This window comes from Dendrobates tinctorius, unplaced genomic scaffold (assembly GCF_039654945.1).
Source record: "Dendrobates tinctorius isolate UK_male_01 unplaced genomic scaffold, ASM3965494v1 ptg000070l, whole genome shotgun sequence".
NCBI lineage: Eukaryota > Metazoa > Chordata > Amphibia > Anura > Dendrobatidae > Dendrobates > Dendrobates tinctorius.
In genome coordinates this window covers 30830033-30953602 of record NW_027361738.1, presented here as the reverse complement: position 1 = coordinate 30953602, position 123570 = coordinate 30830033, and the positions used below count along the sequence as shown (strand labels likewise).

Genomic DNA, 123570 nt, shown 5'->3' with positions numbered 1-123570 from the left:
AGCGGTTAAAAGATACATGGGCAGAAGTCCAGCGGCGTATATCTAGGTCTCAAGGCAGGTATAAGTTTTTCGCAGACAGGAAACGAACACCTGGTCCCATGTTTCGGGTGGGAGAGAAAGTTTGGCTCTCCATGCGAAACATTAAGTTAAAGATTCCGTCAGCCAAGTTGGGACCCAAATTCATTGGCCCATACAAGATTGTGGAAAAAATCAATCCAGTGGCGTATAGGCTGTGCCTTCCACCCTCTTTCAAGATCCCTAACGTCTTCCACAAATCTCTACTGAAACCTTTTGAAGCAGTACGGGGAGACTCCGAGTCTGCTGCTCCTCCGGTTTTGGTCAAGGGGCAGGTGGAGTACGAGGTTGGTCATATCGTAGATTCCAGGTTGGTACGGCGGTCGGTACAGTACCTGGTTCATTGGAAGGGGTATGGACCGGAGGACAGGTCCTGGGTACCAGCCCGGTTGATGCATGCTGATCGCCTGGTGCGGGCTTTCCATGCTAAGTACCCGGGCAAGCCTGGGGGTCCAGAGGCCCCCCGTTGAGAGGGTGGTACTGTCGTGATCTCAGTGCGGGTTTGACTCGCACACGTAGGGTTAATGTTTGGAACCAGTGCTGATGACTGGCATTTCTGGGGTTAAAGGTTGTGATCCCGGTGCAGGCTTACCTGCACACCTGGGGCTATGATTGTGGCCTCTCCCTGGTTCTGGGGGAGGATTCTTATAGCCTCAGGACGCTCCCATCCCTGTCAGTTATACTCTTGCCCTTGGCATTGTGTGGTGACCCCTGAGTGTGTTTGTGCTGTGTTCTGGTTACTTGATTCTCTGTGTATGACTCGGTCTGTTTCCTGGATATCGCTTTGGATTCTGCCTGGTACCTTATATGTCTGTTTGGTTTTGATCTCTGCTTGGCCCTGATTATCCGCTCTGTCTCCTCCCTGGTACTGTACTGTGATCCTGTGTATGACCTTTGGCTTTGTCTGACCTCCCATCTGTTTATCTCTCCTGTACCTCGCTGGTCTGTACTGTGCATAACCTCTGCTTTGCTTGGACTCTGAGTTCTCTTCCTTCTCTGTGTGCAGGACGCTAAGCCCCGCCCCCTTGCAGTCACATGATCATAGGTCCTATGCTGGCTTCCTAAACTTCAGCATCCACAGGTCCTGTGCATCGGTACTTTCTGGCTGTACCTGACCCCGGTACCCCTACATTGCGGGTGAGTCACTGCTCAGCGGAGGCTGCACGCCGGCGCTGACACTCAGGACACGCGCACTGGCTCAGTGAGCAAGTACAGTGCGGTGTTCCTGACAGTTCCCTGTCATTTGCGTTTTGAGACTGCTGAATGAATACCACAACTCTCCTCTTTCAGGTCACCCTGGTATTTCGGGTACTAGAGTCAATCTCCAGAAATTTTTGGTGGCCGACTTTACGCCAGGATGCCACTGCCTATGTCAAGGCGTGTGACATTTGTGCCCGGTCTAAGGTTAACCGCTCACAGCCTTTGGGAGAACTATGTCCTCTACCTGTTCCCTCCAAGCCATGGACCCATCTGTCCATGGACTTTGTTACTGATTTACCTCCCTCCCTGGGAATGACTACCTTGTGGGTTGTGGTAGATCGCTTTAGTAAGATGGCGCACTTTATTCCTTTACCCAAATTACCATCCACCAAGCAACTGGTCCCCTTGTTTCTAAATCATGTGGTGCGGCTGCATGGAATTCCTTCTAATATTGTCTCAGATAGGGGTACCCAATTTGTCTCCAAATTCTGGAGAGCTTTCTGTGGTAAAATTGGCGTTTCCCTTGCTTTCTCATCGGCCTTTCACCCGGAGACCAATGGGCAGACAGAACGGGCCAATCAAGCCCTTGAACAATTCTTACGTTGCTATGTGGCTGATAAGCAAGAGACCTGGGCATCTTTTATTGCCTTGGCAGCGTTTGCCATAAATAATAGGGTGAACTCTTACACAGGGATGTCTCCCTTCTGCAACATGGGATTTCACCCTAAATCCAGCTCTTTCTCTGAGGACCCCTCGGACAGTCCTGAGGTAGAGATTTTCCTCTGATCTGCGGTCGGTTTGGGAGCAGGTCCAAAGCAACATCAAAAAGGCTCATGAGTCACAGTGCCGCTTTGCTAATAGGAAGCGGAGGAGAAGTCCTTCCTTTGAAGTTGGGCAGAAAGTGTGGCTTTCTACTAAAAATCTGAAACTAAGGGTCCCCTCTGGTAAACTAGCTCCCCGGTACATTGGGCCCTTTAAAATATCTCAGATAATCAACTGTTTCTGTCAAATTGGACCTCCCCCCAGGCGATAAGAGTGCATAGGGTATTCCATGTTTCTCTCCTAAAACCTTATGTACCTCCAGTTTGTCCTGCTGACACCTCCTGCTCCTGTTGTTGTACTTGGTCACCCCGAGTTTGAGGTAAGAAAGATCTTGGACTCCAGGAAGGTTCGTGGGGCCCTGCAGTACCTGGTGGACTGGAAGGGGTATGGCCCTGAGGAGAGGTCGTGGGTGTCTCATTCCGAGGTTCATGCCCCCAGGTTGTGTAGGAGGTTCCATGTCGATTTTCCTGAGAAGCCTTCCACGGGTGAGGGTCCGGAGGCCCCTCATAAAGGAGGGGGTAATGTCAGGATTCATACCGGGGTCTAGTCTGGGTTCCACAGCAAGTTTCGCTGCCTTTCTGGCTGTGCCACACAGCCAGTCGGAATATTCAGTTTCTGATCAACTAGTTCTTTTTCGTTCATCATTCTTCCCTGTTCTGGTGATTGGCTGCTTCACTGTTTCCTGTTCGTATGTCCCGCCTTCTTCCTATTTAGCACTCCTCAGGGCTTTCACTCCTTGCCGGTGATTCTTTTGTGGTACGGATTCCTGCCTTCTCCACTGCGCTGCCCGGTACAACCTCTGACAGCCTCCCGGTCTCTCTTTCGTCTGAGTACCTCTGGACTCTAGCTTTCCGCTCTGTCTTTGCTGAAAGTTTAGTACTGTTTGGTGTGTTAGTTTTGGGTTTCGTGGATTAACCCTTCAGGTTTGTTCTCTCTTTAGTATCACTCTTGTAGGCCTCCTTGCTGCTGCTTGTCTCCCTTAGGTTGTCCAGCATTAATTCCACCCTCGGTTTACCCTCACTGTAGCTCCCTGCACTTACGCCGAGGAAGAGACCGCCGCCCAGTTGTCGCCCACCGGCTAGGGTGGGACCGGCAAGTAGGTAGGGTCAGCGGTGGGGTGGAGCTCAGTGGCACCTTCTTTCCCCGCCGTGTGGTGGAATCATAACAACATTTTACCAACACTAATACTCTGGCGCAAACAAGAAAGAAGTGAGAAGTCTGGGGATAGGGAATAATTGCAGATTTGTTGCAAGCACAGCTTTACATTGCAGTGTAGCTTCAGCCTAGATAAGTTGTTTGCTTTAGGACTAACTATGTGTCCCAAAAAATAGTATGATATGATTCTGTATGTACTGGTCAACCATCCTGTTTATTTTATGCACATCTGAAACTCAACTCACACTGAGGCTCTACGGTGATGTATTACATGTACCATAAAGTTTTAAGATGTTATTTTAAAGGGGTGGTTGTAAACTAACATTTATTTAAATCTTAAATGTCTGTCTATTTAATGTAATAATCCAATGTCTTTTTTAATACATTTTAATTACATTTTCCCTATTGTAATGAGCAGGCTGAACGTTCCCTGCTATCCACCCCCACATGGTGTCCGCAGCCGAAGGAATTATGACACACACCGTTCTCGGGGATAACAGTTGCTTTTACTTCAGCAGGAACGGGAATTATAACTTGGAACAAATAAGGAACAGTCTCTCATGGGTAGTCCACGGCAGTTACAGTTCACACTTAGATGCTGAGATGTGATTGGGGTCTGGAGCTTTAAGAGCACTGGACAGTATCTTTTGGTATTTTGCAGAGGGAGGTAGATGCAGAAATTAGAGGTTACAGACCTGTATTTGGGGTTATCTCCACAGTGCGTCACAGCACGTGCACAAGTACTTATAGATGAATGTAGAAACGGTGGTGAATCTTGTCATAAAGACTTTAGATGTGGTGAATCCTGTCAGCAATATTTTACATGTGGTGAATCCTGTCAGCACTACTTTATGTGGGGGAAAGACCAGTTCCTCCCACGTCACCAATGTGATGTAACTACACAGGCACAGCTCTCCGGCGCCCCCTTTGCCTCTCAGGTCAGTAAGGGAACTGCACCTAGAGCAAATGGCCTCCGGGGAGGATATCCTGTTACCCGCTGGGTATTCTAAGATTCGTAATCAGAGTAAAAGCATCAGCCCAAAATTAATTTCATGGTTTAATTGCCTTAAGGGCGCACTAGATAATTACACAAATATAAAGTAAGCTATACAATGGAATTACAGTGGATTTGCAGTCAGAGTAAAATATAACAATAAGGGTACAAGACTTAGAGATATTAAGCTGGAGGTCAATTTACCAGATTGTAGGTTGCATGTGGGTGCCAGGAGCTGTGCAGTCCACAGGTACAAGAATCTTAGTTGCCGGACAGACCCCAAGGCATGGGCCACTGCTCCCCTTGGCAGATCTGTCCCCAGTTCCTTCTTAGATCATCATCGTCTGGTTCTTCTGTGAGAGAGTGAGTGTCTCTGCCATGTGCTGCTAGTTCTTAAGCATGCTGGGTTCCTCCCCCTGTGTCAGAGGGTGGGCTAATAATCTCCACCCTTTAGCTCCCTGCAGAACTTATTCCCAATATGTAAGAAGGGGGGTAACTTTCTACAGCATGATCGGATCAGGACATGAGAGGTACCAGTGAATGCGGTTTGTTTTGCCTGTCGTGTGGAGAGAAAACATGGCCCCATTGGGTCGCTGTGGAGGGCCAATCTCTATATCTCAGGTCCCAGAGCCCTCACCAACTCAGGAGTCGCACTACCAGATGCGTGATTTCCTCAGGGTCACGCGGATATTTTTTATGAGTCTATAACTCAAAAGGTGTGCTCATAATCCATGATCCTAGGATGGAGTTGAAGAGGCTGGGAGAGACAATGGATGTGTATTTCTGTGTCCAGCTGACAGGTATATTCTAATTGAAGCCCCCAGGCACCTTCCTGCCCCATGCTGGCGTGGCTCCTACTCAAGCTTTGAAGTTCTGCTTTGGCTTTATCTCATTATCATACTAAAATACCTTGCTATTCAACATTGAAGCACTAAATCCTGTTTTCTTCAATATGCTTACAGGCCTTGGGGGGGGGGTAGGAGCAGTTAGCTGCTTGTAATTCTTGTGAACTCAGACCAAAATGGACAGGCCAAGCTCAGACATGAGGCGAGCACTAGGCCCCATATCCAAGTTGGCGGCTGCTCCTTCATCACACTTTAGTTGTGGTGAATCCTGTCAGAAATAGAATGATGTCTGTACAGGTTAGAGAGAACTCAGGCTTTTACGCCTGCTGGAGATCTTGAGGTAAAAACCTCCTCCACGTGTGTTCTGCTCTCCCTGAAGGCATACCTCAGACTCTAGAACATTCTCGACTTGCATGGAAAAACAGCTCCTCCTATTGACCATGTTACTAGTAGCTGGCCAATAGGAGACGGAATTCACATTTCAGATCCTTACAAAACAATAATTCAGTCATTGTACACTTTCACCATTAGATGGCAACAGAACACAGAAAACGAGAAATGCATTGCATCTAAAAAGGTGACTAGAAATGGAGAATTACAGCTCACAAATAATGTAGAGGGCCAGTTAGAGAGTGATCAGTAGTGTACAGAGGCTACTCACAATTCAGTAGTACTTAAAGGGACGGACACACTCTGGACTGGGTCACTACACTATAGTTCCATCTCTAATATAATCCATGCGTCAGTTGTCAGTTATAACGTATGCTCCATAGGATCTTGTAACTGTGCTGTATTCTTTTGAATGCACAGTGACAGTGTGCTCCTTTACCGCCTCTGAGAAGTGAAAAGCCGACATGAGAGCGCATTGTCAGTGCGCATTGTAAGTAACTTACCCGACATGCAGGAACAGCAGACAGAGCTCCACCCCGTGAAATTGATGTCACATGTAGGGTAAGGCCTGGTTTCTGCTCACTGAAGCATGCTCAGTACAAAGACTGTGGCAGATGACATCTCGTTTCAGTATTCCAGCATGGGGGTTCTCAAACAAAATGTCATCAAACACAAAGATAAAAAAAAAAGCAGTTTGTGTAGTGAGGGAATTTTTAATTAAAGTATATTAGAAAAAAGATTAGATTATTATATTAAATAGACAGACATTTAGATTTAAGATAAATGCTAGTTTCAGATTGCCCCTTTAAGTACAATGTGGTTTTATGTAATCTAGTAAATGAGATTCATAGAATCTCATGCTACATGTCACGATTTTCCAAGACTTAGGTTAAAAACATTATTTAAAAAATTAGAAATACGAAACCACATTGTGATATTACTTAAATTGGATTTGCTGCAATTTCAAGATAATTTTCATAGCGAAAACGCATTAAAAACGCATTTGTGGTTTTTACCCAAAGATCTTTCCCATCTAATGCAATTCTATGGGGAAAATCCAGACATGAAAAAAAGTGTAGTCGCAAGGGAAATTGAAATGTTGTGAATTTAAAACACACACCTCCAGTCAGCTTAAGTATCGTAAAAAAAAGCACAGTGAGCATGAGATTTCCACAAATCCCATCCTTCTTTTTCGAACTGTAAGGCTTTTGGCGAATTTTTGACACTGTAGAATTTCTGCAGCATTTACATTATTTAAATTAGGTGTGATGCAGTGACCTGTGTGACAGCTAGGGGGCTTCCAAGGACATGCTTACAGGAGTTTCCATTATTGTGATGGGGCAATGATGAGCGGCAGGTTTGTAAATGACCGATATGTATCACAGGGTGGGTGGCTCTGTGATGGAAGCTGGAACGTGTATTGATCAGCAGAGGTACTGCTGATGGCTTCTGTTTTACAATAGGGAAACTTCCAGGTGACTTGGTGGGACCAGTCAAAAATACAAATCCATCCAGGGGCGTGTGTCTGAACGTCCAAAGTAAAGCCTGTGTGCAATAGGACCTTTAGTGAGGTCATGACCATGTGATCCATACCTCGCCTGTGGTTGTGGCTATGGACCATATAATGTGACCAGGGTGGGTCACATGCAGAGTGTGTGTACCTGAATGGTGCAGACTGCCAGGTCCTCTAAGGTCTGTGCTGGGAGATCCTGGAAGGAGGATCGGATCCCTGGAGCATGTGGCAAAACTTTGGACCCGTTGAGGCCTGTGTGTGTTGGACGGTCCCCAGGAGGGGACGAATTTCCTGAATAAGGAGCTCCTAAGAGGTAACCCCAGACAGGGTAAAATAACTGAGTTTAGGCTATAGAGCCTGCGTGCTGGAAATGGCACAGCCTGTGTGACCACAGGGCTAAGAGAGTGGAGCTCTATTATGAACACTCTTCTGTCGGATATAAGACTGTTACTTTTCTTCATGCTTCCATGGTTTATGCTGTGCAAAAATAAACCGTATGGACTGGTTATGTGAAAAAATCCATGCCGGACCCTGTTAATCTGCTGCCAAGTGAGTGTCCCCCAACACAAACAAGTGCTGCCTTACAATTGATGGAGAATGCTAAGGGCACTTTCGTAGCCTTGTTGCTAGGGGCAGCAGACGAGGTCTACAAACTCGGTTGCTAGGGGCAACGGTCCAAGAAGCCTGGGGAAGCAGTGCTGGCAAGTCTGAGCCAGAGGTGTAGATGGTCTTGAAAACCATGAGTTATGCTGACCAGGGCCAGTGATTGAGATTTATAGGATAACTCTGCAGATAAGAGGGATCCGAGGACCTTCGTGGCCAACAGGTAACGGAACAGAGTCCGTGTTATGCTGACTGGGGTCAGAAAGAGACTGTGTATTGATGGTTATGGGATACCTCTGCAGATAAGAGGGATCCGGGAACCTGTGTGGCCATCACCAACAGGTAACAGAGGAGTCTGTGGTATGCTGACCGGGGTCAGTGAAAGAATGTATGAGAAGTGGCTATAAGGTGCCTCTGAGGATAAGAGGTACCAGGGAACCTGTGTGGCCAACAGCAGGTAAAGGACAGGAGTCCGTGTTGTACTGACCGGGGTCAGAGAGAGACTGTTTTTTTTTTTGTTTTTTGTTTTTTTTTTTTTTTTCCCCCTATAAAGCTGATGGTGTTTGCTGTGACTCGGTAGGGTCACAAAGTTTTTTTTTTTTTGTTTTTTTTCTTCCTCAAGTCAGCTTGCGGTGGCTCAGTGGGGTCACAAATGTGACAACTGTCTGGCTGTAACTCGGTGGAGTTACGAAGATTGCTGTGGATTGGCGGGTCCACGAAGACAGCGCAGCAGGAGTATGCACGGACTTGTTGCAGCAAGAAGTTCTGCAGCAGCAGGAGCTGCAGTGACACCAGCAGCTGCTTGTGAGCGGCAGCTGGAGGTGCCGGTGATTTGTGACTACAGTAAGAGCTGTGACAGTGCCAGCAGGAGCTGGTGTGGTGTCGTAAGAGGTTGTCAGAGTGTTCAATCTCTTAAAGGGCCAGTACAAGCCCGAAAGGCATAAACTGGACTGTGTGAACTCGGTCCTGAGAGTCCCGTGGGGGAGTCCACGGAGTGTACCCCAGAGAGGGGTGGTGTCCAAAAAAAAGGGGGTGGTAACCCAAAACAGCGATAGGTGCCCAAAAGGGGGTGGAGCATCCCAAAGTTAATGGGGTGGCGTAGACAGACGGTTGCCAGGGGCAAGTATACTATGTGTGTCCAGTCTGCTATATAAACTACCCACTCAGCACAATGCTACGGGGTGTGTCCTACAGATAAATAATTAAGATGTGGTTGGTCTGGTCGACTCTGGGAGCCCGGTGACTCTAGTGAGGGTTGCACCTGAGGGATTTGAAATACCTGGATGAAAGGATGGGGGCACTAAGGATTATCCAGTGGCCAAGGTAATCTTTGAGACAGGCTGGGACATTGCTTAACAGGATGTCGCTATAGTCCCGAATTTGTCTTGTACATTGGTTATAGGCCACGACTCTAAACTGTTCTCCGACTTGTGGGAGAGGGGAGTTCCTCTATAGCAGGAGGATGGAGGCCACTCTACTGTAGGAATGACCAGAAGAAAGGTTGGGTCTAACTAACTTGAGGACTTAGCAGAGGGGTCCAACACAGTAAGAAGTGGGGATAGAAGTGGGGACTGCTGTTTACAGGATGACCGATCGGGTGGTGGTGACTCCCATTCAGACAGAGACAACAGTGGAAAGGAGCGCAGTAAGTCTGACTCGGGTCTAAGTGGCAAGTCTTCCTCCCGTCGCCGGAGGGGTAAAGGCCGGAAAGGGGCTGAACAAACTGCACCCTTGGAGAAGCTAGAGAAAGAGGAGAAGCTCTCCAATTTGACAGCTATCACCCCACACCTAGAGGGTGAAGTTGAGAAACTGACCAAGGAAGTGTGCATGTGGAAAGAGCATATCGTACAAGAAATGGCCCTGAAACAAACGGCTGAGCACAAAGTGGAGGAGCTGGAGAAGGAAGTCTCTGAGCTCAGAGGTCACCTGTCAACATGGCACAATGTGAATAAGGCCTTAAGAGAAGACATGGAAGTGCTCAGAGAAGCAGTAAGAGGTCTTCAGCAAGAGGAGAAATTGGTGGTCAAAGACTTACAACGGCCGTGCGCGAGTGATAACCAGGCGGAGCTGCCAATTCCTATCTTGGCAAGGGGTCTTGAAGAGAGTAAAACTCAGGAAGATTGTGAGCTAAAAGCTGAACAAGACAGTCACCCAGTCATTATAGATGTCTTGGGGGAAGTGTCCGAGGTAAACCGGGAGCCATCTGTCCATGAAGAGAGTGAGGCTTCCCTCTTTGAGTATGTGGTGGAGGTGCCCGCGGATATGCGAGAAGCGTGTGCCAGTACAGGTGTGCATGAGGCCTTTAAAAAGGCAGCAAAACTCTATAGTGTGAACTGGGCCCCAGAGACGAACCAGTTGGTGATACTGGCAGAAACGGAAGTCACAGAGAAGAGGGTGGCTGTCCTGATGAATATGCATCTGCAATGTCTTCACGCAAAACAGATGATTACCCTGAGTAATGGGAAAGCCGCTCGATGGCTGGAGCTTGCAAGAGAAGCTAAAAAACTGCTGGGCTTGGTGGAAGACATAATTCCAGTACCCAAACATCTGGTGGGGAGAGTCATTGGAAGACTTGGAAAGGTGATGCAGGAGATGGTGAATAGATCCGGTGTGAAGAGAGTGAGGATCCCACCTGCTGGTGAAATCCAAGTAGCTGAGGATGACATGATTCCAGTCATTGTTGTTGGCTCCGTGGAAAGCGTTAGGAACATCCGAATGCTACTAGAATATCTGGTAGCCTACCTGCAGGAGATAGCGCAGGTTGAGACTTGACAGACTGCAGATTAATAAACAGATACAGAACATCAGGTGGCAGCCACCTCCAACCCAAGGTATAAGGATCCGAAGGGATCCTCCAAATGAAATGGCAGGTAGCTGAAGACTGTCAGCAAGGCAAGAACGTCAAGAATCTGCAAGTGGCAGTTCTACTGGCAGTACGAAACTGAGAGACCTTAGCTCCTGTGAGGTACTAAATGGGTCAGACTCAGGCCAGACAGTTGACTCGACTGTAAGTGGGACTTCTGACCGTACCAACCGGGAGAGCCGGCCAGTGAGAGAAAGGTCGGGTGACGTGGAATACTGCAGAAATGTGGAGACTAAAAAGGGTCTAGTGACACAGTTGGACTGTGACTTAAGGGCCAAAGCTCAAAGCCGACATAAGGACCGCTGGGGATGGGGAAGCCTAACAGTTTAACTCTGAAACGGGAAAGGGTAAAGTTCGATAATGTGTTGGTCACAGAGGGATACAGTGACAGTGAGGGACTACGTCTCGGGAGCTGACGCTCAAAGACGACTGAAAGGGTCCTCTCGACTGGTAGGGCGAGGTGACATGGGTGCCCGGTCTAGAGGCCCCTGGTTTATCACTAGTGTTCAACCCCACAAGTTTGAACAGGGGGGGTATGTAATGCAATGACCCCTGTGACAGCTAGGGGGCGCTGTATGGGCTTCCTGGGACATGCATACAGGTGTTTCCATTATTGTGATGGGGAAATGAGCGGCAGGTTTGTAAATGACCGATATGTATCACAAGGTGGGTGGCCCTGTGATGAAAGCTGGAATGTGTATTGACCAGCAGAGGTACTGCTGATGGGTTCTGTTTTACAATAGGGAAGCTTCCAGGTGACTTGGTGAGATGGGTGGGACCACCCAGGGGCGTGTGTCTGAACGCCCAAAGTAAAGCCTGTGTGGAATAGGACCTTTTGTGAGGTCATGACCATGTGATCCATACCTCACCTGTGAAGCGAACCATACTGTATAATGTGACCAGGGTGGGTCACATGCAGAGAGCATGTGTACCTGAATGGTGCAGACTGCAAGGTCTTCTAAGGTCTGTGCTGGGAGATCTTGGAAGGAGGATCGAATCCCTGGAGCATGCGGCGAGACTTTGGACCTGGTGAGGCCTGTGTGTTGGACGGTCGCCAGGAGGGGACGAACGTCCTGAATATGGAGCTCCTAAGAGGTAACCCCGGACAGGGTGAAATAACTGTGTTTAGGCTATAGAGCCTGCGTGCTGGGCATGGCACAACAAGTGTGACCACAGGGCTAAGAGAGCGGAGCTCTATTATGAACATTCTTCTGTCGGATAGAAGACTATTACTTTTCTTCATGCTTCCATGGTTTATGCTGTGTAAAAATAAACCGTATGGACTGGTTATGTGGAAAAACCCGTGCCGGACCCTGTTAATCTGCTGCCAAGTGAGTGTCCACCAACACAAACAATAAGCGCTACCTTACAATGGTTACTTCTGGTTTTTCATTGCGGTTTTTAGTGCATTTTATAACATGCATTTTATTTTGTTTTTGATGCCGCATTTTTTTCTCTTTTTGGTGTATCATGCTTTAAACAAGTGTGCTTTGCTTACAGGGAATTTGGCTTTGACAAAACACTTTATTGATATACTGTACTTAGGTGCGAATTACATGCACTTTTGATGCGTTTCCGCCATGGAAAGGAACTAAAAACGGATGTGGTGTTTTTACCTCCAGATTTTCTGCATCTGCAGTTTATACTCGAATATAAGCTGACCCGAGTATAAACCGAGCCAGCTAATTTTGCCATGGAAAACTGGGAAAGTTTATTGACTCGAGTTTAATCCGGGTATGCATTGTCCCCTCATCCCTGTCTTGGTATGTGTGGCTCCTCCTGTTGTATGCATGGCTCCCCGTCCTCCCTCTTGTATGCATGGCTTGGCGTCCTCCCTGTCCTCCCCTTGTATGCATGGCTCGGCATCCTCCCCCTTGTATACATGCAGGACCGGGCAGCAGGGGGTGCAGGAGCTTTGGCAGCACAGCACAGCCACAGAGCAGGCTGTAATGCTGGAGGCTTTACTGGTGGAGGCTGTAATCTCCTGCAGCACGTTAGTGCTGCACATTAGTGCTGGCAGTTGCCCCAGCTGTTCCAGCACATTGTGCAGGTCTCCCCACACTGTGGTGTCTGCTCCCCGGCACACTGATATTCGCAGTCACACACATATTAGTGCCTCCCATCCCTCAGCCACATGCACACACAAGCAGCACCCACCTTGAAGACGACGGGCAGCGACTTGTTGCAGCGCCAGTGAGAGGGCAGCACTGAGCACAGGAAGTTGGGGCTGTCAGTCCGGACCAGTATACATAGCTCGGCACGGCTCCCCCGTCCTCCCCGTCATACTCATCCTCTCCTGGTGCGGTCTCGGCGCCTCCCTGCTTCTCAGTTGTCCCGGCGAGACAGCTTCTTCCTGTGATCAGCCATCACGAGGTACCACTCATTAAAGTAATGAATATGTGCTCCACGTCTATGGGAGTGGAGATGTGTGCATATTCATTACCTTAATGAGCGATGCCACGTGACCGCTGAACACAGGAAGAAGCTGCCTCGCCAGGACAACTGACAAGCAGGGAGGACGTGCAGTGACCGCACCAGGAGGGAGTGAGAATAATGTGACAGCTGCCAGCTCCTGCCATTCCCCCTCCCCCACTGGCTTTCTGGGACAATGACTCGTGTATAAGCCGAGGGGGGGGCATTTTTAGCACAAAAAAATGTGCTGAAATTCTCGGCTTAAACACGAGTATATACAGTAATTTAAGTCTATGGTTAAAATCCGCAGAGAAAACTCAGCGTACCCCAAAGAGAGATTAAGATGCTGCAGATTTGAAACAAGCACCGGAGGGGCGGTTTACGTTAAGTATAAAAAATGCACAGTAGGCATAAGATTTCTATAACCTTATCCCCTTTGCTGAAACTGTAAGACACTGCGTTTTTTACGCAGCATCAAAGACGCACCTAAATATTCCGTTTGCTGTTGTATCAAACAAATATGACTCCAGATATGAATTCCTTAGGTGGAGGTAATTGAAACTGAAATCACAATGTTTGGTTCACTGCTTTATGCTATAGATGCTCCTCATATTTCCATCCTCCTATCCTATCTCGCAATTTGGGTGTTCTGTATATTACATTTTTAGAAGTAATTTGAAATAAAATATTAAATCGTATTAATTTTATCAACGCCGCATCAAGCATTGTGGAAAATGATGAATAACCATAATCAGCTTATTGGCAGCTTCATTGCAAAAGAATGAATCAAACAGATCTTAGTATTTTCACATTCTAGTTTACTGCACTTGTCGTAATATTAGGACTGGTATCGGTTGTCTTGACATTTTTTTTTCTGTTATTTTTCTGCATTGTAAAACAGATCAAATGGTAATTTTTTACTGCCCCTTTACTAGGTGCAGTTATTCTGTATGATTTATATTCTTTCTGTCCATGGAATGCTCCATTTGGACCTGTTTACTGTTTTGTGTATTGATTTGTAGCTATTCAGGTGAGAAATTACCCGGATTCGTGTGTACAGGGGACAATAAAGAAAGCTTCATTATGTTTGAAGCATTTGCTCTTTGTGTAGTATAGCGCCAATCTCTGACCCAGTCTTTCATTTCAGCCTTACAGTTTTTTATCCAAAACATGCAAAACAGTAATAATTGTATTAAAGAACAATTTATCATTTGACTTTCAGGCTTTTACACAGGTTTGACTTGTTACATTCAAGTGAGTAAAATCTTTCTTACTAGAAGTCCCTAATGATCATAAAAAATGGCTACTGATAGAGATGAGCGGATTGAGTACAAGTCAAATTTCCTGAAATTTCACGCAAATTCAAACATTTTGGGTTTGAATTGTGGTTCGAAAACTAAAAACTTGCCTTATACCATTTCCCACGTTGCTGAAGCAGAAGAGAGCAGGCTAACATCATTTTGAATTGTTGTGCAGGCTCCCTATAATGCTCTGCAGCTGTGATAGACCACAACTATGAAAGTCAAAATGAGAAAACAAATCCAGAAAATCACCTTGTCTGATTTGCCAAGATTTATTTTTCAAATTATCGTGGAATATAATTATTTGGTCACCTAAAAACATGCAAGATTTCTGGCTCTCACAGAACTGTAACGTCTTCTTAACCCCTTCCTGACATCCGACGTACTATCCCGTCCACGGTACCCGGGCCCGTATGACCGTGGACGGGATAGTACGTCTACCACGATCAGCGGCGCCCATGTGGTGAGCGCCGCTGATCGCGGCCGGGTGTCAGCTGATTATCACAGCTGACACCCGGCACAATGTGTCAGGGGCAGTCACGGACCGCCCCCGACACGTTAACCCCTTGCACACCGCGATCAAACACGATCGCGGTGTACCAGGGGTTAAAGGGAAGCATCGGCAGGGAGGGGGCTCCCTCCGTGCTTCCCTGAGCCCCCCACGGCAGCGCAATGTGCAGCGCTGCTGGGGGGGCTCCTTTCCTCCAGGCCCCCGAATCCAAGATGGCGACGGGGGCCTTCGGGGGCCTGAGGAAGCTGGCTTCCTCAGTACCTGCAAAGCGCAGGCATGAGGAAGCCTTCTGCAGTGCCTGTGTCAGATCGCTGATCTGTCACAGTGATCTGTGATGTGACAGATCAGCGATCTGTCACAGGACAGTGATGTCCCACCTGGGACTATTTAATAAAGTAAAAAAAGTGTAAAAATAATTAAAAAAAATCGCCAAATATATTAGGAAAAAAAAAAAAATATTCCCCCCAATAAATCCATTTTTGGGAAATAATAAAAAAAAAAAACAATAAAAGTACACATATTAGGTATCGCCGCGTCCGTAACGACCCGCCCTATAAAACTGTCCCATTATTTAACCCCTTTAGCGAACCCCTTAAAAAATAAAAATAAAAAACGACGCAAAAAATAATGATTTATTATCATACCGCCAAACAAAAAGTGTAATAACGCGTGATCAAAAAGACGCATGTAAATATCCATGGTACCGCTGAAAACATCATCTTGTCCCGCAAAAAACGAGCTGCCACACAGCATCATCAGCGAAAAAATAAAAAAGTTATAGCTCGCTGAATAAAGCGATGCAAAAATAATTATTTTTTATATAAAAGAGTTTTCATTGCATAAAACTGACAAAAACAAAAAAATGACCTAAATGAGGTATCGCTGTAACCATACTGACCCGAAGAATAAAACCGCTTTATCAATTTTACCGCACGCGGAACGGTGTAAACGCACCCCCTCCAAAAGAAATTCATGAAACACTGGTTTTTGTTCATTCTGCGTCCCAAAAATCGGAATAAAAAGCAATCAAAAAATTCCACGTGCCCGAAAATGGTACCAATAAAAACATCAACTCGTCCCGCAAAAAATAAGACCTCACATGACTCGGTGGGTCAAAATACGGAAAAACTATAGCTCTCAATATGTGGTGATGCAAAAACTATTTTTACAATAAAAAGCGTCTTTTAGCGTGCGACAGCTGCCAAACATAAAAACCGCCATAAATAGTAAATCAAACCCCCGTTATCACCCCCTTAGTTAGGGAAAAATAATAAAATAAAAAAAATGTATTTATTTCCATTAGGGTTAGGGGTGTGTTGGGTTAGGGTTAGGGGCGTGTTGGAGTTAGAATTGGGGGTTTCCACTGTTTGGGCACATCAGGGGCTCTCCAAATGCAACATGGCGTCTGATCTCAATTCCAGCCAATTCTGAGTTGAAAAAGTCAAATGGTGCTCCTTCCCTTCCAAGCTCTGCCATGCGCCCAAACAGTGTTTTACCCCAACATGTAGGGTATCAGCCTACTCAGGACAAATTGCAAAACAATTTTTGGGGTCCAATTTCTCCTGTTACCCTTAGGAAAATTGGGGGCAAAAATATCATTTTTGTGGAAAAAAATGATTTTTTTATTTTCACGTCCGAGTGTTATAAACTTCTGTGAAGCACTTGGGGGTTCAAAGTGCTCACCACACATCTAGATAAGTTCCGTGGGGGGTCTAGTGTCCAAAATGGGGTCACTTGTGGGGAGTTTCAATAGTTTAGGTACATCAGGGGCTCTCCAAACGCACATGACACCCGCAGACCATTCCATCAAAGTTTGAATCCAAAACGTCACTGCTTCCCTTCCGAGCCCCGACGTGTGTCCATACAGTAGTTTTCTCCCACATATGGGGTATCAGCATACTCAGGACAAATTGGACAACAACTTTTGGGGTCCAATTTCTCCTGGTACCCTTGGGAAAATAAAAAAATGGTGACTAAAAGATGATGTTTGTGGAAAAAATACGAATTTTTTTTATTTTCATGCCCGGGCGTTGTAAACTTCTGTGAAGCACTGGGGAGGTCAAAGTGCTCACCACACATCTAGATAAGTTCCTTAGGGGGTCTAGTTTCCAAAATGGTGTCATTTGTGGGGGGGTTCCACTGTTTTGGTACATCAGGAGTTTTCCAAACGCGACATGGTGTCCGATCTCAATTCCAGCCAAAAACGTCAAATGGCGCTGCTTCCCTTCCGAGCTCTGCCATGCGCCCAAATAGTGGTTTACCCCCACATGTGGGGTATCAGCGTACTCAGGACAAATTGCACAATAACTTTTAGGGTCCTGTTACCCTTGGAAAAATAAGAATTGAGGGTGAAAAGATCATTTTTTATGGAAAAAATATGATTTTTTAATTGTATGGCTTTATGTTATAAACTTCTGTGAAGCCCTTGTGGGTTCAAAGTTCTCACCACATATCTAGATAAGTTCCTTGGGGGGTCTAGTTTCCAAAATGTGGTCACTTGTAGGGGGTTTCCACTGTTTAGGTACATCAGGGACTCTCCAAACGTGACATGGCGTCCAATCTGAATTCCAACCAATTTTGCATTGAAAAAGTCAAACGGCGCTCCTTCCATTCTGAGCTCTGCCATGCGCCGAAACAGTTGTTCCCCCCCACATATCAGGTATCTGCGTGCTCAGGACAAATTGCACAATAACTTTTGCAGTTCAATTTCTCCTGTTACCCTTCGTAAAATAAAAAAAATTGAACCTGAAGTATTTTTTTTATGAAAAAAAGTTAGATGTTCATTTTTTTTTTTTTAATATTCAAAAAATTTCCTGTGACGCACCTAAAGGGTTAATAAACTTCTTGAATGTGGTTTTGAGCACCTTAAGGGGTGCATTTTTTAGAATGGTGTCACTTTTGGGTATTTTCTATCCTATAGACCCCTCAAAGTGGCTTCAAATGTGATGTGGTCCTAAAAATAAAATGGTGTTGTAAAAATGAGAAATCGCTGGTCAACTTTTAACCCTTATAACTTCCTAACAAAAAAAAATTTTGGTTCCAAAATTGTGCTGATGTAAAGTAAACATGTGGGAAATGTTAGTTATCAAGTTTTTTGTGTGCTGTATCTCTGTGATTTAAGGGCAAAAAAATTCAAAGTTGGAAAATTGTGAAAATTTTCAAAGTTTTTGCCAAATTTCCGTTTTTCTCACAAATAAACGCAAGTTATTTGAATGAAATTTTACCACTAACATGAAGTACAATATGTCACGAGAAAACAATGTCAGAATCACCGGGATCCATGGAAGCGTTCCAGAGTTATGACCTCATAAAGGTACAGTGGTCAGAATTGTAAAAATTGGCCCGGTCATGAACGTGCAAACCACCCTTGGGGGTGAAGGGGTTAAAGAATCTCCTCTGTCCTCCACTCATTACCTGTACCTAAAGAAACCACTGGAGCCATAGGCGGAAGAGGACATGACTTGGGGATGGGTGGACCTTTACTCCTGCAGTTTTTTTGGTATAGTGGTATAGATTTTAAGCACGAGTGATGTTGCTTTAAGAGTAAGAAGCCCAGAATGTCTGTGCCTGGTGGGTTACTGTGAGGAGAGTGGGGCTTATATAGAACAGGATATCTGTGTCTCTCCCTCTTTCATGCACAGGATGAACAGGAGGAAGCATGTCTGCAGTTTCAGGGAGTATAATACTGGGGTTATCACCTCACATGGCAGATGATAGGAGCACATTCACCTCAGACATCGTGTAGTATCAGCACCTACATTATGTATGGGATAAATATTACCTCAGCAATTTATGTAGCTGCCATGTCCCTCATGTGCATGCTACATTTTCCTCACAGACTGTGAGAACTTCTGTGTGACCTCCCTGCAGACATGTTTGATATACTACTCTGCCTTCACCTCAGACATTGTGTAGTGTGTACAGTATCAGCTCCTACATCATATCTGGGAGCAAGATTACCTCAGAAATTCATGTAGCTGCCATGTCCCTCATGTGCATGCTACATTTTCCTCACAGACTGTGAGAAAAGTGTGACCTCCCTGCAGACATGTTTGATATACTACTCTGCATTCACCTCAGACATTGTGTAGTGTGTACTAGGGTAGTATCAGCTCCTACATCATATCTGGGATCAAGATTACCTCAGAAATTCATGTAGCTGCCATGTTCCCTCACTTATTGCAGAGGCAGCTTTTGTGTGTCCTCCCTGCAGACATTTCTGATATACCACATTACTGCTGTATTATGCAGAGTCTTCATGAGTTTGGGGTTTATGTATAATAGGACAGAGCAGGTTCACATACAGTGTCTGCCATTACTATGGTGGAGCTGGGCAGTTACATGTATTGGAGTCACTGGGGAGAGGAGCAGTCGGGCATGGTATATGTATGATGAGAGGCTGCACTTCATGTCATTGCACTGTATACTGACCCTGCTGTGTGCGGATTATCCCCCTTTTAAGTTATGGAGTCTGATGATCTGTATGTGACCTCATCTCTGTTACATACTGTGAGGCTGGGTGTGCAGATCCAGTGTAACCAGGTTACTCACTATATATGTGTAAAGGCTCCATCCCTGTGCTGTACACTTAACCTGTACCACAGGTCTGTATACATGATATCACTCCTCACTCTGCTATATACGGATCATGCTGGGTATAGACATCCTGTGTCTCCAGGTCATTTTCCTGGCTGTACATATAATCTGGACATAACTTCCAGCTCAGTGCTTTATTTCTGTAGCTATTGCTGCCTTTTGTCCTCTTATGTTACATGCTGTCCTGCCGGATATATCCATCCTGTTTCTGTATATTGTCGCCCTCGCATGTGGCATGATCAGAGTATACCCACCAGGAGCTTATTTTATATTACCTAAGATGGTGGAGAGCACAGGCCTGAATGGATTATGTTTTATGTGTAAAATAAATAATCGGGGAGTAACTCGGCACATTTGAGTGGCCACTAATAACTCGGCACATGGCGGGCAGTGAGTTGGCACTAATAACTCAGCACATGGCGGGCAGTGAGTGGGCACTCCTAGTGTGATGCTGCACATTGCTCTGGAAAACACATCATGGGCCCAGTTTTCAGCCCTGTCTCTCGTCTATTGTATGTAGTAGAGTGACTGACTGGGATACAGAACTTGCAGTTTTCTGCTCACACACCTATGGCTGCAGGCAGCTTATATTAGACCTACATGTTTCTTACCATTTATGCGCAGCTGGTGATTAGTCTGTCTGTAACTGCTGTAGAGGATTAGGCAGCTTCTCATTTATTGTTACAGCATATAACACCGCATTGTTGCCCATCTCTGTCTATTTCTGGACGTTACGATGGGGTATTTTCCATTAACCTGTTGTATACCTTGGTTGTAAACCTGCATGGTTTTCACCCTCACTTATCTCACATCTTGTGTGGTTGGAGGGGTCCTTGAAGTTGGTTAACTATGGTCTGGGGGATCCAATGAGATATGATTTCCTCCTTTTGGAATTTAATATGGGTCTGGATCTGGTGAAAGGTGGAGGGGAGTTTCGGCAAGGGTTTGTCGGATCCCCAGGAAATTCAAGTGAACATTGGAACCCTTGTGGTTATGGTGCTCCCGAGCTAGTGGGGTAACGGCTGGGAGTAATTTGATGGTATATTTTATGTTCACTTTATGTTTGGTAATCACCGGATTTTGGGAGCTTAAAGGACTCCTACCAGCGTGTTAATATTATTTATGCTTTGATGTTTTATTGTATGTTTGTTTTAATAAAGGCGTGAATAATAATTAAAAAAAAAAAAAGGGGATCGGAGTATACCCACCAAGTGCTTATTTTATGTTACTTAAGATGGTGGATAGCACAGGCCTGAGTGGATTACCTGGAGCCTGGTGGTTGGGGGGTCCTTGAAATTAGTCTGGGGGATCCTTTGGGATATGGATTCCTCTTTTTGGAAGTTAATATGGTTCTGGACCTGGCGAAAGGTGGAGAGGAGTTTCGGCAAGAGTTTGCCGGATCCCCAGGAAATTCAAGTGAACATTGGAACCCTTGTGGCTATGGTGCTCCCGAGCTAGTGGGGTAACAGCTGGGAGTAATTGTTGGTACATTATATGTTTCGTAATCAACAGATTTGGGAGCTTCAAGGACTCCCCCCAGCGTGTTAATGTTATTTATGCTTTGATGTTTATTTTATGTTTATTTTAATAAAAACATGAATTAAAAATGTAAACAAACAAACAAAAAAAACAGTTATTTGTTTTCCTTTTATTGGGTCCTTGAAATTATTTATAAATTGGTCAGTAGGGGTAACCATATTAAGTATGGACATCTGGGGTGGGGTTCTTGGAGTTGACACTGAATCAGCGAAAAGGAATTGGAAGTAAAAATTTCGGACAGTTAAAAATTGCTTAGGTGGATCTGGCTTTTTGGTTATGGCTCTGGTCGGGGTTTTACCCAGGAGCTTTTGGTGGCTGGACTTCCCGGAATGGGATGTTTGGTGCCCTCGAGCTGGGGTTTACGGCTGAGGGTAACGTGGAGGTTTAAGTTCTTGTGTTTTTGCCAAATATTTAGCCAGAATTTTTGGAGCTCCAAGAACCCCCCCTCAGGTCGTAAAATATTGTGTATTTAATAATTATTGTAAATGTTTATGTTATTGATTAATAAACTGGCCGCTGACCCCCCCCCCCCCCGGGTTTGGAAGGGTAACCATTTCAGGTATGGCACCCTGGTTTTGAGGGGTAATCATCTCAGGTATGGCCTCCTGGTGTGGAGGGTAACCATCTTGTGTATGGCCCCCTGGTGTGGAGGGGGTAACCATCTCAGGTATGGCCCCCTGGTATGGAGGGGTGACTATCACGGTATGGCCCCCTGGTCTTCAGAAGCATTTATATTTAGGGTAAAGTCCCTGGGATCATGGCAATCATATTTTGCATGCCTACAGAATAAATTGGCTCCTCTGAGCCAGGAACAGCGGCTGGAGGGGAGAAGAGAACAAGGTTGTCGTCTGGACAATGCAGTTATCTAGTGCATGAAACTGAAGAGCAATGTACCTAATCTGTGTGCCCTTAAGTCAGTGGGAGTGACTAAGGGTAAAGTAATCAAGTGCATTAACATGAAGGGCAATATGCCTATTCCCAATGCCCTTGAGCTGGTGGGAGCGGCTAAGGGTATAATCAAGTGCATTAACACAAAGGGCAGTATGCCTACTCCCAGTGCCCTTGAGCCAGTGGGAGCGGCTAAGGGTAAAGTAATCAAGTGCATTAGCATGAAGGGCAATATGCATATTCCCAATTCATTTGACCCAGTTGGAGAGGTCAACAGTAAATGTTATCAAGTGCATGAAAAACAATTAACAATGGCGTGGCAGGGTTATTAATAATGCCTTTGTAGACTTTTTCTGCTTTAGGTTTATTTAAATTACTACTTATAATGTTGATGTTATATTGTGTATAGTTTTTAATTACTCCCTATTAATAATTTCTTTCTATTGATATGTTCATCACTTTTCGGGTAGTGATAGTAAGTGGGTTTAAGAAATTTTACTGCACAGCTACTGTAAATGGTGGTTTCTAGAACTAAAATCTGTGAATTGGTGAATTATTAGAGCTGGCTACAATACATGCAGTATAATAGTTTTTTGAGGCATGATAGATGTCATTATACAGGTATTCAGATTGTAGCTATGACCTTAATTATGGTTTACTTTTCACATTCCCCATTATGGGATCCTCATTGCAGGATGTTTAGCAACTGTTAGTTTGCTGTAGTTACCATATTATCGATCATAACTTGGTAGCATGGCATTGATAAAATTCCAGAGCTCCGACAGATTAATTGTATTTCTTATTACTTGTGTGCACAGTCTTTCCATAGCATGTAGAAATGGTTGATGGCTTTATTAGGCATGGTTGATGGGGGTCGAGTTCATTTAAGGTGTCAAATGGCCTCTCTGGTGGCGGTTTAGGAGTCAGGTGGAAGTTGCAGACAAGTTAAGGTGGACTCATTTTAACTAATAGAGGATGTAAAACCTCATGGTGGTGAACAGGCTCGGCTTTGGTGGCCAGCCTCAAGGACGTTGTAATGGTAACGTCAATCAGGGGCGGGCACAGTGGTTAAGCACAGGAGTGAGGATAATAGGGTCATTGGTGCCCTGAAAGTTTACTGGCTCTGCTTGAATGGCAAGCCAGTCCTTACTGTGAGGAGGGTGGGGCTTATATAGAACAGGAAATCTGTCTCCCTCCCTCTTTCATGCACAGGATGAACAGGAGGAAGCATTTCCCGCCCTCCCACCCCTGTTTATAATCATTGTCCTAAAAAGTTTTAATTATTGTTTGTATGATGAATGCTTTATTGTATTTTTGCAATTATCATTGCATATTTTGTTCCAGGTTCGATTTTATCATGGCTATAAAGAGTTAACAGCATTAACCTTCTAAGCCCAAGGGAAGGGCCATCCTTCAGCCATGGTTCCCTAGAGGTTTCCTCCACAGGGGGTTTTTCCTCTCCTGAGCGCTGTAGGATGACTCTTTGTGAGTCGGAGGTTTGCCAAGTTAGTCCCCTTAATGCTTTTGCAGGGACTTATGGTTTACAAGTTTACTAAACTGATTTATATAAAAAAAAAAAAGGTGTCAAATTTATAACCCGTCAGCTTTGCGGTTTAGGAGTCAGGTGGAAGTTGCAGACAAGTTAAGGTGGGCTCATTTTAACTAATAGAGGATGTAAAACCTCATGGTGAACAGGCTTGGCTTTGGTGGCCAGCCTCAAGGACGTTGTTATGGTAACGTCAATCAGGGGCGGGCACAATGGTTAAGCACACGAGTGAGGATAATAGGGTCATTGGTGCACTGAAAGTTTACTGGCTCTGCTTGAATGGCAAGCCAGTGTGTGCCGCCCCTTTATGGCTGTCTGGCCTGGTTCTGTATATCAGACAGCTGGGAAATCAGTTCTTGTGAATCCCAATGTACTAGCACTTCACCTGACTCCTACTGTGATTGTTTTAATCCTGTGATTTAAATAAAGCTGTGGCCATTTTGACAACCAAAATAATGTGTTGTGTATTTATTCTAGTGCCTAGGTTTACTGTAGTTATGGTGGTTTTAAGATGGAGTAGGGGTCCGTCCCATATCCATAAGTCATGTTTCCACCTCTATGCTTGACCTTGCGGACTGTGTTTTTTGGGTCAAAGACAGGATTTCTCTTCCTCCAAACACAGTGAGTTGAGTTAATGCCAAGGAGCTCAATTTTTGTCTCATTTGACCACATCACCTTCTCCCAATCACTCACAGAATCATCCAGGTGTTCATTGGCAAACTTCAGATGGGCCTGCACATGTGCCTTCTTGAGCAGAGGGACCTTGAGGGCACTGCAGTTTTCAACCGTTGCAGCGTAATTTGGTACCAATGTTTTTTTTGGTGACTGTGGTCCCAGCTGCCTTGAGATCATTAACAAGTTCCACCCGTGTAGTTTTAGGCTGATCTCTCACCTTCCGCATGATCAAGGATACCCCATGAGGTGAGATTTTGCATGGTGTCCCAGATCGATGTCGATTGACAGTCATTTTGTATTTCTTCTCTTTTCTTACTATTGCACCAACAGTTGTCTCCTTCTCACCCAGCGTATTATGTATGGTTTTGTAGCCCACTCCAACTTTGTGTAGGTCTATGACCATGTCCCTGATACCCTTAGAAAGGGCTTTGGTCTTGCCCATGTTCTAAAGGTTAGAGTCTGACTGACTAATTGATTCTGTAGACAGGAGTCTTTTATAAAGGCCTCTTTCACACATCAGGTTTTCGCCGTCAGGCGCGATCCGACTCTTTTGACAAAAACTGGATCCGGCGAAATGCAATGCCGGATCCGGTTTCCCCCCCATTGACTTGCATTTGCGCCGGATCGCGCCGGATGGTCATGCGTTTCGTCCGGTTTTCGCCGGATCCGGCAATGTGTCGCAATCCGGCGTCTGGAAAAAACTGCAACTGTAACGTCTTTTGTCACCGGCGAAAAACCCGGACCCGCCGGATCCGGCGCTTCCGGCTTTTTCACACAATGAAAGTCTATGAGCGCCGGATCCGTTTTTTGGGGTCTGAGCATGCTCAGTAGCTCTGACCACAGCACACATATATAAAAGCATGACAGTGGGACCCTCAGCCACACCCAACATGCCACCCAAGACAGGAACCAGGCGCAGGAGAAGGCAGGAGATCACTGCAGCACCATCAGCACCACCACAACCCCAAATGGAGCAGCAAAGGGAACATGCTGAACAACGGGAGGGGAGTCCACCAGCAGATGAGAGACGGTAATTATCAAATCCCCCATTCCTCAAAACTAGGGCCATGGAATATCAAGATATTCATTGGCCCTTTGTTTCTCTTTATTCAACAGCCGCCCAAGAGATGCAGCAGCACCACCCACAGCCATGGAGTCTGGCCAGCAAGAGGACACCATATCTTCTGGGAGCCCTCCCTCGCATCGTCAGCGTTTGATGGTAAGTTTTTATTTCCAAAATCCATCATCTCTGTAATATATGTCTATTCATTGCCTTTTATTTCAAAACAGGAATCACAAGCTGAAGAGGAGCTCCCAGAAGAAGGAAGGGGTGGGTGGACAGACACCTGGAGTGGGCTCACAATTGGTAAGATTTTTCATCAAACGCAGAAACACTACATCACACTACATACAACACATAGAAAACAATGTACCGCAGACATCACACAGCAAACAAATATGCCAACATCCAAACACATAAATTTTTTTCTTTTTCTTCTCTAGTCTTCCCAATCTGGTGCTCGGCCAAGAGGTCCTCACAGTGCCTCCCAGGGTCGTCGGCGACAGCAACGCGGCGGTCACCAGCATGTAAGTATAATATTTAAGTTACATTTTGGTACACTTTTTATTTCATGTCTTAAAGTGTGGTGCCTAATTTTGCTATTTTTCTCTTTTACTTTAACAGCCTTCACAGCGTGCTCCCGACTCTGACGGTGAGGATGGAGGAATAGATGTGGACCAGCTAATCGATCTCGTCAGAGAAAGGGAGCCGCTATGGAATATGGCTGACCACCGCCATGCTGACCTGATAGTTACCCGACGGCTCTGGGAGGAAATCTGTTCGCTCCTTGTGGACCGCTGGGAGGACCTCGATGTTCGGGCCCAGATTAAAGAGCGTAAGTATATACAGTACCGGTTGCTTGATGTAAACCAGTGTTTCCCGAACTCCAGTCCTCGTGGTCCCCACGGATCATGTGTTCAGGATTTCTATTTACTATGGAAATCCTGAAAACATGACCCCTGGGGACCATGAGGACTGGAGTTTGGGAAACACTGATGTTGTATACTAACCACTTTGTCCTTTCTCGTTTCAGGGGAGAGAATTGTGAAGCGGTGGCGGTCTGTGAGGGATCGTTTCAAGAAGGAGTTCAATAAAGAGATGCGGGCCCCGAGTGGATCTGGAGGACGCAGGAGCAAGTACAAGTACGCACGAGCCCTGTCGTTCCTCCGGGATACAATGGTCACCAGAAGGTAAATATTACACACCACATGTAAAAAAAAAAAGTTTAGATGTAAAAAAAAAATTTTCAGCCAGGGCCATGCCATGTCACTATTTTAATTGTTTTTTTTTCTCTTTATTCCACAGCACGGTGAGCAGCACTCGGGAGCCTGCACGATTGGACCCTTCTGAGGCGATCCCTGAGGAGACCGGCACCGAGGGACACTTCGACCGCCTCGGTACATCTGCACCTTCCCACACATTACACCCATCTGTCCCATCCACCAGCGCAGGAGCATCGTGGCCGACAACATTACATGAAGCTGCTGGTGAGGAGATCGCTTTCCCTTTACCCCACCCTTCTGCCCCTGCCACCTCTAGTACACCTGTGGGTACTGGGCGGCAGCATCAGAGGGGTCAGGAAAAGACTTATGCGCCAGAGTTCTTGCATCTGAATGCATCTTTCCAGAACTGTCTCAAAGTCTTGTCAGAGCAAATCTCCGCAGGCTTTCAGCAGATCAACTCCAGCATTCTGGAGGTGAAGACACTTCTGCAAACCATGCATTCAGAAGCAAGATCTTCGCCAAACCACACCTTTTTCAGGTATGTTGTGGAGCGCATGGAAACGCTCTCTCCTAGCCAGCAGATGCATGTAATGCATTCGTGCCACGGTGCTCTCCAGCACGTTACCTCCCAACCTCCTCCTCCCACCCCAGTAGTTCCTCCACCTGCACCCCCTCCAGCCACTTTCCATCCTCCCCCTCCTATTACATACCAGCCACCTCCCCAGTACCAGCAACCTCCCCATTACCAGACACCTCCCCACTTCCAGCAACCTGCCCCATACCAAACTCCTTCCCTTTACCAAACTCCTTCCCCATACAACTTTCCATCAACATCATCTGCTCCTACAGTCCCTGCCCAACCCTCCACTCCAACAGCCACCACCTCTTCTGTCTCCCACATGTCCACCCATTCTCTAGCTTTTTCCACACCTTCACCTCTAACTGTTCCTTCCCCACCACGATCCCAGTCCTCTCTCCACACTCCCAGTTTCGAAGTGTCCCGCAGCCCCTCCAGCAGTATTTCCACCCCACACTACACAAATTTATAATGTGTGTATTTTAATAAAAATGACCAGTTTTATGGTTTCAAACCTTTATTAAAAAAGTTTATTTAAATTTAAAAACAGTTTACTAAAAAAAAAAATTTTAGATAAAAGTTAAATTATTGTGTACACTGGTTGTCTGTCATTTCTTTCTGCGGCGAAATATGCTAAAAAAAAAGGTTAAATACAGGGTATTTAAAAGGAAAAAAGGTATTCAAAACCAGGTATATAACTGTGGGTAAATAAATTTTAGCTTTTTGCCACAGTTGTGTTCCTGGTTGTGTTTGAAGCAAAGTATTTCACCTAAAAAGTTGTGTTTATTGTTGGTGGTTTCCTACCAATGTACACAACTTTTGTTAAAAGGTGAAATACTTTGCATAAAACACAACCAGGTACACACCTGTGGCCTAAAGCTAAAAATAGTAAGACCATGAGAAGATGGCCAACTTTGGTTGGCAAAGGTATATACTGTTGGTACAGAAGGTACACAAGTTTGGTTAAGGGCACAAATCTTTCACACTCTGTCATCCTGCCAGTGTACTCTGCCTTGAGGTGACATAAAGTATAGTGCAAAATTGTCCCTCATTACTGAAACCATCACAGAACTTCTAGTGGTAATGTTCTGGTAATCTTGCAAGGTGGTTTCTTCAGAGGTGTCCTCAATGGAAATGGGTTCCTTGCAGATAACAAAATTGTGGAGTACCACGCAAGCTTTGATCACCTCGTCCACAGTTTCTGTCTTGAGGTTGATCGCAGTCAATAGGACCCGCCATTTGGCTGTCAGAATACCAAAGGTACATTCAACCATTCTTCTTGCTCTTGTGAGGCGGTAATTAAAAATGCGTTTTGTTCTTGACAATCCTCTGCTACCGTACGGTTTCAAAAGGTGTTCTGACAGCTGGAAGGCTTCATCCCCTACACAGACAAATGGCATAGGTGGACCAGATGTTTGCGGCAGCGGTCTAGGGGATGGGAACTGGAAGGTGTTTCCATACAGTTTACGCCCCATGGCAGACAGTTTGAAAACTTGAGAGCCATTTGAGCGACCATAGGCCCCAATATCAACAGCAATAAATTTGTATTCCGCGTCAGCGATGGCCATGAGGACAATGGAAAAATATTTCTTGTAATTGAAATATTCCTATCCCGATCCAGCTGGCTTTACAATGCGGATATGTTTCCCGTCCACAGCGCCCAAGCAGTTGGGAAACTGACATATCTGTTGAAACTTTTCAGAAATTTCAATCCACCTCTCTGTTGTGGGCTCTGGTAAAAACTCTTCAGCTAAGGAGTCCCACAGTGCACGGCATGTGTACTTCACTATTCCAGATATGGTGGAAATCCCGAGTCTGTACTGGAAATGCAGTGACGAAAGGGATTCTCCAGTTGCAAGAAATCTGTGGGGAATTAAAAAAACAATCAATTAGTTTAAAATAGCAGCATTACATACCAAAACTCAGCTATAACACTTGGAGATACAAACTACCACTAACAAGATTGCAGTGAAAGTGTGCTCTGATGCGAGCATATCCAATAAATGTGGCTTACCTTAAAGTAACCATCAGACGCTCTGCGGGTGAAACAGAGAAGTGGCAATAGGTGTCCGATTTTCTTATGAGGTGTGCAATGCGCTCCACCAAGTAATCAAAATTCTCCATTTTCATCAGAACATATCCAAAAAATTTATCCGGGTTTCGTCTAAGGTCCATGCATAGTGTAGAATAGACCCCACGCGTCATTCTCTTGGCTGTGATGGGGTGGATCCACAAACATCGTCTACGATGCCTGATGCGCTGCTGTCTCGCTCTCTCCTTCTCCAGAACAATCACCCTCAAACGATTCGCCTCCGCTGTAAAATCCGCCAAATTCTTCAAAATATTTCCAATCACAACATCCATCTTCGCCAGTCACTTGCTCTTCTCTCCAACCTGCACTTTCTCCTCTACAACCTGTCAAAGAAGGGCTGTAGGAACACGGTATATATAGTTTTTCAATAGCCAATCCCGTTAGGAAGGCCACAAGGGGCGTTTTTAAAAACCGGATCTGGCGTAATCCATCGAAAAACTGATTGAAACCGAATGAGACAGATCCGGTTTTGGCTGTCATGCGCAAGACGGATCCGGCAGAAAACCGGATCCATCACATCCGGTTTTACAAAACATTTGCCGGATCCGGCGCTCCGGCATGACGCCGGAACGCGCCTGATGGCAAAAACCTGATGTGTGAAAGTAGCCTAAGACAGCTGTCTTTAATGCAAGTAACGAGTTGATTAGGAGCGTCTATCTGGTCTGTTAAAACCAGAACTCTTAATGGTTGGTAGGGGATCAAATACTTATTTCTCACTGAAAAATGCAAATAAATTTATATAGTTTATACAATGTGATTTTCTGGATTTTATTTTTAATATTCTATCTCTGAATGTTAAAATTAACCTACCCTTAAAATTATAGACTGTTCATGTCTTTGTCAGTGGGCAAACTTACAAAATCAGCAAGGGATCCAATACTTATTTCCCCCACTGTATTTTGTTAATAGTTTATAACAGTATAATATTCAGTTTCTTATCATAATTTTATTTAGGTGTTAAGTACATTTCTATTAAGAAAATTAAAAAAACGAATAAGCATCTGTGATTACATATAGAATAAAAACGAACAACCTAGAAAAGTGTAAGCCAGGTTTTCTAGTCATGGCTCATGAATACTGGACATGACTTCTTATGAATTGTGGACATATTTCATGAATATTAGACATTTCATGAAATAGAAGACATGCCTCATTAAAATTTTAATAGGTCTGCACCATAAATGTCAGCCTTGCTGCATGAATACAGTTAGTAATTTGTTGATCATGAGAGGTTGTCTTACATGATCGTATATACATTTACAGGCCTCAAAATGGCCGCTGTCACCTAATGAAGACAGCAATATAAATTAACAGGCAATTTTATTGGCGCCCTGAAGAATTCACCACATTGCTTGTGTGACTACTATTCTGAATGAAGACAAATGAGAATACATGAGCATTGTAAAAATAAGGAATTGCCCGGATTAAGATAATTTGCTGATATATGGTAGGTAATTGATTCGATAGACCATTTCAGAACAATAAATTAGCATCTGCAGTAGCTCACAGACATTTCTTCTGGGTGCACATAACATAAAATCTATTTATTGACCTTATAACATGTACTGTACCTATACAAATATTTTGCAGGCAATAGATTGTGGACTTTTCACATTTTTTTACTGATTTAATTACTTATGGGAAGTAATCTACCTCTTTTGAACTGTTCTACGTCAAGGCACATACACTGTCATCTGCTCCGAATCACGAGAATCTTGCATGTGGGTGAGCTGGACTTTTACTTTTTACTAAATAAAACACTCCCTGGAACCGTATGGTAGATTTTAAAAAAAAAAGGAAAACCGCAAAATACTCAGGGGAACAGCAAGAACAAAATACGAGGGAAAACCTGGCAACTTTTGACCTTGTGGCAGATCCTCTCTAAGAGAGCAATCATACATCTGTGTGAAATGTCCTTGTGCTGCCCAATATTGTATCAGACGGAAAACAGACCCATTCAGGAGAATTAATCTATTCACATGAAAGGGGCTGACATTGCTATGGACAGCAGAGACACGCTGTCCCTTTAAGAGACAGCACCCCCTTGGCTGATGCGATGGTACAATCGATTCTACCCTTCAAAAGACTGCTTTAGTTTGCTCTTCCAGCTATGGAGAGGGGCGGGGCTGTTTTCCCAGTGAGTGTTTGGAGCTGGGAGTCTGCAGAAGACTGACCTGAGGAGAAAAACATGCCGCTTAGAACTGACTAAACCTGTGGGGTTAACGAAGGTGGTTTTCACCGTTTCTAGGAACAGGTTCAGAATCATCACACAAAGACAAGACCACGTTGCACAGAGCTTCCAGGGAGGACATCGCATCATCTTGCAGAGAACTGCAGGGGGTCCCCAGGAAGGAACTGAGACACCAACTTTACCGTGAGTGTTAACCCCATGTGAGCACATGTTTAGGGCTTAGGATAGGCTGCAATAGACAGAGCGCAGTAGCCATGCGGCCGAAGTAGCAACGGCCAGTCAGGCTATAGTTAGAGTAGCAGCATACTGTACTTTATTGCATTGTTTGCCTTTTGAAAGAATACACTGATCTGTAATAGTTGATGCAACGTGCCATTTGTACGGCCCAGCTAGAGAATATCACTTTTGTAAATTGTTTTACGTCATTGCATACCTCTGTTTACACTTTCCTAACACTGCATTCCTTGCCTGTAAATAAATTAACCCTTTGTTGTTTGCACCTCATCTTGTGTACCGTAGTCTCAGTGCATTGTGGTGGTCCCCCGGCCATCACTTCACACACATCTGCTAAAAAAATGGATCAAGGTGTGAGATCCATTAAACTCATAGCCGATTCCGACCAAGTTATCAGGATCGGAATAGGACACACTCAAGGGCTCTGGGTGTTGTATGATAAAAAAAAATCGGTCTGCAAACACTTTCATCAGGATTTGTGAATGCAGCCTTAATCCCTCCCCAACATTGGACATACTAAGTACATCTTGGTTGGTTGGCACTTACCGACCTTAGACGTACTGACTACATCCTGGTGATTTTGCGCTTACAGAGGCTGTGCGCGTGTGATTACCCTGCACTCAGTGCAGGAGCTGTGCCTGCACTGCACCCGACACTTTAACCCCCTAAATAGTGCCCTCTGATCAGCGCCCATGCCACGTCATCATGATAACATTCAGATCACCAGGCAACGGCAAGCTTCTTAGACCATGCGCAGAGCACAGTCTCAGGGACTTGTCAGTGCAGCCCTGAGAGTTATAATCCATTGCAGTGCTTGTGCATTGCAATGGCTTATAGCTGTAATCAGGCTGCTGAAAGTTAAAGTCATATAGTGGCACAAAGTAAAAAAAGTAAAAAAAAAAAAAATTTAAATATTTAAAAAAAAAAATAAGAACATAATTAAAAAATAAGACATATTGTACTGATAAATTTTTATTTTTATGTAAAAAAATAAAAATAAACAAAAAGTACACGTTTAGTATCGCCACATCCGTGACTACCTGCCCCATTAAACGGTCCCACTAGTTAATCTCTTCAGTGAACACCGTAGGAAAAAAAAAACGGGAGAAAGAAACATGCTTTTTCATCACACCGCTGAACAAAATGTGGAATAAAACACGTTCAAAAAGAGGAATGTCATTTTGTCCCGCAAAAAGCAAGCCGCCATACAGCTCCATCAGTGGAAAAATAAAAAGTTATAGCTCTCAGAATACAGTGATTCAAAAATAATTCATTTTTTCTACAAAACAGTTTTTACTGTGTAAAAGTGTCAAAACATAAAAAAACTGTATAAATGTGGAATCACTTTATTCGTACTGACCTGAACAATAAAGCTGCCTTATTAAGTTTACCACACGCGTAATGGCATAAGAAAACAGAAAGCAATTCCTGAATTGATGGGCTTTGTTCATACTGTCTCCCAAAAATCAGCGATCAAAAAGTAGAGGGGAACCCCATGCCACTTTTTTTTTAAATGATGTATTTACAATGCAGGAGCGGCTGATGAATACTTCCATCCGCCGCTCCTGCTCTCACTGTTATTAGTGACAACAGGTGGTGGATGATGGGATCAGTAGTCCCATCAGCTGACACAAGTGACTGGAGGTAAACTTTGTACCTCCAATCACAGCTGAGCACTCACACTGTCTTTTGACAGCGTGGAAACAGCAGCTCTCTGACCAGCGGGTACAATTTCACCGCTGATCAGAAGTGGTGTTTGCTGCTCTGTCATGCACATGCCAGCGTGGCAAACACTGGATGTTCGGGCCCCCCCATTCACGTGAGTAGGATACGGGTTCAGGTTCGGGTCTGGGTACAGAACTTTTTGTAACTGTTCGACCGAACCCGAACATCCAAGGGTCCGCCCATCTCTACACAGCAGCAGTCAACCAGGCATGAGGTATCAGGGTCTGGGCCAACATTTACAGCTTTGAATTGAACTTCAAATTAAGATGAGGTGGGTGAGGCATCGGTGTAGTCCTGCTGTGCTGGGAGCCCTGATACCACATGCAACAGCTCAACCTGCTTTTATGCTCAGCCACACTCAGAAGGCACAAATATCATGTTCGTACACTATTATTCTCAGACAAATGTAAGACAGTATCTCGGGCAGTTGACACAAAAGAAGTGGAGGGCTGCCAGTCTTGGAGGCCCACTGCTACAGGCAACAGACATGAAGGAGAATTTGATGGAGATGAGTAACGGTGATGGGCTCCACGGTACTGCGATACAGCAAACCTTTCTTCACAAGAACTGTTTTCGCTGTCTCCACAGACAAAGTAATTGAGGGTCAGCATCACCTCTGAGAATTCTCCCGGGAGTTTTTACCGTGATTAGTAATTCCAAAATTTCTGCAATCAGTCGACTTTCCGTCTGTACTTGTATCCATCTCGTTTCCTCTTGCGGAGAATCTGGACTGTCTTACTGAGACTGAAATATATATGAAGATTGAAAAAATACCCCAACAGTGTATAGTGGTGTATGCTTCGAATGCATAACCCTTTTTCTACTTTTTAGATTGTAGTCTAATCCATACTGAGGCTGTGAGTGTCTTTGTCGGACTCCGGAAATATACACGCAGATTTTTAATGTTTAATTTTTAATGTTTAAACTATGCTATATATACCTGTTATCTGGTGATACTGTACCCTTTCTCAACTTTGTACAATCACGTCAAATCCATACTGGGCCTGAGACCCTCTAAGTCTGCCTCCTGATATATAGACATAGGTTTTTCATGTGTAAACTATGCTACATATATACCTCTTAGGCTGGTTTCACATTCGCGCTTTTTAAGCGCACGCACAGCCGGGGGTAGCTCCGCCCCCGAGCCGGCTCTCTGCCCGGCGTGCCCGCCCCTTCCTTGTAGCGCCGCCTCCTAGCGCACAGCGGCGCCTGCGATCGGCGCACCCTATCTTTAGCATAGGGTGCGCAGATCGCGCGCAGGCCATGCGCTAGTTGCGCTTTGACCTGCGCTGCGCACTTTTGACGGTGGGCCGTGCGCGCCAAAATCAAACTTTTCGGATTTTGGCGCGCACGGCGCACCGTCAAAAGTGCGCAGCGCAGGTCAAAGCGCAACTAGCGCACGGCCTGCGCACGATCTGCGCACCCTATGCTAAAGATAGGGTGCGCCGATCGCAGGCACCGCTGTGCGCTAGGAGGCGGCGCTACAAGGAAGGGGCGGGCACGCCGGGCAGAGAGCCGGCTCGGGGGCGGAGCTACCCCCGGCCGTGCGTGCGCTTAAAAAGCGCGAATGTGAAACCAGCCTTATCCGGTGATACTGTACCCTTTCTCAACTTTCTACAATCTTGTCGAATCCATACTGGGCCTGGGAACGTCTGAGTCTGCCTCCTGATTAGAGATGAGTGGTGTTCGAGTCAACCTGTTCGCCAAGTTAAAATTCCAGCTGTTTTGGGCGGTGTTCGAGCCGTTCGTCGAACTCGAACACTTTGCTTAAAATTCGGCTGTTCGAGGTTCCGTTCGAGAACGATTCGTTGACCAAAAGCGTAACTTCATTTTCACATTAATAATGGTTTTCAATGTTAATACACTGTTTCATGGCATAGTAGCGGTGTGTGGTAGCAAGCGGTGTAGTACACCTGTCAAGGAGCTACACCTTGTGTGTTTCTAATTATATTTTTCCGCATCTTGACCAGAAAATCTTTTTGGGCCTTGTAGCACTGTCTGCTACTCAGCAGAGGAGCCCACCAGTGAACCTAGCTATGCCACCTGTTTATGAAAGAACCAGTTTTTGACTGCATTTAGCACAGTTAATACTTTGGGCCTAGTAACTGTGTCTGCTACTCATCAGAGGAGCCCACCCGAGAACCAAGCTGTGCCGCCTGTTTATGTAAGAACCATTTTTTAACTCCATTTAGCACAGTGAATACTTTGGGACTAGTACCGGTGTCTACTGCTCAGCAGAGGAGCCCACCTGTGAACCTAGCTATGCCGCCTGTTTAGGTAAGCACTGTCTGCTACTCAGCAGAGTTGCCCACCCGTGAACCAAGCTATGCCGCCTGTTTATGTAAGAACTGCGTGCTACTCAGCATAGGAGCCCAGCTGTTAAGCAAGCTGGGCTCCACAGTACCTGTGGTTTGGACACTTAATTTTTTCATTTTTTCTGGAATGCCGGTTAGGCCTAATTCCGGCATTCCGGTTGACCTGCACTTACTGGGAAATCCTCGTTCGCGGGGAAGAATTGGAATCCCAGATCCCCATCACTAACGGGGTTCAGCGGGTTATCTGGACCTTTCAGTGTAGCGCGCATGCAGCCCCAGACATGTAAGGGCATGACAGACCTGTTATTGATCGATCTCGTGTGCCAGAGCCTCGCGTGTCCCTCTAGTAAGCTTCAATATATGAGAGGCTGAGGAAATGAGAAAGCGCAATAGGGTCTTATCCGGGTGGTGTTAGGGATAAAATGATAAGAAATTTACTCACCTTTTCCAGGGGAGATAAAAGCGCATAAATCGACTGTCAGCTGCTGCACGCCCGAAGGTCCACTCCGTGACCGCCAATGTGAATCCTTATGGATAAGATATTTTTCGGACTTACTGTGCGCTGCTTGACAAAGTTCAGTAGTACAAGATGATAGGTTTTAACTGTTTAATTTCCAACGCGTTTCGAAGTTTCTATTACTACTTCCTCAGGGGATGACATGAAGTGAACAGATACAGCCATCTCCAGTTATATACATACAATATTTGAAATTGGGCGCCAAAAGCACATGTGATAGTGGGACAAATGTCAGAGTTCAAGGGTTAAAACAGCGCAGAGTGTATAAATCCATTTGTAATCAGATTAAATGCTTTTTCTTATTTTTCTTATTGCAGGAAAGACATTATATTAAATGGAAGAGGAGAAAAAGGAAACCTGAAGAAAAAAAAGAAATGAAAAAGGGGGAGTACCGAACCGGTGGAAAAAGAGAAAAAAAACTCAAAGTCGGGAGTCAAAACCACTATACTGGAGGAAGAAACGCTTGGAAAGGAACTATTTATGTATATATAAAGAATTAAAAAATGTTTATTGAAATAAAAGGAATTTAAAAATGTGTATATATATACATGTGTATAAAAATTGTATGTGTGAAATTAAAAACTGTGAGATTAAAAATATGAGAATAAAAAATAAATGAATTGTCAAAAATAAATTATGGTGGAGATTCTGAACAGATATCTAAAAGGATCTATTAGTACCATGTATCAGGAAGGGACCTACAATACTTTTATTTCAATAAACAATTTTTAATTCTTTATATATACATAAATAGTTCCTCCAGTATAGTGGTTTTGACTCCCGACTTTTTTTTTCTTTTTTTCTCTTTTTCCACCGGTTCGGTACTCCCCCTTTTTCATTTCTTTTTTTCTTTTTTTCATTTTTTCTTCAGGTTTCCTTTTTCTCCTCTTCCATTTAATATAATGTCTTTCCTGCAATAAGAAAAAGCATTTAATCTGATTACAAATGGATTTATACACTCTGCGCTGTTTTAACCCTTGAACTCTGACATTTGTCCCACTATCACATGTGCTTTTGGCGCCCAATTTCAAATATTGTATGTATATAACTGGAGATGGCTGTATCTGTTCACTTCATGTCATCCCCTGAGGAAGAAGTAATAGAAACTTCGAAACGCGTTGGGAATTAAACAGTTAAAACCTATCATCTTGTACTACTGAACTTTGTCAAGCAGCGCACAGTAAGTCCAAAAAATATCTTATCCATAAGGATTCCCTCTAGTAAGCTTGACGCGTACCGCGGGGGCATGCCGGAGTCTCTTTTGATAACGGAATTAAGCTGACAAATCGCTAGCACAACTAAAAATGGACATCCACCACCACCCACAGAATTGACAAAGCTTGCAATCTGTAGCTGGCATGGTTAAGGTTTCCCGGGTGGAGTCGAATTAAGCCGCAGGCTCCACTCCTGGTGGTGCCCTTCTGGACATTCCTTTAAGGTTCAGCTATGCAACCATACTGCCCCCAGAAACCAAACACTTTGCCTTCATGGACGATGTTCGGAGGTTCGTGGGAATAATGCCGCCCGATCGGCAATTGGCCTAATTTATGGTGGGAAGTCCGACGGTATATGATCATCTTCGATTTCAGATTTTTACTGGTTTTTGGTATTTTTGGGTGGTTTCACATTAGCGCTTTTTAAGCGCACGCACGGCCGGGGGTAGCTCCGCCCCCGAGCCGGCTCTCTGCCCGGCGTGCCCGCCCCTTGCATGTAGCGCCGCCTCCTAGCGCACAGCGGTGCCTGCGATCGGCGCACCCTATCTTTAGCATGGGGTGCGCAGATCGTGCGCAGGCCGTGCGCTAGTTGCGCTTTGACCTGCGCTGCGCACTTTTGACGGTGCGCCGTGCGCGCCAAAATCCGAAAAGTTTGATTTTGGCGTGCATGGCGCACCGTCAAAAGTGCGCAGTGCAGGTCAAAGCGCAACTAGCGCACGGCCTGCGCACGATCTGCGCACCCTATGCTAAAGATAGGGTGCGCCGATCGCAGGCGCCGCTGTGCGCTAGGAGGCGGCGCTACAAGCAAGGGGCGGGCACGCCGGGCAGAGAGCCGGCTCGGGAGCGGAGCTACCCCCGGCCGTGCGTGCGCTTAAAAAGCGCTAATGTGAAACCACCCTTACCTTTTTATTCCAGCCTTCCTTGACTTCATAAGGGCATGACATGCCTATATCTGTCTCTTCCTCCTCCTTTTACTCCTCCACCTCTTTTCTATATGTAGTTGCCGTTTTCCATATGTTATTTTTGTATTCTGAGCATTTTGTCTGCTTTGGGACACCTTTTAAGGTGTTTTGTAATTGTTTTCTATGTGTTTGTATGTGTTTGTGTTTGCCTGCCATTGTTTTCAATGGTGTTCGACGTTGTTTGTCGAACGTTCGACAAACATTCGACGAATTTGCCTCGTGTTAGACGAACCAAAACGAACTGGAACACTAGCGGGGTGGCTCAACACTACTCCTGAATATATAGACGTACATTTGTAATGTTTAAACTATGCTATATATACCTGATATCTGATGATACTGTACTGTTATGATGAATCACCGAAGGAGGAAGAAACAAAATACCAGCTAAGTCCAGAAAAACCAGAGAGGTTGGCAGCTATCGGATTGCAGACCCCTGAACCTATCCACAACAACTAGCAGTAGCCGTGGGGGGTTCCTACGGTGCCCTAGACCCCTCGATCACAGCCCGAGAACTATATAGCCTAAAGACAGAAAGGGGAAAAACTAAACTGCCCCAGAGCAGACCCCAACGCAAAAGGCAGCCCCCAACATATAATGACGGTGAAGCAAGATGAAAACACTAACACAGATAGAAAGATAAGTTGAGCAAATGATGGGGTCCAAGCTAACTACATAGAACAGGATAGGAAAGCTGCTGTCTGCCATCCGCAAAAACCCTATCAAAATGAGCCAACCGACTGATAGGAAAAACAGGCCCTGAAGTCGCTAGGCTTCAAAAGATTATATCAGCACTCAGGTATATTCTGAAGACAGAGCAAAATATCAACAGATCAGAGACAAAAATGGAGTTCAGCTCACCCCCGGCCGGGGATGGCAGAACTCCCAAAAAACAAGGCAAAACAAAAAACAAAACTGAAGAGTACAAAGAAGAGCAGAAAACTTAGCTTTGAGATGCAGGAATCAGACTGGTCTCCAAGAATCCAGCAGGAAAATCACCAGCCAGGAAGAAGGGTGTCGGCAGCCTTATATCCAGTCCTCAATTCCAGCCACCCAGTCATCATCTAGCTGCCCATGTGTTTGGTAATCAGCCTCACTACCTTCCTTCACGAGAGGAGGGAGTTCATCAGACCTCAATGGTGAAGGGAAAAATGAACTCACAACACTGTACCCTTTCTGCCAGGAAGTCCTCCTCCACCCATCACTCTAAGTGTATCATTGATACCTGGAACATTGTCCCACATGTGTGATTATTTCTTGCGGATCTTCTTGTTATATTGTGGTGTGATCCATCCTGAGCGTGTGACAGTCTGTGGGTTACTCCTGCAATTTAGATGTACATTTAAAAATTACCCCAACACTAGTGTATACAGTTCTACGCTTGTGATACATTACCCATTTACTGCTTTTTATATTCTGGTTTAATCCAAACTGACCAAGTGATAGTTATTTTCTTACTGTGGCAATAAATACTGATATTAACAACAATGACCCCTACACTGTGTACAGCTGTACTCTTCAGATCGATTACCGTTTTACGGCTTTTTATATTGCGTTGTAATCCATACTGAGCCTGAGAACGTCTGTGTCTGCCTCCTGAAATATCTACGGAGATTTAGAATGTTTAAACTATACTATATATACCTGCTATCTGATGATACTGTACACTTTTTCTACTTTTTATATTCTTGTCTAATCCATACTGAGCCTGTGAGGGTCTCTGTGTGACTGATGGTATATATATGGAGATTGACAATCATCCTTTGACTGTATAGAGCTGTACGCTTTTGATACAGTACCATATATCTGATGTTATTTTGGGTTCATTTTCTGCAACATTTTGAAGTTTGGTGGAAGAGGCCGCGGACTTGGGCATGGGGGGGCCAGCTGGTGTTGATGGTGGTGGTGCATCTGCTGGTAGTGGCAAAAGCACAATAGCAGCTAAGGCAGGAGGTGTTGAGCCTGCGTCATGGTCTGGCTCCGGAACACCTGGAAGGCTACCTTTTCTGGGAGTAAGTTAACCGCTTTTAAAGCCGGAGCATCAGGAACTGGTTTTGACTTACATTGCCAAAACAGACTCCAGCAAATATGCCCTCCTCTTCTGAAGTTTCAAAAAATGCAAGCACTGAGTCGTCAAGTGCTGGCTCCTGGTCAGGAAGAACCCCTTTCCTTGTGTCCTTCACCCCCACCAAAAGTGAATGATGTAGCAGGCCACACTTCACATTAGTCCATGTAGCTCTTTCTATCATACCATGCCTGGGTTATCAAGTCAAATCGTGAATTCCCTAGTCCAAGATGAATCTGACATGGAGTGTGGGTTGCCAGTCAGGGCAGTGGGGTTAATCGGTACCGGGCCGTTGTCTCAGAGGGATGTGTCACATTGGTGGTGATGATGACCCGTTCCGTGGCCCTGGGCGTCCATGCAAAGGGGTGAATAACGTTTTTAGGTGAATGATATGTGACGCCACCTGTGGTTTCTGATCAGATTGACCAGCGCTGCAGTGTCGCTTCTCTGGGACAGATGTTGTGGTGCAGCTAAGATTTAGAAGCCCTGCACAGGTAGGGCCGTAGTTGCAGGGCAGATGAAAGAGTTGGTTGATGGTGTGCAGCGCAGGATGTAGCAGAGCCATGTGCCAGGCGCAGGAGAAAGATGACAGACACAGTCGTGCAGTTCCTTTACCTGTACTTGGTAAGTGCCATCCAGGACCCAGAGTACAGATGGAGAAGGAGTTGGTCAGCCTGGAAGCAAATTTGGAATTCTCTCTCTGCAGATAGGTAGTGTGGTCTCCATTCTAGCGCTTATCTGAGGTACTCGCAGTACTGAGTTCACTGATGTTCCCCCTGTTGACTCTCTTTTGGAACTTTCTCATATGGCAGGCAGCCATAGCCTTTTCCCTCTGGCTCACACACGTCGCTGCTGGGGTCTCCGAGCCTTAGTTGGGAACAGAGCATTTATAGCTGCTACTTCCTCCGGTTTGTGCTGCAGGACCGTCAGTGTCCCTACAAACTTGGAGACCGGAATCCCGACCATGCGCTCCAGCTAGGAGTGAGCCTTAACACACACTTCCCCTTCCCTTCACAGACTGCCCTAACTTACCTAAACCCGACCACAGAGAGCAGCTCCTCAGCAGTCAGGTTCAAAGGTCTCCCTGCTGGCCTGGAGTGGGAACTGTGTTGTGTGTTGGTTTAACTGCTAGAGAGATCCTTTGTTGCTCACAAGCATGACATCACACTCCCTAGGAGGAAGGTAATGCCACTGTGGCGGCCGTACGCCTGGGGGCGCCACAAGTGCACTGATGCCCAGACACTGCTAGATGATTCTGCTGGTACATTGGCCCAGACCACTACATTCCCCTCGCACTCTCCACAGCCAGAATCTGACCCTGATGAAACTCAGGTTCCCCTTCCCGCATACTATACCACCTTACACAGTGACAAAGAGGAGGGTGCAGATGAAAGTGCAGGTTCCTTGAGCAGGTGGGGGGGCATACTCATGAGCGACGGCACTGGCACAGGGCCCCTCATAGTACACAAAAGTGTCTCTGTCGGTGGGAGGGGGAGGGCCCACCCGCCATCAGACACACCGCCATACTATGAGGGGCCCTGTGCCAGTGCCGTCGCCAGCAAGTGGGCCCCCTGCTTGCTCAGGATCACAGCACTTGCAAAGCTGAAATACTTACCTCTCCCTGCTCCACCGCCGTGACATCTTCCGCGTTTCCTGACAGTGACATTCTGGTCAGAGAGCGCGATGACATCACGTTTGTACGCCCTCTGCCTAAACAGTCCAAGTGCAGTAAGATGGAAGATGGGGACGACAAGGATTCCAGACTAGTACAGGGATTCCCTAGTGAGGAGACTTATTTAATTGTTTTCAATGTTGGGACAGCTATTTTTGGAGAGCACTATACTCTGGAGAATGATATATGAGGCCCACCATACACTGGAGCATTCCAAAGGTGGACATCAGACACTGGAGCAGCATTTACAGGGCCCATTATGCACTAGAGCATTAGAAATGGGGCCCATTATATATGGAGCATTATTTGGGCCCATAGCACAGTGGAGCTTCATCCATGGGGACCAACATATACTGTAGCATTATGTGGAGCTCGTCATATACTTTTTCAAACATTATATGGGACCAATGATTCTGTATGGAGAAATATATGGGCCTCATTACTCTGTATAGTGCACTATGCGATGGCCATAATACTGTATGGAGTAATATACTGTCCGTTTTAGGAGCTATTGGAGAATTTAAAATGGATATCAGTCAAGAGATGTAAGAAGTAAAGTATTTTTCATTGTACTATACCGCTACTTCTCTGCCGTATCAGAGGATCATGAATTGTGGCATGTGTTAAAAGAGCCCAGTAACACTATTTGGCCCAGGGCCCACGAAAATCTGAAGCCAGCCCTACCCCCCGACAACTTTAGCCAAATAACCCCCAGTTTTCAATGCCTAACTATTTTTATGAAGTAAATTAAGGTTGACAAACTTAAGTAATAAGAATTGATGTTTTTGGCACTAAAATGGGCACTGTAGGTGTGTTTCCTGTCCTCCACTCCCTGCCGACCTTGGCTCCCCATTGACTTGCATTGGGTTTCGTGTTTCAGTCGGCCTTCGACTTTTCACGATAATCGGCCGATTTTGTTCGACCCGACTTTTGAGAAAGTCGGGTTTCATGAAACCCAACTCGACCCGAAAAAAGGCAAAGTCGCTCATCTCTAGGAGCGACATCTTTTCTATGACAGCCAATTTAGCACATGGACACCCAACCTGGAGTGTACACATTTCCAAAAATTAGTTGGAAACACCAACAAAGTGGCATCAGTTTCACCACAATAGAAATAGTATAATGGGGAGCGACATCTTTTCCATGACAGCCAACCTAGCAGATGGACACCCAACCTGGGGTGTACACATTTCCAAAAATTATTTGGAGACACCAACAAAGTGTCATAAATTTCATGAGAGTAGAAATAGTATAATAGAGACTGACATATCTTCCACTACAGCCAACCCAGCAGTGCTAAAGACGCGTTCTGAGAGGATGCTGGCTGCTGGGCATGATAAAACCTCCAATGCATGAAATGCGAGCTCAGGCAACTCATCCATTTTTTAAAAAACAGTGTGAAAGGGTCCAAACCATCCCTGATGGTATTGATATTCAGTTCTAGATACTCCTGCACCATCCTCTCCATTCGTTCACCAATGGACTCCAATGTCTGACTTGGACTCTATTGTGCTGGTGCATGAGCTGGTCTAAAAAATGTGTCAAAGGACTCACAAAAATTGCTTCAGCCACTTACACTACTGCTGCTACTGCTAATGTTTTGGGGTTGACAAATTGACATGCTGCAGGTTGGAAGTCTAGAGCTGCGATACACACTGTGTGCTTTCTTGGTTAAAGCCTCTCTTAAGATTGTGTGAAAGCGTGTTTTGAAAACCCAGCATTCGTGGGTCCAGGGCGGGAAGCAGCTGGTAAAATTTACTCTTATAACATGGATCTAACAGAGTAGCAACCCAGTAGTCAGCAATATTATGAATCATAACTATACAGGCATCATGTTGCAGATAGTGCACCAAGAAGGCACTCATATGTCGGGCTCTTCCATGAGATCCAAGCCCATGGAGTGTTGGTGACTGGGTAACACTGATGCTTGTTTCTTCTGTCCCCTCCTGCCAACCAAGAACAACAGAGATGAGATGATTTTCCTCTTCATCTCCTGACAGTTGCTCGCCCATCACCTTTTCCTCCTCCATTTGTTCCTCGGCTCTTGCACCTTCATTAGTCATTTGTCTGGTATCACCAGCCCTACTCGATCACAGTAATCCACCCTCCTTTGGCACCCACCTGTGTGACAACAGTCTGGAACTTTGAGACAATGTTATTCCATCTGCATCCTCCTCTGCTTCCTCCACTTCCTCTGGGACCACCACCTCCTTCCACAAGCTATTCAAAATCTGCTCCAGCATGTAGATGACCGGAATAGTGATTCTGATGATGGAATTGTCAGTGCTAACTATCTTAATAGCCATTTCGAAACTGTGCAGAAGGGTGCATAGGTCGTTAATCTGTGCCCACTCCTTAAACGTGATATGCACCACACCTGTACTGCATTGACCCAGGCTATATGACATGACATTCTGCATCAAGGCTCATTGCTGCTGCCATAGTAACTGCATCATGTGTAGAGTGGAATTCCACAGTGTCTGCACATTGCATATCAATCTGTTAACTGGCATGGACAAAGATGCCTATCAATGCAAATCGATGACTTGAGGGGTGCGAACAGCAGATATGAGCACACAGCTTCTGTGCTTTCTGCAGCAGCTTACACAGGCCAGGATAGTGGTAGAGAAAATTCTGTACCACCAAATTGAGGACGTGAGCCATGCAAGGCACGTGTGTGGGCTTGCTTCAGCACAGAGTCACCATCAGGTTTGCACCATTATCGGACACGGCCTTCCTTGAATGCAGGTTGAGCTGAGACAGCCATTGATGAAACTTGGCCTGGAGAGCTGTCCACAACTCTTCACCTGTATGACTGCAATCTCAAGGTATATTAATTTTATCACTGCCTAATTTCGGAGAATCCTGGCTACGCAGTACAGAGGTGGTGGGGATTCGCTCTGCACTGTTGGAACTCGTATCTCATTAAGGCGGAGGTTGAGGGTGCAGATGGAGGCCCTAGAGGAGGTGGAGAAGGCAGAAGCAGTGGAGGAAATGTGAAATACAGAGGTTTATCTGGAAAGCCTTGGGGATTCCAAGACTTGTGAAGCAGCACCTTCCTCACCTGCATCCACAGCCACCAGAGTCACCCAGTGCCCAATCAGTAAGATGTGATACCCTTGGCCATGCTTACTCATCCAAGTGTCTATAGTGAAATGGCCCTGGCAGACATAGACTTAGGGAACGGGTGATGTTGTCTGCAACATGCTGGTGTAGTGCAGGCACAGCTTTCTTAGAGATGTAATGGGGACTGGGCAACTTTTACAGGGGGGCTACGACAGCCATCAGATTTCGGAAACCATCTGTATCTACCAGTCGGAAAGGCAGAATTTCCATGGCCAACAGATTGGAGATGGTGGAGTTCAACCTCTTAGCTTTGTCGTGTAGGAAGAAACAATCTTTTACGTGACCTCAACTGTGGGACCGTGGGCTGGCTGCAGTGCTGAGAGGGGGCGGAGTATGGTTAACCGGACAAACTGCTGGACTGTGAGGGAGGTGCAGGTGGAGATGTTACAGTGGATTGATAAAGTTGTGGTGTTCTCGTTCCCTGAGATCAGTCAAAAACAGCAGGCATATTCGCTTCCATTACAGCTGATGGGCTCTCACTCAACCAGACTGGAGGAGGTAAAGAACCCGAGGTTCTGCGGTTGGAGACCTGAGTCGCCATACTTGTCACAGTAACAGAGAAGGAGGAAGAAGCAGCAGATGCAATTGACACAGGCGGCTGATGGTTGTTGAAGTCCACATTTTAGCGCAGTCAGATTTCCAGAGTGACGCATGTTGATTGTGCATGTGAAAGTTCATGAATGTAGTAGTCAAATTATTGCACTTTTTCCCTCTATTCAGTTTTTTTTGCAAAGGTGGCAGTTAACGTAAGTTGGCTCATCTTTTGCAGTGTCAAAAATGGCCCAGGCTAGGAAACCCTTGCCACCCCTGTGAGCTGAAGACCCGCGAATGCTGCTGGCCACAGGCACAGTTGTGGCTGAGGATGCAATGCTCGTTGTGGCTGCATCAGTATTTGTCTGCATTGTAAAGCGCAACTTAACCTCCTCATCTTCCTCCTCCTCCACCTCCTCACATGGCCTACTCAGCTGCATGACTCTGTGCTCACACCAATTGGGATCTACCACCTTATCATCATCCTCTGTGTTATCACATTCATCGCCCTGAGAGTGACCCTTCTCCTTTTCCTGCCCTGACAGCACAGTACAGTCCGCGTGAGCCTCAGATATCTGAGTCTCATCAGGATCACCTTCCCTCGGAGAGTTAACTTCTGGTGATGAGGGTCAGGATGCTGTGTGGACCCTACTTTGTCCTGCTCTGGATCCAAGCTAAAATAATTTTGGGCATCGTGTAGATGATTTCCTCCTCTTGACTCTGTCAAGTGTTGGCGTACACTTCTGAAGCCCATAGCATAGAATGTGTGAACAGCTATGCAAACTCACCCATCTGTGATTCCCTACAGTCAGTTGGGAGATTGGAGAGTTGTGACGTGGGAGGAAGCAAGAGTAATTGGGGTACCACCTATGTGGGTTTGATGTTGAGGGAGGAAGAGGAGAGGCCACTTGAAGTTGCGCCTGTCATCCACTAGAGGGCATGCTCTTTCTGGGCCTCATCAGCAAGGCATACCACTGTGCATCTGCCAAAGTGTGGAAGTGGAGTAGCCCGTCCAGTAGCAAAAGTTGTCAGTTGTCTTTGTATAGGACGTGACGTTGTTTCACTATTGCTTTCACAAATATTAGCACCTACCCTACGTACACCTTGAACACCAAGCCTGATCCCCCTTCCACCACGACCCTGCTTTTTCCCAGTCATGTTGATCAGATAGTGTGGTAGGAGCATAATATTAGCAGCAAAAAACTAGATTTATTACTTTGCACTAGCTCTGCACATAGTTGAATTTCAGCAGCACTAAATGACAAGGTGAAATATGGCATGCTGCATTGCATTAGTCACAGAGGAAAGAACAGTTTCTGTGTGGATGAGGCCTGTATGATAAAGAAGATATGCTCCAAACAATTTCAAACTGAGATCTCCCCTATTATAGAACGATAGTAACAGAAGAAAATTTTTTTTTTGCGTGGATGAGGCCTGTATTGCATAGACTAGATGCTTCAAACAATTTCAAACTGAGATCTACCCTACTGTAGAATGATAGCAACAGAAGAAATAATTGAGCATGGATGAAGCCTGTATGACAAAGAAGATATGCTCCAAACAATTTCAAACTGAGATCTCTCCAACTGTAGAAAATTAGTAACAGAAGAGATTTGGTTTTTTTTGGGTGGATGAGGATTGTATAACAGACTATAAACTACAAACAATTTCCTCTACTGAATGATGTTAGTAATAGAAGAAAGAATCGTTTGAGTGTCGATGAAGCCTGTATGACAAATAAGATATGATCCAAACAATTTAAAAATGAGATCTCCCCTACTGTATTACAGTAGAAACAAAAGAAATTTTTTGTGTGGATGAGGCCTGTATAACAGACTTGATGCTCCAAACTATTTCAAACTGAGATATCCCCTACTGTATGACGCTAGTAACAGAAGAATTAATTGTTTGAGTGTGGATGAGGCCTGTATGACAAAGATATGCTCCAAACAATTTCAAACTGAAATCTCCCCTCCTGTAGAATGTTAGTAACAGAAGAAATTCATTTTAGTGTGGATGAGGCCTGTATGATAAAGAAGATATGCTCCAAACAATTTCAAACTGAGATCTCCTTACTGTATCACGTTAGTAACAGAAGAAATTTTTTTTTAGTGTGGATGAGGCCTTTATAACCCAGAAGATATGCTCCTAACAATGGCATGCTATATCACGTTTGTAACCACCAAAAATTATTTTTTTACTTTGCATTAGCTGTGCACAAAGCTGAATTTCACAGCCACTAAATGACAAGGTGAGATATGGCGTGCTGAATCACGTTAGCAACAGCAAAAAATATTTTTTTTTACTGTAAAACAGCTCTGCACAAAGCTGAAGTTCACCGCCAATAAATGACAAGGTGAGATATGGCACACTGAATCATGCTATAGCAACTGCCCCAAATTTTTTTTTTCACTGTGCAACAGCTCTGCACACAGAACAATTTTACCTCGACAAAATGACAAGGTGAGATATGGCGGGCTGTATCGCCTTTAGCAAAATAATTTTTTTTTAATCTCCATGAGCTATAGAGACAGCTGAATTTCACCGCCACTAAATGACAAAAAGTGAGATATGGCGTGCTGAATCAGAGTAGCAACTGCCAAAATATTTTTTTTTCTTGGCCAGCAACTCTAATGACAGAACAATGTCACCACCATTAAATGACAAGGTGACATATGCCTTGCTCTATCACATTTAGCAACTGAAAAAATAAGATTTAGAAAGGTCTACTCATGCATGGAGCACAATAGAAGCAGTGTACAACACACTTCTATGAAATGTGCCCTGCTGTCTTTGTCTGTGGACCTCAGTAATAGCTAGTGTTGAGCATTCCGATACCGCAAGTATCGGGTATCGGCCGATATTAGCGGTATCGGAATTCCGATACTTAATTCCGATACTTTTTTCATATCGGATTCCGGAATCGGAATCGGAATAGGAAGTTCCCATCATGCTATGAGCCTGCTTGCTTTGATTAAGCCAATGGGAATCCTCCGAAGTGTGGGCACATCCTGTTAGGCATGTAGGCATGTTAACTATTGGCATGGCTGTGATTGGCTGCCGAAATGATGTCATGATGCACTATAAAAGCCACCGCAGCCGCCATTTCTGGTCACTCTGCTGTGAATTCAGTTAGGGACAGGCTGCTGTAGAAGACTGTGAGGGACAGTTAGAAATAGCGATTCCACCAAACATCTAGTGCTTTACCCAGGCTACATAAACCACCACTGTAGCCTTCTTTGCCCTAGCAGCAGTGTCCACAGCTGTCTGCAAGGGCTGTGTGAGTGCAGCTCACGCTGTGGAGTGGGTCCTGCAGCCACGTCAGGCTGTAGGCCACCCAGTGTGATCACTGCTGCCTCATACATCTTTTATTTTTTGAGCTGCATTTTTTACATAATTTCAATCTAGTGTGCTTCCATCCGTATCCATATACGTTGGTCGCAAACACTAGTAGTAGACAGCGGAGCCTTTCTGCAGCCTTTCAGTGCTAGTGTCCACTTTGCTGCACTGTTCACGGCTGTCTGAGAGGTCTCTGACTGTGTGTGAGTGCAGCTCACGCTGAGTAGTGTGTCCTGCAGCTACGTCTGGCTGTAGGACGCTCAGCGTGCGTCAGTGCCTCACACATATTTTTATTTGAGTGCAGCTCATTTTTTCTTCTATTAGTGTGCATCCATCCGTCTCCATCTACGGTGGTTGCAAACACTATAAAGGAGTACACAGCGGAGCCTTTCTGCAGCCTGTCAGTGCCAGTGCCCACTTAGCTGCACTGTTGACGGCTGTCTGAGAGGCCTCTGACTGTGTGTGAGTGCAGCTCACGCTGAGTAGAGTGTCCTGCAGCTACGTCTGGTTGTAGGACGCTCAACGTGCGTCACTGCCTCACACATATTTGTCTTTGAGTGCAGCTCATTTTTTCTTCTCCTATTAGTGTGCATCCATCCGTATCCATCAACATTGGTTGGTTGCAAACACTATATAGGAGTAGATAGAGGAGCCTTTTTTTCTGGCTTGTGCCCTGCCGGCGCAGCCAGATTAGTATTACCCAATTTTTTTGGAGCCTCATCTTTTGCATTGTAGGTTACCTGCCTGCATTGTAATAGCTCCAAAAAGTTGGTGATACTATCAGTTTCAATTCTTTGTTCACATACTTTGAGTTTGTTTCCAACAAAGAAACCACAAAAAAAGTTCACCAAACACTACATTTTGAACTTGTGTAGGCCACATCAGCTCCTATTAAAGTCTAGTCCACACACACACACACTTCATAAAATTAGTGTTTCTTGTACCTGTAACCAGCTGTTCAGGAATAAGCACACTAAGGCCCCCCTTTGTACTTTTTTGCCTATCTTAAGCAGTCTTGCAAGATGAAGAAGGCAGGGAGTAAGGCGCGTGGGCGTGGGCGTGGAGTTTCAGCAGGGAGAGGACGGGATTCTGCAGGGAGAGGACGTGGGGATTCTACAGGTAGAGGACGTGGGGATTCTGGGCCTGCTGCGGGCACCAGTGGATCAGCATCCCCCAGTTTTAGCAGGCAACAGTCCTTTATGCGCAGCTTTGTAGGACCTCAACGTACCCCACTGCTGCGGGAGGAACAAATTGAAGCCGTTGTCGGATGGATGGCAGCTAACGCATCGACTTCAATTACTTCCGCATCCTCTCAGGGTCAGAGCACCGAAGAGCAACCATCTGTCTCTTCACCACCTGCCAAAGTGCCCAGGCAGTCAGAGAGACATGGACAGGAGCCATCACAGTCTCTACTTCTGTTCTCGGAATCTGTTGGCTTGGAAAGAGGGGGCCAGCCAAGCAGCATTCCTGAATGTGAAGAAGAGGGAGTATGCAGTGATGCGCAACTTCTTTGTCCCTCTGAATCTGAAGAGGCGAGTGGGCCAGTGCCTATGGTCAGCACACCTCAGTACGCATCAGATGATGACGAGACTCAGTTGCCACTTTCTGGTGCGTACGGTGCTGGCGAGACAACCCCGGAGAAGCAGCTGTTTGAAGAGGGGAGGGAAGATGATGAGGTCCTTGACCCATCATGGCGTGAGCAACAGGAAGGTGGTGGGAGCAGCTCGGAGGAAGAGATTCCCCTACCGGCCAAAACAGGAGGCAGAGGGAGGGGGAAGACTTGGTTGCCTGTACCCTCCACTTTGGCACCCGTTAGGAGCATTCCTCCTTCCAAAGGCAAACCGGGCGCTCACAAGAGTTGCAGTGCGTGGTCCTTTTTTGACACAGTTGCAGATGACATTTGCTTTGTCAAATGCAAGCTGTGTCATCAGAGAGTCAAAAGAGGGAGAAATGTCAGCAACCTCAATACCACAAATATGTGGAAACATGTGCGCACCAAGCACGAGTTGGAGTTGCAGAGACACCCTGAAGACGTAGGCCAACGTACAGCACCACCTACCACCTCTTCAGTTCGTGTTGGGCCCTCTTCCTCCAGCTCACACACTGCTGGTTCGGCTTCCTCACAGGATCGCCAAGGAAGAACCTCTGCCACTGTTGTCCGGAGACCCTGTCAGATTCCACCCATAGCAGCACGTTCCCATCCATCACAGCCATCGGTAGCACAGGCATGGGATAAAAGGCGCCCTTACTCGGCAAACCATCCCCGAGCACAGTCTCTGAATGCTGGCATTGCCAAGCTTCTGGCAGTTGAAATGCTGTCATTCAGGCTGGTGGACACTGACACCTTCCGGGACTTAATGGCATTGGCAGTCCCCCAATACAACGTGCCCAGCCGCTTTTATTTCAGCAGGCGAGCCGTCCCTGCCCTGCAGAAACATGTTGAGGGCAAAATAAAACATGCGCTACTAAACGCCGTTAGTAGCAAGGTCCACCTGACCACCGATGCGTGGACCAGTAACCATGGACAGGGACGATACCTTTCCCTCACTGCCCACTGGGTCAATGTTGTGGAGCCGGGTACGGATCTGGAGAGTGGCGCTGTACGTGTTCTTCCAACGCCACGGATTGCAGGACTCCAGTCTGTACACATAGACTCCTCCTCCTACTCAAGTTCCTCAGAAACAGCAGAGCAGGAGCCTGTTACGACCGATATGAGCACAGCCGTGGCCAAACGTCAACAGGCTGTACTCAAATTAATTTCTTTGGGGAATCGAAGCCACACAGCGCAGGAGCTCTGGAATGCTATCAAGCTGGAGAGCGATGTGTGGTTTGGGCCAGCGAATCTCCAGCCGGGCTTGGTAGTGTGTGACAATGGCCGAAATCTGGTGGCAGCTCTTGGCCTAGGCAACCTCACACACATCCCATGTCTGGCACATGTTCTTAACTTGGTCGTGCAGAGCTTTCTGAGGGACTATCCGGATCTTGCTGCACTGTTGCACAAGGTCCGCATAGAGTGCGCTCACTTGCGACGTTCCAGCACGGCAAGATCGCGCCTCGCTGCTCTGCAGCGACGATTTGGCCTTCCGGAACATCGCATCATATGTGACCTACCCACCCGGTGGAATTCAACGTTACATATGTTGGAGCGGTTGTGTGAGCAGCAGGCAGCAGTCATGGAGTACCAGCTGCATCAGGCGCAAACAAGTCGCACTGTGCGCCGTTCACACTTCAGCACCATTGAGTGGGCCTCTATGAAGGACATCTGCCTCGTTTTGCGTGCCTTCGATGAATCCACGCGGATGGCGAGTGCAGATGATGCACTAGTCAGCATGACTGTCCCCCTTATCTGCCTGCTTCAACAAACACTGCAAGCACTAAGGGATGAGGTTTCAGAAGAGGTGGAGGATGAGGAGTCCCAAATGCCATCTGCTTCTGGACAGTCTGCGCTACGTGTTTCTTCACAAAGGCCTAGGCAGGGGACACTTTGTGAGGAGGATGAGGAGGAGTCGATGGAGGAGGAAGACATCTCTCCAGAGGAGGGAGGTACACAAACCTCTACTCAGTATGTACAGCGAGGGTGGGGTGATGCAGAGCAGGCCGAGGTCACGCCTCAAACAGGGGACAGCGGTTCTTTGGCAGTTGGGAGTCTGCAGCACATGGTTGATTTCATGCTGCAGTGCCTGAGAAACGACCGCCGCATCTCCCACATTCTCGTCTCGGCTGATTATTGGGTGTACACCCTCCTAGATCCTCGCTACCGGGACAGCGTACAAAGGCTCATACCAACGTTGAACCGGGAGCGTAAAATGCGGGAGTACGAAGAGTCACTGGTGCAGTCCATAATGTTTTCCATTCCACCCGACAGCATTGTTGCTAGTGCTTTACAAAGCAGCTCTGTGCGTCGAGGCAGTGGAGGAAACTCTGCACAAAGAGGGAGCAGAGGCAGCGCCGCAGCACAAGGCAAGACCACTATGGCCCAAATGTGGCAAAGTTTTGTGTGTCCACCACAATTGTCTACACCATCAGCGACGCCTCGAGTCAGCAGGAGGCAACGCTTCCGTCAGATGGTGTCAGACTACATGTCTTGCCCTGTCGCTGTACTCCCAGATGGCTCTTCCCCCTTCAAGTTTTGGGTCTCTAAGCTGGATACATGGCCAGAGCTTAGCCAGTATGCATTGGAGGTGCTGGCTTGCCCTGCTGCCAGTGTATTATCGGAACGTGTCTTTAGTGCCGCAGGTGGTGTACTAACAGACCGTCGCACGCGACTATCTTCCGATAATGTTGACCAGCTGACTTTTCTGAAAATGAACAAGGCCTGGATCTCCAAAGACTTTGCCATTCCTCTTACAGACTAAATTAGTGGTTGGCAACTGTATCCAGGTCTGCTGGTGTGTTCATTTTTCTACCACCTGAACTATAATCCCTTTGCTTCAACACAGCCAGTTGTCGCTCAGATGTGTCGTCTGCACAGAGAAACACACTAGCTCCTGTGTTAGTGGGGTTCAGTAATGCCAGCTGATCCCCTGCTGTGTGGACGGCAAAGTCACCAGCTCCATCAACATTCAAACCACTACTGATTTTTAACCGTGCCCAACTTAGGTCTCTGGCTCCACTGTCTCTACTATTTCCCCTGACCTCCAACCCCGCCATCTACATCTCTGAAGTGGCGTCAGCACAATCTACACTTGTTCCTGTGTTCCTGTGGCTCAGTCCCATCAGTTTATCCCCTGATGTGTGTCCGGCAAGGTCTCCTGCTCTGTCCACATTCCCATAACCAGTAGTGGGAATGAGGACAGAGCTGGCGAACTTGCCGGACAAACATCAGGGGATCAACTGACGGGACTGAGCACCAGTAACACAGGAACAAGTGTAGATTGTGCTGACGCCACTTCAGAGATGTAGCTGGCGGGGTTGGAGGCCAGGGTAAATAGTAGAGACAGTGGAGCCAGAGGCCTAAGTGGAGCATGGTTAGAATCAGTAGTAGTCCACAACCTCCATAAAAACCGCTGCCCATTGGCCTCTGCATGCGGCATGCGTAATCCTGGGCTCCAACAGCGTCAGTTGGTGTTCAGAAGTGTCGTCTCCACAGAGCCAAACACATTCGTTAGAGTGTTAGTGGGGTTCAGCACTGCCAGCTGTTCCCCTGCTGTGGAGATGGCAAGTCTCCTGCTGCCTTCACCTGCCAAAATCCAGTAGGCCCCAGCCTGCTCATCGCCTAATCCTGGGCTCCAACAGCGTCAGTTGGTGTTCAGAAGTGTCGTCTCCATAGAGCCAAACACCTTCGTTAGAGTGTTAGTGGGGTTCAGCACTGCCAGCTGTTCCCCTGCTGTGGAGATGGCAAGTCTCCTGCTGCCTTCACCTGCCAAAATCCAGTAGGCCCCAGCCTGCTCCTCGCCTAATCCTGGGCTCCAACAGCGTCAGTTGGTGTTCAGAAGTGTCGTCTCCACAGAGCCAAACACCTTCGTTAGAGTGTTAGTGGGGTTCAGCACTGCCAGCTGTTCCCCTGCTGTGGAGATGGCAAGTCTCCTGCTGCCTTCACCTGCCAAAATCCAGTAGGCCCCAGCCTGCTCCTCGCCTAATCCTGGGCTCCAACAGCGTCAGTTGGTGTTCAGAAGTGTCGTCTCCACAGAGCCAAACACCTTCGTTAGAGTGTTAGTGGGGTTCAGCACTGCCAGCTGTTCCCCTGCTGTGGAGATGGCAAGTCTCCTGCTGCCTTCACCTGCCAAAATCCAGTAGGCCCCAGCCTGCTCCTCGCCTAATCCTGGGCTCCAACAGCGTCAGTTGGTGTTCAGAAGTGTCGTCTCCACAGAGCCAAACACCTTCGTTAGAGTGTTAGTGGGGTTCAGCACTGCCAGCTGTTCCCCTGCTGTGGAGATGGCAAGTCTCCTGCTGCCTTCACCTGCCAAAATCCAGTAGGCCCCAGCCTGCTCCTCGCCTAATCCTGGGCTCCAACAGCGTCAGTTGGTGTTCAGAAGTGTCGTCTCCACAGAGCCAAACACATTCGTTCAAGTGTTAGTGGGGTTCATCATTGCCAGCTGATCCCCTGCTGTGGAGATGGCAGTCTCTCCTGCTGTCTCCGCATTACAAAGACAGTAGGCCTCTGCCTACACCCTCCTATTTCCTGGGCTTCAACACAGCCAGTTGTAGTTCGGAAGTGCCGTCCATACGGAAAGAGATACTTGCTCCCGTGTCTCAGTGGGGTTCAGTAATGTCAGCTGATCCCCTGCTGTGTGGATGGCAGTCTCTCCTGCTGTCACCTCATTCAAAATACAGTAGGCCTCTGCCTACACCCTCCTATTTCCTGGGCTTCAACACAGCCAGTTGTAGTTCGGAAGTGCCGTCCACACGGAAAGAGATACTTGCTCCCGTGTCTCAGTGGGGTTCAGTAACGTCAGCTGATCCCCTGCTGTGTGGATGGCAGTCTCTCCTGCTGTCACCTCATTCAAAATACAGTAGGCCTCTGCCTACACCCTCCTATTTCCTGGGCTTCAACACAGCCAGTTGTAGTTCGGAAGTGCCGTCCACACGGAAAGAGATACTTGCTCCCGTGTCTCAGTGGGGTTCAGTAACGTCAGCTGATCCCCTGCTGTGTGGATGGCAGTCTCTCCTGCTGTCACCTCATTCAAAATACAGTAGGCCTCTGCCTACACCCTCCTATTTCCTGGGCTTCAACACAGCCAGTTGTAGTTCGGAAGTGCCGTCCACACGGAAAGAGATACTTGCTCCCGTGTCTCAGTGGGGTTCAGTAACGTCAGCTGATCCCCTGCTGTGTGGATGGCAGTCTCTCCTGCTGTCACCTCATTCAAAATACAGTAGGCCTCTGCCTACACCCTCCTATTTCCTGGGCTTCAACACAGCCAGTTGTAGTTCGGAAGTGCCGTCCACACGGAAAGAGATACTTGCTCCCGTGTCTCAGTGGGGTTCAGTAACGTCAGCTGATCCCCTGCTGTGTGGATGGCAGTCTCTCCTGCTGTCACCTCATTCAAAATACAGTAGGCCTCTGCCTACACCCTCCTATTTCCTGGGCTTCAACACAGCCAGTTGTAGTTCGGAAGTGCCGTCCACACGGAAAGAGATACTTGCTCCCGTGTCTCAGTGGGGTTCAGTAACGTCAGCTGATCCCCTGCTGTGTGGATGGCAGTCTCTCCTGCTGTCACCTCATTCAAAATACAGTAGGCCTCTGCCTACACCCTCCTATTTCCTGGGCTTCAACACAGCCAGTTGTAGTTCGGAAGTGCCGTCCACACGGAAAGAGATACTTGCTCCCGTGTCTCAGTGGGGTTCAGTAATGTCAGCTGATCCCCTGCTGTGTGGATGGCAGTCTCTCCTGCTGTCACCTCATTCAAAATACAGTAGGCCTCTGCCTACACCCTCCTATTTCCTGGGCTTCAACACAGCCAGTTGTAGTTCGGAAGTGCCGTCCACACGGAAAGAGATACTTGCTCCCGTGTCTCAGTGGGGTTCAGCAACGTCAGCTGATCCCCTGCTGTGTGGATGGCAGTCTCTCCTGCTGTCACCTCATTCAAAATACAGTAGGCCTCTGCCTACACCCTCCTATTTCCTGGGCTTCAACACAGCCAGTTGTAGTTCGGAAGTGCCGTCCACACGGAAAGAGATACTTGCTCCCGTGTCTCAGTGGGGTTCAGTAATGTCAGCTGATCCCCTGCTGTGTGGATGGCAGTCTCTCCTGCTGTCACCTCATTCAAAATACAGTAGGCCTCTGCCTATACCCTCCTATTTCCTGGGCTTCAACACAGCCAGTTGTAGTTCGGAAGTGCCGTCCACACGGAAAGAGATACTTGCTCCCGTGTCTCAGTGGGGTTCAGTAACGTCAGCTGATCCCCTGCTGTGTGGATGGCAGTCTCTCCTGCTGTCACCACATTCAAAATACAGTAGGCCTCTGCCTACACCCTCCTATTTCCTGGGCTTCAACACAGCCAGTTGTAGTTCGGAAGTGCCGTCCACACGGAAAGAGATACTTGCTCCCGTGTCTCAGTGGGGTTCAGTAACGTCAGCTGATCCCCTGCTGTGTGGATGGCAGTCTCTCCTGCTGTCACCTCATTCAAAATACAGTAGGCCTCTGCCTACACCCTCCTATTTCCTGGGCTTCAACACAGCCAGTTGTAGTTCGGAAGTGCCGTCCACACGGAAAGAGATACTTGCTCCCGTGTCTCAGTGGGGTTCAGTAATGTCAGCTGATCCCCTGCTGTGTGGATGGCAAAGTCTCCTGCTGCCTACACAGTCGTACCACTACTGATTTTTAACCGTGCTCCAATTAGGCCTGTGGCTCCACTGTCTCTCGTATTTCCCCTGTCCTCCAACCCTGCCAGTTACAGCTCCGAAGTGGCGTCTGCACAATCCACACTTGTTCCTGTGTTACAGGTGTTCAGTCCGGTCAGTTAATCCCCTGATGTGTGTCCGGCAATGTCGCCTGCTCTGTCCACATTCCCATTATGGGAATGTGGACAGAGCAGGCGACATTGCCGGACACACATCAGGGGATTAACTGACCGGACTGAACACCTGTAACACAGGAACAAGTGTGGACTGTGCAGACGCCACTTCGGAGCTGTAACTGGCGGGGTTGGAGGACAGGGGAAATACGAAAATCAGTGAAGCCACAGGCCTAAGTGGAGCTTGGTTCAAATTAGTAGTCTACAACCGATCTTAAAATTTCTTCAATGCAGCCTCAGCCTGCTCCGTGCTTGTCCCTGGGCTTCAACACAGCCAGTTGTTGCTCGGAAGTGCCGTCTTCACAGAGTAAAACACTAGCTCCTGTGTTTGTGGGGTTCAGTAACGTCAGCTGTTCCCCTGCTGTTTTGATGGCAATCTGTCCTGCTGCCTCCCAATTGACAGCACATCAGGCCTCAGCCTGCTAAGTGCTTGTCCTGGGCTCCAACATCGCCAGTTGCTGCTCATAACTGACTTTGGCACGGGTACTCCCTCCTGCCCAGCTTGGTTCCAGCCCTGCCTGCTGTTTCCGGGAAGTGTCAATGTCAGTTTGCCACCCCAAGTTGCCATGTCGTGTTGCGGTTGGGTTAGCCGAGGCTAGGGTGCCAGCAGTTTAGGTGCTTCCTATGTGGACTGCGGGTTCTGGTAAGAAAGGTTTGTTCCATAGTTCCAGTAGGACAAGCACCCCCTGTAGGACTGTGTGATTCGGTAACTGCGGCCAGCTTGCGGCATGCCAACTTTGCTTTTCAGGGGTAACTTCTGATACCCCTCCGGGTTCCAGCACCGTCAGCTGGTTCTCATCAGAGCCTTTGGCCTAGGTGCCTCCATCTCGGTATCCGAGTTCCGGCAACGTCTGCTGGTCCTTGGTAGTGCTTTGTAGCACAGGTACCTCCTACTTAGTAACCGGGTTCCAGCACCGTCAGCTGGTCCTCGGTTGTGCCATTGGCTCTTATTCCTTCTGCTGCCCCTCCGGGTGCCAGCACTGTCAGCTGGTCCTCGCTATTTCCATTTGCTCTTGCAGCTTATGCTACCCCTCCGGGTTCCAGCACCGTCAGCTGGTTCTCGTCAGAGCCTTTGGCCTAGGTGCCTCCATCTCGGTATCCGAGTTCCGGCAACGTCTGCTGGTCCTTGGTAGTGCTTTGTAGCACAGGTACCTCCTGCTTAGTAACCGGGTTCCAGCACCGTCAGCTGGTCCTCGGTTGTGCCATTGGCTCTTATTCCTTCTGCTGCCCCTCCGGGTGCCAGCACTGTCAGCTGGTCCTCGCTATTTCCATTTGCTCTTGCAGCTTATGCTACCCCTCCGGGTTCCAGCACCGTCAGCTGGTTCTCGTCAGAGCCTTTGGCCTAGGTGCCTCCATCTCGGTATCCGAGTTCCGGCAACGTCTGCTGGTCCTTGGTAGTGCTTTGTAGCACAGGTACCTCCTGCTTAGTAACCGGGTTCCAGCACCGTCAGCTGGTCCTCGGTTGTGCCATTGGCTCTTATTCCTTCTGCTGCCCCTCCGGGTGCCAGCACTGTCAGCTGGTCCTCGCTATTTCCATTTGCTCTTGCAGCTTATGCTACCCCTCCGGGTTCCAGCACCGTCAGCTGGTTCTCGTCAGAGCCTTTGGCCTAGGTGCCTCCATCTCGGTATCTGAGTTCCGGCAACGTCTGCTGGTCCTTGGTAGTGCTTTGTAGCACAGGTACCTCCTGCTTAGTAACCGGGTTCCAGCACCGTCAGCTGGTCCTCGGTAGTGCCATTGGCTCTTGTTCCTTCTGCTGCCCCTCCGGGTGCCAGTACCGTCAGCTGGTTCAAGAGGACAAAGAACAGGAAGACAACCACCAAGATGCAGAACAACAAGAGAGAGAAGACAAAGAAGCATAAAAAAAACAAAGCAGAAGAACATTAAGCATAAGACTAATACTCTGAGCAAATGATATTATCTTATTTATAAGCAGAAGAAGACTAAGCAGTGTATGGGGGTGAGTCCGTTCCTCCTCGTGGTGCCCCTGGAAAAGGCCTGCTGCTGCAGGCCAAACTGAACGCGGACAAATCCTGTTGTAAATCTTTTGTGACAGGCAGAACGGAAGGTGTAAACTTCTAACTTTTCTAGATAACAACTACAGGAATGCCTGACACAAACAAGAATATGATGAAGAAGAATAGGAAGAAGATGAAGAAGCTGAATATGTAGAATAATAATTGTTGAATAAGAAGAATATGAAGAATGGAGGAAGAAGAAGAAGAAGAAGAAGAAGAAGAAGAAGAAGAAGAAGAAGAAGAAGAAGAAGATAAAAAAGGAAGAAGATAAAAAAGGAAGAAGAAGAAGAAGAAGAAGGTAAAAAAAGGAAGAAGAAGAAGAAGAAGGTAAAAAAAGGAAGAAGAAGAAGAAGAAGGTAAAAAAAGGAAGAAGAAGAAGAAGAAGGTAAAAAAAGGAAGAAGAAGAAGAAGAAGAAGGTAAAAAAAGGAAGAAGAAGAAGAAGAAGAAGGTAAAAAAAGGAAGAAGAAGAAGAAGGTAAGAAGAAGAAGGGAAGAAGAAGAAGGGAAGAAGAAGAAGAAGAAGAAGGGAAGAAGAAGAAGAAGAAGAAGAAGGGAAGAAGAAGAAGAAGAAGAAGGTAAGAAGAAGAAGAAGAAGAAGGTAAGAAGAAGAAGAAGAAGAAGAAGAAGGTAAGAAGAAGAAGAAGAAGAAGAAGAAGAAGAAGGTAAGAAGAAGAAGAAGGTAAAAAGAAGAAGAAGAAGAAGGTAAAAAAAGGAAGAAGAAGAAGAAGAAGAAGAAGAAGAAGAAGAAGAAGGTAAAAAAAGGAAGAAGAAGAAGGTAAAAAAAGGAAGAAGAAGAAGAAGGTAAAAAAAGGAAGAAGAAGAAGAAGAAGAAGAAGAAGAAGAAGAAGAAGAAGAAGAAGAAGAAGAAGAAGGTAAAAAAAGGAAGAAGAAGAAGAAGAAGAAGAAGAAGGTAAAAAAAGGAAGAAGAAGAAGAAGAAGAAGGTAAAAAAAGGAAGAAGAAGAAGAAGAAGAAGAAGAAGAAGAAGAAGAAGAAGAAGAAGAAGAAGAAGGTAAAAAAAGGAAGAAGAAGAAGAAGAAGAAGAAGAAGAAGGTAAAAAAAGGAGGAAGAAGAAGAAGAAGAAGAAGGTAAAAAAAGAAGAAGAAGAAGAAGAAGAAGGTAAAAAAAGGAAGAAGAAGAAGAAGAAGAAGAAGGTAAAAAAAGGAAGAAGAAGAAGAAGAAGGTAAAAAAAGGAGGAAGAAGAAGAAGAAGAAGAAGAAGGTAAAAAAAGGAAGAAGAAGAAGAAGAAGGTAAGAAGAAGAAGAAGAAGGTAAGAAGAAGAAGAAGAAGAAGAAGGTAAGAAGAAGAAGAAGAAGAAGAAGGTAAGAAGAAGAAGAAGGTAAAAAGAAGAAGAAGAAGAAGGTAAAAAAAGGAAGAAGAAGAAGAAGAAGAAGAAGGTAAGAAGAAGAAGAAGAAGAAGAAGAAGAAGGTAAAAAAAGGAAGAAGAAGAAGAAGAAGGTAAAAAAAGGAAGAAGAAGAAGAAGAAGAAGAAGGTAAAAAAAGGAAGAAGAAGAAGAAGAAGAAGAAGAAGGTAAAAAAAGGAAGAAGAAGAAGAAGGTAAAAAAAGGAAGAAGAAGAAGAAGAAGAAGGAAGAAGAAGAAGAAGAAGAAGGAAGAAGAAGAAGAAGAAGAAGAAGAAGAAGAAGAAGAAGAAGAAGAAGAAGAAGAAGAAGAAGAAGAAGAAGAAGAAGAAGAAGAAGAAGAAGAAGAAGAAGAAGAAGAAGGTAAAAAGAAGAAGAAGAAGAAGAAGAAGAAGAAGAAGAAGAAGAAGAAGGTAAAAAAAAGAAGAAGAAGAAGAAGAAGAAGAAGAAGAAGAAGAAGAAGAAGAAGGTAAAAAAAGGAAGAAGAAGAAGAAGAAGAAGAAGGTAAAAAAAGGAAGAAGAAGAAGAAGAAGAAGAAGAAGAAGAAGAAGAAGGTAAAAAAAGGAAGAAGAAGAAGAAGAAGAAGAAGGTAAAAAAAGGAAGAAGAAGAAGAAGAAGAAGAAGGTAAAAAAAGGAGGAAGAAGAAGAAGAAGAAGGTAAAAAAAGGAAGAAGAAGAAGAAGAAGAAGGTAAAAAAAGGAAGAAGAAGAAGAAGAAGAAGAAGAAGGTAAAAAAAGGAAGAAGAAGAAGAAGAAGAAGAAGGTAAAAAAAGGAAGAAGAAGAAGAAGAAGGTAAAAAAAGGAAGAAGAAGAAGAAGAAGAAGAAGAAGGTAAAAAAAGGAAGAAGAAGAAGAAGAAGAAGAAGAAGAAGAAGAAGAAGAAGAAGAAGAAGAAGAAGAAGAAGAAGGTAAAAAAAGGAAGAAGAAGAAGAAGGTAAAAAAAGGAAGAAGAAGAAGAAGAAGAAGAAGGTAAAAAAAAGGAAGAAGAAGAAGAAGAAGAAGAAGGTAAAAAAAGGAAGAAGAAGAAGAAGAAGAAGAAGGTAAAAAAAGGAGGAAGAAGAAGAAGAAGAAGAAGGTAAAAAAAGGAAGAAGAAGAAGAAGAAGAAGAAGAAGAAGGTAAAAAAAGGAAGAAGAAGAAGAAGAAGAAGAAGGTAAAAAAAGGAAGAAGAAGAAGAAGAAGAAGAAGAAGGTAAAAAAAGGAAGAAGAAGAAGAAGAAGAAGAAGAAGGTAAAAAAAGGAAGAAGAAGAAGAAGAAGAAGAAGAAGAAGAAGAAGAAGAAGAAGGTAAAAAAAAGAAGAAGAAGAAGAAGAAGAAGAAGAAGAAGGTAAAAAAAAAGAAGAAGAAGAAGAAGAAGAAGAAGAAGAAGAAGGTAAAAAAAGGAAGAAGAAGAAGAAGAAGAAGGTAAAAAAAGGAAGAAGAAGAAGAAGAAGGTAAAAAAAGGAAGAAGAAGAAGAAGAAGGTAAAAAAAGGAAGAAGAAGAAGAAGAAGAAGAAGGTAAAAAAAGGAGGAAGAAGAAGAAGAAGAAGAAGGTAAAAAAAGGAAGAAGAAGAAGAAGAAGAAGAAGAAGAAGGTAAAAAAAGGAAGAAGAAGAAGAAGAAGAAGAAGAAGGTAAAAAAAGGAAGAAGAAGAAGAAGAAGGTAAAAAAAGGAAGAAGAAGAAGAAGAAGGTAAAAAAAGGAAGAAGAAGAAGAAGAAGAAGGTAAAAAAAGGAAGAAGAAGAAGAAGAAGAAGAAGAAGAAGAAGAAGAAGAAGAAGAAGAAGGTAAGAAGAAGAAGAAGAAGAAGAAGAAGAAGGTAAAAAAAAAGAAGAAGAAGAAGAAGAAGAAGAAGAAGAAGAAGAAGGTAAAAAAAGGAAGAAGAAGAAGAAGAAGAAGAAGGTAAAAAAAGGAAGAAGAAGAAGAAGAAGAAGAAGAAGAAGGTAAAAAAAGGAAGAAGAAGAAGAAGAAGGTAAAAAAAGGAAGAAGAAGAAGAAGAAGAAGAAGGTAAAAAAAGGAGGAAGAAGAAGAAGAAGAAGAAGGTAAAAAAAGGAAGAAGAAGAAGAAGAAGAAGAAGAAGAAGGTAAAAAAAGGAAGAAGAAGAAGAAGAAGAAGAAGAAGGTAAAAAAAGGAAGAAGAAGAAGAAGAAGAAGAAGGTAAAAAAAGGAAGAAGAAGAAGAAGAAGGTAAAAAAAGGAAGAAGAAGAAGAAGAAGAAGAAGAAGAAGGTAAAAAAAGGAAGAAGAAGAAGAAGAAGAAGAAGAAGAAGAAGAAGAAGAAGAAGAAGAAGAAGAAGAAGAAGGTAAAAAAAGGAAGAAGAAGAAGAAGGTAAAAAAAGGAAGAAGAAGAAGAAGAAGAAGAAGGTAAAAAAAAGGAAGAAGAAGAAGAAGAAGAAGGTAAAAAAAGGAAGAAGAAGAAGAAGAAGAAGAAGGTAAAAAAAGGAAGAAGAAGAAGAAGAAGAAGAAGGTAAAAAAAGGAGGAAGAAGAAGAAGAAGAAGAAGGTAAAAAAAGGAAGAAGAAGAAGAAGAAGAAGAAGAAGAAGGTAAAAAAAGGAAGAAGAAGAAGAAGAAGAAGAAGAAGGTAAAAAAAAGAAGAAGAAGAAGAAGAAGAAGAAGAAGAAGGTAAAAAAAAAGAAGAAGAAGAAGAAGAAGAAGAAGAAGGTAAAAAAAGGAAGAAGAAGAAGAAGAAGAAGAAGGTAAAAAAAGGAAGAAGAAGAAGAAGAAGAAGAAGAAGAAGGTAAAAAAAGGAAGAAGAAGAAGAAGAAGGTAAAAAAAGGAAGAAGAAGAAGAAGAAGAAGAAGGTAAAAAAAGGAGGAAGAAGAAGAAGAAGAAGAAGGTAAAAAAAGGAAGAAGAAGAAGAAGAAGAAGAAGAAGAAGGTAAAAAAAGGAAGAAGAAGAAGAAGAAGAAGAAGAAGGTAAAAAAAGGAAGAAGAAGAAGAAGAAGAAGAAGGTAAAAAAAGGAAGAAGAAGAAGAAGAAGGTAAAAAAAGGAAGAAGAAGAAGAAGAAGAAGAAGAAGGTAAAAAAAGGAAGAAGAAGAAGAAGAAGAAGAAGAAGAAGAAGAAGAAGAAGAAGAAGAAGAAGAAGGTAAGAAGAAGAAGAAGAAGAAGAAGAAGAAGGTAAAAAAAAAGAAGAAGAAGAAGAAGAAGAAGAAGAAGAAGAAGGTAAAAAAAGGAAGAAGAAGAAGAAGAAGAAGAAGGTAAAAAAAGGAAGAAGAAGAAGAAGAAGAAGAAGAAGAAGGTAAAAAAAGGAAGAAGAAGAAGAAGAAGGTAAAAAAAGGAAGAAGAAGAAGAAGAAGAAGAAGGTAAAAAAAGGAGGAAGAAGAAGAAGAAGAAGAAGGTAAAAAAAGGAGGAAGAAGAAGAAGAAGAAGAAGGTAAAAAAAGGAAGAAGAAGAAGAAGAAGAAGAAGAAGAAGGTAAAAAAAGGAAGAAGAAGAAGAAGAAGAAGAAGAAGGTAAAAAAAGGAAGAAGAAGAAGAAGAAGAAGAAGGTAAAAAAAGGAAGAAGAAGAAGAAGAAGGTAAAAAAAGGAAGAAGAAGAAGAAGAAGAAGAAGAAGGTAAAAAAAGGAAGAAGAAGAAGAAGAAGAAGAAGAAGAAGAAGGTAAAAAAAGGAAGAAGAAGAAGAAGGTAAAAAAAGGAAGAAGAAGAAGAAGAAGAAGAAGGTAAAAAAAAGGAAGAAGAAGAAGAAGAAGAAGGTAAAAAAAGGAAGAAGAAGAAGAAGAAGAAGAAGGTAAAAAAAGGAAGAAGAAGAAGAAGAAGAAGAAGGTAAAAAAAGGAGGAAGAAGAAGAAGAAGAAGAAGGTAAAAAAAGGAAGAAGAAGAAGAAGAAGAAGAAGAAGAAGAAGGTAAAAAAAGGAAGAAGAAGAAGAAGAAGAAGAAGAAGGTAAAAAAAGGAAGAAGAAGAAGAAGAAGAAGAAGGTAAAAAAAGGAAGAAGAAGAAGAAGAAGGTAAAAAAAGGAAGAAGAAGAAGAAGAAGAAGAAGAAGAAGGTAAAAAAAGGAAGAAGAAGAAGAAGAAGAAGAAGAAGAAGAAGAAGAAGAAGAAGGTAAAAAAAGGAAGAAGAAGAAGAAGGTAAAAAAAGGAAGAAGAAGAAGAAGAAGAAGAAGGTAAAAAAAAGGAAGAAGAAGAAGAAGAAGAAGAAGGTAAAAAAAGGAAGAAGAAGAAGAAGAAGAAGAAGAAGAAGGTAAAAAAAGGAAGAAGAAGAAGAAGAAGAAGGTAAAAAAAGGAAGAAGAATAAGAAAGAAGAAGAAAGAAGAAAGAAGAAGAAGACATACATGTCTGGCAAAATATAAATGAGGCTAACATAGTCAATATCTTTGTAACTCCTAACATCTTTAAAAAAAAAGTTTAATTCCTGCTATTCCATTTGATTGGGCTAAACCTCTATGGCTTTAATGTCTCCTCCACCTCCCACAATACATTCTACATTATTCTTAGTTGTTTTTCTTCATGTAGAATTAACCTACAAGGAAAGAAAGGGTTTTTTTTAATTCCGATATTTTGGCCCCATTGACTTGCATTGGTTCCCGGTATCGGAATCGGCGATACCGATACTTTTTTTTAAGATCGGCCGATCCATTCCGATCCGATATTTTCAAGTATCGGCTGGTATCGCTCAACTCTAGTAATAGCATGAAATAAAAAATAATCTGGAAGGTCGATTTCACAACCACACAGGACACTAGCTGTCTAAACAATCTGACTTAGGGGCAATCGCCTGCGCTGTTATGTTGATAAAATGGTGCTAAAACAAGATGGCCACTCTTTATTTAGAGAGGGACATGTGATTTCAGCAGCCAATCTCACAAGCCATTGTGTCAGGATATTGTGGATGTTTTCTGACTCCTGATTGGCAGGCCGCAATGTGCATACATAAAGTTAGAAAAAAAGTTTACATGCACACTGCTCATCTGGGCTCTCCCCACCACTTCCCCTGATCAAACACGTGCCCCACATTCATCATACAACACCAATATCCTAGCCAAGGTGCTCAAAATACTTTAGTGGCAACGCAAATATTTTCCTGTACTTTTTAACAAGTGTTATCGAGGTTTCACAATTTAAAAAAAAAAAATTAGCTCACGTTTTCAATCACGAATCCGAATGAGCCATAATCATTCCAAATTTATGTTTGGCAATCAGTTTTCAAACATATTAACTCATCTCTACTCCCAACATTCGCAATATGGCTCGGCTCACATTTATCCTGCGCTCTAAGCTGAGAGTTTTTACTGGGGTTTCCATGTAAATCTCTGAAATAAGTGATTCAGACGGAACCTCTGAGTGGAAGATTCCGTATAACGAGGCAGATGGAGGCACTGTGGACACTGTCTGGCCTATGATCCAGTGGTGTCCATCTTTTTAGGAGTGCATAAAAGCGCATTCGGCCACAGTTTTGTGCACTTCTAAAAAGAAGGACACCTCTGAATAGAGGCCAGATGGAGTCCAGAGTAACTCTACTGCCTCATTATAGTGAGTGGCTCCCTTAGGGTTTCATCTGAATCACGTCACTCTGAGATTTAGATGGAAACCCCATTGTAAGTGTTCAATGTAGAGAGCAGGATAGATGAGATCCCAAACGTTATGTAAAATGTTCCCAATAAAAGCTTCAACTCAATACACAAAAATAGCAAGTTCCCACTCAGGTCCATCACCTGTCAATGGAAATATAGGGGGCTTCCACGTAACTGGTAGCATAGACTCTGGAAAAGCGTTATGGCTCCTCGCACCCCAAAAGAAAAACAGCAAATTATGCGCTCCCAAATGCAATGCCCCCCTCCCTTCTGAGCCCCAGTGTGCCTAAACCACATTTAGCACCCACATATTTGGCATTTCTGTAATGATGACAGCCAGTCTAATTTACAGGTGCGTTTCTCCAGAAGCATGAGCTGAGCATAATGTACTGGTCACTCCAATGTACTTTTCACTACAATGCCAGTTTGCAATTTACTCTATATCCATTGCTGCTTGTTTTTGGAAAACACCCATGGAGTCAAAATTGTCACTACACCTGTAGATAAACTCCCAAAGGGGTATAATTTCCAAAATTAGGTCACTTGAGGGGGATTTCTGCTCTTCGAGCACTTAGGGACTCTGTATGTGGAGTCTGCAAACTATTCTAGGAACATCTACGCTCCAAGAGGCAAATAATGCTCCGTCCCTCCCGAGTCTCTCCGTATGGCTAAGCAGCAGTTAACGTACCACCAATGTCGGCAGGCCACACTACTGTTATGGGGGACATGAGCCGAGGGGCCTCATATCAGAGCTCTCCCTGCACACCCCCTCCACCCATCAGCATAGAATGATGGGGGTGGAAGCATCTGCTGATGCTCTCCTCCATCATCATTGCTCGCGCTGAGCATTACTCACATGCGGCCATCAGTGCGAGTAATGATGATGGAGGAGAGAGCATCAGAAAAGGCTTTCACCCCCATCACAATCCTTCATGTCAGAGTAGAGGGTGCAATGACTTCATTATAGCGCACCCACTGTTGTGACATCTCTGGAACTTCACACCACAGGCTCGGCAGACCGGAGCATCGAGTAAAGCAAGCAGAGGTGAGCAATGCCTTGTATTTTTTTTTTAATCAGTGACTGTTGGAAAAAATAGCTTATGGAGCACCTTGAGGGGTGAATTATATTGTATGGAGGACCATGGGTAGGTGCATTATATTCTATGGATGACCATGAGGGGTGCATTATACTGTATAGAGGACCATGGGGGGTGCATTATATTGTATGGAGGACCATGGTGGTGCATTATATTCTATGAAGTATCATGGGGGGGTGCATTATACTGTATAGAAGACCATGGGGTGCATTATACTATATAGAGGACCATGGGGGGTGCATCATATTATATGGAAGACCATGGGTGGTGCATTATATTGTATGGAGAACCATGGGGAGAGCATTATATTGTATGGAGGACCATGGACAGTACATTACATTGTATGGAGGACCATGGAGAGTGCATTATATTGTATGGAGGACCATGGGGAGTGCATTATATTGTATGGAAGACCGTGGGCCGTGCATTATATGGTATGGTGGACCATGGGAAGTGCATTATATTCTATGAAGAACCATGGGGAGTGCATTATACTATATGGAGGATTATGGGGGGCCCATTATACTATACGGAGGATTATGGGGGTGCATTATACTATATGGAGGATTGGCATCATACTTTATTAGGGCAATGAAAGAGGAATCTAGGACTTTAGCAGGAGGAAAATTTCTATGTAAAGGCTGGAAAGTTGTGACATATGCTCTTCTGTGACCCCGGCAATTTTTTTTTTGGGAGGGGCCCAATTAGAGCTTCCCAATGATCTCTATGTATGCCCCAGTAAGCAATACTGTATAGCAACATTCAGCAGAAATTGCGGGACACATTTTGGTGCCATTTTTATCTAGTTCTCATTGTGAAAATGTGAAATCTGGGGCTAAAGCAGGTAAAAATGTAATTATATTTGGTCCAATGGTATAATATTCTGTGACACACCTCTGGTGTCAATATTGTCACTGCAACTGTAAATTAATATATCAACAAGTGTGTTTGTAAAATGGGGTCAGTTATGGGGGGCTCTGATGTTCTAGCACCTAAGGGGGTCTCCCAGTGGGTCATGGCACCCACAAACCATAAACAGTAAAATGTGCACTATAATATGGCACTCTCTTCTGAGCTTTGCACTGTGCATGAAAAATATTTCCCGTCTACATGTAGGATATTAGCGCACTCAGGAGAAATTTTTACAACAAACCAAGGTCCATTTTTGCCTACTATTAGCCCTTAGAAAAATTTAAAAAAAAGAAAAATTAAAAACTTCGGGCTAAAACAAAAGTTTAGTGCTAAAAATGTAATTATTCTTTCTTCACCATCCAATAGTATAAAAATCTATAAGGCACATGTGGTGTCAATATGATCATTGCACCCCTAGAGGAATTCATTGGGAGTGTAGTTTGTAAATTGAGGTCATATATGGGGGGTTTCTGCTGTTTTGGCACCTCAGGGGCTCTGCCAATGAGACATTGCACCCTCAACCTATTCCAGCATAATCTGAACTTCCCTTCTGAGCTTTGCACTGTGCTTCAAAAGTAGTTTTTGTCCACATATGGGGTTTAGTTGCACAACAAATTCTGGGGTCCATTTTCTCCTGCTATCCTTGTGAAAATGAAAACATTTTGGGTTAAAACAACACAGATGTTGTAAAATTCTGTGACGCACCTGGGGGTTCAAGGTGCTCACCACCTGTCTTGATAGATTAGCTGAGGGGTCTATTTCCCAAAATGGGGTCTATTGTGGGGCTTTTCCACTGTTTAAGCACAGCAGGGGCTCTCCAAACGCGATATGACACCTGCACAGAATTCTATCAAAGTTCCAAAACGTCACTCCTTCCTTTCTGAGCCCTACCGTGCGCTCAAAAAATAGTTTTCCCCAAAATATGAGGTATCGGCATACTCGGGGAAAAAATGTACAATAAATTGTATGGTGCGATTTCTCCTGTTACCCTTGTGAAAATTAAAAAATAAGGCTAAAATATCTTTTTTGTTGGAAAAACGTGATTTGTTATTTTTACAACTCAACATTATAAACTTCTGTGAAGCACCTGTCACTTCAAGGTGCTCACCACATATCTAGCTACATTCCTTGAGGGGTCTAGTTTACAAAATATGGTCACTTGTGGGGGAATTTCCTCATGTAACATGGCGCCCCTCTCGATTCTAGCCATTTTTGCATTAAAAAAGTCAAAAGCTCCATCCTTTCCGAGACCGGCCTTGGGCCCAAATGGTAGTGTTGCCTCACACATAGGTTATGGGCATAAGTAGGAGACATTGTACAACGAATTGTATGGTGCAAATTCTTCTGTTACCTTTATTAAAATGCAAAATTTGTTATAATCTTCTGAGAAGCACCTGGGGTTCATATCTTTCCAAGGATCTGTTTATACCAAGGAAGGTGACAGTCACAAGAGGGCATTCTGTGTGTCTGGAGGAGAGAAGGATTTTCCATCAACACAGAAGAGGAATCTTTACTGTTAGGGCAGTGATGACGAATTCAGTCAAGGGGTTCAAGAGAGGCCTGGATGTCTTCCTGGAGCGTAACAATATTGTATCTTACAGCTATTAGGTTCTTTAGAAGGACGTAGATCTGGAGATTTATTCTGACGGCATATACAGTGCTGTGCAAATTAATTGGGACAAAGCATTTTTTTAAGTCAAATCGGAAGTTGGTTACCAGTCAGTGATTCAAACCAGTTTTAACTGCTTTGCACAGGCATTCACACCTGTTCAAAGCAGTTAAAACTGGTTTGAATCACTGACTGGTAACCAACTTACAATTTGACTTAAAAAAATGCTTTGTCCCAATTAATTTGCACAGCACTGTAGGCTGAACTGGATGGACAAATGTCTTTTTTTGGCCTTGCTAACTATGTTACTATGTTACTATGTGCTCACTACACATATAGATGAGATCCCAGAGGGGTCTAGTTTTCAAATTGGTGTCACTGGTGGTGGATTTCCCCTATTTAGGCACATCAGAAGCTCTCCAAATATGACATGTTGTCTGCTAATAATTAGGGTATGTTTCCATGGTCAGGAAACTCTGCGGATTTGACTCTGCGTACAGCCGCAGCATCAAACCCGCAGCGTCCAGATGTTACAGCATAGTGGAGGGGATTTCATGAAATCCTATCTCCACTATGTGTTAAAAGATGCAGGCGGCAGACCCGAGTAAACGGACATGCGGCGCGTCTTTTCAGAATGCAGCATGTCTGTTTACGATGCGGTGACACTCCATAGTGAGACTATGGAACTCTGCCACATGATGTTGTAATGAGTGATTCCCTACTAAAATTTAAGACGTGCCTAGATGCCTTTTTTGAAAAGTATAATGTTACAGGTTATATACACTAGTTTCCTTAATATTGCGTTGATCCAGGGAGCTAGTCTGATTGCCGTATGTGGAGTCGGGAAAGAATTGTTTCCCCAATGTGAAGCTTACTGTTTGCCACATGGGTTTTTTTTGCCTTCCTCTGGATCAACATGTTAGGGCAGGTTAGGATAGGATATGGGTTGAACTAGATGGACTTAAAGTCTCCCTTCAACCTTAATAATAACTATGTTACTATGAGAAGCACCTGGTAGTTCAAGGTACTCACCACACATCTAAGTTCCCTGAGGGGTCTAGTTTCCAAATGGTGTCACTTGTGTGGGGGGTTTCCACTGTTTAAGCACATCAGGAGCTCTCCAAACACGAAACGGTGTACGCTACTTATTCCAGCAAATTTCAGAAAGTCAAATGGTGCTCTTTCCCTTCCAAGTCCTACTTTACACACCCTGAATTTAACATTTTAAATGTTAATAATTATGTGTAAAAAGTGTTATTCTGGTAATGCCGACAAACTACAATTCCTTTTCTTCTGCAGTGAGCTTCAGATACTATGAAGATGTTGCCTTGACTTCTAGAACAATAAACTTCAGATTTCTTAACATGTCTTTGCACATCCATTCCGATCCATGTGTTCTCGCTCACATACTCCTGCATTTTCTTACTATTTATTTTTGTAAGATTTACATTTTAAATTTATATTTGAGGGTGAATCAACACAAACTCAGACATTTCTATTCATTTTGCTTGAAAGATTTGCTTAGAGCCTATGTACTTTCCATAGGAGATTTCCTGTTATTACATCTTGTTCTTTCACATAATAGCTGAATGCCAAATCTATTATTCATGTTCAGATTACAAGATGCACCGTTCTTTATATTAACATATTACCTTAAATAACTCCACTAGCAGCAGGCAAAACAGTAGCGCTGGCAATGTATAACTGGGCTGCTATTTTTAGGCATCAATTCATTATTTTTCTAAATAAATACCATTTTCTAGCTCATCCTGTCATTTCCCATTATGTTTCATATTGCTCACTGACATTATGCTATAAGATAGAATAGATTGTTTGCCATTGATGTAACATGACTTGACATGCCAGAAAAATGACATCTCGAGCATGTATGTACTGGAGAATGACAGAGATAAAGTGCATTATATACATGTTTGTCAATGTGTCCTCACTGCATGTTTATTAAAAGGAAAACTATAATTGAAAATACCTCCATATTACAAAGCCTGATATACGAAAACATTCCAAGCATCTTTATATTTACTTCTTCTACTTGTTCACCTCTTCCCAGTGACATTGCTCACGTTTCATTTGGCAAAAATTTCGACCTGGGTCCCCCATCCTTCACCACCTACTGCATATTGCTCAGATGCATGGCCCCAATTGTGTTCCTAGAGTCTATAATGTATTAATCTTGCAATAAGGTAATTAATTTACTAAATAAAACTTATGAATAACATTCATTTTGAATAACGCGTATTTTCATCATACTATTACTGAACAAAACCCATCATAACAAGACCAATATTACCAATAATGCCACTATATAGTAGCGAAATAATTGATAATAAATATACAACATGACCATATATTACCACCATCTTTTACTGAATGAAATCCACAATACAAGGACCAATAGTACCAAGGTTAATACATAAAAAGGACAAACAAAACTGGTTTTGGAATAATAACACTACCATACTGATTATTCTGACTCATAGATATGTAGAACGTATGGTGCCTGGATAGACCTCTCTTTCTGGGCCCCTTCTGTATCGACCTGTACTCACGTTCATACCGATTAATCAGACAGCTTAACTCAGCCACGATCTCATGTAAGAAGACTGCAGGAAAAGAGGGATGCTTTAACTGAAATTCTTGTATTATGATGAAAGCAGCAGATAAAAAGGAATATTCTTCAGTGGACATGTAAGAGGATGCATACAGATGGAGGGACGATCACAAAATGGAGAATGAAGGAGGGAACAAACATACATCACAGGACTACAGGGAGAGAGTTGGAACAAAATACAGGGAAAGGCAAACTTCTGCCTAGCAACAGATGATGCAACACAAACAAAGCAAATATTAAATGATTTCCCAAGTCGTGGGACATGACACTCCCCGTCTGAAATCCTTGGATTTCAAGATGTCCTTAATTCTTCGAAGTCGTTCGAACCTGAAAAACAAGAGAAAAGAAAAACATACATGCAATAATAAACATTTTTAAAGTCCAACTCGTTGTTGTTGACCCGTAGATCACACCGGAAGATAAGTCCAAGTCTATTAAACCCATCTTCAGATTGGGGAAGCCGCAAACATGCCAACTCTTCCACCAACCAGCAATCTAATGGCAATGTTCAAAGTTCAATCCAATGGAAAATGTCATTGTTCAATAAAACTGGGGGATGAGTAGGAATGCTCCCCGCCGTGAGCAATGTCCAGGAGCAATGTTCAGTTCATGTGACGTCCTCCTTTGGTAGAAGCAGCACGAGATCGGTGACCGGACTGAGGAAGGTTCGGGTAGAGCCCCCTTTTGTCACCTTAACTTCTGTCTTACGCGTCTTTCCATCCTCGCTGGGCATGACCTTGGTGATAAGACCCATTGGCCAGTCGTTACGATGTGCCTCTTTGTCTTTTAAGAGGACAAGGTCTCCTTCTTGGAGATTGGGACTGGGTGTCTGCCATTTGTGACGGTTTTGAAGCAGGTGCAAGTATTCGGTCTTCCAACGGTGCCAAAACACGTTAGCTATGTGTTGTACTTGCTTCCACTGACGTTTGTAAATGTCCTTGTTATCGAAATTCCTGGGAGGAACTGTAGCAGCTCCAATCTTCTGTGTAAGAAGTGTAGCTGGGGTAAGAATCATTGGAGAATAACAACGTGGGACTTGGAGTTGCTCTAAGAACTTCAAGGACTTCTTCCATGTCTCCCACCTTTGCTGTTTCTGAGTCGGAAGCGGGGTGTCCCAATCAGTGTTCTCGGCAGTGAGCTGTCTTAACAGTATCTTGCCTTGAATAGTGATGGGTGCTACAAACCCGAGAGGATCGTAGATGCTGTTTATGACAGATAGGACTCCTCGTTTGGTAAAGGGTTTGTCACAGGGCGACACTTGGAAGGTGAAGGTGTCCTGTTTGATATCCCACAGTAGACCAAGGCTGCGCTGTGTGGGAGGAACATCAGAACCTAGGTTGAGGTCCTTTAGGTTCGTGGCATGATCCTCAGATGGAAACGCGCTCATTACCTCTTGACTGTTAGAGATGATCTTGTGGAGTCTGAGGTTTGATGTGGATAGCATTTCCTGTGTCCTGGAGAGTAGGTCAATTGCCTCTTCACTTGTGGGCAAGGACTTGAGCCCGTCGTCTACGTAGAAGTTCTTCTCTACGAATTGACGAGCATCGGATCCGTACTCTCTCTCACCTTCCTGGGCTGTCCGTCTCAGTCCGTAGATCGCCACAGCAGGTGAAGGACTGTTGCCGAAGACATGGACCTTCATCCGGTAGTCTATGACTTGATTGTTGACATTGTTGTCTTTGTGCCATAGGAACCTAAGATAGTTTCTGCTGTCTTCCTTCATGATGAAGCAATGAAACATCTGCTGAATGTCGGCCATTATAGCAACTGGTTCTTGTCTGAAGCGGATCAATACTCCAAGGAGGCTGTTGTTCAGGTTGGGTCCAGTTAGTAGCAGGTTGTTGAGAGAGAGGCCTTCATACTGAGCACTGGAGTCAAACACCACTCTGATCTGGTTAGGCTTGTGAGAGTGATAGACACCAAAGGATGGAAGGTACCAACATTCTTCTCCTTCCTTCAGTGGTGGCGCAGGTTCAGCATGATCTCTGTCAAAGATGTTCTGCATAAAGTCAATGAAATGCTTCTCCATCTCTGGTTTCCTCTTTAGGGTACGCTTTAAGGATGAGAACCTTGCAGTTGCTTGCTGCAGGTTGTTCGGCAACCTCGCTCTTGGGAAACGAAAGGGTAAAGGAGCTACCCAACTGTTGGAGTCATCTTGAACAAATTCTTTGTCCATAACCTTTATGAATTCTTTATCTTCCCTTGTGGGTGCTAACTTGTTGTCTTCATTTGTGGAATCGAACACTGTTGACCCGAGGTTTTCGTCCCAGGGTTGGAGCATGTTCATGTTGTTGAAGGATTCCTGTTGCCTCTTGGTGTTGCTCACTTTCTCTTTCACCCAGTAATGATGTGGGCATGGCTGAAAATGAGTGCTGCGACCATTTGGCAAGATGTGTGTTTTGTAAGAGGAGATGTTATTAGGTCTCTTCATCTTGTGTATGCAAACATCGCCTATAATTACCCAGCCTAGATCAAAGCGTTGGGCATATGGTGCGTCGTGTCGTCCGTTAATTTGCTGACGTACCTTGTACAGCCGGAGAATGTCTCTGCCAAGCAGAATCAGGATATCTGCGCTGTTGAGGGCTGGTATCTTGTTTGCTATCCCCTTTGAGATGTGGGTGATGAAGAGCAGCCTCTGGCGTTGGGATCTCTTCTCGATTGGATGGAATCTGGTTGCACTCGACAAGTGTGGGTAAGGGTATCTCCACGGTGTTGTCGAGGGATGTCGCTATAAGACCACTGGCCCTTCTCCCAGAGACCTCTGTAACACCGCTGCAGGTACCTAAGGTGTAAGGGTAAGCATTTCCCTTTAAGTTAAACATATCAAAGAGTTCTGACCTTGCAAGTGATCGGTTGCTCTGATCATCCAAGAGGACGTACACCTTCGCGGCTTTCTCTGGGTGACCGTTGGGATATACGTTCACCAGGCAAATCTTCGCACAGGACTTGTCCCAGAGACCTTCTCCGCAGACTTCTGTGCATGAAGAAGATATTGTGGTATGACTTGCAGTTTGAGCTGCGTCCTCCCTATACATGGCTCGTGGTGGGGGAAGGAGTACGTGTAGAGTCAGGACAGTATGGGTGGAGTGCTTGTACGTGATCCTCACTGTCACACTCCATACACTTAATTGTAGTTTTACAGTCTTTAGTAAGGTGTTCAGTAGAAGCACAACATCTGTAGCATACCCCGAACTTCTTTAGAAGTTCCTTGCGTTCTTGGAGCGGTTTCTTCCTGAAGCCGATGCACTTTTTTAAGGGATGTGGCTTCTTGTGGATGGGACACTCACGATTTGGGTTCTCTATCTTTTCACCCTTGTTCTTGCCTGGGGCTAATGTTGGTAAGGGAAGAATATCCGTCTTCTTCACTGACACTGGACCCCTGCGGTTTCTGTCATTCGAGCGTGTGCTCACGTATTTAGAATTAGGTGAAGCTGGGCCACTGGATTCTCCATAGGAAAAGCTTGGGTCGTTCTTACGCTCTGCAATGTCTTTTATAAACTCACAGAAGTTGGAGAACGGAGGAAATGACACTTGATGGTCTTTCTTGTATTTTGACCCTATTGCAGTCCACTTCTCTTGTACATTGTATGGTAGCTTGGAGATAATGGGGTTTACTCCACGAGCAGTGTCCAGGTAGCTGAGGCCAGGTAGGTGGGTGTCTGCCTTGGCCAGCTGGAGCTCTAACAGCAGGTCACTGAGCTCTAGGAACTTTGAACTGTCCTTGCTTGATATCTTTGGAAAACTCTGTAGTCGCTTGAACAGTGCATCCTCTATGGCTTCTGGACTGCCAAAGTTTCTCTCTAGTCTTTCCCATGCAGCCATGAGACCAGCCGTTGGATTACTGATATGTACAGACCTGAGTCTCTTGACACGCTCTGTGGATTGTGGTCCTAACCATCTGATCAGCAGGTCCAGCTCTTCCGCAGCAGTGATGCCGAGGTCACTAGTTACGGTTCTAAAGGCACTTTTCCAACCTCTGTAATTTTCAGGTTGGTCGTCAAACCTTGTGAGACTGGTTTTAGTAAGTTCACGGCGAATCATGTACCTTGCGAAGTCGGACATGTCTGTTCTTTCTGACTTAGGATGCACAATTGTAGGCTGAGCGGTGTTGTACATAGGGGTGGAGAAGGCTTGGCCTTGAAACGTGGGGAAGTATGGAGTGGCATATGCATTTAGTCCAGCAACTGGTTTGATGGGTATAGTTTCTGCTACCTGCGGAGGTGGCACTGTGTGGTTGTCGAGGGTATAATGACCTGCCGGCATATTGGGTTGCATGTAGGTATTAGCCTGTGGAGTTTGGTGAGATGCAGGGTTTTGGCGCATACTGGAATATGAAGGAAGTTCAAGTTTGGGAGCATTGTACTGACCTTGAATGCAGGATTCTGTAAGTGGATCGGCATCCTGGTGCTCTGGAGAAGCGTCAACACCATCAGGAGTGTTAGTGATGATCTGCGGTTCGCCATCTTGGCTTAGCACGTAGTCTCTTGTGCGTTCAATAGGGTCTTCTGCCTCCATTTCACACAAACTGACGCTGTCTCTTTGACTCCCACTGATAGCCTGCTCGAGTACCTTTAATTCTGCCATGGCTGTTGCATGCTCACATTCCTTCTCTAGAGCTTCCATGCGTGCCGCTTCTGCATCCATTTCTGCTCTATTTTGTGCAGCAGCTGCATCCATTTCTGCTCTCTTTTGTGCAGCAGCTGCATCCATTTCTGCTCTCTTTTGTGCAGCAGCTGCATCCATTTCTGCTCTCTTTTGTGCAAAGGCAGCTTGTACCTTAGTAGTTTTAGCCTTAGCACGTGCTCTTATAAGCTGCTCAGTAAGAGTAGAATATTTTGATGAACTTGACCTAGATGAACGTTTTGAGTGCTTACACGATTTGGATGAGCGAGTTGATGCATCTGGTGTTCGTGCGATTCTAGCCTCTATTTTGGCTTTAATGTCACGTACAGTGCAGTCTCTTTCAGAATTAAGCTGCTGGAAACCTTGCAATTCGTTTAAAGTCTCTGGGAGATTCAGTTTCTTCAGGAGAATAATATATTGGTCACTCTTCTCCATATACATTTGGTATGCTGTGCATAATTGTTCTAGGACTCCCTCTGGTGGTAACTCATGAGAAGCAGGCCTTGATGCAGTGTCTATATGACTCAGCACTTTCTTCCATACTGAAGACACATCACTATATAATTCACATTTTGCAGTCTCTAAATTCTCCATGACTTTCCATGTGGGTTTGACTGTACGTTTTCCCCTTTCGCTAGATAGTGGATGGGGGTCTGGGTCTCTTTCCTGTGCTTGTAAGTCTGGTAGGGACATTGTATTCCTTGCTTCAGACATGATTAGATTGCAGGCAGGAAGAGTGGATGATGAGGGTTATACTTCTCACTGTTCAGCAACAGGAAATACACAGACTCTGCACAGAGTTAATACTTTGTATCTAATGCTGGAGCAGCTGCAGGGTCCTGTGTAATGATGGGAGTTATATTCCTCTCTGTTCAGCTGCAGTGTGTGGCTTCTATGCACGCTGGGGTCTGGCTGGAACTGGGTTACAGTCTATCTGGAAAATGTCCTTTTCCACTGAGATTCAGCACAGACCTTGAGTTACTGTCTCTGAAGGCAGGTTATTCCTTTTTACTATTCTGACTCATGGATATGTAGAACGTATGGTGCCTGGATAGACCTCTCTTTCTGGGCCCCTTCCGTATCGACCTGTACTCACGTTCATACCGATTAATCAGACAGCTTAACTCAGCCACGATCTCATGTAAGAAGACTCCAGGAAAAGAGGGATGCTTTAACTGAAATTCTTGTATTATGATGAAAGCAGCAGATAAAAAGGAATATTCGTCAGTGGACATGTAAGAGGATGCATACAGATGGAGGGACGATCACAAAATGGAGAATGAAGGAGGGAACAAACATACATCACAGGACTACAGGGAGAGAGTTGGAACAAAATACAGGGAAAGGCAAACTTCTTCCTAGCAACAGATGATGCAACACAAACAATGCAAATATTAAATGATTTCCCAAGTCGTGGGACATGACACTGATCACTAGTAAAAACCAAAGTACTAAGACTAAAATTACACTGGTATAATGATTACATTGTGGTGTGTATCAGTTGTGCACAGCTGCTCTGCAGACCATATACCGTATGTGTATATAGTGACTCACCGGTGATGCCTCCAATTGAAGACAACATAACATTATCTCCTTAGTGGAACTAAATATGAATAATATCACCTTACGAACTTTAGTTTTGTCCTCCATTATAGCCCTATTTGTTAATGTGGCCCACACCCATTACTAAAGCCTTCCTTTTGTGCCTCTGTAATGTTAATAATAGTGATCCAGGGGCAGACATACTATCGGTGCAATGTGCGCGGCTGCACAGGGACCCAAGTGGTAAGGGGGCCGCTTCTACTTCAAAACTTGGTAGAAATGTGCATTCTGATGAGCTATTGGTCTGCAAAAGGCCCATAAATGTTTCTCGCACAGTGGCCCTGTTCTGTCTGCATCTGCTCCTGTAGTGACCCCACTATGGTCCCCTTCACACAGCAATTACAAAACCACAGCCTGGCCTTTCACTTTTCCAACATTCCATGACAATCGTTCAGACCTCTTCCTCTTTCTCGCAGTGCAAGCAGCCTTTGATAGATCTGTGGCTTATATAGTTAGAAGGTAGCTCCATAATAGTTTGTAACTAAATGTGCATCCACAGACACACTTCCAGTTGGAAAGAACACAGCCCATCGGTTGTTTCCTCCCTTCCCTTCTTGCTACACTTCTGTTTTGTCGCTTAACTCGTTTTGTTTTTGGGGTTCCTCAATGATCAGTCACAACTATACTAATATTCAGCACATTATTGTCTGTTTGCTTGTTTCCCTCTATCCAAGCCGAATCTTTCAAACTTTTAACAATTTTACCATCTAGTAACCTGCCTAACACTGACATTTCCATCTCAGTGTGTGGTACTACCATAACTCCTGGGCAGCATACCCACCATATTTGAGTTACGACAAGTCAGATCTGTCCTTTACTCCTTATATTCAATCACTTGTACTCTCTTGTAATCTACAAGTCAAAAACATTTCCAACATATTAGCTGGCAGAATTATGGAAAAGGTGGGGAGGGGGAGCCGCTTGGTTTGTTTATGACTTGCTCAACACATAGTCACTATGTGTTTTATGCCTTGCACAAGAAGATAAGGAAGACCTCCAGCTCCGGAACTAAAATCAAGTTTCTTTATTCATATCATTTAAAATGAGAAGACAAGGCTGTTGGACATGCATACGGGTAGTATCGGAGGAAGAGTGACTAAATCAACCGAACGCATTTCGAACACATTGAGTGTTCTTAGACTTAGATATGAATAAAGAAAATTGATTTTAGTTCCGGAGCAGGATATCTTCCTTATCCTCACATTCATGAGTTCTAAGTCTGTCAGAGACGCTATTCCGTGCTCCGACCGCATGCAAGCTGTGGGAATCGCCATAAGGGTGAGCTGAATCCATACCTTTCAATTGTTTTATGCCTTGGGCTTTCAGTACCAAAAAAATTGATCTAGTACTAGATTTTTCCAAATTAAACAGTTTGTTGTTAGTTTTTCCATACAGATTACAATAACGTGGTTTGAAGCAGGATCGGCCTGACAATCTAATCTGTATGGGGGCTTGCCGACTTACCCCCAAGAAATGATTTTGGTGGAGAGAAGGATCCACTGTATTTAGACCGGCAAAGAGGATATGGGTGAGGACTGATGGAACATCATGCTGGCCATTATTATAATTTTTTTTATAGCACCATTGATTACATGGTGCTGTACATGAGGAGGGGTTACATACAAAACACAAATACAAATTACAATGAACAAATTAATTGTGACAGACAGGTAATAATAATAATAATTTTTATTTATATAGCGCCAACATATTCCGCAGCACTTTACAATTAAGCGGGGACATGTACAGACAATAAATTCAAGACAAGTTAAGACAATTTAAGCAGTGACATTAGGAGTGAGGTCCCTGCTCGCAAGCTTACAATCTACAAGGAAATGGGGGGGACACAGTAGGTGAAAAGTGCTTGTTATTTCAGGTCTGGCAATTATAATAAATAGGGATTTTCATATAAAGCTGCATGATCCGGTCATCAGCTCGTGTGTTTAAGTGCAATAGTCAAGTATCAAGTGCAGTTATCGTGTGCATGGAGGGTGTGGAGACAGAAGAATAGTAGGGTGCAGATGCAGAATAATATTTGGAAGGAGGGAACAGGGCAAAGTTAGTTTACTGAGTAGTTGACGTAGTAGGCTTGTTTGAAGAGATGGGTTTCCAAAGAGCGCTTGAATAGGTCGGGGCTAGGTATCAGTCTGATCGTCTGGGGAAGTGCATTCCAGAGAGCTGACACAGCACGAGAGAAGTCTTGGAGACGGAGGTGCAAGGTTCGGATTACGGGGGATGTTAGTCTTAGGTCATTTGTAGAATGGAGGGCACGTGTAGGGCGATAGACAGAGATGAGAGAGGAGATATAAGGCGGTGCAGAACTGTGGAGAGCTTTGTGGGTGAGAGAGATGAGTTTATACTGGACCCTGTAGCGAATAGGTAGCCAGTGTAATGACTGGCACAAGATGGAGGTATCGGTGAAGCGGCTGGACAGAAATATGACCCTGGCTGCTGCATTCAAGATGGATTGGAGAGGAGAAAGTTTGGTAAGAGGGAGACCGATCAGAAGAGAGTTGCAGTAGTCCAGACGAGAATGAATAAGAGTGACAGTAAGAGTTTTAGCAGTTTCAAAGGTGAGAAAAGGTCAGATTCTGGAGATGTTTTTAAGATGCAGGTGACAAGAGCGAGTGAGTGATCGAATATAGGGAGTAAAGGAAAGTTCAGTGTCGAATATGACCCCAAGACAGCGGGCATGCTGCTTGGGAGTTATGGTTGAACCCTCCAGGGTTATTTCGATGTTAGGTAGATTGAGGTTAGTAGAGGGGAGAAACGCAAGAAGTTCAGTTTTGGAGAGATTTAGTTTCAGATAGAGGGAGGGACATAATGTTAGAGACAGCAGACAGACAATCCTTGGTATTTTGAATTAGGGTAGGGGTGATATCAGGGGAAGAAGTGTATAATTGGGTGTCATCAGCATAGAGATGATACTGGAACCCACATCTGCCGATTGTTTGTCCAATAAGGGTAGTGTATAGAGAGAAGAGGAGGGGGCCTAGGACTGAGCCCTGTGGGACCCCGATAGTAAGGGGACGAGGAGAGGAAGAGGAGCCGGCAAAAGATGCAGTGAAGGAGCAGTCAGAGAGGTAGGAGGAGAACCAGGAGAGGGCTGTGTCCTTGAGGCCTATAGAGTGGAGCATAGTGAGGAGGAGCTGGTGATCCACAGTGTTAAATGCGGCAGAGAGATCCAGGAGAATCAGCAGGGAGCAATGACCTTTCAATTTAGCTGTTATTAGATCATTAGAGACTTTAGTGAGGGCAGTTTCAGTGGAGTGTAAATAGCGGAAACCAGATTGTAAGGGGTCGAGAAGAGAGTATCCGAAGAATGGGCAAGAATTTCAGTCTCTCGATGCACAAAACTGATAGAGACCTACCCCAAGCGACTTGCAGCAGTAATCGCAGCAAAAGGTGGCGCAACAAAGTATTAAGTTAAATGGGCATAATAATATTGCACGCCCCACTTTTCAGTTTTTGACTTTCCGCAAAAATTTAAAATAACCAATAAGTTTCATTCAAACAATTGTGTCCCACTTGTTGTTGATTCTTCACCAAAAATTTACATTTGGTATCTTTATGTTTGAAGCATGATATGTGGGAAAAGGTTAAAAAGTTCCAGGGGGCCGAATACTAATAATAATAAATTGTATTTCTATAGCGCCGACATATTCCGCAGCACTTTACATTTCAGAGGGGACTTGTACAGACAATAGACATTACAGCATAACAATAATCACATAGATCATAACAGATACCAAGAGGAATGAGGGCCCTGCTCGCAAGCTTACAGTCTATGAGGAAAAAGGTAGACACGAAAGGTGGGTGGTAACAATTGCCCTGATTGTATGGACCAGCCATAATGTTAAGTGTGTAACAGTACAGACACAGATGACTAATGGATGCATAAAGCATGTGGGAACATGATGAGGGGAACCTGGTTATGGTAAAACTTTTGACTGTGCCACACAGGGATAGATTAGGTTAATGCATTGAGGCGATAGGCCAGTCTGAATAAATGAGTTTTCAGGGCAGGCTTAAAATTGTGGGGATTGGGGACTAATCGTATTGACCTGGGAAGTAATTCCAAAGAATTGGCGCAGCACGTGTATAATCTTGGACACGGGAGTGGGAGGTTCTGATTGTTGAGGATGCTAACCTCAGGTCATCAGCAGAACGCAGGGCGCGGGTAGGGTGCTATACTGAAACAAGGGAGGAGATGTAGGATGGTGCTGAGCCATGGAGAGCTTTGTACTGGATTCTGGAGTGGATGGGTAGCCAGTGTAATGACTTGAACAAGGTAGAGGCATCGGTGTAACGATTGGTGAGGAATATGATCCTGGCTGCAGCATTCAAGACAGAATGGAGGGGGGAGAGTTTGGTAAGAGGGAGGCCGATTAGAAGAGAGTTACAATAGTCAAGACAAGAATGAATAAGAGAAACAGTAAGAGTTTTTGCGGAGTCAAAAGTAAGAAAAGGTCGAATTCTAGAAATGTTTTTGAGGTGCAGATAACAAGAGCGAGCCAGTGATCGTATGTGGAGGGCAAAGGAAAGCTCGGAGTCAAGTATGACCCCAAGACAGCGGGCATGTTGCTGGGGAGTAATAGTGGAACCACTCACGGAAATGGTAATGTCGGGTATAGGTACATTAGTAGCGGGAGGAAACACAAGGAGTTCAGTCTTTGACAGGTTCAGTTTCAGATATAGTGAGGACATGATGTTAGACATAGCGTTTAGACAATTGCTGGTGTTTTCTAGAAAGGCAGGCGTGATGTCAGGAGAAGAAGCATATAATTGGGTGTCATCAGCATAGTGATGGTACTGGAAACCAAATCTACTGATTGTTTGACCAATAGGGGCAGGTACAGAAGTGGGAGGACCCTACCTTCCCACCCTACATTCTGCAGGATAATGGGGAAGGAGACAGTAGGTTTGGGGGTTGCAGCAGCTCCGGTGCTGGTGAGGTGGCACTGGGGTCATTTCAGGCTGTAAGCTGTTCTGAAGACTTCAGTTTTCAAGTTCTGCTTGAAAGTTTTGAATGTGAGGGATAATCGGATGTGTTGAGCCACAGAATTCTACAGGATGGAGGATACTTTTGAGAAGTGTTGCAGGTAATTGGATGAGGAGCGTACAATTGTGGAGGAGAGGAGGTCTTGAGAGGACCCAAGATTTCGTGGTGGGAGGTATTGGGAGATTAGTTCAGAGTTATATGGGTGAGACAGATTATGAACGTCTTTGCAAGCCAGTGTTAGTAACTTGACATGGATATGTTGTGGAATTGGGAGAGAATGAAAGATTTTGCAGAGAAGAGAAGTGGAGGAGTAGCAAAGATAGAAGTGGATTAGTATGCAGCAGAGAAGGACAAACTGGAGAGGCGCGATGATGCAACGGGAGATGATGAGGTCATAGACCCCACATGGTGCCCCAGCTGCACCGCAAAAGAGGGAACAGGGTGCAAAAGCACCGTGGGGGGCCCTTAGTCAGTAGGTCGGCTGCTACTAGCCACCAAGCCGACGACTTGAGCACACCAAATCCAACTCAAAGTAGTTCGCTGACAATACATGGGTGGTTTGCACACTGTGCAGTCAGAGACTGAATCGAGGCATAAATGCTCTTAACCTGAGCACCACCTGCGTGACAAGGCATTTGAATGCTGAGCATGAGCTGCAGTGGAGTACACACCTGAAAAAACAGGAATGATCTGAGCCTCCTCCTGCTCCATCTTCTGATGCAGTCTTGGCCTTTTCCTCCCCCTTCCGAACAAAAGGTCCTCCTGGCTCTCCCGCAAAGAAAGGATGCGACAGAAACCACCACCAGTAATGTCACCGAGCATCTCCACATCATCCCATTGAATCATTCAGCTGTACATCCCCCAGAAACTTGATCCCATATTCTACATGTGGCCTCACAAGTGAAATAAAGTGAAATAATTTTTTTAGGCCCAGCCACAACTTATACCGACACAGTGGTAGAGTCCAATTATTTTTTTAGGCACAGCCACATCTCGTAAAGACACAGCGGTTGAGTAAAATTATTTTTAGATGGATCAATAGTAAACAGTGGCTTAAAGGGAATCTGACACCCTTTTTTTGACTATCAGCTGCTGGCATTGACATCAGGGGCTTATCTACAGTATTCTGTAATACTGTAGATAAGCTACCGATGTAACCTGAAAGATAAGAAAAACAAGTTAAATTATAGTCACCAGAGGGAGCTGTCCGGTCCGATGGGTGTCGCGGTCCGGCACCTCCCATCTTCTAGCGATGACGTCCTCTTCTTCCCTTCCTGTAGTGGCTCCGGCGCAGGCGCACTGCTCTGCCCTCTTGAGGGCAGAGCAGAATACTGCAGTGCGCAGGCGCCAGACCTCTCCCGACGCCTGCGCACTGCAGGACTCTGCTCTCAACAGGGAAAAGCAGTGCGCCTGCTTCGGAGCCACTACAGGAAGGGAAGAAGAGGACGGCATCTTATAAAGATGTGAGGTGACGGACCGGACCGCCCCCTCAGGTGATTATAATCTAACGTGCTTTTCTTATCTTTCAGGTTACATCGAGGGCTTATCTACAGCATTACAGCATGTGTATCCATATAATTGGCAACTAGGATAACACCTGAGAAAAAAAATGTTTCATTTTTCTCAGTCATATGAGACTGGATTTTCAAGTTTAACAAGTTACAGTTATCTTATGCTGAAGAAACCACGCCTGCATGCAGAGGTCAAAAACCTCAGGAAACGACATTTTCATGATAAGGCATTTCCCTTCAAATTCTAATGACCATTGGAAACTGTATGTGGGTCAGATTTAGGGCCCCTGCCGATGAGCGTATGAGAAATCGACAAAGTTTCACCCAGAAAACTCAACAATTTTTTCTAATTGCCATTCGATTTTCATCTGTATGCCATCATGTTACCCTGTGGGAAAGTTCTAGCCTGACACTACACCTGGGCAAGCAGAGATAGTGTAGTTTTGGAAGTGTAACATTTTTTGAAAGATGCCCATTAAACTGGCATCTGCTGTGTCATTGCACCAACAATCGGCATAGATATGCAAATGAGGTTTGCAACTGCATAATTGGGCATATGAGTGCACTTGCAGCCTATGGCCACGTTCACACATTCAGTAGATCAAGCAGCTCGGTGGCTCAGAGTTTAGAATTGCAGCGCTGGGGTCCTGGGCTCAAATCCCACCAAGGACAACATCTGCAAAGAGTTCGTATGTTCCTCCAGTGCTTTCGTGGGTTTCATCCTGGTTCCCTGGTTTCCTTCCAAAGACATAGTGATAGGGAATTTAGATTGTGAGCCCCAATGGGGACAGTGATGATAATTTTATGTAAAGCGCTGCTGAATATGATAGCGCTATATAAGCAAAGCATAATAAATAATAAAATATATTTGGGCAGTATTTGTAAGTCAATACCAGGAGTGGGTGAAAAATGCTGAAGTGGTGACATGTTTCTATTATACTCTCTTTGATGATTCCACTCCTGATTTTTGTCTACTTGTCTACTTTGCTTCTTGATAAACAACTAAGGCCACGTCGTTCTGTATTTGGTCAGTATTTTACATCAGTATTTGTGAGCCAAAATCAGGAGTGGAACAATCAGAGGAAAAGTATAATAGAAACACGTCACCGCTTCTGTATTTATCACCCACTCCTGGTTTTGGCTTACACATACTGATGTAAAATACTGAATGTGTGACCGTGGCCTAAGACAGCGCCTCTGCTGCATAATGTGATCTCTACTTTCTCCACTGACACGTGGCGCTGAAATGCAAAGATGGGCATCTTTCGTTATGTTTTATACTGACGATGCGTAGGGGTAGTGTTACTGACAGATTCCCTTTAACAAGTGTTTATTATGCCCGGCCTATTGAAAAATCGGCACATGACATTTCACATTGTCTGGCTGAATAAATATAATCCACTTTGCAAAATGATATATATTTTATATAGATCATAAATTATGCACTTTAGCCATGTACAAAAAACCTATCAAATAAACTCTTATGTTTCGTTGAGAACGGTAAATGTAATGTTAGTTAAAAATACTGGTTTTATATCTTCACATTTCATATCTTTTGCTGAAAACCTATAAGCAGTTACAAGCAATATGCAGATGACTATTGCACATGCTGAAATTAAAGGAAAACTGTCGTGTTCAAAAACACTATTTACCTGTGGCTATGGGGCTATCTGCAAATAAATGAACCCTTAAAAACCTGCCGGGAGCTGCAACAACATGGGAAAAATTAACTTACATCATCTCGGCAGCTGATCACTTGCAATTATGTGGTTGTTACAGTTCTGTAATCACATTGATTGACAGCTTGCTCTGCAGCATTCTGCCTTGTTCTGAGTCTCATAGGCTTACATTGTAAAATTGACTTCCAGCTAACACATAAAACTCTGCATGATCCAGTGAGTCAGAATTGAAGTCATGTGGGTCAGAATGGGACCGGAGTGGTGCTGGAAACCGGGGAAGCCTAAAATCATTTAGTATTTTATTGCACTTTCACTATATTTAGACAGGTTTAAAAAGTAAAATTTTTAATGAGAGTGCTTCCTTAAAGGGAATCTGTCACCAGGATTTTGCTACCTCATCTGAGAGCAGCATATTATAGTAAAAGAGATCCTGATTCCAATGATGTATCACTTAGTTTACTGCGTGTAACAGTTGTGACACAATCAGAGTTTTTACATTTAGCGTGAAGCAGAGCTCAAAAAGCTAACCCTACCTACACCAGGCTCTCTGTGTACATTGTCTATTGACAGTAAACTGCTTGTCACAGGAAGGTGCATGGTTAGACTAGCAGTGGCGTGCATGTAAGAAGGTTGTGGGATGCAGTGACGCATGGGAGGCAGAATAAGAGTTAACAATTTATTCAACACAATATAGAAACTCATTGCAGGGAGATAAACAGTTAAATGGTAAAGAGAAATTGTAATATAACAACAGTCCAATTATCAAACTTATCGGGTCCTTATGTTCCTCCACCGCAGATGATCCTTTGGGGGTTGTAACACCGGCAATGGCCGGGGTAGTGTTCACAGATGGGGTCCCACAGATGACGGTCTAACTTCTGGCGGCAACAGGCGGTCTCCAGTTTTTCCCGTTGAGCCCCTAGTCCATGAGCCTGCGCAGCCAAAGACAAGAGAGCTGCAGCAATCCCTGGGTTGAACGTGGGGTGATGTGCACTGTCCGGCAGAAAGGACCGCAGCCTACTGTCCTTTAACCGTCCCTCGCTTTCCTGCACGTGAGCGCTCTTAACTGTCACTGGGCGCATGGCGCTCTATACACTCACTGTCTTGCTAGTGGTACCGGGGGATGTCATCTGTTGTCCGTCGCAGCACTAAAATGCCATCAAATGCCATTAAATGTCATCAATGCACCAAAATGTCATCTCAGTAATGAGAAAATCTGTATTCAATGAAGATTTTACCCCTGAGTTGAGAATTTTGAGAATGAATGATCAGTCCAGGAGAAAGAAGATTTATCTAAGATATATTACAAAGCTTCATATTTTCACTTGTTTATTAAAAAGTAAATAAAAAAAATAAATTGCGCTTATTCTTTAAGCACATAGAATTGTGGGAAGGATCCTTAAAGGGAATCTGTCATCAGATTTTTGCTATCTCATCTGGAAACAGCTTAATGTAGGAAAAAAGACCCTGATTCCAACAATGTATCACTCAGTTTAATGGGTGTAGAAGTAGTGACACAATCAAAGTTTTTAGATGTAGCAGGTAGCAGAGCTCAGAAAGCTGCCCCCGCCCACACCACAGCTATTGTGTACATTGTCTATTAACAGTAAGCTGCTCAGCAGAGGAGGGGGAGTGGTCGCACAAGGGCTCACAAGAGCTGTAGTCTAGACAGTGATAATCTACAGGTGCTAAAACCTTCATTGAATGGAAACAACAGCACACAGACTAAAAGGTGGCACAGGTAGCACATCCCTGAAAACTGTGTCTCAGCCCCTACTTCATGCTGCCCTCAGATTACATAGCAAAAACCTTCTGACATATTGCCTTTAAAAAAAAAAAAAATCAAATGAGCTCATGCGCTACCAGCTACTTAGTTCAACTCTTCCTGGCTGTGATCTTGAAGCCAAGGCAGAATGAGGGCAGCTGATTGGCAGAGATCCCAGCTTTAGGACCCACAGCAATCTAATATTTATCAAATGGATATTTATGTAGACCAGAAAACGTTTGTAATGCCCTCTTTTTGCCACTCAATAAAACAAAGTACTGGAATCTGGAATATTCCCTACATTTTTAATATCTAAATTAAAAACTGAAATACAAAACTCCTAGAATTCAAATGGGCACAATGCTTTTTGAGAAATAATTTGAGAATGACATTTGTAAGGTTGCACAGTTATTTTAAGTATAGATTTCCACAATTACTGTATGATAAGTAGAGAAATTCGGACTATTACAGTGAAGATGGCCAGGGTTTCCTTGCTGGTTATGGAACTGCTGAGCTGTGGTTACTGTTCATGTTATTAACTGGGGGAAGATCACTGCAATAATCAAATCATCTTGGGTAATATTCATCAATCTATCGTAACATCTACCTTGTAGTTTATGAATGGAACGCAGGATCAGGAAGTTCATTCTCCGATGTCGAAAATATTACCATAATTGTTAATACAAATTATACAAAACTCACAATAGGCACCGAAAACCTCAACAAATTGGTTTATCAACCCCTCAAGGCATTCTATATCATCCATAATATTTATTCAGCTGATCTCGGCTATGTAAATTCTAGAACATTACAGTTTCTATATTTAAATTCAGACAAACGCAGCCATGTGTCCTGAGATTACCCTTCTTAATATTCATATTCAGCCATTTACAATAATGCCAGGTTACAAGCTAGCGTTAGGAATTTACTTAAGTCTGTTATTATACGTGATCCGTATAAAAGATCGCAGGATTTATTTACAAGGTAAACCTTTCTATTGTTTGTGTAGTCTTATAGTGTCACCAGGATATGGCATCAATTATGGCATTAGTGATATTTAGTAAAATGATCTTGTCTCTCAATATTCATAACATATCCCAGGCCACATGTGACCACTGATTGGCTGCCACAATGACATGTAGAGCCATCACATCATTGCTGTGGCATTGTGAAAGCTGCAGATCTTTTGGTCTACTTTAGAGATGAGCGACTTTGCCTTTTTTAGGGTCGAGTCGGGTTTCATGAAACCCAACTTTCGCAAAAGTCGGGTCGAACGAAATCGGCCGACTATAGGGAAAAGTCGGAGGCCGACTGAAATACGAAACCCAATGCAAGTCAATGGGGAAGCAAAGTCAGCAGGGAGTGGAGGACAGTAAACACACCTACAGTGCCCATTTCAATGCCAAAAACATCAATTCTTATTACTGAAGCTTGTCAACCTTAATTTACTTCATAATAATAGTTACGCATTGAAAACTGGGGGTTATTTGGCTAAAGTTGTGGGGGGGCAGGGCTGGCTCCAGGTTTTTGAGTGCCCTGGGCCAAAAAGTGTCAGTGTGCCCCTTTAACACATACCACAACTCATGATTCTCCGATACGGCACAGAAATATAGGTATAGTACAATGACAAATACTTCACTGCTTACATGACATGACTGATCTATTTTAAATTGTACAATAGCTGAAAAAAAGGACAGTATATTACTCCATACACTGTTATGGCCACCACATTGTGCGCCATACAGAATAATGAGCCCCATATAAAGTATTTCTCCATACAGAATAATTGGTCATTCACATATAATGTTCCATACAGTATATGATGAGCTCCACATAATGCTCCAGTATATGATGGGCCTCATGGATGATGCTCCAGTGTATGTTGGGCCTAATAAGTCTCTATATATAATGGGCCCCATTTCTAATGATCCAGTGTATCATGTGCCCCATAGATGCTGCTCCAGTGTCTGATCTGCCCCATTTATAATGCTCCAGTATATGATGGGCCTCATGGATGATGCTCCTGTGTATGATGGGCCCTAATAATGCTCCTTATATAATGGGCCCCATTTCTAATGCTCCACTGTATAATGTGCCCCATAGATGCTGCTCCAGTGTCTGATCTGCCCCATTTATAATGCTCCAGTATATGATGGGCCTCATGGATGATGCTCCAGTGTATGATGGGCCCAAATAATGCTCCATATATAATGGGCTCCATTTCTAATGCTCCAGTGTATAATGGGCCCTGTAAATACTGCTCCAGTGTCTGATGTCCCCAATCTGGAATGCTCCAGTATATAATGGGCCTCATGGATGATGCTCCAGTGTATGATGTGCCCTAATAATGCTCCATATATAATGGGCCCCGTTAATGCTGCTCCAGTGTCTGATATCCCCCATTTGGAATGCTCCAGTATATGATGGGCCCCATTTTTAATTAACCCAGGCATGGTATGTGAAAAGAGCTCCATGGAGTAATCTGAAGTGTGTGCTGCCACATCCTTCACTTTTGTGGTGGGTGATGGACACAAGGAAAGGGGTTGCTCCTGACCAGAAGCCTGCACTTATGACTCAATGCTTGAATTTTTTTAAACTTCAGAAGAGGAGGCGATAGAGCTGGAGGTTGTTTCAGCAATGTAAGGCAAAAACAGTTGCTGATGCTCCGGCTTTAAAAGCAGTCTACGTACTCCCAGAAAACAGAGCCTTACAGGCTTTTCAGAGCTACACCATGACGCAGGCTCAACACCTCCTGCATTAGCTGCTATTGTGTTTTTGGCACTACCAGCAGATGCACCACTACCACCATCAGTACCAGGTGGCCCCCCACGTCCGCATCCTCTTCCACCATACTTCCTCATGTTTTGGAAAATGGACCCAAAATACCAGCAGATATATGGTACTGTATCAGAAGCGTACAGCTCTACACAGTCTAGGGATAACAGTAAATCTCCGTATATATTTCATGAGTCATACACAGACGCTCACAGGTTCAGTATGGATTACCCAATAAAATAAAAAGTTGAAAAAGGTACAGTATCACCAGATACAAGGTATATATAGTATAGTGTAAACATTTTAAATCTCCGTATACATTTCAGGAGGCAGACACAAATGCTCTCAGGCCCAGTATGGATTACACAAGAATATGAAAGGCTGTAAATGGGTAATGTAACACAAGCGTACAGCTGTATACAGTGTTGGGGTAATCTTAAAGCTCCTAATATATTGCCAGAGTAACAGACAGACGTTCACAGGCTCATTATGGATTACACCAGAATCTAAATAGCTAAAAAGGTTACTGTATCAGAAGCGTAGAGCTTTATACAGTGTTGGCCAAATTTGAAATCTCGGTAAATATTTCCGGAGTCACCCTCAGATGCTCACTAAGTCTGGGTTTGACCATAATAAAAAATGTTGTAAAAAAGCTACTGGATAACAAGATAGCAAGTATATATATTAAAGGGTACAATTTAAATCTCCGTATACATAGTCCCGTAGTCACTCTCAGACGCTTACTCAGTATGGATTTGACCATAATACTAAATGTCGAACAAAGGTACTGTATAACAAGATACAAGCTGTATCGAGTATAGGGTAAAAATTGGTATCTCCTATTCACTGTATATATAGAAGGCGTAAAGCACACACACTCACTCACTATGGATGATACCGTAGCACAAAATTTTGAACAAAGGTACTGTATCAGCACATACCAGGTGTATCCAGTCTAGGGGTAATTGTAAATTTCTGTCTATACTTCCGGAGTCAGACACAGACACTATGTGCAAAAAATAAAGGTAACCAGCTCACCTGCTTTCTTGGCTAGTAGTGGTGCATGGAAGCTCGGATATTTTGTGAAGCCACATGTGGAGTAAATCAATAATGAAAAAAAAAGCTTCCAGCTTCCAAATATACAAAAATTTATTTAAGGCATAAGAACAAGGATAAACGCACATGCCCCATCATAGCGGAAAGACACAGCAACGCGTGTCGAATAATATGTTCTTTTTCAAGCTCAAAAAAAGAACATATTGTTCGATATGCGTTGCTGTGTCTTTCCGCTATGAAGGGGCATGTCCGTTTATCCTTGTTCTTATGCCTTGAATAAATTTTTGTATATTTGGAAGCTGGAACTTTTTCATTATTGAGACACAGACACTCACAGGCTCATTATGTATTACACCAGAATTTAAGAAGTAGAAAAAGGGAAAGGTAGTCGAAGCGTACGACAGTATACAGTGTTGTGGTACTTTTAAATCTTCGTATATATTTCAATCTCAGTAAGCCAGTCCAGACTCTCCGCTACTGGAAACTACATGGATACAAGTACAGACGGAAAGTCGAGTGTTTGCAGAAATTTGGGAATTACTCATCGTGGGAAAACCTCCCGGTATAAGTTGCAGAGGCGATGCAGACCCTCAATTACTGTCTCTGTGGAGACAGCAAAAACGGTTCTTTGTGAAGAAAGGATTGCTTTATCGCAGTAGCGTGGATCACACCACCGTTACTTATCTCCATCAAATTGTGATCACAGGGAGAGATGTAGACATGGTCCTCACTGCCTATCATGATGTGTCTGGTCATTTTGGAGTGCAAAAGACAGAAGTCACAGGCCGTAGGCGATTCTATTGGATTGGCATGAGAGGAGACATTGAAAAATGGTGGCAGGAATGTCACACGTCTGTGACTATCACAACTGTGAAAGGAGATCATAAAGCACCACTGCATCCGCTTGTAAGTTGACGTCCATTACAAATGGTAGCCATTGATCATCTGAAGGTAGAGGCCAGCAGGACAGGCCATAGCTACATCTTAAACATCATCGATCAATACACCAAATTTCTAGTGGCCGTCCCTGTGAAGGATTTAACTGCCCAGACTACACAGCGGTGGAGCAGGGAGAGGTAAGTATTGCAACTTGCAAGTGCTGTGGCCATGACCAAGCAGGGGGGGCACACTCGTGGTCGACAGTACTGGCACAGGGCCCCTCATAGTACGCTGGTGTGTCTGATGGCGAGTGGCCCCCCACCGTCAGAGACACTGTATTGTACTAGGAGGGGGCCTGTGCCAGTGCCATAGGCCATCAGTGGGCCCATCCACCTGTTCAGAGCAACGGCACTTGCCCGGGTGCGCCAGGTGTTGACCCCAGCCATTGGGGGGTGGGTGGGCAGCCCACTTAGGGAGGTTTAAAAAATGGCATATGTTGATGTGTTGGCTGGACATTCAGCTGCTGCAAAGGGCGGAATTGGGCAAGTCCGAGGAAGAGGAGGACAAAAGCGAGGCAGTTTTCTGGCAACCTATGTGTCATCAGGGGAAGGTGGGACAAAATCCTTTGAAACCCATGCATGGTTCATTTTAATGAAGGTTAGATCATCAACATCTTGGGTCGACAGATGGGTCCTTTTTTCTGTCAGGATTGATCCAGCAGCACAGAAGACTCTTTCAGATAACACACTAGCAGCAGGGCAAGCGAGCTCCTGTAAGGCATATAGTGCCAATTCAGGCCAGGTGTCCAGTTTAGAGGCCCAATAGTCAAAGGGGAATGACCTGTGAGGGAGAACATCGATATGGGAGGAGAAGTAGTTTGTAACCATAGTTGACAACTGCTGTCTCCTGTCACTTTTAATCGATGCAGTATTAGCTGTCGTGTGAGCGATACTTGAGAAATCATTCCACAACATGGTCATTAAATCTCTGTCTCCAACGCCACTTCGGCTGTGTGCACCACGAACACCACTTCCATTGTGCCCACTACGGCTCGTGGGAGAACCAGCACTGCTGCTGTGTGCTGGGAAAGCCTCAAACAAACAGTTTACCAGAGTTGCTTGTTTGTTAGCCAATATTATCTCTAGGTTCTCCTGTGGCATGATGTTGTGTAATTTGCCTTTGTAGCATGGATCGAGGATGCTGGCCAGCCAGTAGTCATCATCCCTCATCATTTTGGCAATGCGGGGGTCCCTTTTTAGGATCCACAAGGCATAATCGCACATGTGGGCCAATGTTCCAGGTGACAATGCTGCACTGCCACTGCTGAGTGGAGGAGCGCTCTCTGGCAAATCCACATCCCTACAGTCACGCACAAACACTGTACCTGACCTTGGAATGCCAACATTTTCTCTTGCCCCCTGAGAAGCATACTCCTGCCCAAAATAATCATCCCCCTCATCCTCATCCTCCTCCTCTTCCTCTTCTTCCTCCACCTCGTCCAGGACAGTTCCCTGACCAGACAATGGCTGACTGTCATCAACGCTTCCCTCCTCATCCTCCTCCGCTGCAGACGCCTGATTCTTAATGTGCGTCAAAGTTTGCATGAGCAGACGCATAAGTGGGATGCTCATGCTTATGATGGCTTCGTCTGCGCTTACCAGCCGTGTGCATTCCTCAAAACACTGAAGGACTTTACAGAGGTCTTTCAGCTTTGACCACTGCACACCCGAAAATTCCATGTCTTCCCTCAAACGGCCCTGGCCATGCCTACTGGTCCATGCATCTGTTGTGAGGTGCACCTTTCCACTCACTGACTGTTTTAGTGCATGGACAATGCGGCCTTTCACATGCCGGTGGAGGGCAGGGATGGCTTTTCGAGAAAAGAAGTGCCAACTGGGTAGGTCATAGCATAGGCCATGAGCTCGTGGAACGCTTCGCTTTCAACCCAACAGTAGGGCATCATCTCTAATGAGATTAGTTTGGCAATGTAGGCGTTCAAACACAGTGTACGCGGATGAGAGGATGAGTACTTTCTTGTCCTACTCAGAGTGTCTGGTAGGGTTGAGCTGGACTGGAGAGATGCATATGGGGGAAGTAGCGGTGGACCGGACGGAGTGAGAGGGGATTGGTGATGGTATTGGTGTTGATGGCCTAGATTCAGTGTTGTATTGCAAAACCATTGTGATTCCCTGAGTGCTTTGGCCTTGCGATGACACCGCCACATTTAGTGCTGGTGATGTGCTTAACGGTGGCGGTGGTCTTACAGTGGGGGAAGCGATGGAGCATTGCTGGCTACCTTCAGTCGAAGCAGGTGCACATGTGCTACCTGAGGTTTTGTAGTCCACGCTTGCAAGTGCATGTTGATTAAATATCTAAGCATGCAACTGGTATTCAAATTTCTGAGTTGTTTACCTCGGTTAAAGGTCCTTCCGCACTTCTTACAGGTAACCTTTGCCTCATCAGAAGGATTTTGGACAAAGAAGTGCCACACTGCACTATTCCTAATATGGTATACATTTTCTGGCCTTGCACGCTGTGCTAAGTTGACCATCTGCCCAAGCTGTCCTGCAACTCTTTTAGTTTTTGGTCCACGTTTTTGGACAACTACGGGCCTGCCAGATAACCGCTGCTGCGATGTCAATGCCTAATGCGGATCCTTCTCCTTATCTGAACTATTGCCAACGCCACCCTCCTCCCCCAATGGATGCTTATCTGGGTCAAGAACTGGGTCATCCATCACCTCCTCTTCAAAGTCATCTGCACCTTCCTCTTTACCTTCCTCTATGTCACTGTGTAAGGTAGTATAGTATGCGGGATGGGGCACCTGAGTTTCATCAGGGTCAGATTCTGGATCAATAGACTGCGAGGGCAATGTAGTGCTCTGGGTTAATGTACCAGCAGAATCATCTAGCAGTGGCTGTGCATCAGTGCACTCCATGTCAGATTCATCTTGGACTGGGGAATTCAGGATTTGACTGGATAGCCCAGGCATGGTATGTGAAAAGAGCTCGATAGAGTAATCTGAAGTGTGGGCTGTCGCATCCTTAACTTTTGGTGGGGGTGAAGAACACAAGGAAAGGTGTTTTTCCTGACCAGAACCCTGCACTGACGACTCCGTGCTTGCAGGTTTCGAACGTTCAGAAGAGGAGGCAATAGAGCTGGTGGCTGTTTCGGCAATGTATGCCAAAACCTGTTCCTGATGCTCCAGCTTTAAAAGCAGTTTTCCTACTCCAAGAAAAGGTAACCTTACAACCTTCTTGGGCCAGAGGATGACGCAGGCTCAACACCTCCTGCCTTAGCTGCTATTGTGCTTTTGCCAGAACCAGCCGATGCACCACCACCATCAGTACCAGCTGCGCCCCCCTGCCCACGTTCGCGGCCTTTTCCACCATACTTCCTCATGTTTGGGAAAATGTACCAAAAATACCAGCAGAGAGATGGTACTGTATGAGGAGCGTCCACCTGTATAAGGTGTATTAAAAAAATTAAATCTACGTATATATTTTGTTAGTCACAGACGCTCACAGTATGTATTTGACCTTAATCCAACAAGCATATATACGGAACTGTATCAGAAGTGTACAGCTGTATACGTTTTTTGTGTAACTAACAATATCCGTATATGTATTTACGGAGTGTCACACAAACACACGCTGACTCTGTATAGATGTGACTGTAATGCGAACGGCAGATATACAATACTGTTTGAGAATTGGACAGCTCTATACGGTGTGTGTATCGAAAATTGTCAATCTCCGTCTATTTTTATACGGACTGACACACGCTGTCTCTGTCTAGTTTTGACCATAATCAAACAGCAGATATATGAAACTGTTTGAAAAGCAGACAGCTCTCTAAGGCGTAGGTCTGGAAAAATGGAAAATCTCCTCTGCTTGTTTTTCTAGAGTCACACCCAGATAGCTTCTATTTGTCCATGATACAAGGCGATACACGGTAGTGTGTGAGGAGCATACACCGCTATATGGTGTCTGTATGGAAAATTGTCAATCTCCGTCTATTTTTATAAGGACTGACACACGCTGTCTCTGTCTAGTTTTGACCGTAATCAAACAGCAGATATACGAAACTGTTTGAAAAGCGGACAGCTCTATAAGGTATAGGTCTGGAAAAAAGGAAAATCTCCTGGACTTGTTTTTCCAGAGTCACACCCAGATAGCTTCTATTTGTCTGTGATACCAGCCGGTACACAGTAGTTTGTGAGGAGCGTACAGCGCTATATGGTGTGTGAAAAAATGAACGCTCAGTAACTCACCAGAACAAAATAATAAAAGTTGGAGTGCTTTGAAAAAAGCAGTTTGAACAGCAGTGTGCACACAGCTATGCAGCTAGCAGGTAGCCTTAAAGGGCAGTCTAATCACCACCAGCGCTGCTGCACACAACAAAAATCCTCCCCTTTCACTGCACACTAACTGTACAGTGAAAAGCACTATCAGCAGAAGCAATTTTGTTTTTCTTCTTCCCTACCTAACGCTCTCCCTATTCAGAATCATCATCATCAGCAGCAGCAGCAGCACCTCTCCCTATTCTAAGATCGGCAGAAGTAAGATGGCGGTCGGCAGTCACCGCCTTTTATAACCACTGTGACGCCACACAAAGCCAGCCAATCACTTCAATGCCCTTCTCTAAGATGGTGGTGGCCGCTGCCCATGTCATCGCGTTGCCCACAGTGTGCGTCCTCCATCATTGGCTGAGAAAAGGCACTGGAAGCATTATTTGAAACGCGACTTTGGTGGTCTGATCGGCGACCTCATGGCCGACCTCACACTATGGTCATCGGCGAAATCCGACTTTAGCTAAAGTCGGCGTTTTTTGAATTTGACCGACCCGTTTTGCTCAACTCTAGTCTACTTCATTTTGTCGGTCAGGTTTTTAAGTGATCTCTTGATTGAGAGCAGGTATGGCAGTAATCAGGTCTGCATATGGCTAGGGAATTTGATCTCAGCTTTCCAAAGATGTGATAAAGCACAGCAATTTATATTTTAAGGGGGCGGCAATTACTTTTTCACACTGCACACGTGCCGCCCACACAATGATGGCGGTGGCGGCAAGGGGTATTAAAAAGGAGGCAGGTCACTGAATATTTAGTTCAGATAGTGTAGGGACGGTCAAACAATGGAGCACCAGCCGTGCGCTCCCTTCTGACCGGGTTTTTACTCAGAACTGAATATTTAGTGACATGTACAAGAATCAGAAGAGGCTAGTAAGGGGATGGAGAATCAGAAGAAGACCTTGTCCCCACATCCACCCCCAAAGCACACAGAAGCACAGAACACGTCATTTTATGAAAACTTCATAAGGCTGCAACATCATTAACCCCTTTCCTACATTATACATACTATTCCGTCCATGTGACCTGGGACCTAAGTCCCAAGGACTGAATAGTACGTCATAGCGATCACAGCCGGGTGTCAGCTGATTATCACAGCTGACACCCGTCACTATGTGTCAAGGGCAGTCACGGACCGCCCCGGCACATTAACCCCCGGCACACTGTGATCAAACATGATCGCAGTGTACCGGAGGATCAGGGAAGCATCGGCAGGGAGGGGGCTCCCTCCGTGCTTCCCTGAGACCCACGCAGCAGCATGATGTGCAGCACTGCTGTGGGGGCCTCCTTCCCTGCAGGTCCCCGGATCCAATATGGTGGCGGGGACCTTCGGGGGCCTGCAGGGAGGCGTCTTTCTCACTGCCTGCAGAACGCAGGCATGAGAAAGCCTCCAGCAGTGCCTTCAGATCGCTGTTGCGCAAACTACCCTTGGGAGTAAAGGGGTTAAAGAGAACCTGCCATCAGGATTTAGCCCTATGAACTAAAGGCATGTCCATAACTGCGCTGTGATGCTGATTAATCTGATACCTGATGTGAAGGGATCCACTCAGGGACTGATTATTCATCAGGTATTAGATTAATCAGCATCACAGCGCAGTTATGGACATGCCTTTAGTTCATAGGGCTAAATCCTGATGGCAGGTTCTTTTTAATGGTGTTGCAGCCTCCATGGCCTTTCAAAAAAGTTGTGTATATAATGACAGAACATGTGGCACTTAGCATGCACACAGGTGGACTTCCTTTCACTAAGCATGTGACTTGTAAAGGGAATTGCTTGCACCAAAAATTTTTTAGGGCCTTCATAGCAAAAGGGGTGAATACATATGCACATGCCAATTTTTAGTTATTTGATCCTATAAATTTAGTTTAGGCCTATATTTATATTTATTAGTGTTGATGCTTCACACACAGATTGGATTACAAAAATGTTTACTGTAACAAAATAGGTAAAACGTCAAGGTGCTGAATACTTTCGCAAGCCATTCTATATCAGTGAAATTTCTTTAGTTAGATCCCAGTAATTTCTATGTCTTAAAGGGAATCTCTCACCAGTTTTTGATACCTCATCTGAAAGCAGCATAACTTAGGAAAATTGTTGGAATATGTTTGGTGCAACAACTCCATTCCTGTCTATGAGTGTTTAGTTGCTAGATCTGTATGCTGTTCATAAAGTTAAAAAAAACTCCCAGAGGCTCACACAGGGAGAGCATGTGACTGTACTTTTTGTTTTTCCTATGTCTGTGTATGAGAGAAGCAGCCTGCTGTAGATTGCTGGACAGATAGAGACATTCAAATGATTTGTTCCTGATCTATTAAGTTTATCATATATTGTTCCTGTTTGTTCCTGAATAAAGAAGCTCTGTTGTCACACGCTTGGCGAGTATCCTGAATAATCCGCTGCCAACAAAAATAGATCCCAATTCCAGTGATGTATTACTTAATCAGATGCAGCAGTTGCGATACCATCAGAGTTCTAACATCTAAAATGAAACAGAGCTGAGAAAGTTGCCCCCGCCCACACTAGGCTCCCTACGTACATTGTCTGTTGACAGTAAGCTGCTTATCATAGGAGGGGTTATTGTCGGACTGCTTGACACGAGATCTGTAGTCACAGCAATGATAATGTTTTAGAGATAAAACCTTTACTGTAAATAAACAACAGCACACAGCCTAATAAGTGACACATTGCTGAAATCTGTGTTTTAAACCCTATATCATACTGTCCTCAAATTAGATAGCAAAAACCTGCTGACAGATTCCCTTTAATCACTTGGAAACACAGACAATTTTCTTTTGTTCACTTTCATTTTGATACTACATTTATATGCTGTGGGTGAAATATGTATTGAACATGTCACCAATTTTCTAAGAAATTATATTTCTGTGCTGTTGACATGAAATACTCATGAGATGTCTGTAAGAACCCAGCTAATCCACACAGGCATAGTAATTAAACCATAGATGTCCAGAAATTTTTTATAAGGGCACATTCACATGTTCAGTATTTGGTCAGTATGTTACATCAGTATTTGTAAGCCAAACCCAGGAGTGGGTGAGAAATGCAGAAGTGGTGACGTGTTTCTATTATACTTTTCCTCTGATTGTTCCACTCTTGGTGACTTACAAATACTGATATAAAACACTGACTAAATACACAATGTGTGAATGTGGCCTAATAATGAGAAAACCCATGTGATTCTAGTACTTTGGCTTGCTGTATTGAGTACTATTTGCAGTCGGGTGTTCTATGGAGCCTGGAAGGCAAGCCGCATAGTAAATCCCTGAGTGGTGCATTGCTTGGAATTGTGTTGGATTTCCAAAAAATAACTGCATGAAAGTATGACGCACTATGAAAACTCTATTACATATTCACTCTCCTGTGTGAACCTCTCTCAAAGCTTAGTTTGTTAACTGTTTGTTTTTTCTCCTTGTGTGTTATGTCAATTACAGAATTTAATGACTTCTTATGATGTTGAGATTGGGGTCACATAACTATTTATACAAGAAAGATATATATCTTTGTACCGTGTTAGCTAGTAGCTAGAAAAATATTCAGAATTGAAAGTCCTCAGTGGTTGATATCTTTTAATGGCTAACTGAAAAGATGATAACAAATTGCAAGCTTTCGAGACTACTCAAGTCTCTTCATCAGGCTAGACTAATACAACATCTGAAAAATCACATATTTATACACAACACGGCACAGAAATAATGCAATAGATAAGAAAAGTGATGTGAGGCAGAACTGTCACTATGGGAGAATGATAAACAGTTGTGGTCATCCCAGGTACATTCAGCTGCATCACATCTAATGTGGTGTACTTAATTAATTGTACTAAATGTCCAACTGGAGGTCTGTATGTAGGGGAAACAGGGCAAAAGCTTAGAACAAGGATGAATCCTTACCACCACACAATGAGAGAAAAAAGAATGGATCTACATGTGGCCAAACATTTGTATGCCTGATCACAGCACCATGGACATGAAATTACTTGTATTAAAAGCTAACTTCAAATCTCAGAGATACAGAAGAATCTGGGAGTATAAAATCATGACAACCTTTGACACACTCAGTGCAGGAATTAATGTGTTGCATGGATTTATGTCTTTTTACATCATTTAAGGAGTTTGCTCCTCAGACCTTGTGGGGTCATCACAACACAGAACCAGACCCCAATCAGAGGGCAATAAAACTTTCACTCCTTATCTATGAAACTAGGGCCACAACTGTTTATCCCTCCTAACATAATGATAGTTTTGCGTCACGTCACCTGTCTTATCTATTGCATTATTTTCTCTGCTGTGTTGCGTATAAATATGTGATTCTTCAGATTTTGTATTAGTCTATGCCTGATGAAGAGACCAGAGTAGTCTCAAAGCTTGCAATTTGTTACCATCCTTTCAGTTAGCCATTAAAAAGATATCTATTTATATAAATTATAACCATAAACTAGCATTGCATATGATTCCCTGTTTACCAAAAGCATAATGAAGAGGAAAATGGCAAAACATATTATGAAGAGCTATGTTTCCATTTAACAGTAAATGTACGTAATGGCTACAAGAGCAAATTCTAATATAAATATGACATAAAGCTACAATTCCCATGCAATGCTCTATTGAGTAGTTAATCAGTTTAGCTTCTATGTTTGCGCTCTTTAATGATGAAGACATTGATTGCTGGGCAGTCATTATGAGAGTTAATGATTTCTGTGAAAATATTTAAATATATTTCAGGTCTGCTCAGAATGCCGCTGCAGCTCTTTTCAGGGTCAGCCATGATTTCCATATCTATGCACATACTGTCAGCTTCTTCTCTGTGTTGTCTATTATTTGCTTTTGACATTGGGACTTGTTCCATCTTCCATTAATTATATGTCAAGATTTTTTGCAAATCATTGTTTCTATGCATTTTATGGTAATGAGATTCCTACACTAAGCTTCAATACATCTTTCTATCAGATATATTTTATAAAAGAGTTGATCTTTTGAATGAACTATATATTGTTAAGATGATGGAAATTCTCAGGAGTAGAGATGAACAATACGTGAGTTTTCTATTAAGAAAAAGTCAGATATATGAAAATGTACAGTACGCTGAAATGCTGGAATGTGGATCCATATTTCAACTTCTATTATCTTATATGAAGCAAATACAGAACTGTAATTAAAAAAAAATCTTATTTACACTGAATTACCAGAAAAGCAAGTTTGTACAGATTCACTCAACTTCACTTAGAAGCACTTTTGAGAAAAGTTTCACACGAGCATAACATGGTCATATATTTCCAGCCATAAGACAACTGCAAACAACTGCAAATCCAAGCCAGAATAAAGAACTACTAGCTTGGAATAACCTCATCATAGATACCTTATGATGCAAATAATTCAAGTCTTTGGACCTGGTCTACGTAAATACTGTATATAACTTAATTGAGGAAAAAATTCACTATATGGACCACTGAAGAGTCATTTTTATATGTCATCCTTCTATTAACACCCCATAAGCTCAGTGATATGATAATATAATGTAACCTCCAGGCTTAATATACTATTGAAAACTTGAGTCTGAACTGAGTCTCAGTTCAGACTCCAGTTTTTTATTCATTTCATTGTGCATTCAGTGCATATATGGGTGTGACCGCCCTCTTTCTGTGCTGGGAAAACCATCCTGTCTGGCCTATGCTTTTACTAGTGGTTCAGCCACTCGATCCTTGTTCACATTCACGTCACTTGGCAAGTGAAAAGGTTTTAAATACCAGAGTAGGGACTGTCCCACAAGGGTTGCCATGACGTGGCGGGATGGCTTATACATTATTTTGATCAAAATTATGTTTACTAAATACCCTTATTATTATTATTATTACCTTTATGCATTATTTGCAGTTAATTTTTTACTTTTTAGTTCAGGATATTTGTGTTTTTTGCTTTCTGTTTTCTCTGGTTAACGGTCATGTGTTAATATGCACTTACATTGTGCATACACATTAACTTACTTTTCTCAGTTCAGACTCCAGTTTTTTATTCATTTCATTGTGCATTCAGTGCATATATGGGTGTGACCGCCCTCTTTCTGAGCTGGGAAAACCATCCTGTCTGGCCTATGCTTTTACTAGTGGTTCAGCCGCTCGATCCTTGTTCACATTCACGTCACTTGGCAAGTGAAAAGGTTTTAAATACTAGAGTAGGGACTGTCCCACAAGGGTTGCCGTGATGTGGCGGGATGGCTTATACATTATTTTGATCAAAATTATGTTTACTAAATACCCTTATTATTATTATTACCTTTATGCATTATTTGCAGTTAATTTTTTACTTTTTAGTTCAGGATATTTGTGTTTTTTGCTTTCTGTTTTAATATACTATTGGGCTATGTCCACACAGAGTTTTCGTACGTACCACTTCTTTGAAGTGTATTCAAATCGAATTTGCTCCAAACTAGGTACTGTCAAATATCAAAAGGCTGCAAAAACTACTTGAATCAAACAAAATTTAAGATTATATATTCTTAAATTCTTATGGATCTCTTCATTTTTTGGGGGGACTCTCTAGCCCCGAAAAAGGTTTATGAACTGTAATAAGCTGTATTTTTAGTGCACAAAATTACGCAGAAGAAAAAAACTAAATAAATACTTATCGTGAGAACTTTGCCGACAGCACAATTGTTTATGCCCAGTTCTTTATCAGCCATGGAATTGTTCTGCAGGATTTGGCAAATTCATAGAAGATGAGTCTCTATTGCAGAATTTAGCTGTGGATATGGGATGTGTAATTTTACATTTAGCTCTTCAGAGCCTATAATGAATTCGAGGAGCGCACATTTGTGAAATCGTTCTTGCTTCCGATATTCTGATTAATAAAGATGAACGTAAACTTTACATTCCGCACGTCTCACACAGCTCATCTGAATAATGCTTTGTCCAGCAGAAAGTAAACAGGACATTATCTGCTCCTTAACTCGCCATTACTCTGCTCCAGAATTGGATCATGTATCCGGTATACTTATTAGATAGTAATGGTGTTAGGTGCCGGAGCAATTATCATTTTGCATTGTTTGCAGAGAATGCAATGATTATTTCCATATCTCTTTGCAGTAAATCGGTTTCATTGCCCAACAAGGGATGATTTTGATATGCCTGAAAGTCAAGTCAAGCACAGAAAAACGCATCAAGATTGCTCTGTTGAGACCTGTTTAAGTGATATTAATAAGGAGCACCTCATGTGGCATCCATAACTAAATTCAAAGGAGCAATAAACTCATAATAAATGTGATCTAACCGATGCGCTTGTTAAGTGTTCCTTCCAAATGTAAAATTGTAAACGGTATATGACATTCATACAGTAGATAAATAAGATATTTCTGAAAAAATCTCTTAAAGGGAACCTGTCACCAGAAAAAACGCTATTAACCTGCTCATGTGGGGTTAATCTGCAGGTTAATAGTGTTATTAATCTGCCCAGTGCTCACCCCCGAATGCCACAGGGAGAAAATGAACTTTATTCCCTCTGGCAGCGTTTGGGGTTCAGTCATGTGGGTCGCGCCGGTGCAGGTTCAGTCACCGCTCTGACAATACAGAACATCGACTGAGACCATGCCCCCAATCGTGACTGACAGCAGGCCCAAATAGTGAGATGCTGCCAGTCAGTGATAGGTGCACAGTTACAGCTCGGCATGCTCAGAGTGGTGACAACCTGCGCCGGCTCTGCCCCATGACAGAAACTCAAAGGCTGAAGGGGAGACAAAGTTCATTTTCACCCCACAGCGTTTAGTTAAGTGCAGGTGGCAGGCTGGTTAGTAATGCTATTAACCTGCAGATTAACCTTATCTCTGCCTTTCTTCCGGTTACAGGTTTCCTTTAAGAGCTGTTCCCTTAAAGTGAACCTGCCGCCATGTAAATGCAGTCCAATCTTTTTGCACCATGCCACAGACCAGGGAGAGCAAACATTTGTCAAGCGCCAGGTGTCACAGACAAAATCATTTTCTAGCACCAGTCTAACAATGATTTATTTGATTTCATGCCACTGGTTTGGTGAGCAAGCAAAAGTGATGAGAGCAAAGTAATTATTACATTGATTACACAGCTTTTATTTCCACACTAAACCATCATATATTGTTTCTGGTTTTGCTTTTTTATTATTCATGATGAGTAAGGGCGGACACATGCCAGAAACGCGATGGATGTTTTCTATGTAATATATGCAATAATACAACATGCTGTTTTTTAAATCAAGATGGAATAAAATTTGGATTTTTTTATAAAGGAATTGGGTTGCAAAGTTTTCTCTACTCTTTCCATTAAACCATCATGTAACATACAAAGCCATGCTCTACCTATCTGAGACACTCTAATGAGGACAAAACGAAGCGTGGTGCATACGGTAATTTTTCCCTTCTCCATTGCCGATTTACTGTGCCCCCAAATGTAAAATAAAGTCAATGTACCCCTAAAAATAAAATGAAACCACTATAAATATAAAGTAAAGTCACTGTGCCCCTAAAAGTAACATGAAGCCAATGGCCCCTGAATATAAAATAAAGTCACTGTGCCGCCTTCTGAACTCGGTTTTCTCTGGCAGTCTCATAGATATAATAAATGGAGTGGAGATGGACCTCCACATGAATTCAGACAGGCATTTAAGGGATAGCTGGAGATTACAGCAATCAATAAGTTATACCTATCCTTTAACTCCTGAATAAAACTTAAACTGCCTTTAGCAGTTGACCTTGAGTATCCAAAGACATGTAGCAAAGCGGTTACCAAAGGATCTTAGAGGATTTTTGACATGTGCTTCATGCTTAGTCTCTTGCTTAGCCATGTCCCTTAATAGCTGTTTATGGCTAGACCAGATATCTACAACTTTATCAGATTAATTGTGACTAAAGTTGGTGTTACTTAACACAAGGCCTGATTGGGAAGATGTGGAGCCTTAGGGCCCCATCACACATAGCGACGCACCAGTGATCCCGACAACGATATGACCTTGTCAGGATCGCTGGTGTGTCGCTACATGATCGCTGGTGAGCTGCCAAACAGGCAGCTTCACCAGCGAACAGCACCAGCGACAAGAAGGTAACAAGCGACGCACGTCGCTTAGCTACCCACTGTGTACCTTAGTTACCAGCGCGCTGGTGTAGGGAGCTGGTAACCAAGGTACACATCGGGTTTCTAAGCGGCGTGCGGTGTTGTGAGTTCATTTTTCCCTTCACCATTGAGGTCTGATGAACTCCCTCCTCTGGTGAAGGAAGGTAGTGAGGCTGATTACCAAACACATGGGCAGCTAGATGATGACTGGGTGGCTGGAATTGAGGACTGGATATAAGGCTGCCGACGCCCTTCTTCCTGGCTGGTGATTTTCCTGCTGGATTCTTGGAGACCAGTCTGATTCCTGCATCTCAAAGCTAAGTTTTTCTGCTCTGCTTTGTACACTTCAGTTTGGTTTTTGTTTTGCCTTGTTTTTTGGGAGTTCTGCCATCCCCGGCCGGGGGTGAGCTGAATTCCATTTTTGTCTCTGATCTGTTGATCTTTTGCTCTGTCTTCAGAATATACCTGAGTGCTGATATAGTCTTTTAAAGCCTAGCGTCTTCAGGGCCTGTTTTTCCTATCAGTCGGTTGGCTCATTTTGATAGGTGCTTTGCAGATGGCAGACCGCAGCTTTCCTATCCTGTCCTATGTAGTTAGCTTGGGCCCCATCATTTGCTCAACCTATCTTTCTATCTGTGTTAGTGTTTTCATCTTGCTTCACCATCATTATATATTGGGGGCTGCCTATTGCTTTGGGGTCTGCTCTGCTGCTCTGGGGCAGTTTAGTTTTTCCCCTTTCTGTCTTTAGGCTATTTAGTTCTCCGGCTGTGATCGAGGGGTCTAGGGCACCGTAGGAACCCCCCACGGCTACTGCTAGTTGTTGTGGATAGGTTCAGGGGTCTGCAATCCGATAGCTGCCAACCTCTCTGGTTTTTCTGGACTTAGCTGGTATTTTGTTTTTTCCTCCTTCGGTGACTCATCATAACAGTGCGGCACCCGATGTGTACCTTGGTTACCAGCTCCCTGCACCAGCGCACTGGTAACTAAGGTACGCATCGGGTCTCTAAGCACTGCGCGCGACTTAGAAACCCTCTGTTTACCTTAGTTACCAGCTCCTGCTCGTTCATCGCTGGTCTCCTGCCTGTCACACGCAGCGATGCGTGCTGGCCAGCGGGAGACCAGCGATCAAAAAAATGTCCTGCCATTCCAGGACGATCAGCGATAACCGGCAGGGGGGCCGGTCGCTGGTAAGTGTCACACACAGTGATCTTGCTGGTGAGATCGCTGTTGCGTCACAAAACTTGTGACGGGGGCTTTAGTCTTGTGGAAAGTTTGACTAAGAGCTCAACTGAGGATTGGAATCTTAGGGATCACCCCAAGGGAGTACACACAATCCTATACACCCAGGTCACCATTTAGATCTTGAGAGGTCCCAAGAGAAACTACTAGTGTGCATAAGAAGATATGACCCGAGGGTTAGCAACTGTCCAGAAATTGCAGAACAGATCGTAAAAATAGGGCATTTTTTTTGCCATATCCTTGAAATCCATTGAAGGCATCTGTGAATTTTTTTAAGCTGATTGAACTTACAGTATACAGATTATTTTTACTGTAATTGTCATCCTTTTTATAGTTTACAGTAAATTCAGCTGATGTGTTCATATCAGAATAATGGGTGGAAGATATGTATCACTCATAATCATAATGATTTATCATGGTTTTCCAATGCGTATGTAAGATATATTGTCTGTCCCTCATTTTTTGATAAGCTGTCCAGAAAATATAAAAGTCAAATTGTCAACCCTGTATGACCTCTCCCATAACAAAATAACACAAATACAGCTCTGGCAAAAATTAAGAGACCACCACATCAAAACCCTGTCATGGGCAGCCCATTCTCCAGATCTGAACCCCATTGAAAACCTCTGGAATGTAATCAAGAGGATGATGGATAGTCACAAGCCATCAAACAAAGAAGAACTGCTTATATTTTTGCTCCAGAAGCAGTGTGAAAGACTGATGATAAGCATGCCAAAACGCATGAAAGCTGTTTTTAAAAATAAGGGTCATTCCACAAAATATTGATTTCTGAACTCTTCCTGAGTTAAAACATTCGTATTGTTGCTTCTAAATGATTATGAACTTGTTTTCTTTGCATTATTTGAGGTCTTAAAGGTAACCTGTCACCCCCCAGGGCCTTTTTAAGTAAAATAGCCACCTTCAGCAGCACTAAGGCCGCATTCTGACAAGGTGGCTCTTATGTTTATTATCCCTAGGAACACTGAAAGAAAGACTTTTATAAATTGCCTGCCATACCTCTATTGCATGATGGAGGTATGTTTTCTCCCCCTGTGTCAGCCGCCTCGCAGCCATCCATCATCCCCCTCTTGCCTCTGTGCACTGCCTCCTCTGTTCCTCGTTACGTGACCAGCACCTGCGCTCTGCAAACATTTCTTGGGCATGTGCTGTGCACGCTGCCCGTGAGCTTACATCAGGTGATGATGTAATGATATCGCGCCTGCGTGTAGCGGAGACCCCAGATCCCGCCAACCAGTATGTTGTGATGTATTCACACTGCAGGGCTGGGAATCTGGCACCTGCTCAGTGAAGATCTCTGCGCTTGTCCCCATCTCCCTCCTCCTCTTTCCTCCACCGTAATACATCGGCACTTCAGCTCACTAAGACGCTGCCGAGTGCCGACGTATTACAGTGGAGGAAAGAGGAGGAGGGAGATGGGGACAGGTGCAGAGATCCTAACTGCGCAGGTGCCAGATTCCCAGCCCCACAGTATGAATACATCATACACTGCGGGGCGGGATCTGGGGCCTCCTCTACACACAGGCGCAATATCATTACATCATCACCTGATGTAAGTTCACGGCGCATGCCCAAAAAATGTTTGCAGAGTGCAGACGCCGGTCACGAAATGAGGAACAGAGAAGGCGGCACACAGAGGCAAGAGGGGGATGATGGATGGCTGCGAGGCGGTTGACACAAGGGGAGAAAACATACCTCCATGACACAATAGAGGTATGGCGGGCAATTTATAATAGTCTTTATTTCAGCGCTCCTAGGGATAATAAACATAAGAGCCACCTAAACAGAATGCAGCCTTAGTGCTACTGAAGGTGGCTCTTTTACTTAAAAAGGCCCTGGGGGGTGACAGGTTCCCTTTAAAGCACTGTTTTTTTAAAAAAATCTTTTGACCATTTCTCCTTTTCAGAAAAAAATCTAAAATTTATTACTTGGAAATTCGGAGACATGCTGTCAGAAGTTTGTACACTAAACGAACAATTTACATTTTACTCAAAAATATACCTATAAAGAGAAAAATCAGACAAACTGAACATTTGGAAGTGGTCTCTTAATTTTTGCCAGAGCTGTATATATTCTATATGTATGTATAATAGAATAATAATTGGAATAATAGTCACAGTCACTAAGAACACCACCATTCACGTAAGAAATATCACCATAATTTTACTGAACAAACAAACGAACCAAAACCAATATCACCAATAATACCGCCTTTTAAGAGAAAAATAATACGACTAATATGATGAGATCCTTACGGATGATTACCAAATAAATATAAAACATTGTATTAAGTCAAATGTTACCCCCATATAGTCATATAAATTGGTAAGCTATATTTCTGCGCACTCAATACTGTACAGAAATATTCAGTGATAAATTTTCTTTAAGGTGTTAACTCCTTTCTGATGCCATCAGCATTTTCCATGATTGCAAGAGTTGCAGGAAAAAAAATTTAGCTTAAGCTCCATAATATACAGTACTCATCATTAATTAAATATGCAAACCAGCAAAGAGAAGAGTCTCTAAAAAATATAGTCATTAAAATCATAGAAATCTCCAGTTAGGACTGCGTTTTTACTTAGTGGTCTAAAACAAAGAAATTGTGAGGCCAAATCCAATTACATTGAATATAATGCCTGGAAGGTGATAGGAAGAAGCAATAGTTGGGAAGAAGAAAAAGCAATAGTTAGCTCCCTTTCTTTAAAAGACGTTGTTAACAGTTTGAGGTTTATGAAATTTTAGGCTATTATTGCTTATAGCTGAAGATAAAATCCAAATCTCTATTAGCTACATTCAAACATAAAGAGTGTATTAAAGCAAAAGTTATTTCTACAGAAATGCAATTATCACCATGGTAGAAGTATAATATTATTATGGTTTTCTAGGAATTCACAATTAAGAAAAAAAGAAATCCAAACCCATAGGGCCCTGTGTGGAAAAAAAAGTGATTGCCCCCTTAAAGCATAAATTAACTGTGGTTTATCACATCTTTAGGAAGCGGAGTTCAAATTCCCTAGCGTCACCCAGGCTTGATTACGGCAACACCTTTTATCAATCAAATAGGACCTGCCTAGCAAAGTGACATAGACCAAAAGATCATTAAAAGCTAGACATCATGCCACAATCCCAAAGAAATCTGGATTGAGAAGCAAAGTAATTGGCATCAGTCTGGAAAAGGTTATAAAGCCATTTCTCAATCTTTGGGGCTCAATCAAACCACAGTGAGAGCCATTATTCACAAATTGAGAAGACATGGAACAGTGGTAAACCTTCCAAGGAGTGGCTGGCCAATCAAAATTACCCCAAGTGCGCAGCAATGACACATCCAAGAGGTCAAAAACGATCTCCAAACAGCATCCAAAGAACTGTAGGCTTCACTTGCCTCAGTTAAGGTGAGTGTTTTTGAATCCACCATAAGAAAAAAACTGGGGAAAAATGGCCTGCATGGCAGAGTTCCAAGATGAAAACCACTGTTGAGTAATAAGAACATAAAGGCTCTTCTCAGTTTTGCCATAAAACATCTTGGTGACTCCCAAGACTTTTGGGAGAATACTTTGTGGACTTACGAGACAAAAATTGAACTTTTGGAAGGTGTATCTCATTACAACTGACATAGAAGTATCACACCATTTCAGAAAAGGAACATCATGCCAACAGTAAAATATGGTGGCAGTGTGATGGTCTGGGGCTATTTTGCTGCTTCAGGACCTGGAAGAATTGCTGTGGTAAATGGAACCATGAATTCTGCTGTCTACCAAATAATCCTGAGGGAGAATGTCCAGCCATCTGTTCATGACCTCAAGCTGAAGTGCACTTGGGTTATGCAGCAAGATAATAATCCAAAACACATCAGCACGTCTACCTTTGAATGGCTTAAGAAAAACAAAATTAAGACTTCTGAATGGCTTAGGCAAAGTTCTCACCTTAATGCAATTGAAAAGCTGTGGCATGACTTTAAAACGGGGTTCATGCTCAGAAACCCTCCAATGTGGCTGAATTACAACAATTCTGCAAGATGAGTGGACCAAAATTCCTCCAGAGCGTTGTAAAAGACTCATTGCCGGTTATCACAAACACTTGATTGCAGTTGTTCCTGGTAAGGGGGACCCAACCAGTTATTAGGTTTGGGGGAAATCACTTTTTCACACAGGGCCCAGTAGGTTTAGATTTCTTTTTTCCTTAATAATAAAGACCTTAATTTCAATAAGTGCATCTTGTGTTTACATTATCTAATATTTAAATTTGTTTGGTGATGTGAAACACTTGCGTGTGACAAACATGCAAAAGAATAGGACATCAGGAAGGAGGCAAACACTTTTTCACACTGTATGTGACCAGGGGTATACACAGAGAGAAGAGAGCCCCTGTCCAAGAACAGTATATAGGCCCTTTGCAGTCCAAAATGTGACTGCTGTTTTGAGGTGGACGTGGGCCCCCTTACCTCTTGGGCCGCTATGCAGCAGCGCATGTTGCACGAATGGCATGCCTGTCCCTGTCCAGCCAGATGTGAGCAGAGCCTAAGGCTGCCTTCACATATTACGGTTGTTTCGCGTTTTTTGCTGCAATCTGGGCAAACCAAATCCTTTTTAAGTGGTTTTTAAAAATGTGCTTTTACAATGATTAATGCCAAAAAATCCAGCTCGACTGCAAAGTGTGAACACAGCCTGTTCTGCATCATTAGGGTCTGTTTCTTTCTGTTTCCTCTCCAGTGAAGCAGTGCTGACAGTGTCTAGTTACCATGTTAATGTTGCCTGCTGCAAGTACACACAGTTTTAATTTGGGTCCTCTAGGGCTAATCTTCAAAGTAACCTGTCAGTTGGTCCATGATGCCTAAAACAATGGCAGCATGAATCAGAGCCTGGCTGCACAATTGCAAGGAGGTATTTTTTTTTTTGTCTGAAATGCAATGACATTACAGAGAAAATATGGTTACAAGATCAGGCTGAAGTCCATAGCCATAGATGAGATTAATCCAGCACTGCTCCTGGCTAGCTTTTCCCAGCACCACTCCAGGTAATTGTTAATTCTCTTGCTATGGGAGAGACCTGTCAATCACCTGGATGCGGGCATAAATCAGCTGACAAGTTACCTTTAGGCCACATTCACACTTTCAGTATTTGGTCAGTATTTTACATTAGTATGTGTAAGCCAAGAATAGGAGTGAGTGAAAAATGCAGAAGTGGTGACGTGTTTCTATTACACTTTTCCTCTGATTGTTCCACTCCTGATTTTGCCTTACAAATACTGATGTAAAATACTGACCAAATACTGAAGTGTCAATGTGGTGACAAGGAACATTGTTTGCCTAGATATATTTTCAAAAACAATAATACTGATGTCTGCTCGAGTGAACGGTGTTTGTGGGGATGAAGGGGGGATTTGTCCATCTTAGGCTACTTTCACACTAACGTTTCCTGGAGCTACAGAGGGATACGCACGACCGCGGTGAAGCTCCGCCCACGGCCGCACCTCCTCCAGTCAGCTTCGCCTATGGGCGCATGATGCTGCATGCAACCTGCGTACCCTATCTTTAGCATTGGGTACACAGGCCATGCGCAGGTATGCGTCCTTTTGACGGTGCGCCGACCTGTGCCAAACGCACTGTGTTGCAATTTGGTGCGCACGGCGCACCTGGCAAACACATACCTACGTACGGCCTGTGTACCCAATGCTAAAGATAGGGTACGCAGGTCACATGTAGCGTCATGCGCCCATAGGCGGTGCTGGCCGGAGGAGGTGCAGCCGTGGGCGGAGCTTCACGGCGGCCATGCGCATCCCTCCGCAGCTCCAGGAAACGCTAATGTGAAAGTAGCCTAAGTCACCAGATACACCATTTTTCTACTAACTCTTACATATCCCTATTTCCGTATAACCATACTTGCTAACTTTTAATAGTGCCCATTCCCTATAGTCTTGCATTTTTGTAAGCCATGCCAGCATTAATCTCCTTCATTAATACAGTAAGGAGTAGTAGATGCAGAAAGCTTGGATTTCTCTATAAGAAGAGCTTTTATCTCCTATTTCATTGGTAACCTCGCTAATTGACCTCCAGCCTCTAGATACACAGATGCCATTATGCACTTTAAATAAATAAAAAAAATGAAAAATCATACAGTTTTTTCTTATTCAGAGAAGAGGCAATTAATGTACTGTATGTTCGGGGAAAAAAAAGCTAGTCCTTTCTCCCAAGAGCATAGAATACAATATGTTGTCTTTACTCGTGAGGAAAATCACACTGGAAAAAAGCATTAGTTTTATATGTGGAACTGTAATTGAAAATGAACACATCCATTGCAGCCAAGTGTAGTAGAATTGTGTATGAAAGCGGTGCAACTGAAGCGTGCACACAGAACAGATAGAGAACCAGAACACAAATTTCTTTTCCATGGTTTCAGCAGTTCAGATACCCTATGTTCCATTCTTAAAAATCCCCAAAATCTACAATGCTTTAGTGAAGACAGCAACAAACAGTGGTTTCTAATGCGTGAAACACAAAATGATGCATTAGACCATGATATGAGTATGAAATTGAATACTATCATATTGCAAATCATAACCATATGTTTTCCATTTTTCTTTTTTCAAGCGGTATTGGCTATATGTTATCATTTGATTCAACAGTTGCAATCAAAATTATTCGCCCCTTCCTTTGCAAGTTAGGTTTAGTAGCAAAATGTACAAACTTTCTACTGTTTGCAATAAATCAGTCAAACAAGTACAATTTAAATAGTTCAGCATAACTAATATAACAAGTGGTTTCTCCAAATTCAACAAAAAATTTGGATTTTTACTGACAACTGCAAACTCAAAATTATTCAACTTCTCAATGACAAGAATCTTTAGTAGAGCACCTTTGGCTGTTATAACCTGCTGCAAACATGATTCATAGCCAGACACCAGCTTCTGTCAGTGTTCTAGAGGAATTTTAGCCCATTCCTGATAGGAAATAGGATCCAGTTCACTATTATGCATGTTACAAAAGTTGTTCCATACTCTTTCCACTTTTTTGATGATGGATTGAACAGTGCTCTGTGAGATGTTCAGTACGTGTATTTTTTTTTATAACTTAATCCTTTGTTCTTCTTCACAACTGTCTGGTGTGCTCCTTGGTTTTAATGATGATGTATGATCCCTAATGATCTTAAACAAATCTCTGAGGTCTTCACAGAACAGATGTAGTTATACTGAGAATAAATTGCACACAGGTGGACTCAATTTGCTAATTATGAGGCTACTGGAGGCAACTGGTCACTCAAGACTTTAGGGGTATTTTGTTGTGAGTTCATTCTCCCCTCCGTCACTGAGGCCTGGTGAACTCCCTATTCTAGTGAAGGAAGGTAGTGAGCCTGATTATCAGGCACCTGGGACTAATGAAGACGATTGGCTGAGTGGAGTCACTGACTGGATTTAAGGCAGCCTACGCCCTTTCTGCCCTGCGGGTGATTTCTCTGTGGACACTTGGACACCAGTCTGATTCCTGCTCTCCTAAAGCTAAGTTTTCTGTTTTGCCTTTTTGCATTTAAGATTTGTTTTGTTTTTTTCTTGCTTTTTGGATTCTGCCACTCCCTGCTGGAGTGTGCAGTGTTCCGTTAGCTCTGTCTTCTGAAAGTACCTGAGTGCTGATTTAGTTTTTGAAGCTTAGTTGCTTCAGGTCCATTTTTATATCAGCTTGTTGGCTTTTGTCTCTGATAGGGTTTTGGCAGATTGCAGACAGCAGCCTTCCTATCCGTTCCTATCTAGGTAGTTTTTGGGCCCCGTCTTTGCTCAGCCTGTCTTTCTGTCTGTGTAAGTGTTTTCATCTTGCTTCACCGCCATTATATGTGGGGGGCTGCCTATTGCTTTGGGGTCTGCTCTGGGGCAGTTAGATTTCCCCTTTCCTTCTTTAGGCCTATGTATCTCTCCGGCTGTGATCGAGGGGTCTAGGTCATCGTAGGAACCCCCCACGGCTACTGCTAGTTGTGTTGATAGGTTCAGGGGTCTGCAATCTGATAGTTGCCAACTTCTCTGGTTTTCTGGACTTAGCTAGCATTTCTGTTTTTGCCTCCTACGGTGAGTCAATCATAACAGTATTTGTTATGAGCTCACTTTCTCCTTCACCTTTGATGTCCGATGAACTCCCTCTGCTGGTGAAAGGAGGTAGTGAAATTGATTTGGATGGAAAAAACCTGTCATCTGAACAGGTGGAGTGTGATTGGACATCCGGAATCTCTGAGTGGATATAAGGCCGACGACGCCCTGCTGGGTTGCTGGTGATCCTCTCTGCTCTGAGCTCTGGCCTCCAGTTTAGTCCTGTCTACTAAAGCTAAGTTTTTGCTCTGCTATTGTTCCATGAGATTTCGTCCGTTTACTTAGTGTTTGTGTTCAGCCAGCCCTGCTTGGGACTGGCTGAACTCCATTTTTGTCTCTGATCAGTTGATCTCTTTGCTCTGTTTTCAGAATATACCTGAGTGCTGATATAGTGATTTTGAAGTCTAGTGACTTCAGGGCCTTTTCTATCAGACGTGTTGGACATTATTTTTGGCAGGGTTTTTGCGTGATTACAGACAGTTGCTTTTCTTTCCTGTCCTATCTAGTTAGTGAGGGCCCCATCGTTTGCTCAGCCTGTCTTTCTGTCTGTGTTTGTGTTTTCATCTGTTTTCACCGTCAATACATGTTGGGGGCTGTCTATTGCTTTGGGGTCTGCTCTGGGGCAGTTTAGATTTCCCCTTTCTTTCTTTAGGTTTATTTAGTTCTCCGGCTGTGAACGAGGTGTCTAGGACCACCGTAGGAACACCCCACGGCTACTGTTAGTTGTTGTGAATAGGATCAGGGGTCTGCAATCCGCTAGCTACCAACCTCTCCGGTTTTCTGGACTTAGCTTGTATTTTTGTTTTTTCCTCCTCCAGTGACTCATTCATAACAGAATCACCAGCCATACCGCAGATTCTAGGGTACTCAATAGCAGGAAAGAATTGTAAAAAAAAAAAAAAGTGTCAGAATTTTTTTTTTTTAATGTATATTTTTTCCTCTTTTTCTCTGGGGCTGTAGGAGGAATTTTCTTAATGGAGATTAAGCAATTGTCTGATCGTGTGGAGCAGCTGGCTGCTGAAGTGCGTGGAATTTCCGCCTATCTTGCTCATTCACATGCTGCTGAACGAAAGATTCCTACTCCTGATGTGTTTTTTGGGGATCTGTCTAAATTTTTGAATTTTAAGAATAATTGTAAATTATTTCTTGCCTTGAAGCCTAAGTCATCGGGGAGCTCTGCGCAGCAGGTTAAAATTGTCATCTCTTTGCTGCGCGGCGATCCCCAGGATTGGGCGTTTTCTTTGACACTTGATGATCCTATTCTAACTAATGTGGACGCATTTTTTCAAGCCTTGGGGTTGTTGCATGATGAACCTAATGCTATTGATCAAGCTGAGAAAGCCCTGTTGGCATTGAGCCAGGGTCAGGATTCTGCAGAGTTATACTGTCAAAAATTCCGAAAGTGGGCGGTCTTTACTACCTGGAATGATGGTGCCTTGGCAGCTCTCTTTCGGAAGGGTTTGTCAGAAACCGTAAAAGATACTATGGTGGGATTTCCTGTTCCCTCTGGTCTTGACGATTCTATGTCATTAGCCATTCAGGTTGATCGGCGTTTACGTGAATGTAAAAGTACACGAGAAATGTTGCCACCTGTTGAACAAATGTCTGAACCTATGCACTGTGATAGAGTTTTGTCTAGGGCGCAACGTCAGGAGTTCAGAAGGCGTAATAAGCTGTGTTTTTTCTGTGGAGATGCCTTTCATATGATTTCTGTCTGCCCTAAACGAGAGAAATGTTTTGCGCACACATTTGCTGTGGGTGGTGTTCAACCTAAGTTTCTTCTGGCAATTACTCTGATCTGCTCCCTGTCCACATTTTCCGCTAAGGCTTTTGTGGATTCGGGAGCGGCTCTGAACCTGATGGACTTGGATTTTGCTAAACGTTGTGGGTTTCCTATGACACCTCTGCGGACGCCTATCCCTTTGAGGGGTATTGATGCTACTCCTTTGGCAAAGAATAAACCTCAGTTTTGGACCCAGGTGGTAATGTGGGTCGCCCCAGACCATCAAGAAAATTGCAGATTTTTGGTGTTGCATAATTTGCATGATACCAATGTTCTGGGATTTCCCTGGTTGCAAATCCATAATCCAGTTTTGGATTGGAAATCTGTGTCTGTGGTGAGTTGGGGTTGTCGGTGTGCTCTTGGTGACGCTCCTGTTTTCTCCACCTCTCCCCAGTCGCATGATGTTCCTGACTATTTGGCTGATTTTTATGATGTATTTAGTGAGAATAAGTCTGCGTCTTTGCCTCCTCATAGGAGTTATGACTGTGCAATTGAGTTGAGCCCTGGGTGTAAATTTCCCAAGGGTCGACTTTTCAATTTATCTGTACCCAAGCACGAGGCTATGCGATCTTATATTAAGGAGTCGTTGGAGAAGGGTCATATTAGACCATTCTCTTCACCCTTGGGTGCTGGGTTTTTTTTCGTGGCCAAGAAAGATGGTTCATTAAGGCCTTGTATTGACTATCGTTCCCTCAACAAAATTACGGTTAAATATCAGTATCTGTTACCCCTGATTTCTGATCTATTCTCCAGAGTTAAAGGTGCTTGCTGGTTTACCAAGCTTGACCTCAGGGGGGCGTATAATCTTATTCGCATTAAGCATGGGGATGAATGGAAGACGGCGTTTAATACTCCGGAGGGACATTTTGAGTACCTGGTGATGCCTTTTGGGCTCACTAATGCCCCTTCTGTCTTTCAGTGCTTCATGAATGATATTTTCCGGGACTTTGTGGATAAATTTTTGATCATCTATCTGGATGATATTTTGATGTTTTCCAGGGATTGGGACTCTCATGTGGAACATGTTCGGACTGTGTTCTGGATTTTGAGGGAGAATTCCCTGTATGTTAAGGGATTGAAATGCCTTTTTGGTGTACAGAGGATTTCATTTTTGGGATTTATTTTGTCTCCGTCAACTATTGAAATGGACCCGGCCAAGGTACAGGCCATTTATGATTGGGTTCAGCCCACTTCTTTGAAGGCCCTCCTGAAGTTTTTGGGTTTTCCTAATTTTTATCGAAAATTTATAGCTAATTTTTCTGGTATTGCCAAACCATTGACTGATTTGACTAAGAAGGGTGCTGATGTGCTGAATTGGTCTCCAGAGGCTGTTTCTTCCTTTCAGGAGCTGAAGCGGAGGTTCACTTCTGCTCCGGTTTTGCGGCAACCTGATGTCTCACTCCAGTTTCAGGTAGAGGTGGATGCTTCTGAGATTGGTGCAGGAGCTGTTTTGTCCCAAAAAGATCTGGTAACATCTAAAATGAATCCCGGTGCTTTCTTTTCCCGAAAGTTCTCCCCATCCGAATGTAACTATGATGTGGGGAATCGGGAACTGTTAGCCATGAAATGGGCATTTGAGGAGTGGAGACATTGGTTGGAGGGAGCTAAACATCAAGTCGTGGTCCTTACTGACCACAAGAATTTGATTTACCTTGAGTCAGCCAAACGCTTGAATCCTAGACAGGCTAGGTGGGCCTTGTTTTTCACACGTTTTGATTTTGTGGTCTCTTTTCTTCCGGGCACTAAGAATGTCAAGGCAGACGCCCTCTCTAGGAGTTTCTTTGCTGATTCTCCTATTGTGACCAAGCCTGCTACCATCTTAGGTGAGAGGGTAGTTCTTTCTGCCATCTCGCCCGATTTGAGACGTGCTCTGGAAGAGTTTCAGGAGGACAAACCTGAGCGTTGTCCCATTGGAAAATTGTATGTTCCTGACCAGTGGAGGAAGAGAGTAATGTCTGAAGTTCATTGCTCCGCATTGGCTAGTCATCCAGTTATTTTTGGTACTAGAGATTTGGTGAGTCGGTCTTTTTGGTGGCCCGCCTTGTCTCATGATGTCAGGAATTTTGTGCAGTCCTGTGGGACTTGCTCCCGGTCTAAACCTTGTTCTCGCTCTAGTGGGTTGTTGATGCCGTTGCCGGTTCCCAGGAGGCCATGGATCCATATTTCAATGGATTTTTTTTCTGATATGCCTGTCTCTCAGAGAATGATTGTTATTTGGGTGATTTGTGATAGATTCTCTAAGATGGTCCATCTTGTACCACTTCCTAAGTTGCCATCTTCCTCAGAGTTGGTGCCCTTGTTTTTGCAACAGGTGGTTCGCTTGCATGGGATTCCTGAGAACATTGTGTCTGACAGAGGAGTTCAGTTTGTTTCTAGATTTTGGAGGACTTTTTGTTCCAAGCTGGGAATTCAGTTGTCCTTCTCCTCTGCGTTTCACCCTCAGACCAATGGGCAGACGGAGAGAACAAACCAGACTTTGGAGTCTTATTTGAGATGTTTTATTTCTGCTGATCAGGATGATTGGGTTTAATTTTTGCCCTTGGCCGAATTTGCTTTAAATAATAGAGCTAGTTCTGCCACTTTGATGTCACCTTTTTTTTGTAACTTTGGGTTTCATCGTCGATTCTCTTCAGGGCAGGTGGAGTCTTCTGCCTGCCCAGGTGTTGACACTGTAGTGGAGAGAATGCACGAGATCTGGGACCAAGTGGTGGATAAGTTGTCTCTCTCCCAGAAAAAGGCCCAGCGGTTTTCCAACCGTCATAGGACCATTGGTCCCCGGTTTAAGGTGGGTGATATGGTTTGGTGTCATCAAAGAATATCTCTATGAAGGTGGCTTCTCCAAAGTTTAAACCTAGATTTATTGAACCTTACAAGATTTTTGAGATTCTTAATCTGGTCTGGCTAGACGGAGACTCCAGTATTTGGTTAAGTGGAAGGGTTATGGCCAGAGGATAATTCTTAGGTTTCTGCATCCGATATTCATGCCGAAAGATTGGTTCGTGCTTTTCATCGGGCCCATCCTGATCGCCCTGGTGGCGTGGATGAGGGTTCGTGAACCCCTCCTCAAGGGGGAGGTACTGTTATGAGCTCATTTTCTCCTTCACCTTTGATGTCCGATGAACTCCCTCTGCTGGTGAAAGGAGGTAGTGAAATTGATTTGGATGGGAAAAACCTGTCATCTGAACAGGTGGAGTGTGATTGGACATCCGGAATCTCTGAGTGGATATAAGGCCGACGACGCCCTGCTGGGTTGCTGGTGATCCTCTCTGCTCTGAGCTCTGGCCTCCAGTTTAGTCCTGTCTACTAAAGCTAAGTTTTTGCTCTGCTATTGTTCCATGAGATTTTGTCTGTTTACTTAGTGTTTGTGTTCAGCCAGCCCTGTTTGGGACTGGCTGAACTCCATTTTTGTCTCTGATCAGTTGATCTCTTTGCTCTGTTTTCAGAATATACCTGAGTGCTGATATAGTGATTTTGAAGTTTAGTGACTTCAGGGCCTTTTTTATCAGACGTGTTGGACATTATTTTTGGCAGGGTTTTTGCGTGATTACAGACAGTTGCTTTTCTTTCCTGTCCTATCTAGTTAGTGAGGGCCCCATCGTTTGCTCAGCCTGTCTTTCTGTCTGTGTTTGTGTTTTCATCTGTTTTCACCGTCAATACATGTTGGGGGCTGTCTATTGCTTTGGGGTCTGCTCTGGGGCAGTTTAGATTTCCCCTTTCTTTCTTTAGGTTTATTTAGTTCTCCGGCTGTGAACGAGGTGTCTAGGACCACCGTAGGAACACCCCACGGCTACTGTTAGTTGTTGTGAATAGGATCAGGGGTCTGCAATCCGCTAGCTACCAACCTCTCCGGTTTTCTGGACTTAGCTTGTATTTTTGTTTTTTCCTCCTCCGGTGACTCATTCATAACAGGTATTAGTCTACAGAGGGCTGAATGCAAGTCATAATTTTTAGATTCACATTTTTAAACTAATTCAAAAACTATCTATTATTTCATTTACACTTCACAAATACTTGCTACTTTGTATTGGTATATTACATAAAATCCCAATAAATAAAACATTTAAATTTGTGGGTGTAATGTGAAAAAAACGGGGAAAAATTCACGGTATATGAACACATTTTCAAGGCACTATATTTTTGGTGCTATAATTACCTTTCTTAAATTCCATCAAATATTTTCTCATGGTTTCAAGTTAAGCAACTGTGACAGTAACTTCAGAAACAACTTCTGAAAATGTAATGTTCCTTGAGATAAAGTTGGAAGCATAGATCTCAAGTTCAAAGTTAAAGGAACCCTGGTCACACTACCTTAAAAAGTGTAAGATTCCCGATTCCTAAGATGGCAGAGGATAAAAACCTGCAACAGATGTACAGCAAGATTTGGTAGCAGCAGACCATGAGGTCTCAGTTTGCCCAGTAAGGTGTACGCTAAATGCTGAAGGGCTTCATGCTCGGACTCCCAGGCATTCACCTATACTGACCCAAATACAAATAAAAAAGTAATTTCAAATATGCTCAAAACCATATAAATGGGTCACAGAAGTTTTGGAATTCTGTTTTATGGAACGCTGAAACAAAAATAGGACTATAGATTAGCTGTGTGCCTGGAAGTTGAAAAATGAAGCACATGCTGAAAAGAACACCCTGTAATTTCAATTGTTCTTGTTTGATTTCTTTGTTGAAAACAGAGTAGAAAATTTGAAAATATTGCTAATGAATGTAATTTGCGATGGGGATTGAATTATTTTGATAGCACCTATAAGTTCTACTAAGGGCTGGGCCTCTTTGCATCCTGCAGTGAACTGGCATGTGCTGAGGTAGATGGCATGGGCTGCTGAACACAGTAATCGTTTGCAGCAGTGATTTTTGCTGTGAGTGTGAAAACATTGCCGGAGCCGAAACACTGTGGTCCAATCATCATCAAGTGAGCCGGCGATGAAATGCTCTGTCTTGTATTTTAGATATGGAAGTGATTTTAGGATCCACTTTCCTTAACCTCTTCCTAACATCTGCTGTAAATGTATGGCAAGTTGGGAATAGGTGTTTGGAGTGGCTCACAAGCTGGTCCGGCCCTGTAACCTGCTTATAATGGCGGTGCCACAGGCAGAATCTGCTTCTAAGGGAACACTCAGACGGCCATATAAAGCATTCTGAGATGAGAACACACTGCACATACTGGCTGGCAGTTTTCCTTACCCTAATGTGTCAGCTTCATGTATTTCTGCACAGCTGTCACGCTCGGGTCGGTAGAGCCACTGGCCAGTGCATGTACTGTGTTCCAATCTTGATCTGACATATACAGCCGTCTGATTGCGCCCCGACAACCAGGATCTGCCTCTCACACAGCCTTTTAAATGCCACTATCAATCTTGGACAGCTCCATCAGCTCCATGAAGTCATTCTATGTGCCCATTGTGTCTATTGGTCGATGGATTGCCTTGGCACTCTTTTAAAAACCTCCCTGCCTGCCATCATGAAGCTCAATTGAATCCTCTGCAACTGGGCTTCAAACAAGAACGTGATTTTTTTCACAGAACAAAAAGAACAATAACAAATTGGAAAAAATGTAGGAATTTAAGATTCTTCATTGGAATTATTTCTGAATAATGATTTGGAATCATTATCATACAAATGGTTAAAGCACCAGGAGAAAACTAATAGCTTGATAAAGTAACGCAAAAGCAAAATACCGATGCTGTCATAGCAACAATCAAAGTGTTTGCTATTATTTTTTAAGCCGTAAAAAGAGGTTATTCATTATGTACAGTAATGAAATTTCCCAATGTGTAGTTCTGTAGTTCGTGTTGCATGAGTCGTATAT

The 123570-nt window shown here is 44.1% G+C and overlaps 1 long non-coding RNA gene across 1 annotated transcript; it reads left to right on the top strand.

Annotated features, from left to right (window-relative positions):
- Positions 1-30947: 30947 nt before the first annotated feature.
- On the top strand, positions 30948-104840 carry LOC141095930 (uncharacterized). Its single transcript, XR_012233510.1, has 2 exons — positions 30948-31254; positions 104654-104840. It is a non-coding gene; the product is annotated as an uncharacterized lncRNA (long non-coding RNA).
- The last annotated feature ends 18730 nt before the right edge of the window (positions 104841-123570 follow it).